Source organism: Polyodon spathula, chromosome 8 (assembly GCF_017654505.1).
Source record: "Polyodon spathula isolate WHYD16114869_AA chromosome 8, ASM1765450v1, whole genome shotgun sequence".
NCBI lineage: Eukaryota > Metazoa > Chordata > Actinopteri > Acipenseriformes > Polyodontidae > Polyodon > Polyodon spathula.
In genome coordinates, this window is record NC_054541.1 from 31,616,184 (window position 1) to 31,760,362 (window position 144,179).

At 36.7% G+C, this 144,179-nt stretch overlaps 5 protein-coding genes across 12 annotated transcripts in view; 1 reads left to right on the forward strand and 4 right to left on the reverse strand.

Moving 5' to 3' along the window:
* Positions 1–1,587, reverse strand: part of LOC121319774 (dihydrolipoyl dehydrogenase, mitochondrial) — a 7,763-nt gene extending 6,176 nt beyond the window's left edge. The window contains exons 1-3 of the mRNA XM_041257586.1: positions 1,448–1,587; positions 553–634; positions 284–363 (exon numbers count right to left, since the gene is read on the reverse strand). Of these exons, the coding sequence (XP_041113520.1) occupies positions 284–363; positions 553–634; positions 1,448–1,486 (201 nt within the window). The 5' untranslated portion in view covers positions 1,487–1,587. The remainder of the gene's footprint in view (positions 1–283; positions 364–552; positions 635–1,447) is intronic.
* A 20,178-nt stretch (positions 1,588–21,765) lies between these two features.
* ptprz1a (protein tyrosine phosphatase receptor type Z1a) lies at positions 21,766–81,396 on the forward strand. Of its 8 annotated transcripts, none has more exons than XM_041257592.1 (32): positions 21,766–22,039; positions 39,504–39,572; positions 50,405–50,584; positions 50,897–51,048; positions 52,192–52,287; positions 54,305–54,371; positions 54,664–54,821; positions 58,438–58,588; positions 59,498–59,533; positions 60,932–61,116; positions 61,832–61,958; positions 62,583–62,638; positions 63,073–63,234; positions 63,328–66,430; positions 68,700–68,844; positions 71,491–71,582; positions 72,919–73,004; positions 73,534–73,554; positions 73,727–73,823; positions 74,481–74,560; positions 74,765–74,899; positions 75,417–75,551; positions 76,161–76,324; positions 76,417–76,552; positions 77,107–77,253; positions 77,507–77,600; positions 77,875–77,948; positions 78,042–78,164; positions 78,861–79,007; positions 79,626–79,768; positions 80,008–80,143; positions 80,388–81,396. In XM_041257592.1, exons 1-32 carry the CDS (start codon positions 21,976–21,978, stop codon positions 80,529–80,531), a joined length of 6,705 nt encoding a protein of 2,234 aa, XP_041113526.1. In that variant the 5' UTR covers positions 21,766–21,975; the 3' UTR covers positions 80,532–81,396. The 8 variants fall into 8 exon arrangements, with proteins under 8 accessions (XP_041113526.1, XP_041113522.1, XP_041113523.1 ...); XM_041257593.1 differs by having other exon boundaries at positions 21,767–22,039; positions 63,073–63,967; positions 65,336–66,430; XM_041257588.1 differs by having other exon boundaries at positions 63,073–66,430.
* A 2,090-nt stretch (positions 81,397–83,486) lies between these two features.
* aass (aminoadipate-semialdehyde synthase) lies at positions 83,487–103,787 on the reverse strand. Its single transcript, XM_041257596.1, has 24 exons — positions 103,676–103,787; positions 99,886–100,106; positions 99,376–99,552; positions 97,941–98,025; positions 97,765–97,832; positions 97,120–97,266; positions 96,132–96,210; positions 95,705–95,832; positions 95,298–95,446; positions 94,941–95,063; positions 94,356–94,467; positions 93,907–93,969; positions 93,737–93,804; positions 89,869–89,990; positions 88,756–88,885; positions 87,622–87,732; positions 87,181–87,289; positions 86,761–86,901; positions 86,185–86,352; positions 85,815–85,910; positions 85,082–85,197; positions 84,885–84,973; positions 84,414–84,590; positions 83,487–84,160 (listed from the first exon to the last, which is right to left on the reverse strand). Exons 2-24 carry the CDS (start codon positions 100,102–100,104, stop codon positions 84,042–84,044), a joined length of 2,796 nt encoding a protein of 931 aa, XP_041113530.1. The 5' UTR covers positions 100,105–100,106; positions 103,676–103,787; the 3' UTR covers positions 83,487–84,041.
* A 15,680-nt stretch (positions 103,788–119,467) lies between these two features.
* On the reverse strand, positions 119,468–122,185 carry fezf1 (FEZ family zinc finger 1). Its single transcript, XM_041258533.1, has 4 exons — positions 121,119–122,185; positions 120,874–121,008; positions 120,443–120,575; positions 119,468–119,901 (listed from the first exon to the last, which is right to left on the reverse strand). The coding sequence occupies exons 1-4, from the start codon at positions 121,908–121,910 to the stop codon at positions 119,648–119,650; spliced, it is 1,314 nt and encodes a 437-aa protein (XP_041114467.1). The 5' UTR covers positions 121,911–122,185; the 3' UTR covers positions 119,468–119,647.
* A 5,626-nt stretch (positions 122,186–127,811) lies between these two features.
* The window catches only part of cadps2 (Ca++-dependent secretion activator 2), a 141,000-nt gene continuing 124,632 nt past the window's right edge, over positions 127,812–144,179 (reverse strand). Inside the window, exons 27-28 of the mRNA XM_041256302.1 lie at positions 136,607–136,711; positions 127,812–128,801 (exon numbers count right to left, since the gene is read on the reverse strand). Of these exons, the coding sequence (XP_041112236.1) occupies positions 128,631–128,801; positions 136,607–136,711 (276 nt within the window). The 3' untranslated portion in view covers positions 127,812–128,630. The remainder of the gene's footprint in view (positions 128,802–136,606; positions 136,712–144,179) is intronic.

A 144,179-nucleotide genomic window follows, 5' to 3' on the forward strand; every position in this document is an offset into this window, starting at 1 on the left:
TCCCACAATAGCCATTTGTGATCTGGGTACATTATGATGCTCAAAATCCTCTTTCTCCTAGTGAACGTTCCCATGGAAATGGTGAGAAATGTTCTCAGTTGTATTCCCTATCCAATTTATGACTCCAGATGTGTGAATACAATTATCAAAACATTCAGGATTAAGTTGAAAAAATATTAGCAGACATATATACTGCAAATATAATGTGTTTCTTCTAAACATTACAGGTTGTTCTGTACCCTTGAATAGGACTCAGCAATCTTATTCATATGATCATGCCTACCTTAAAACCAAGCTGGGCAGCTTTAATGGCAGCCACATAACCTCCTGGCCCTGAGCCAACTACAGTGACATCAGCATCAACTAAATGGATGGAAAAACAGTCCTGTTCAATTTTGTTATTTAGCAAATTAATATTTGATAGTATAAAACAAATACCCTGGTGGGTTAATAAAAACAATTGAAATAAGCATTGCACAGCAGTTTCTCTACCTTGATTGGTATCCCAATCTGATGGGATATATTCATATATAATATTAACCTGTGACTTACTTGGTGTCTTGTCTGCATAGGTTCTCAGTGTCACCGCTGTGATTCCCTGGAGCCTCCGAGGTAGATGATGTACATGGCCTCGCTGAATTTAGGATTTAAAAAAAAAAAATGCATGCATCATTAATGAGACAGTATAGAGATCCACATCAGCAATCTACCCTTGTTAGAACCGTGTTATTATCCAAGCAAGTTTTCCACAAATGCATTCAATGATTTTTGGGTTACTGAAAATTGGGAGTTGCAAGTTGCTCACCTTAGTTCAAATGTGTTCATGATTATTTTTATTTTTTATTTTTTGCCAGGGTGAAAACAGAATATCCAAGGTCCTATTTTCTAACAGACACATGGTAGACTCACAAGTGATGAGCATGGCACAACTGGTATAGATCTGGTAAAAACTGCAAGTTGAGCATTCTGCTTCCCTTACCTTGCTTGGGTCTAGGGTGGCTGGAGCAATCAAAGTAAAACTCTCCAGTGCAACTGACTGTGTTAAATCACATTTCTTGTTAATTGCACTGTGCACTGAACAATTAATGTATTGCTTTCACATGCTTTCGGTACCCACAACAAAATGTCTAATAACATCTGCTACTAATAGCAACAAAAAACCAATATGCTTCATCAACAGACAATATTGTAACACGGCATTACGACCGAGAACCTGAACATACTCTCAAATAAAACGACTTGAAGGTTAAGCCATCAGCACAACATAATAGTACAGTACCAAAAGTTACTGAATTGAACTAAAGATGCCAGTCGACAGTGTCCCAGTGCTAGGCCTGTGTCTCAGTTCCATACTGTCAACCTACAAAAGTTGTTTTCAGAGCGTTCACATAATAATGTTTACGCTCTGAATTAATACCAACGTATTACAATGTGATTTTTCTTTTACCTTGGCTAACGTGCAATACAATCGGTTCCAGCTCTGCATTTTGATTGTATGTCCTGTATTTTTTCGAAGTAACCTACAGCTTACCAACAAGCCAAGGACTCCCTACACTGCGCTTGCGTCTGAGCAGTAATCAGTCGCCTACTTCTGACGAAATTTTATTGGGTAGCCAGTCTCCGTCCGACCTAGGACAACTAGGTGCGTTCACGTCGCGCAGACTTTTCAGAGTCTGCGCAGGTCTACGTCAAATGACTCTGCTATGCGCGCATACCATGCCTAAGACCGCAGCTGGATCTGACAACAGAGGTCACGCATCCTGTGGGCTCATAGTCTGCGCATACCCTGCAGATTCTGGGTGCTTTCACGATACTTCAAGACTGTTTAAGATGTGTGGTTGTCATTCTCAATACAGTAGTTGTAACTTCTACAAGCTTGTTTTCTGTGTTATTCACACCCCCATCCTATTGTAATGAATGACCCCTACTGGCCAAATAGTCACTGTGTTTGTGTGCATAAAAAACATGACTACAAACCCCGCTATGGCGGATTCCGAGTCGGTCTCCATGGGTGCGTTCATGATGCTTTTTCGCCGCCTGCGTAGCAGACGGGGTCTGCGCCTGACGTCACCGGTCTACGCAGACGGCACTCGGACAGCTTTGGGAGGTTTCCCAGCACAATCGACAGCGAACATGGGGACCGACTTGATTGATTTTATGATTGCAGAAGACTATAGTTTTTTTTGTCACTGTTCCCGTACAGCTCCATCATAACTAGACTGGTAAATAAATTATGCAAAGACTCATTTCAGTAACCCCAAGACCATCTTTTATTATGAATCTGTTTAAGCAATTAAGTTATGTACATCAGTTTTATATAGAGAATATTCCATGCCAAAATTATAAATACATAAATACATACAGGGATAAGTAAATAAATGTTGAAATAAATAAATAAATAAATAAATACATGAATAAACACATATAGAAATAAATACATAAATGTTGAAAAAAAAAATACACGGACATTTATTTATTTATTTATTCCTGTATTTATTTATTTTTAATTTTGGCATGGAACATCGTCCATAGTTTTACTAGTCTCGTTTGAAAATTAAACGCAGAAGCATAATTGTACCGGTATTTGTCATTCACAACACAACAGCTGCAATTTATACAAGCTCTTTTTCTGTGTTGTTCATCCAATGATGTCTCTGCATTAGGGTTTTACAAAAGGCGAAGTAGAGTGTGCCAAAAACGCTGGTATGATATACATACAGTGATTACAAATAAACATTTTTTTTTTATTAAACATGAGACTTAAGAATGCTGGAGAATAAGCTGCTTGGCGACCATTAACCTCTATTGAAGAAGGCATATGCTCTACCTATGATGTTCAGGGGGAAGAAATCTCCAGAGGGGTAGGCGTAGCTGAACTGAAAAAAGGTACTTTTTAGAAAAAAAATATACATATTTTAAAATGGACTAGTTGCACGTATTACACATACACACACACACAAAAAAAAAAAAAAAAAAAAAAAAAAAAAAAAATTGAAGACTCCAGGGAGTTTTATCCATGCATATGTATATTACAGGACAGTTTAATGATTAGGGAACACACTTATTGTGACGTCTATATCTTTTATATTAAATTATTTATTTCTATTTTAAAATAGAACAATTGCATGCAAAAACATATCTTTTTTAATATAAATAGTCTAAAATGCGTGGGATTTGAAACTATAACCTTCGGTTTGCAAACGTGTTGTGTATATAACACTGTTCAGTGCTACACAATTAATTGAGAAAATAACTGGTATTTTGAGTCAGCCAGCTGAGAATTCTCGGGACACTAAATTTTGGAGATTTGGAGGATTTTTCGAGTCGCCATCATTCTGAGATTCTGATCTTGATCTCTGAAAAATGTTGGTTTCCTGTCAGTGTAATTATCATTTTGGTCCCTATTGGCGCAAGGAAGTATGGTTCCTCTCGATACTGGTTGATGAGAGTAACACTATTTGTGGTCCCCACTAGACAAAAAGGAACGTTCATTTCTGAGAATCAACTATGCTGAAGGATAGCCTATATATTTGGTAAAAGTATAAAACATAAATAAATAAATACATTAATAAATATTGAAATAAATGAATATATCAATCAATACATAGATATTTCTTTCTTTCTTATCCTGATATTTCTTTTTCACTGTCAGATATAAACACTGCCATTTACTACTGTATGAAACAAAAATAAATACTCAACAGTTCTTGTATATTAGTGAAAATTTTTGTACATAAAGGTCGTCATGCTTTCATATATTTTTACTTTCAAATTAAAAAATATATTGTAATGACCCGAACAATTACTTTGTTGCATGACTTGTTGTCTGTTCAGTTTGTCTTGTCTGTCTTTTATATTACATGCATTGTAAAGTGAACGGGTTACACAGTACTTAATATGGGGAGGGTGAGTGAGTGAATGAGTGGGGAGAATGTGTGTTGCTGTTTTGGGGGGTTGCAGTGCATGGATGTGACAGAGAGGTTATATAAGGGGGTGCATGAGCCTGGGGACTGGAGACAGTCCAGCGCTGACCTTGAATGAGAAACTGGGTGCGACTGAGTGAGCGTGTGTGCTGTGACCGGAGAGAATATGCAGTGAAAGTGCCAAGACTAAAACGTAGGGTTATTATTTTGGTAAGATTTGAACCCTAACTAGTCAACCATTTAGGCAACCTTGCCCAGCACAAAGCAAATAGGCACAAATGTAAAACCAATGGGGGCCAAGGTTGCCCCAATTGTGTCTTGTAACTTGTATCAAAAACACAAGCTAAGTTAGAAGAAACAATTGGGGCAACCTTGGCCAGCACCAAGCAAATAGGCACAACTGTAAAAGCAGTGGGGGTCAAGTTTGCCACAATTGTTTCTTCGAACTTAGCAGTACCCAATGGTACTGTCACAATGCTCCCTCAGTCTGGAAGAAAGAAGGCTGTTTCACCAAGAACAAGTAGAAGAATTGTGAGGAAGGTTAATAACAATTGGAGATTGACTGCCAAAGATATTCAAAGTGAATTGGCTGCAAGAGGGACTGGGGTTTCCATTTCAACCACAGGATGAGTGTTGCATGGTGAAGGACTCAATGGTCGCAAGGCGAGAAAAAAGCCACTGTTAGGAAAATGTCACAAGGACATTGCTTAAAGTTTGCAAAATGGCATTATAATGATGGATATGAGTTCTGGTCAAAGGATTTGTGGAGTGATGAAACAAAACTCAAACTATTTGTTCACACTGAGAGTCGTTACCTTTGGAGAAAGTCTGGTGAGGCATACAAAGAAAAGAACACCATACTTACTGTCAATCATGGAGGTGGTAATATCCTTCTATGGGGTTGTTTTAATCGAATGGCACAGGAAATTTAGTTCCAATACATGGTAAAATGGATTCCATAGCATACCAAAAGATATTGGCCTCCACTACAAAACTTGGTTTAAAGTGCAACTGGACGTTCCAACACAACAACGATCCAAAGCACATGTCCAATTCTACTTCAGAATGGTTAAAGAAGAATAAAATCAAGGTTCTGGAATGGCCTAGTCAAAGTCCAATTCTGTCTAAATCTGATTGAGAATCTTTGGTATGAGTTCAAGAAGGCGGAATCAACTATAACAATTTTGCTTTGAAGAATGGTTAAAAATTACTAAAGAATCATGCCAAAAGCTAATTGACAAATATCCAAATCATTTAAAACAGGTTTTCATTGCTAAAGGTGCCTCAACTAGCTATTAATTTCATTGTCCTTGTCTGTGTATGAATACATTTTAAGTAGAATTTTTTGAGTTTTGCAAGAAAATTGTTAAATTAAATAATTGTATTTATTCTATTTCTTGTAACTTTTTTTCCTTATCCACAAAAGTAAAACTTTTGCTACAAAAGATTTTTCCTATAGTTATTTGTTTTTTCGAGAAATTTCTAGAAATTATAAATTTCATGGGGTGTGTAAACTTTTGACTACAACTGTACATAACAGTACATTACTTGCTGTTTCTAAATTGCCTGCTGCATTTTCATCATCATTGAGATCTTGTCTTCTGCTTTTAAGTAAAACATGTCTTTGGGCTGTGTAAGGAACATGAGCTCATTATATTATCTGTCAAAAAGCCCTGGTGGCATGACCTGAAAAAAACTTGTCATATTGCCGCCTCATGTGCAAGTCTCAGTATGGACTCTAAGGGAGTAGCTGCTGTTTGTGCTAGATAACTGTATTGTCCAAGTTCTTGAGGAACTACCTGGAATATCAGAACTGACATGCAGAATTGCCAGAACCTTGGTTATTACAATGAATGAATTAAATCAGCTTGTAAAGAATTAGCTTGAAAATCTTAAGGATAATGCTTGAGGTTTTTTTTCTTTCTTCCATTGCCTTTGCCATTATTTGAATCTGTCCATGTGGTGCTGTGATTTCTATCATCACTGTTCACTTCTTTGGAGGGCTACAATGAATCTGTCATTTTCTGCCTGAGCTCACTAACAGGATCTTCAGAAAGAGCACATTGAGGAACTGACTATCTCAATGGAAGCACAGAATTGATAGAATTTTTTAATTCTGCTTCCTTGGAACTGCAAGTCTATGGCTTTGTTTAAGACCAAAACAGTGCTTGTTGAATACCAGGAATTGGGCTTTATAAAAGCATTTGTTCAGTCTAAAAAGCATTTGTTCGGTCTAGCTGGGGTCTGAAACACTGTTGACAAGGAGCACACAGTTTTTTTTTACCATACTTGTCCAATGCTTCCCATACTTGTCCATCGAAACAAAAAAGGTATATTAGTAAAGTGTGCATTGTTTTAATATCTTTAATATCACAAGTACACATCATGTAAGTGGTACAGCTAATATGTTTTCTGCAATTTGTTTAGCATACATATAACTACTGTGCTCTGAGATATGAAGCATTAAGACTTTTTTCTGCTGGTTTGATTATATGTTTGTGTGTGTTTGTGTGTTAACTTTAGGAGTTCAGGGGCGTGAGCCAGCACTTCACCTCTTCCTAATTTCACCTGCCTATCATCATTGACTCCCTATTTAAACCCAGTCATAGCTCAGTGAGAGAGAATATTACATTTACTATCGTGAACTAACCTTTGCGGTCCATTTATTCAGTACTTGTCAGGCACGTCAGGTCAGATACTATCAGATACGCCCTTTTTTCGGCTTCATTCAGCTCCTATCAGTCTCACTCGGCCATTGAAAAGTTTTCCCTTCTTTATCCGGAGAAAAAATGACTAGAGACCTGTGCTTTATATCTTTTTGATGATGTCAGACAGGGTCCGAGATTGGACTGGAAAAAGAAAATTGTAATGTCGCACCTGGTCCGACACAGGACCGCAAAGGGTTAAACCTTGCCTGTCTAACTTGCCTGATTCCATTTTCAACTCCTGAACCTTTGACTACCCGATCCAGCCTTGACCCTTTTTTCATATGACTTCTCGATTTGGCTTTGACCTTGAAGCACGACTACCCAACTCGGCTTTGAAAACTCGCAGCACGACTTCCCGACTTGATTACCGAACTAAGAACGGACCCGACACCGAGTATGGATCTACCTACCTCTTCCTCTTCCGACACCTAGAATTCATGGAACATCCTGATCCATCCAGCAGCAGCTCCTTCCTTTGTTTCAGCCCCTGACCCAGGGATTTCCGAGCCGTGATGTTCTAAAAAGAAATGCTGACAAGATTCCGTTCCCTACCCAGCTTTTCTTTAAGAACTGGTCCGTAGCCAGATTATTAAAAGTTTTAATTGATAAAGGGATCCAAATCCCATCTAGAAGCAATCAGACTGCTCACTTAGCAGCAACAGCTCTAAGCGCTTACCTCACCACCCCAGAGGCACTTGCAAGTTTAGCAGAAGCCCAGCGGTTACTTTCAGCGGAAGATTCCATGGCAGAGCTGCACCAAAAAATCATGAATGACATGAAGCAGTTCATGCAGCCATTCACAAATGCCTTGTTAAGATTAATACTTGAATAGATGGCATGGACAATCGAGCCAGCACTGCTGCAGTTCCTCCTTCCGCCATTCATGCGCCAGTCTGCCTCCGCCTTCACCGCATCTTGCTCGCCTCAGCTCAGTCAACTTCAGCCCCTCCTCCAATCCCATCCATCAGTGTTCCAGAGTAGAACCTGGTTACAGCATCCACTTCAAGCTCCCAATCAGCAGCAGCTACCCGACGTCATGCCCTCTCCCCATTGATCAGAATGCAAATAATTGAAGATAAAGACATTAACCTGGTTTCTGTTCTTATTACGGCATCAGAATTTATTCATCAAGAGTTGTCAATTGCGGAGATTTAGCAGTCACATTGAAATTCCACGACCCCTGTCTGCTTAAAAATCTGTCCCTTGGTGAGTTTGTCAGTCTCCACACCCATCAACATCCCAGCCCTAGGCAATGCACTCCAACAACACCCAGACAGGGAATTTGTTGATTATCTGATTGACGACCTGCAGTTTGGTTTCTTCACCTGCCTTTCTAATCTTCCTTCTGTCCCATTCATATGCAGAAATCTTCGTTCTGCTTCCTACGATCCCAAAATCACAGAGTCTCAAATTCAAGCCGAGGATTCTTCCCAGCTCCATCGTTCCCCATCCTTAGGATTAGCCCCATCAGAATAGTGACCTGCAAAATATTTGGGGAAAAAAGCGCCTAATCATCAATCTTTCCGCCCCAAGAGGCAGTTCCACTTCCAGTCTCAACGCCCTAATTCCCCACAATCAATTCTCCCTTCATAATGTGGTGGGAAAATTACATCTTGTGCAATTTATGTACTAACTTCTGAGCTGTTTATTCATGTATTTGCTTAGCCTATGTGACTTAAAAAGGGATCATACCAACGTAATAAGAAGTTTGAAGCTTATTTTCTTTATGTTTAGAAATAAAAAATATATACTTTTTAAAGTCTAGACATTTCTCTTCCCCTTTCACTCTTCACCTGCATCCTGTTATTGCTAAGTGAAGAGAGTTCAAAGTAGACCAGAAATGTCCAACATAGTCGTGTTTCTCTTTTCTTTTTTGTAACTGCAAGAAGCCTACGTGAGAAGACAGAGATGGTCATGGTGTCAGGAGGAACAAAACTGCTAGCTGGAGCTATAATAAATTAATTTTAAGTAGTTACGATATTAGTTATATGAATTTGATAGGCTACTCTAATGTTACTACTGATATGACTGTTTAGGGCTTCCATGCTCAGGTTTATAAGAATTAGGTATCATATAATAATAATGTATGTGACAGATAGAGAAAGGATTGATGCTGTAAATCTCCCTCCCGATTAGAAAGGACACGGTGTAAGGGGAAAGGTAAGCTGCCTCCTAGAGCTGCCACCTCGGTGGTAGGTGGAAACTGGAAGGTGACCATATTAGGAGGGGCGCGTAGCTGCAAGTACTCAGGACAATTCCATTGCAGTCAGATGCGGGGCAGCCCTCTATTAGGGAAACCATGGCAACGCGGTGACTGCGGGGAGGAGTTTGCTGGGTACAAAGGGGAGCAGCTACGTCAAAACCTCTGCTTACACTAAGGAATGAAACTAGATGGCCGGAGCCTGTATTGATTGATTTGTTTGGTTGGATTACGTGTGTTTTGTGTTGCAGAGGAGGAAAGAGCCGTGGACCGGCTGAGCACAGAGCACGTCCCTGCACAACACAGCACAGCACAGCACCGCACCGCACCACTCACGGCACCACTCTTCTCAGCACCAAGAGCACTGTGTGCACAGAGAACGTGGGGACGGACAAAGTCCCGTTTTTGTTTACTTTTTATTTTTATTAAGAAGAGCTGCTGTAGACCCCCCAATACCATTGCTGGTAAAGGGGTGGATTATTTTGTGTTGGTATTACTTATTTGTTGTTTTGTTATTATTTTTGTTATTATTAAAAGACAGACTGTTTTGGGAGAACGATTGTGTGGACCTCCTTCCTTCACTGCATGTGACCACATGTGTTATTATCGATAGTTGTTTGTGAACATACTTCCTCTTTCTAGTTGAAGGACCGGTGGCCCCTATAAGGAATTGAAAAAGTACTGATATTTAGCTAGAAAGAGGAAGTTCAATTTCTATAGCAACTGCAAGCTGCTTCCGTGGCACTTCACAAGAAATGTCACTGACTTACTTTTTAGGGGGGCTTGCAATTTAAATAAGTTGTTATGATTGGTCTCATTTTAATCTTCCAAGTTGTTGCTATCCGCTAATATTGAATTAAGCTTCTGTGATTGGCTCGTAATAACTGTAGGTTATAAGGTATATATTATGCTTACTGGCGTTAGGTAGACAGAACATTGCTCAGTTTTCCTAACACCTGCGTGTGTTGAGAGTGTTCTCAGGTTTGCAAACTTTAACTATTAAACTTATTTACTCAAATCTTGTCTGTTCTACTGAGTCTACATCTTACAGATGTTAAAGTGAAAACTTCCACAACAATTACATTACGGTTTCCAACACTATTAAATCCATTAAAGCAGCAGGCCACAGCGACTGGCTCACAAAAGCGAATATTTCAGATGCTTTTAAAGTAATGGCTATTCATCCCTCTCTCCACCACATGTTCAGGATCTACTGGGAAGGTAACTACTATTTTGCCACCCAACTTACCTTCGGTTGCCGCAGCAGCCCCAAAATATTTGACACCTTGTCTGAAGCCCTCTGCTGGATCCTTTGTCAACACGTATTGAGTGCCTTTCCTTCTCCATCTCCTAGATGATATTCTTCTTATATCCCCCCTTTAGACCCCCCGCCCCCCTAAAGCAATCTCCAATCTGCGATCGCTGTATTCTTCGGTAGGCACCCCACTCTCTGAAGATAAAACCATCACCCAGCAACCCGACTGGAATTCCTCTGAATCACCCTGAACACCGTCAAATTTGAAACCATCCTCCCACTTGACAAACTGGAGTGAATTTGTCAGCTCACTAACAATTTCCAAGTTTCAAAATCAATCTCTAAACGCAACCTGTTATCTGTCCTCAGACACTTTAATTTGGCAATTCCCATTAATTTCGCATTCTTGGTCCAAAAAATCAATATTATTTTTCTGCAAAAAACAGTCAACCGTTCACATTATCAATAAAGGCAGATCATCCTTCACTCTTATTATACAACTACTTTGCCATTTAGTTTGGGTATCAGTTTCCCATAATTTCCTCATTCAAGTTTGCCATCTTCCAGGCATCTATAATAATGCAGCTGATGCTTTATCTTGTCTTCAGGTAGCCAAGTTCTACAGCCTAGTTCCAGCAGCAACCTTCCAAGTACTGCCATTCTAGCAGATCATCTTTAATAAACCCAACCCTCTCCAACCTCCTCCTATCGGCAAAAACCTATATGTTAGCAGCCTCTCTCCATCCACTCGCTCCTCTTAAGCAACAGGCTGGGCAACTTCGAAGCTCAGAACAAGATATTCCCCCACTTTAACAAAAACTGGTCTTTAGTAGTCAACTACATCTGATCATTGCCATGCAATATTACTACAGCTCACCAGTTTATAGCTAGCATGCCCGGAGTGGGGGAACCCTCTCTGCCAGGACCACCAGAGACTTTCCCCTAATAGAAGAGTTTTTTCCCTCTCTGCCAAGCAAATAACTGTCACATAGCTTGTTCCACTAACCATCTATTTTTAGATATTTTGCTTGTCATTCTTTGTCTCTTCTTGCTTTTATATTATACATTGGCATGCAGTTTTTGTCTTCACAGGAGCGGGTTCAGCGGGGAGCCGGTGGTCCATCTTTTGGGGGGATCGTGAGTCTCACTTCCCTGGCCTAGAGTTCCAGTAACTCCACAGGCTGTTCGTGTGGTCAGAGGGGACCACCGCCACACTATCTTTTGCAGCTCATGCGCTATATCTTGCCTCAAGAAAGGCTCTGTCTTATATCCTCGTTTATCCTTCTGGGACGTGGCCCTGATACTCTTAGCACTCGAGTCCCATAACTAACAATTATTTGTGTTCATTCAGATTCTTCCTTACGTCAAGGCTTCGTATGAGCCGTTCTGTCCTCTGAGTGTCGAACTCAGTTGGTCACTGGGACCCAGTCGCGAGGCATCGGCTATAACGACTCTCCGAGAAGTCAGAGGACTTTGTGTTTTCAGGAGCCCGGAGGCCGATAGGGCCAGCCTTGACTCGATAGGGTAGGCTCTTGGTTGGAGTCTGGGCCATCCTTTTCTCTCTCCCCTGTTCTAGAGGCCAAGCTCCCTCTTGCAGCCCTGGCTCCCGCCCCATGAAATGCATGTTAAAGTTATGTGTGCAAACGTATGTATGTTCAATGAAGTGTCATTCATATCACCTACATTTTTTCACATAAAAAATGTGTATGTTACACTGTGGCAAAGCGTAAGCCTTGCACAGTGAAATATGTAGTTTATTGTATGTTTTTGTGTTAATTGTTACAATTGATTTAATTGTTTAGCTGCTGTGGCGCTCCGCTGGGGACGATTACCCGTCTGCGTGGAGCAGCAGCTGAAAGCAATCAGCTGTTCCAGCAGGCAGGTGGGCGTGTCTCAACAGAGCGTCAATATAAAAGCATGGCGATCGCTGTGATCGGGGCTGCTGCAAGGTCTGCCGTTTTCACGGCACCTTTTTGAGTTATAGTTTGGGGTATTGTGTTTTATTTTGCACTTTTTGTACGGTTTACTGTATTTGTCCTCTGTGCGTTACCATCGCTGGTAACGTCACATGACCGCCTTTATTTTACTTTCGTTTTCTGTTTTTGTTAATAAATCCTGCGCGCCTGTGCCGGCGTTTCAACACCACCTCAGTCTCTCTGTATGCTTGAACAGCGGCTACCCACACGCGTGACTCGAGGAAGACCCTGTCACATACACTCATAGCCAGAATTCAGTCAATGATGACAAAAATAACGCAATTTAAAAAAATTCACGATTTGAGCATTGACAAATTATCAAAGAACAAAATGAAAGGTTATTTTGGTCTTTGAACAAATTATTTTGATCAAATTGCAAAATGGAAAATGTCAAACAAACAAAGAGTGAAATGCAAAAGGAGATACAGCTTCTTTGGCCTTTGAGTAAAGTGATGTAATCAAATTTGCGAAATGTAAAATACCAAACAAGCAAAGAACAGAAACACAAAAGAAGAGACAGCTTCTTTGGCCTTAGGTCTGCTGAAGGATACAGTAGGAATGAATTTCAATTGTCTGATAGTTAATTCCTAATTTGGACAAAGTACCCAAAGAAAACAAACTTTCACTTCATACAGCAGAAGTAGCAGCTGCTTCTAGGGCTATGCAAGGCTTTTTTGTCAAGCAAAGACGAGCATCTGTGTGTGTAAGGGAGTTCAGTGCAATTCTAAATGCCACAGCAACAAGCTTTGCAAAAACAAATCCAGTGATTCGTATGTTAAAAAGAAGGCTTTTTTGTTGTCAAAAAGCAGTCTCTGTCTTTATTCCACAGACGCGCCACTCTGGTGCTCATCGGGGCTGCAAAACCTGTTTTCTAAAAAGTGGTAGTTCTATTTATGAGAATATTATAAACATTTAATAAGCATACTTTTCTTTCTTTTTTCTTTCTTTCGCTTAAAAAACTGATTAGACAAGCGTGGAAAGGCATTTGATTTTGCAATTTAAATACTGTGTATGCAGTAGTCTTACAATATAAATAAAACAATACATTTTTAATTTTGTAAATTTTTTCCTCTAAAACTGTATATTGTAAAGAACAAGACGAGAACATTACAAACTTAACACGACCCCCTTGCATGTGAGGCCGTTGTCTCAATGGGTTAACTTCCTGCATAAATAATAAATACATAAATAATGAATCAATGACGTGTTTCTTATCAATATAATTTACTGCTTTCATGTTCATTCAATAAAAAAAATAAAATAAATTGTATTAAAAAAATTGTATTTCACTTGATGCCTATATTTAACACCTTGCAATTAATTGCTAATTGCAGATTGAGCAGCATCTTTAAAATCTGTTCAGGAACTGTACATTTGCTCAAAGCATATTTCACAATTTGAGTATATCGCTTTACTCAGAGACCAAATAAGCTGTCTCTTCCTTTGTACTTTTCTCTTTGTTTGATATAGTCAAAGCAATTTTAGCAAAATAATTTGCTCAAACACCGAAATAACTTTTCATTTGGTTCTTTGGTAATTTGTCAGTGCTCATTGCCTGAATCCTGACTATATATGTAACTGTACTATGTATGTGTCGATAATTTGACTTTGTTTGAAGTTCCAGTAGTTGTTGAGCTGTTTTATTTTACCACTAGGTGACACTATTTGAGTTGAAACAACTTTATTGATCACGATGAGAACATGTAGTACAATTTACCCTGTATACTCCATTTTAATTAAAATGTTTACCTCATTAATGAAATGTAAGTAGAGGGCCGGGTCTCTTGATGTTGAATTGCAAAAAATGTCCAATATTTTTATATTTATATTAAAAAATAAATTTAAAAAATGATAAAAAAAATATTACGTGCCCTTTAATTAAGATGTATGATATTAATGATTTCTTCCATTAATGCAGCGTGAACACATACTATAACGCTGTGGGAATGTCTGCTCTCCTTTTCCACTGATGAAGCTAGTGGAGGTTTCTCAACTTGTTTTAATTTACTTTTCTTACTCTCTTCTCCAGTTGCCTTTATGGGCATTGTCATGTTGAAGTGTGTTTTGTCTTCTTGCCAGCTCCATGAATTATTTAGGATGTGAGCAGCAGTTGACATAATGAAAATGATTAATTATTGACATACTGCAAGACTTGTATGTACTTATAGGCTATCACTTGTTCTTTCGTGACTTTTTCTACCACATTAATAATACTGTAGATCAAAATGTGCCGGTATGTTTTGCAATGTTTACAAATCTGTTTCCATTTACTGTCTGAATATTGTGTAGTTTACAGTGCATTGAAAGGGGTGCATCTTATCTGCTTACGATAATACACAATTAACAATCTGTAATTTAAAAAATCAAACATTTTAAATCTAGCGGCTACACATGAATATGACTTTAACTGCAATTCAGTATGTATGAGTTTATGACACATTAATCACATGGCTAGATTTTAAACAAATTGGGTATTTCTAATGTTGCAATATATTTTAGCTTTTTATTCTTTTTTTACTGTTTTGATGAATCCATGAATTAGAATTTGCACAGTTTGAAAACCATGTAGTCGGAGGCCTACTTTCCAGATATTGCATAATAAATAAAAACAAACTTTGCCCTTTGATAGCTTTTGAACTGGTAAATGTCGCCTAAAGGGCAAGGGATTTGAACTCCCTTGATCTTCCCACTCAAATATACGTTAAAGGCACTTGCTGTGTCACAAGAAGTTTCTAAGAGAAAATCGGATTTCGGAAAATAAAATGTTAAATGCAAAAATACATTTACAAATCAGAGCAGCCAATTCCAAGAAAAATTAATCAGATACCAGCAGATATATTGTGCCTGTAATTTTAACAATTCATTGTTCCTCTTGCTTGGCAGAATTATTTTCGCCCACTTACAGAAGATCTGCTGCAGTACAGACGTTTCTGTGTAAATTTATTGGGAATATCAAAAGACCACAAAACAAGGTGTCTTTCCTCCTGTGAAGGGCTTCGTACTGTCAATTTCTAGAGAATCAAAGGTTGTAAATAGCAGCCTCCGAAAGGCAAAGAATAGACATTTTTTATTTCATTAATCTGTCCTTATTCAAAAATGGGCTAGGAAAACATAACTTGATTAAATGCTCCATGGAGGTGTGTGAATTGTGTTTTGAATTTGTCATGGAGTCTGCATGGCTGTTACAGTCATTTAAAGGATCGTGTCCTCAAGCTGACATGTCTTCACAAGATTTATAATCATACAGTTTGACTGCTAAATAATTGTATGTATTATCTGAATATACAGTATGTAATGTCAATGTATTATATATTTTATATAACCTGTTTTTGTTGTTATGTTCTACAGTCCTTTGAATGGCAGAACTGGATTAATAGTAGTCTCTTGTGATGTCGCCAATTTCTTTACTTTGTTGGATATAAAGCATCTACACCAGCTTTCTTTTTTTGGTTCTTCCTTTGGGGGTAACCACTTGTTCCAGTATTGAGTTGAGCTCTTGAAAACATTTTATTTATGGTGACCTAAATAACACATATAGTTACACGGTAAAGAATTCTCAACAAGTTAGTTGCAGTAGAGTTGTCTATTTGTGGGTTAATGATGCAGGTGTGTGAGTGAGTGTGTTAACCCATTGAGACAATGGCCTCACTTGCAAGGGGGTCGTGTTAAGTTTGTAATGTTCTTGTCTTATTATATAGAATATACAGTTTTAGAGGAAAAAAAATGGCACAATTAAAAATTGTTATTAGGGGCACGGCTGTCTCGAGTAATTGCTGCCAGTCCACTGCAATTGACCTTTACTGCAGGAGGTGGTATATATGTTATGGTACCATTTGCTATAGTGTAGTGCATGAAAGATATGCAAATCCCCAATTAAAATAAAAAAAGCAAAGAAAAGATATTCATGACAAAAATAGCAACTGATAAAGCTAACAAGGCATAAGAAAATGCATTTTTAAAACCTGTTATTGTGAATCAACGTTAAATAAGATATGAAAGTAAAATCAATTTTTTAGTAACTACATTAGTAAAACTACGTCTAGTTAAATATTATCTATACCATAAACAACAATACAATACAGTCACTCTTGTCAAAATCCACCCACCCACTGCGAGCTAATGCGTATCCTAGTTAAGGCCAAGGATTAGCTCATCAAACAGAAGACTGAGATTTTTAAAGCTACTACAGGAAATCCAGGGCTGAAGCAGCCAAGTATCCCTTCCTGAAAAATATTAATGGTTTTAATGGTCTATACTGCCACACAGTTCAATATTATCTGTTGTAAACTAATATAAATAAATTAATATAATTTACATGAGAAATGTAAGGATTGTTTCTAAAGATGTTCATCTTACCAGTGTGAGAATTGCTTTCTAGTGGATAGCTGCATCTCAAACATGTCTGGAGGGTTTTTTTTTTTTTAAATTTTTTTATAAACCCTGGTCACATTTCACAAGCTGAATAAAAATGAAAGAAAAGGAGGTTTAATTAATAAGATGCCTTTTGATTTGTAGAGCAAAACTGCCAGAGCAGATGTACCAGGAAAGAGGATTAGATTGTCCCTTCTATGACGCACACAAAATGTCCTTTTTTCCCCCTAAGAAACCTCCATTGAAGCAAGGCCTCCTTTGGTGTTAAGCTACAGAGATGCCAAAGAAACTGTTGTACGAGGTTACAATGGACAGCTCTCAGCAGACCAGACAGAGTATGTGAGAAGGGAGCTAATATTCTTCAGGGTCTATAGCTGTTGGATCCTCACACTCAGAAGCTGAATATATTTGCAAATTTAACTGCAGTCATTAGCAACTGTAGAATTAATTAAATACCCCCAGTAAAAAAAACAAAAATCAGTATTTTATAAAAACAAGAAAGCATAATTATTAAAGCACCATAGAATTAACAGCTTTACTGTATTCACAACATTATATACAATAAAGCTGTTAATTTTATTGTGCTTTAATAAGTTAATTCACTCTTTATGACCATACAGTTTCCTCTATTAAGGAACTTTGCGAGAGGAGATTCTGTAAAATGTACACATTGTATAAGCATTTACGATTTCTATTGTTAGGTTTGACATTCAAAGAAAAGGAAGTTTGTGCTGTTGTCTCAGGTCGCTACTACTGAAATTCCAGCGAAGGAATAGCTTTACAGCTGGCAATAAGATCATATAATATATGTTCTGCTATGGTGTTGTTGTTTTGTTTTAATACCAATACTCATTTTTATCCAGATTTATTAAGCACCAGCATAAATAGGAAAATGTATCTCCTTGTTAATTCATTGAATATTTTTGATGTAATGCAGAACACCATGCCTTCCAGGTTGCTATTTGGCTTCTTATTATATGTGTACTAAATCAACAGAAGCTGGTTACTTTCTTATGTGTTTGTATGTGTTGAAGGAATGGGGTTTGGGACATATCTAACAATGAAAGAGAATCAAGAGTTTCTGCACTATCACAATGTGTAGGATTTCAACTTGGAAGCACTACCACAATGAAGGTAATTTTGAATCAGCAGTAACTTGTGTAGTAAATGGGATCAACTTAGGTTAATTTTATAACCATGTGCAGCAGTTAACTCAGCTCTACCACAGTGATATGCCTACACTCTGTCAGTTGCTAGGCAACACAGGAACATTTTTTATGTGCTACACCGCGTTTCGTTCATTGTAATCTTGAAAGCTACATTTTTCTTAATGAGGGTCATCTCATAAATTAAACAGTAAACCTATTTACTGGACAGAATTGTGAATCTAAATACAAGTTTACAGGCATTTTAAGCACTTCCAACCTTCTGCACCATGTAATTTAACTTAATGAAAAACAGTCAATATGCATGTTCTAATTAGACTGTAATATTTTCTGGACTAATATTGATGATTCTGCTTAAAATATACTTAGAAAAAAATAGTTATAGGAAAACAGAGAATAATAACTTCATAACCTAAAACAAAGACATAAAGTATTTAAAAATTACACCTTTAAATACAATTAGTAGATTCCCAGTAAAAATTACAATTTTTCTGTCAGTTTCATTTTTTTTTTGTTTTTTTTTACAGTTGCATGGGTAATCTCACGAAAGCCTTAAAATATTATGAAATGTTATTCGACAATGATTTAATGTAGAGGATTGTTACAGTATACAGCCTTGGGTACATCAATTCCCAGTTTCTTGAATGCATTCTGATTACCTAGGTATCAGAGTAAATATGTATCAATTGTAAAATAACCAAGGGTTAAGATATATGATATTAATGATTTCTCCATTACTGCAGAAGAATTAGCAGACATTAAAAAAAACATCAACTTTATGTGCCTATAATGTAATAAGCTGTATATACAATATAGGATTTGCTTGTATTTAAGATAAGAAAATCAGAATTCAAAGTCATTTATTTCTGAACATGCTTTGTTTTGTTGTATAAAAGGCTGTAATAGCTTGTATTTGAAGAGTTCAGTTCATTCTGGAACCATTTCTATTATAAAATCTAAAGTGTAAAGCTGTTTTTTTTTTTTTTGTAAAACTGTATAATGTTGATATAGATGCTTAAATTAATATTCAAATTGTATCATTACAAAAAAAAAGAAAGTAACAAGCAAGGCTATTTTATTGTAATTAATTGAATCTGTTGTCATGGCACTGAAGCTAATGCTGAATAGCAGCTAGCTGTATACTCTTAATATGTGGGATCCTTGGAGTGTCGTCTCATGTTATTGTGCTGCCAGTTTTGTTTTCTGGATACATTTATGCAAGATATCCTGTATTACAGGGTTTACCATGTCAATGATATGGTTCGTAGATATGGTAAACTTACTTTCTAATATATATATACAGGGTCATTAGAAAGTAAGTTTACCATATCAACAAACAACAATATCATTGACATGGTAAACCTTGTACCATATATACTATATTATATATATATATATATATATATATATATATATATATATATATATATATATATATATATATATATATATATATATATATAATATTGTAGATCCAGCACAGACGGGGAACAGGGCATAGGCAAACCACAGCCAGGCCTTCAGGTCAGAGAACCAACCTGAATGACTGGAGCGGTGCTCTTTTTAACCCATAACTAGCCGAACCTGCAGCCTGTTGCTCAATTACTTCCTTGACGTCATGCCAGGCTGGTTCCATGGCCAACACAGGTCTCCCTAGTGATCATGTGAGGCTATTGATATCTAATTTAATTCCAAAGTTCCTAAAAGTTAGTACAGAACTTAAATGTTAAAAAAAGTTGAATAGAAAATTGTGTCTTCTACCATACATTTGCTGATATCTTTGCAGTTATGTTGCCAGAAGGTTCACTTTGTGAAACAAATGTTGATGACAAACAGGGAAAAATTCTAGATAGAAGTTAGTCAATAGCTTCTGGCAAGGAGAAACATGCAAAAGCAAGCTCATTGCTATTTTCCCAGCTGACTTGCTTTACAGCACCTCTTTAGGCATAGGTTTTCTTATAAATGAGAAAAGCAAAGTACTGACAAAAAAGAATAAGTAAAATGTGTCATTCCATATGTTTTGATAATTGTAATAACAAATTGCTTACTTACTATTAACCCAAACGTAACACTATTTGAAAAATATTGAAAAAAACGATTTGTTTTGTATACTGACCCGTTTTACTGTGTTATCGTTAGTAACATCTTACCCAGGTGTGGTTGGGAATGGGATGCTCCTTAGAAAACATTGCCAGCTAGCAGATTTTTTGCTGGAATGCTTCCTTCACACAGAAACCAGAACTGCGATGATGGAGGCTGATACCAGAGACTGCACTGCAACACTTTAAAGATATCTGTTGTGTTACAAAAGACAAAAAAAAGAAACATCTTGGATTGGATTTTTTTAAATATTTATACAGTGATATATTAACAAATGGAAACTATGGTAATCTGTAGTACTCCACTAATGTGAAATATCTATTTCAATTAGTATTTGAGAACTGCAATTTACCTCACCGTTTTGGGCCAATTCAATAAATTATTAGTAAGGTGTTTTTGTTTTAAATCCATCAATCAAAAGATTGATTGATTTATCAACACTGTCACAAACGTTATGCCACAGGGAATCAAAAATGAGTTATGTCTCACTAATTAAGTACTGTGTTGACAGCGTATTACCAAACAAGATTGTCCAGTTTAATGAGTAGTCTCATACTGACTTGTTTTTGGAACACATAATAACTGAGAGCTCTGGGACAAAATGTGGAACTCCAAGTTTGTACCTGTGGCTGGACCAAGGTGACAAAGATCAGGAGTCTGAAGCATCATCAAGGGAGAAAGATATGCTTGAGGGAGCAGAGGCCTCGCATTGATCAATACTTCTTACACAGCCGGTCAAGTCAAACGAGTGAAATCCGGCCACAGGATGTACACCACAGTTCGCAGGATATAGCTACACAGTTATAGAGAGTACAGTAGTGTTCCACTAGGGATGAAACCAATTATCCTGGTGAGTCTAGTCAGATAAACCAGCCTAGGAGAGAAAGGAACCTTACTGGGTACCAGTAAAGAGTTAAGTGGCCAAAAGCCTCTGAGAAAATGACGGTAGACACGGATCTCTGTTTGTTGTTGGAGGAAGTTAATAGAACAGTAGAAAGGAAGCTGGATAAGTTCGGGGATATCATTTAGGCATATGGGTGTGAGGGGTTGGAGTAGAAGATAGAAAGCAACGAATAACTATGATTCCTGGAAAGTGTAGATGGCAGTTTTGTTTTGGGGACAGTAAGAAATCCTTAGTCCAGCCAAGAGGTGCGCAGGGGTTAAACTGTTAAATAGTTGTGTACGCCAACAGCAGAATCTCCTGATACTTAACCAATAAAAATAACAGGGATAGAAGGTCAGGTTCTGAATGTGCTTTTGTTTTTGTCAATATCCTGGCTGGGAAACGCTACTACCTGCACAAGGCTCAATAGACCAGTGAAGAAAGAATTCCAGTAGTCTCTGTCGAAAGTCCAATACATGGGCCCATCATCAAGTTATCTGCAAGAAAAAGACCGCCTGAGCTTGATAATGTTATGCAAATGGCAGAATGCATTTTAGTTTTCATTATAGACTGAAATTCTTACAAAAAGAAGTATAAATATATTTCATAAACTTTGCAACTGCATGTGTGGTCAGTCTGACTAATGACATACCTAATTGTTGACTGTTCAGTGTTTCTCTTCTTAAAAAGAACACGTTTACCACCATTTACTATGTTATAACTCAAGGTCCACTTGATAGCTCTATAGATTTCAGGGTCATTGCTAATTCCCCATTTGGGTCATAGCTCCTTGCTCTTATTCAGCCTTTAATGGCATCACCCTCAGCATACTCTCTGTTGTACTTTTTAAAATGCCAGAACGTCTCAAATAATGTGATGAACTGATTTCACCTTCATTGTTTGAATATTTGTTTTGCAGTGTAGTTTGATATTATACATAATGGATAATGCTGGCTACTGTATCCAGGCTGATAGGCACGGCATGTTTCAAGCAATGACAGTCTAGTTTAATGATTGGAAAGGCTCTGTCAAACCAACGTTTTCCAAGGAGAACTATGGATGGATTTATTTTTCCTGCTAAATACCACCAGATGCATGGGGAGCGTAGCTCCTCCTGTGGATGTTGCAATGGTGTCGCGGTGGTGTTGTGTGAAAAATGTTGTGGGCGGCGCACATTCACATTCATTCTCCTCTCATTCACAGACTGTTGGTGCTGCTGTCTTTTCCAGGCTGCGATACTCCAGGCAACAGCGAGTAAGGGGGGGAAAAAAGGAACTACCACCGGCATGAATCGAGTATAGCATCTTCACGAGTCTTGGGAATACGTTTCTCTGTCTGCAAACTCAGTTTCCTTAGAAATTTCAACCAGGTCCAGGTCTTGGAAAGGAAGAATATGAAAGTGTCAATTTCAAGAAGCTTTCTGGCGCTCTGTCAGCTTCTCATCATCTGTGAAATGGGTAAGGAACAAAAATCGCAGGTTATGTTCTCTGACACTGAATACCAATACATAATGTATTTTTACATGATATCACGCAGCATTAACATGGTTCACATTGTCGAATGGCGATCATTTTGTCTGAGCCAGACTGACAACGGTTTGCTTGGAAGTTCGTATGCTGGAATAATGTATCAGTTTAGTTCCCAACATTTATTTTTCCCACCAGACTATATGATCAATAGAATATTTGTAATACATATTTATATTAGCGTTTTTTAAACTGCCAGGATTAACATAAACGCATAATAGCAGTAATATCTGACCTGGCTGTTTATAGCATTTGTCAAAAACTAGGTACTCATCTAAATAACAAGGTTGTTGTTTATATCACACATGATCGCTTCATGTTACATGCATGTGGCATTACCAAAAGCTTGTTTTCCCATCCCATTATGATGATTATGATCTGTGTCATATAACTGTTAAAGTAGCCTATAGTTAATTAACAATTACTAAATGTATCAGTTAATTTTGTTACATTGACGTGAATACATTTTATACCTTGAGCTAAATAATAATAATAATAATAAATAATAATTAGGAGTCTTGTGAAAAAATTATTATTATTATTATTATTATTATTATTATTATTATTATTATTATTATTATTATTATTAATAAACTGTTTGAAATGTTAAACCTAACCCACACCCAAAACTCACAGCCAGTACTGTACACCTATGAATGATTTAAATCATACTGAAGAGGCTTTTGAAAGATATTTTTCTTAAGAACCAAAAGCTAATGCTCATTTATTTCAAATTCAATATATTTTTGAAGGAGCATTAAGTTAAGCACCTATCAGTTGGTTACACAGACCCCAGTTATCACTAATCACCGACTACCTAATTTTACCTTAGGTAAGGTACAGGTAATTCAAGATTAGTGTGAATCAGTATCTTTGAAACCAAATAATCACGTATCATGACCTTCATGAGAAGAGAGTTTGGTTGTGGACTACTATATTTACATACATATTAATTAATGGTCTCCATGTATTTACTGTAAAATAGGGTTAAGAAGAAGTAATGGAAAAGGCCAAATAATCTATAGGCTGTGTCAATATACTGGTAGGTCATGTTTAGCATGGCAAGAGTAAGAACATACATATTTTACAAATATTTAATTCAGTTTAGTGAAATGGCGGTGTTGAAGTGGCATCCTTTGTGAATTATAGGTGGTGAATGAATGTCAAGATCATATGTGCAGACAACATTTTTTACATCCCTGTACCTAGAATCATTTCCAGTTGCCCAGGATTTTGCCTACCTGCTGGTGTGCTCAGATTGTACAAAAGGAAGCCAGTAGTTGGGTAATCAAAATGTAAGAATTTGTACTTGAATTTACCCATACAGTTTTGGTACATTTTAATTATTATTATTTTTTAAAAAATATCAAAATTATGTTAGATGTTACTTTATTTTCTGTTTCTCGTTTCTTGAAAATATTTTGTTTTTTAAATTATATATTTGAAATACAAAGGCATTTTTAATTTTTTAACAGTAATTATCCACCACGTTCAATGACAGTTTTTGTAGGAATCTTGTTAAAATTAAAAGAAAAAAAAAGATTGAATTTGATTGAATTACAATGTATTATAAAGCCCTAGTTCTGAACCCAGCTTCATTATTATGCGCTTGTTCAGAATGAAAGTTTCTTACAAAGGACTGATATGGTTGGTTTGGCCTATTGGATGTGAATCCAGACAAAGATTTAAATAGCTTGCCAATCCAGCCTTTATTAGTGCAAAAAAGATCCCTTTGTATTAGAGAGCTTTTGAACTGGGATATTTAATGTGCTGGTACCTGCTCTATAGTGACCCTTATTTTTGCTTTATGTTGTGTATGGTTTAAAGGGTGCTTTGAGGAATTCCGATGTATAAAGGAAGTGACATTTCATTGGAAGTTATGGCCATGTGTGAGTGTGAAAAATCTATGAAAGCGAATGAAACACTGATTATGCACCATCTGTTTTTTTGTTTTTTTTTTCAGGTTGTATTGTTAAAGAAAATATATCTTTTTAGTTAGACTGTTAATTTTCAGCATATTTGCACAATTCATCCAAGTCTGGTAACAGTCATGGCAGAGGAATGCATTCACTGTTTACCACTGTATGATTGATTTGATCTGACAGTTCTCAACAACTCTAACAAGGGAAGGGTTTTTGAGTTGGAGTTTTGATAAACTTGTAACAGGTTTTCAATCCAGTTCCTAGCAGAGCATACTAAAATGCCAAACATGAAATATTTTGTCAATATGCCACATGCTCTATAATGGTTTCGTTTACTGAATGATTGAGTTGAGGTAATGGGTCCACGTATACTGAAATGTTTTACTTAGTTCAGGGGTAAATGTTTTTTTTTGGTGTGAAATTGTGTAGTATTTTCTCAAGGTGTATGGAAACCACACTCCTGCCATTTAGTGCATTTGCAGAGCAAGGCATCTACTTCACTGTGCAATTCTCAAGCATAAACTAGTTTGTACAGTAGCAGCCCCAAAACAATACCAATGTAATTCTGCAACTAGACATTTAAAGACATGAAGACCTAGGATTACATTTTAATTCCGTTGCCTCTTTTGATCAAGTAACAAAAAGCAACCAGACAGTTGTGTTAAAGATAACACATGTTAAAATAATGATGATTCACCAGATACTGTGAGGGTGTGAACCTGATAAACAGCCAGTCCTTCTCGCCAAGGGCTAGTGGGTCCTGTTGGATTGATGTCTCATTTCACATAAAATAGCATTGGCTACATGAGAAAGTCAAAGACACCACGATCAATTAGGGTTGGCTACTGTAGACCACCACAGTGCCTTTGGTTATTAAACATGTTAGTTTAAGTAGTCATTATTTCAATAATTTAATATGTGTCCATGGGAACCAAATAACTTCCAATAAATGATTTGATGCCCTTTTCTTATCAGCATATATTACAAAGTGGCCGCTTTTTACACATCATTTTTGACCTAATACCTTTTTGTGTTAATTTGAATTTTTTACATTATGATGGTTAGAATGGTGAGTGCTAATTCAGAATCATCACATGGATCTAGTATTTTGAGTTTGCCATTCCTTTGTTTCTGGTTCCAAATGTTGTATCTTGCTTTTTGTTAAAAGCTATACATTTGTTATTGTATTTGTTTACATAGACACAGATGAGGAAGAGGGTTACCTATAAAAGTACTGGTGAGAATTTTTTTATAACAAAGATCTAAAGCATGGCCCTTGCATAGACTGTTATAAATTAAACAAGTGGCAAACCCCATTAGAAAAGGTATTTTATGGTAAGTTCTGAATAACCTTTTAAGACTACTTAAATGGACAACTAAACACACAGAGTTTTTTGAACCTGAAAAAATTGAACCTGAAACAAATTTGGAATTAGTAATCCTTGACTGAATTTATAGAAAAGTTAACCTTAATTGATGATCTTACACACAATACAGCAATAGGTAGAAGTTTTTACTACCACACAAAGAGACATTTCCAGACTTTATTTTGCTGAAGAATGTGACCAGAATACAAGCAGTTGAAATAATGTATCTTGGGGCAGCCCATTACCTTTTTGGTCGAGACAAATTGTAGTCCGTTTTAATGCTCCTACAGTGCCTGATCTTAATACAGCTGCTCTTGAACTTCATTTTTACTGGTGACATTTATTGAACCACTTATCAACATTGCTGCATATGGCAAAAGTACAATGAAATAAGTTCATGATTATAAATTTTGTTTTGTGATGTTAAAATCCACCATTGTTTAGATAATTAAAATGGACCACATTGGGCTGATACGTGCTGTGTTTAATAATAATAATAATAATAATAATAATAATAATAATAATAATAATAATAATAATTTTTCATAAGACCCCTAATTACTGTATAATACTTTGGCATGTTTGGATAGAAACTGTTAACAGATGTTTTTATCTGCGGCTGGCAGTACGTTTGTCACACTTCAAGTCCCTTACCTAATCATCACGAAACATGGTTTTAACATGATTTAGTTTAAGTTCTTGAGAGTATTAGATTCTGAAGTTGTCCTGTGGGGGGAGAACCGGATATTCAATTGTCATGAAATTGGGTTGTTATTGAGAATATTATATTCTGGGCCCTTATGGAGGTGTCTGTGTGTCACACTTTTTTGCATAAATCTGGATAATCTCTTATCAACTTGTGATTAAATATTTAATTGCAAATTCTTACTCTATATTATTCTGTAATAATGATGATTTATGTTATGGTCATCAACTTTTTCATCATACTGATACTATAGCTCTTATTTTGAATGTAAAGCTGTGTGGGGGATATATGTTATTAATATACCTGCTTTAGCTTGCTTCTGTATGTACTCATGATAATTTCACTGTCAATGTGGAATATGAAGTCACTTTTGATTAGGAATAAGGTGCAGTACTCCATGCTGACTCATGTAAAATGGCTTTTATAGAAAAGTGTTACGAACAGTATTTTCTTACCATGGTTCCACCATAGCACATGTTCACTGAAAAAAAAGGAAACACATTTCTAGTAGTCAGTAATAGGGGTGTGTATGATCAGATGAGTCTATGTCAGGCTCTACTGCATTCAAAATACATTTAGCCAAAAAATTCTTATTTCCTTTCCATTTATAACAAATGGAGCTGGATAAAAAAAAAAAAAAATTTGGAAGTTAGCCCTCAAGTCGGAGTGGGTTTCAGTATTCTGTGAATTATGCTGTCAGCTGCAGGATTTGTTTTGTGTGAGCTACCAGAGAATGTGTTTCAGTGTTGCCAGTATTCTTCGCTGCGTATCCATGCAGGGTGTCCTAGGTCTTTTGTGTGAGGTTATGTGACTGTGACACTCAGTCTGCTAGTGATTTGTCTGGGTGGCTACACCACTGAGAGAGAAAGCTCTCAGTGGGTAGTATAAAGTAAGAACGTGTAATGTGCTTCCTAACATGGGAACGGTTGCAACACTTCGATACCTTACACAGCGAAGCAAACATTGTTACAGCTGTCTGTCAGTGTCAATAAATCAAGGGGAGTTGCAGTACCAGCCTTTAAAATGTATGATATATGACAGTAACATCTTTATTATTATTATTATTATATTATTATTATTATTATTATTATTATTATTATTATTATTATATTATTATTATTATTATTATTGTTAGCAATAGTAGTAGTTGCAGTAGCAGTAGCAGCAAACATTTACATTTGTATAAACTACAGGAGTTTGCAGCCTTATTTGTGGTTGTTTAAAGGACATTAAAATAGACGGAAAAATCCACCTCATGTTTAAGGGTGAGTTAATAATAAATAATAATAAATAATAATAATAATAATAAAATAATATAATAAATAATAATAATAATAATATAATAATAATGTGGTCTTGCTAACACCCAGGGCTAGTATTTCAGACAGCTCGTACAGGACTTAGTGGCTTATAGAAAACCTTTTTTATGTTATACTAACGACTGATCGGTGAATTAATTATCAAGGACAAGGGTGACTAGTCATGTGTCCAAAAAAAAAAAAAAAACTAGTTGTGACAGCTCCAGTGAAAGCAGAAGAGGCATACTATTGACTGGACAGTACAGAATTATTGATTTCTTGCCTTGTATAACAATATATTTGTGTGTGGGTGTGGCATTCTCACATGTTGTTCCACAGGCAGGTGAGAGCCGGAATGGCGGCACAGAGACACAGAAGTGCAGTGAAACACAGCACCATGGCGCTCAGTATTTGTTAACACATAAACAAACAAAAGAAAACAATAATGTCTTCTGACACTACCAGCAATGGTATCGTACAGAGGACAGAAGACTGTAGAAACACCCAAAATAAAACAATACAACAAACTATGAATGAAAGGTGCCGTGAAAACGTCAGGCCTTGCAGCAGCCCCGATCATAGTGATCGCTATGTTTTTATACTGACGCTCCGCTGAGACACGCCCACCTGCCTGCTGGAAAAGCTGATTGCTTTCAGCTGCTGCTCCATGCACAGCGCCACAGCAGTTAAACAATTAATTGAATCAATCTATTTATAAGAATTAACCCAAAAATATACAATAAATGACATATTTCCCATGTGCAGGGCTTCCGCCCTGTCACAGTGGGCTAAAATTTTTTCTATAAAATAAACAAGTGACAAAACCTTTAGAAACGATCTTCTTTAGATTTCTTAAACAAAAAAATATAGTACTGAGAGTGGAACCTAGAGGCAAATTTGAAAATAATAATGCTATCTTCTATATTGGGCTGTTTAATTTTTAGACAACTAAACCAAAATTGATGATGCAATACACCGTATAACAAATTATTTTATTTTTTTTTGGTTCCTGGGTAGTAAGTGTTATTTCCTAATTGCTTATGCCTCAAAAGTATAGAAAATGGCTATTATTCCCCACAAACTTTGTTTTTGTGACCAGGACAATGATATTTTGAAATTTACCTATTTTCCAGAACATTCCAGATAGATTCAGTGCTGAGTAAACTTGGAGTAACTTCTAGAACTTTCTAGAACTTTCCAGTAATATAAATAGTAGTATAAATACAGGGACCAATGTAAATTGCGTTACATAGTGATATCGACAGGGTTTTAATAACACACAATTAACAGACATGTTCAGCCTTTGTTCTGCTGACGAAAGTGACCAGAAATCTGAATTTAAATTGAAATTAGACATTTTGTCTATGCTAACCTTTGTATTGTGGGTGCTTGTTTTTTCTCAACCACCTGAATAATGTTTGATATTCACAAAACCGATTCTACTGTAGACTGCATCTTTAAAAAACAGACTTTGACATATTTTAAATAACTCTTAAGTTAAAGCATTGTGGATATTGCCCAGTATAACTTTCCGAAGACTAATTTGAAGCATTGCATTCAAACATATGGTAGGTGGTATGAGTGAAATGACATTGGTAGCACCATAGTTGGCTTAGCAAAAGGTAGTACTCCAGCAGTCCAGGTTAAATCATCCAGCATTGAATCCAGAATGTTGTACAATTAAAAAAGCCCCAAATACTGAATTAGGCCTCAGTAACAATAAACCAGTAACTAATGAAATGCAATTTTTGTACAAGAGGACAGAAAAGGGTTATTTCAATAAATCCTGGCAGGAAACCTAAACTTGTAATGAGGTAAAGCAGGCTTGTGGCTCTCCGTACTAACTGTACATGACATGTTGCCCTGGAAGTGGAAATACACCTGGGATGGGCATATACTGTAGTATGAACATCCTTAATAATACAGTATATGTTGATTATTTTTCTGAAATACTATTTGATGGTTGAGCTCTGGGATTTCTTTTTTTTTTACCTGCTTTCGGGACGACGCTAGGAAAGATCAATTGAAATCATGTTATTGTTTTTTTTTTAAATACAGATTATGTCTTGTTGCTATTCAAAGGCTACCCTTTTTGTTTAGTGGTAACCAAATTCCAGAAAAGCCTAAAGTTTTATTTTTTTTTTCTGTCACCCCCATTCGTCCTTCTTTGATGCAGCATCTCTTTGGTTCCAGCCACCCACCCACACTTGCTTGACCCATGACCTGTGTTGACGCAATCACTTCACAAGATGTGAGATCAGGCCACATTGCAATTAAACAAAGAGTAGTTTGGATTTGTTCTTAAAATCTTCAACATCCATTTTAAAAGACTATACACTTTAAGAATCTGGCCTTATGTGATGACCTTTCATCCAGGTTAAATTGGAAGGTTGTGATAGTCAGGAAGATCATGCTTTGGAACAGACCTGAACCGATGGAGATGAGAAAGTTGGATCACAGCATCTTTCAGTGATTGTCTCACATGTTTAAATAAAAAAAATGATAGAACTTGAATTAAATGTTTTTTTTTAACCTTTTAGTCTGTTGAGGCTTCAAACAGATACAGTATATTAATTTATTATAATTAAAGTCAAGCAGAAGACGCTGGTATGACTTTCCAGTAGGATTTTATAAGCACGTTTGAATGGCTCTGAGCTAACTTTCTCTTGGTACTAAATATATATAAAAAAATAAAAAAATAACCCCCCCTAGAGACCCATTAAGTATGCCAAGCTATTGCCTAGAAGAAGTTCTTGTGAAAAAAAAGATGCTGCATTGCAATTTTCTGTATAAAAAAGTAAAATGCTGACAGCACTTTAAGACTTATAAAACTGTCCCTGATACAAAATATTACCATTTTATTAATTTTTCTACTTACTCTCCCATTTGTTCTCTGTTGGTCTATTGCTCTGCTGCCCAAAGCAGGTGATCCTGGTGAATTTGTGACCGTTTATGAGGTTTTAAACATGCAGATTGGAATTTGAAAATGGAAAGGTTTTATGAATTCTAATTAAAATAGCGCAATTTACTTTATGTTTATTGAATTATGAAGAAAATAGTCTACAGTCTACAAAGAATTCTAAGAAACCGCTGAAACAGATATAAAATACTTAGTCATTTCAGGCCTCATTTCAAAGAACCATTTTTTTCCTGGTAAATGTATTGCTTCCAGATTTATCACAGGAGGCCGTGTGGTCCAGTGGTTAAAGAAACAGGCTTGTAACCACAAGGTTCCCGGTTTAAATCTCAGCTTAGTCACTGACTCACTGTGTCAGGCTGTGTGCGGCGGGCTTACACTGTAATTATTGGAGGCTTCTGCAGTGAAAGAAATATATTAATCTGTTTGAGACTACTGTTTTATAATGTTACATTGATGATGCATTATTGTTGCATGGATTTATATGGGTTAATGGACTACACAGTACTTACAACAAAGACTGCTTTCCTTAAGTAAGTGTCACTGTATCTTTATATCCTCATTTTCAATCTGGGATTGGAGCAAGTGGACAGTATATTGGGCCTTGTCCATGTAGGGTTTCAAATGAAAATCTGGATTGCCTTTGTTTAATTCAATTACCAACCATTTTTGAGGCGTTGTGGCGTGCTTGCTAAACTAGCCTGTTTTTGTGTAAGTTATACTGGCCTTTTGTTTTCATCAGTCATAATCTCTTTGTAAATGTTTCTTGAGGTTGTTTTAGGAGGTTGTGAATGGCAAAGAGAAAAAAGCTTTTTTTTTTAGCATCAGGAAGTGTATCAGAAATGTCACTGACTGCTGACAATTAAACTGATTGTATTGGAAGTCACAAAAGAATGGGTTGTTCAAAAGGTTCACCGGTAATGTTGGTTTAGAAAATGAAGTAAGGCCAAAGAAAGCTTGGCTGTCTGCTTTCTTTGTAAAATTATATAAACTTTTAGGGACCTGGTTTGAAAGGAGAGAGTCTGAATTTGTGTCCATGGTAACCCGTTTGTGACAAGAGGAAGTTACAATGGCAGTGAGCCATGAAAAGGTCCATTTGTTTTCACAGAAGCAGTTAGACATGTCTTGCATTTAGATAAAGCACTGCTGGCAGATCTCTCTACCTACAGTGGTTTAGATGGAAACTGTATATCATGGCTTAAGTGTATGCAGTCTCAGTCTATTGGTGTAAGCTTCAGTAGTCTACTGAGAACAATAGATTAACATAGAATAAAGATAGCCTTCATTTGTAAAGAGTGACCGCAGATCATATTTTTGTTTTTGTTGCAACTCTATATTGCCTTCCCATGTCTGTCAGGAGCACACAGTAAAGCCTTGTAAAAATAATTTCTCCATTTATTTGCATTGATATTCATTTGCTGGTAGACTATCGTAACAAAGATACAAAGGCTTTTTTTTTTTTTTTTTTTTTTTTTTACAGGTACAGTGGATCAAATGATCTGTCTTGAATGTTATCTCCACAGACTTTTAAAAAAATCTAGTTTAAACATTTTATTCTGTCTTATTATATTTTAATCCAAGACAGAGCATGAGGTAGTTGGGTGGTTGACCATGTTTATTATTAGTACTTTGGTTTAAAACCAGTGTCAGACACCAACTTTGTGGTCTATTAGATTGATCTTAATACCACCATGTGGCAAGGCTGAGGCCCTGCACATGTGTATATAATTTAGTTTATTGTTGTAAATAGTTATTATAGAGAGACACTCCATCCGAGAACCAGGGCTGCGGTTCCTTTACCTTTTGCAATTCAATATTCATACGTGTATGTACGTATGTAAATCTTCAAACTTGAATGTGAAGTTTTACAGGCAAAACATTCACAAAACTATCTCCCCTAAACACAGTATAGCAATACTGTTATTTGAAGAAGCCAATACTGTACAACTACATGTTTTGTATTGCGTTTTGCCTGCAGCAGTATAACTTCTTAAAATGTATATTTTTTATGTATGGAAGTTTGGCTTTTATCTGTATACATGTATTAATCCTCTAGCAATAGGCATGGCAAAGTATGACATTCTTTGAACCAGGATAAGCTTCCATAGTTTCCATTGGTTTTTTGTTTGAACAGGCTATTCCATTATGCATGTGCAGTGTATATGAATAGGCTTGAGATTATAGCAGCTTCACCATGGCATCCTGAGCTCCCTCTTCTTTCTCTCCAAATATCACCAGATATCACAAATGCTGGAAGTGTGTATTGGGTTATTGTCCTGGCTCCAAGTCTAATCACAAGCAAACCAGATGGTGCTGCATTTCTCTGGAGGGTGCAAACTGTACAGAATGCCATGGTTCTATAAAACCTCCTGTCTGTTTTCCTCCAAAACATCCTGGACAGCATTTCATTACGTCCCCGTGTTTATTAACAGTCAGTGCCGTGCACTCTCCTGATGTAAAATAAACAACAACTGTGATTTGACCCATATATCTTAAGATGGATTCATCTATCCATAGGACCTTTACAATCCAATTTTTATGGAAATCTTCTTGACTTCTAACACAGGTTTCTGTCTGCTACTGACAGTACTCAGCAGTCTGAATATGCTGCTTGAAGTACTTCAGGCACTTCAGCTTTGGTGAATACTGGTGAACTTGTGTCAAGAACAATTACTACACGAGCATTATGTTGTCAGAGGCTTATTTTCATAGAATAATGAACTTTACTAACACTATCTTTACTAACAAAAAGAGTGGAAGCAACCCAGGCAACCAAATGCTATATTCACTTATGATGAATGACTTCCTGCTTCATCAAACTTAGATTAAGGATCTGGGAACACAACATAAGAAGATACAGTACTTAATTCATACAAAATAGCAGTAACTTTTTGAGTGTTGAGTCAGTTCTTACTTTATGAAAGTGAATATGATATTTTTCTTATTAATGGCAAAAATGTTGATCTTAGCAAGTTGTTGCACAAGCCCTTTCAGGTTTAGCCTTGCCTAGTTTTGTCTAGTAGTATTCAAATACCTCTCGATGTTATCAAGCAATTGGTGTTACTTGGTGTGTGGCTGTTTTTGCTTTGTTTTTTTATCAAGTAGGTCTACCTTCATGGTGAAGCATGAGAAATAATGTATAGTAGGTTTATATTGTAGTTGTATGATATCTATACCATCATAATGGTGTATAATAGGGTTTAAAGGGCTCAGTTTTGTGCTAGTAATTATTTATTACTTTAGTTTATTTAGTTTGTTTGTATTTTTAAAATGTTTGAAAATGAGTTGTGTCTAATTGCTGACAGTTCACCCCCCCGCATTAATGTATGTTCAAATGGGGCATGGTATCTGTTCAGGTGATAAGAATTTGAAATGACTTATCTTGGGATTACTAATATTAAATTGAATATATTTTTAGTAAACGTTTGAATGGCTGGAAAAACTTTAGTAAGTAGCAGTATTAATGGGATATGTGATTATTTCACTAACCCTTCCATTAAGGGATTTTATGATAGGTACTGGTTTTAACAGTTCATCTACTTCGCTTCTGTAAACTCCTGTGCATTGTAACTGGCTTTAAATTATATATTTTTATTTTTCATCAGATCAAAATGCACAAGCAGGTAGTGTAGTTCTAAAAATGGTGTACACCACACACAGATTCCAACACTATGAGTCACATGTTGTGGTTTTTAACATGATCTTCTCTCTTCCCAGTTGACTTCCTTCATCAGTGAGTTGTACTCGCTTTTGCTTCTTTTAAGGCTGTGGTTACAAGATAATTAGGCTTAGACAGCTCCTATCTTGAGAACCCTTTTCACAGCACTCTGGTGGGACTAGATTTTCAGCCAGCCTGTGCTATCTCAGGTTAGATCTGGTCATCATTTGAGTTGGGGTCCAAGGAAACAGGTGTTGGTGGACATTATTGATCCAGTGGCACATCCCAATACAGGTCTACACAAATGTGTCAGAAAATTCTCATCTGTTCTCAAAAACACAGGCTATTCACAAAACTTTAAGGACTATGGTACAGTATTTCAAGGAATTTATAATAATTTTCTTAGGTTGAACTGTACTTTGAAAAATGAGAATACACTAATAAACAATCTCTAAAATAGTATAAAAACAAGTTTAATTAATTTCAGCTGGATTTAATTCATTAAAATGGGCTTAACAGCTGTCCTTAAAACAGAGCTTAAAGTTTTGTACATAAGGCCCTTTGCTGTACTCTACAAATGCTCCATTTCAGGTACTGGCAGCAGTGGTGTAACTTCAATTGATGTAAAAATTAGTTTAAGTAAATCAAACATAGAACAGTATTTAGTGAAATTACCTGTATACAGGTGTGCATTGTTGAAAGAGTTAGAGAGTAAATGACAACAGTGCTTACATCCGCCATCATTTAATCGAGTAGACTCAGTATGATGTATTTTTCAGGTGCCATATCATTTTGTATATATATTTATCGATCCCCTCAATTAGAAGTACTGTTAACAGGATTCATTCTATTAGACATTATTAAAACAGATTAAATTGATGGAGCATCATAACAGCAGGGATCACCGGTCCTGTTCTTGTCAAATCACGTCTTTAGCATTAGCATTTTTATTTGTACAAACATTTTGTTTTTTTTTCATGTGCTTAATAACCCTCGGTTAACATTCATTAACATCATGAAATTCCAAACCATGTTCAAGAAACAGTGTTTTCATTACAGGTGCAGTTACGAAGGGATATTCACTGACTGGAATCAAATACAGAATGTATGCACAACTAATTAAACGGGCTACAGATGAGAGTATTGGCCAGGAGTAGATGGTGCATAATAACTGTGACTCACCTTGCTTGTTTTTGTGATTATTATTATTTTATTTGAGGTCCTCTTTCACATTAAAGATTCTGAGATACTAAATGTCTATTCAATAGATCTAAACTCTTTTAAATTACTAGTGTCTGTGAGTCACTTTGATGTATTTATTGTATTCTGGTCTTTAAACATTACAATAAGACCAGGTTTAGCCCTATTTTAATATTTGAATGCTGGTGTAAAGTGTGTTTTGAGTTCTATAGTAGCTAGTATTATGGTTAGTTATTGGGTGATTGCGGTTTTCACAAGAATCACATGATTATCAGCAGTTACAAAGAAACAGTAATAATATTAAAGGATGCATAAGGACCTTTTATTTTATTGTTGCATGTTCCCATGTGTTGCTACAACTGTTTATGTAAGGTATGTGTGTGTGTAGTTTTAATTTTTTTTTTTACATTTTGACCACTTTTAAATTGCATTCCCTGCCTCAAGAACTACATTTCCCATCATCCTCCTTCTCACATATGTAACTGAAATGGATTTACCAGTGAGCAGGAGGGTGATGGGAAATGTAGTTCTGAGAGGTCCATGTGGGTACATGTGAAGCCATCTTGAGGCAGGGAATGCAATTTAAAAATGTAAAAAAAAAGAATTAAACAATACACACACCTTATGTAAACAGTTGTAGCAACACATGGGAACATGCAACAATAAAATAAAAGGTCCTTTTGTATCCTTTAATAGTCTAATAAGAGCACCCCTTTAATGTCAAAGTCTGTTTAACAATGAAATAAAATAATGCATTATAAAGTTGTCGTTATGTTCAGGGTAAGTTAAGTGAATTATTAGTTATTCTTTTAAGAAGATGAAAAAGCTAAAGGCAATACATATTTACAACCAGACTAATACATAGTTAAACAACATATATAAAGTAATTTAAAAGCCTTAAAGTCTATAAATATTTTGTTGAATGATAGATGGCACAGCTAGGAATGTTGCAGAAGAACTTTTCCTCACTCCTGAAGTTATCCGTTCTCCATACTTACATCTAGTGGAAATTGATAGTTCAACCAGAGTATTGCATAATGTATGTGTTCCAGTGTAAGAAAGCTCAGTTAAGTGTAGGGAAGAAATGAAAGAACCATCATGGCTCTCTAACCCAATCTGTACTAGGATTACAGACAGTCAAAGCATTTGTAAATGGAGAAATAGAATTGGAGCCAGTAACTTTTTTAGGGTCACTTGGCGAAGCCACAGAGCAGATACTGTTCTTCTGGAAACAAAGTACCTGTCTGGAATGCAATAGAGCAGGAACATACAAGCAGCCCAGTTAAGACAGAAATAAGGACGAAACTAGCAATACAACTCTGGGTGGATCTAAGATTATACCCAGATAGTGGACAGCGATGTTATTAAAGTATTTAAATCATCTCAGCTGTGGTTGCTCTTACTACTGCTGCCGTATCTGTAAAACTAATCCATCACAAACCATACTGAGATTGAATTCAGTCATGTTCATAATAGGCTGAATAACCCATCCCTCTGGGAAATTATCAGTATGTATAAGTACTATCAAGTTCAATGGTGGCTGTATTTACTGTGAGATTCCCCAGTGTCATACAGCATTGCATGTGTTAAGTGGTGTGAAACAGTGTAAAAGTATTCTTCCTATCCAGAAAATAAAGCATTTATGACTAAAATAGGTGCATCCCAACAAATTGTAAAATGCTAATGAGAGCGGTGATGATAATGGCACTAATTAAGAGTAATTTCATTAATTTAAAGAAAAACGTACTACACCCTTGAGGTACTATATCACCAATCAATTCTCAAACATGGCATTACCTGCCCCAGGTAAAGTCCTGTGCTGCATTTGAGATTGATTGATTGAAATGATTGTGATTTACTATTCCAAGTTAGTGTATTCTTTACTGACAAGTACTAAAGTACACCCTGCATTGTTATAACTTCCTTGTGAGCTGTCATTGGGTTAATTTGTTGTCACCATTTAAAAGACTTCAACAAAAGGACATGGTTGATATAATCTGTTTTATTCTGTTGGAGAATTCTACTTTTTGAGTAAAGAGGTAGTTGGTTTTCAGTTTTACAATTAAGTCATTTTTTCTTTAAACATTGAATTCAGGCTTTAAAGTTTTAACTTGAAGCCCAGTGTTTTTATTTTTTGAGTTGTTGTTTCTTTTATACCCTATGTTTTAAATTATCACTGCTTCTTATGTTTACTACAATAAACTTGGCTCTTTACTTGCTTACAGCCATGATTCCTGATACAGGAGCAACTCTATCCAGGACTTACTAGGCCATCTCACATCAGCCTTGTTTTAAACAATTAGACAATATATAAAAAAAATGTAACCCAACCAATTAAAATTAATCAATAAAATAAAGTAATAAAAAAGAAAAATACCTGACATTAAACGTACAATGACCACAAACTTAGCCTCGCAAAAACATTGACTAATCTAAAAGGCAAACTCTTTATGATAGATCTCAACCGAGAAACACTGTTGAGAAAGCTCTCAAAGATCAAAATGTTAAGATTTTAAAAATGTATATGGTATGAGACAAATTAATTGGAAAACCATTCAGCCCATTCAGCAGACATAATGCATTTTATAACAGGTGTTACAGGCTGCCAAACAGGTGTATTTGACAATAAGACTAAAAATGCAACTAATTGGATTTGGAGCATCACAGTTAGGCTGGTTTGAACATATTGCAGTGTCTTTGGGTTTAATTAGCTAGCGTTTGATCTGTTACAGTAGTGAAGGCAGTTGGAAACAGTGTTCAGTCAGTTTTAATTAGAAGCCACAGGGCACACTGATCATATCCTTTATCTAACCCTGACATTGTAGACTATATAATATATAATTTATGTAGCCCAGCATTTTCTTATTGCTGTTGTTTGTTCATTTGTTCATTTAAAAGTCATTACTTTTGAATCATGTGGATTTTTTCAGCTATTTTTTGCATTACATGTTGTAGTCTTTTTTTCATGAGTTAGAAATGTGTTTAGTGTTTGTTTTTTTAATTGAAATAGTTAAGGAAAACTCCCTTGTTTTTGTATATCTATTGTAGATGGTGGTCAGACATTTAATCATGACGTATGTCAATTGGCCAAACTAAACACTTATATGGACAAAAACAACACATTAGAAAAATGTAAACATTCCTGTAGAAAATTCCTGCATGTCAGGATGCCATTGAGGACCTGGAGAAGCCTCTTGTAAAACTACATGTGCTGGGCCAGTTTAGAAATACAGGACTTTGATAAAGGCAGAATTTCCAGTAGCAGACTAGAACCTGTGCTTGCTGCCCCTCAGTTGTGTAATCTTCTGTTAGCCAGTGCAGTAGAGCATGGAAGCTGTGTTTAACTGCTGTCACTGTTCATACACCAGTACGAGACACTGCATTCTGGACTGTCCATTGGCACGGATAAAAAGGGGATTTGTTGTAAGTTCATTTTCTCTCTAACTTTGAAGTTAGGACAGTTGGCCACCTTTACAGTGATCTTGGTAGCCAGTCTTGGCCCCAGTATCTCTATAATCTAGACTTATATTACATTTTAAAGGGTTACCCCCTGCATTGTTTACAAGAAACACACTACTTTTTTATTCACACATCATCTGGGAATAATCCCAAGAACCTTTCTCAGCTTTCAATGGGAAATGTTTACCAGGAGAAAGTCAAGCATCGTCGTGCATCCAGATCAGGCTCCCTCCTGCAAAGCTTCTTTTTTTGCAGGAGGAAGCATGAGCTGGATACACTATGATGTGCATAAGACCCCTTTTTCCCTTTTTCTCCTGTTTTGTGCTTGCTGAGTGATCTTTTCATTTTTATTGCACAGCAGTGAATAAAAATATTTGAAAAGATCAAGAAAAAAAAAACTATATTGCGCATCATGGGATACAGCAAAGGTAACATAATATTTTATGTAAACACTTCAGGATGTTTCGCTAAGCTTTAATATAGGAAAATATAGACAAGTGGCTGCCTGAGTTTTTATTTTTTTATAATGAAGTTGTATATGAGCACCACAAAATAAAAGGTACGTTCTGTCCATAAGCAGCTTGGCCCATTTGCTTTCAACAGTTCTCTTGTAGATGATCTGATAGAATATATGAAGGGTGTACAGAATGAAATTCACCATGTAAAAAATCAAGCTTCCTAAGTTTACTTTAGGACTTTCCCTGTTCTTTATTGTCATTCAGTTTTACAGTGTTACACCAGTGTCTTTGCATTGACCATAAAAACAAGACTTTAGATACAAATTGGTATCATGCAAAGAGGTTTGTGGATGCCAGGTAGAGAAGAACCCTGACTGCTCGTAGTAAAAACTTTCTTTTATTTTTTTTAGCTGACGTGGCTCATGGGTACTACAGAACACAGCGTAGATTTTCTGATGATGTCGACTGGTCGTATACAGGTACGTTCTCAATGAAGTCTGGTGATTTTAATGTATTCATTTGGTCTTAGTTCCTATGGTCTGTTGCAGAAGTTGATACTCCACTGGAAAAATCTGTAATGATGATGCACAATTTTGGAGCATTTTAAGAAGAGTATGACAGCAGCCCTTCAAAACTGTAACTTATTTTAAAAAAAAAAAAAAAAGTTAATTCTATAAAGAAGACATCAGCTGTATATGTGAGGCTCTTTGTTTGGTATACAAGCATCCTGTTGTGAAACAAAAGCTCTGGCAAGTTAATTAACAAACGCTTTCAAAGAACATAATAGGGCTTAGTGCTGCTTTAAGTAATCTGGCACTTGCTTTAATCAACTCCTGCATTTGGTTAAACAATTCAGCTTTATCTGCTTTAATTTGTACATGACTGCATTGTCAATACAGTACTTACTGTAGCTTTCAATATATAAAACAATAACAAAAGTAGTCAGATTGCTGCTAGGGATAGCTTTGTAATGTGCATATATGTAGCTACCACCTGATGATCTAATCCCATTTGTCCAAGCTATCTTCATGTTGCCCTAAATATTAAAAGCCCATTTTATGGTCTTAGATTACTGAAAACATAAAAAACATAAAAAATGTAAAACCCTTTAAATATATCATAATATGAACATAATTTACTAGTAGTTTGAGGACTGGACATTTAGTGGTTACATGAGGTTGAATTTGTGTTTAGAGTGGTGCATCTAAATTGGATGACCTTTTAGATAGTACGATAGTCCAGGCTTTTGGAATGACTTGTTCAAATTATGGGTTGGGCAGTTACTAGCACAACCTGGAAAACAAGAATTGTAAGCCAATTGGCTTTTTTACTGAGTAAATAAGGTTTGCCTCACATACAATGAAGGCCCTACCCTGACATCTGTTTTTGAGCAATACGGTATGTAATTTTAAACATGCCTAAACAAAAAGTAAGGGAAATGTAATATTGTAACTGCTTCTCCATTAGTTGTAAAGCTGTAAACCATAGTAAGCTCCCCCAACACCCAATGCACAGTCTAATGCACAGCAGAATAAGTCAGTTAACTGTGTACTAATGGGTATAAACTGGAGGTGCCTGAGCATCCATTATACTGTACTTACCTGTACTTACTGTTTGTCACACTTACATGTTAAACTATATCTTGAGCATTCCTTGGCACAACTTTCTTGAGGATATTTTATTGTGCCCATGTTTTTCTATGCTTTACCTGTGATATTAGTGGCCTTTGTTTTACTCCCTGGCTCATTTAAGGACAAATTGCCTTTGAGGACTGGAGGACAAGTGTATGCAGAACTTATCTTGAGAGTATTATCCTTTTTGCATGTACTGATGACAAATGCTAGATAAAATGGCTGAACTATTGTTGTATCACACTTTTATAACAGAAACTAAATTGGTGTTTCTTTTTCAGGTGTATAAGGTTTATTTCCTTAAATTCCACAGCTACAACTCTAGAATATAGGTATTTGGGAAGAAGGGTAGTAAGGCTGTGATTAGATCTCTGTACAACTCCTAGGTAGACAAATGGTAGAGCAGTTAGGTTTAGACATGTTCTTGTCAGTGCAAGTGCTTTGCACATACCTTGTGTCTTGCTGTATGAAAAGACAAGATTATATATAAGCATGCCTGTTATAATAAATTTAAGAACATAATTACGCTGTTAGATGTTCAAGTCTTGACTGGTTTTAAACATTGTTGTGTCAGTGTTCTTTGCTATTGATGCACGCAAGTCTTTTACCATCTTTTTGTAATTTTACATTTTCTTCAGTTCAATTCAAAAGAACATTGGTGCTGTTCTTTATGTACCTTCTTTTGTGTCAGTATAAACAGATCTCTCCAGCTTCGATTTGCACCCTCTTGGACTATTAAAATCTTCTGTGTTTTGTTACAATAATATATAATCACATGGGGCCTTTTGAGTTACACTCACATTTTAGTTTGGAAAATGTTATCGTGAACAACTTCTTAACAGAACATTTTCAGTGTTTACTATTTATCAATTGTTGTTTGGTTCTTTACATTGTTAGCTTGAAGTGTTTGTACCTTATGTATGTATATTTGTATTTGTACAGTATATGTGCATATTTTGCAGTACAAATATATGGACAACTGCTTCTAGACTCATCTTAGCTTTTATATGCTTGGTTATTGCTACAGTATAGTGTTTGGGTGAACATGGATTTCACAGCTTCGTAGGAATATATTTGTTCACTCTTAGATGAAAAAATAGTATTGTTTAGCACTACAGTAAAATTAAACACTGTACCAGTACCCCACCACATTACAGAATAGGAGAGAACCCCTGTACAGTAGAGCACATGTACTATAGAATTTAAACTTGGTTCAGTGAAGTCTACTTGCTTGGTGTTTTTGTATATGTACTGTATGAAAATTGCTTTTGATACTTTTTAACATTATATATATATATATATATATATATATATATATATATATATATATATATATATATATATATATTACAGTTCATATTGGTCAACCGTAGTACTTGAGAAGATGAAAGGCTTGTCAAAACGAGAGAAAAATGATACCAACAAACTGCTCAATATGGCAGCATTTATCACTTTTTTTTACAGCAGCTAGTGTTAAGACACTGCTCTTTCACTTTTCTAACTTACATCTGATATGTTATCCAGTTCGGGGTAAGGTATACTAATAAAAATATGACAGCACAGATGTAATTCCGAGAAGACTGAACTTAAAAAATGACCTCCGCTGTTGGTAAATTGGCATCTGCTGTAATCCTGGTCTTGTGAGCCAAGAAATTAAGATAATTAAAGACTGGAAAAGGAGGTTTGCAATCACGTTTGAGTTTAATTAAATAATTATTGCCTGTGTGTTATTCATTAATCTCTGTCTGTCAGTAAAGACCCTATGTACCACTATAGATCTGGCTTTTAGCTTTTCACTGCTAGCAGTATCTATCTCCTCTCTAGTAGGATCTATCAAACAGACATAGTTTCATTGGTCCCTGCGGTCCTTCCTTCAAACCAATAAGGATTTGGTTGCCGTCTGGTGAGTCGGACACCAGCCCCAGCATGCTAAAATCAGACTTATATATACATTATGCCAACCAGGTTGTTGGTGGACAATACCACAAACTCAAAGCCCAGAGTTCAATGCTTTATAACTTCTTTATTTTGGTCTAATTTAAAATGTTGATTCCACAAGATATATAATGAAAGAATAATAAAATATTTGTCCTAATCAACAGAACAGAATGAGGATCAACAGAACAGAGCAGAACAGTGGTACACAACTCGGTCCTGGAGGGCCGGTGTCCCTGCAGGTTTTTATTCCAGCTGCACCCTAAAGTTCTTTATTGGACATTATTAGAAACTTAATTGGTCCAATTAAATAACAGGGTATGGTTAGAATAAAAACCAGGAGGAACACCGGCCCCCCATGACCTGAGTTGTGCACCACTAGAGTAGAGAATGCAAGAGAAGATGCCATTTCTACAACAAAAAATGCTTTATGGTGTTCAAAATAATGACAGTAGCTGTACTGCCTCATGACAACAAATAATTTTATAAGTACATCTTATCTTTGTGGTAGTCAAGTGCAATAATTAAAAATGTAATGCAAATGTAATGAAGATCCTTTGTACCTTTTTCTGTAAGTTTTACAAAACACTATACAATCATGATACTACCCAGCATTATAGCCAAGCCATGACATTTTTCTGCCTTCTTTCTGAGACATATAGCATCTCATTAAGAAGTTGCTTGTTTTACAAACTTCCTATTGAGAATTGTAATTCAAACTTCAGTCCATATAAACATGCTTTGGCCAGCTTGTGAATGAATAGAATCATTTACATAAGAATAATTTGTCTGGACCACAGCTTGAATATATGAGCCATATATATTCTAATTACTAGGGAATATTTTTCTCCAGTGGGGTTTGACACAGTTATTTCATTTTCACTTCCTAACCTTGCTTGAGGTGCTGTTTAAGAAAATATCGCAGACATTTGCAGAGCTTTTTGAGATGTTATAGTAATAAAATAATGACTTGGATCACATTATTGAGGAGTTTGATGATAAAACAAGTGATCAGGAGACTTAAAGCTGTTATTGCAGCGAAAGGTGGCTCTACCAGATATTAAGGTGTGGGGGTTGAATACTTATGCAAGCAAGATATTTCAGTTTTTTATTTTTCTTAAAAATATTTCCCAACATAAAACCAATGTCACCTTACAATAATTGATTCTGAGTTTCAGTGTTTAAAAATAAAATATCAAACAGAACGAAATTTCAATGTACCATTTGTAATTCGGTAATATGAGAGAATTGGTCAGGGGTCTGAATACTTTTGCAAGGCACTGTGTATATATATATATATATATATATATATATATATATATATATATATATATATATATATATATATATAGTGAGATAGCAGGGAGGGGGTTAAAATCCTTCCCTGTTAAAACCATGTGAGAATGCACATTTGGGTGTTATGGGGTTTAATTGTGCAATTGTTTTATTGTTTAGTTATCCCCTGCACCTGGTGGTAATTGTAAATTAGAGCCAGGTGCAGGGTATTTAAGAGAGGCAGCCAGTCTGCTCAAGGCTGCTGCTGAGAGAAGAGCCTGATTCTCTCTCTCTCTCTCTCTCTCTCTCTCTCTCTCTCTCTCTCTCTCTCTCTCTCTCTCTCTCTCTCTCTCTCTCTCTCTCTCTCTCTCTCTCTCTCTCTCTCTCTCTCTCTGAGAGTGAGAGCAGTCGTATTCAAAATAAGGTATTGTGTGAAGCCTGTGAAAGTTTTATGTTTGGGTCAGGTAAACGGCCTAGCGGTCCTGTGTGTTAGTTAGGGATCTGCTGGTGTTTAGTTAGTGCTCCGAATAGGAGCTAGGTGTTTGTTTGTTTTGTGTTTATTTCATTTGTTTGTTAAAAGTGAGCGTGAGTGCTGTTTCAGTTCAATCCTGTGTGTTGGGTCGTGACTTCGAAGGGAGAAGAACCCATGAGCGCCTGTGTGGCGAGCTAAAAGTTGACATATGGTACCAGAAGTGCCTTTTTGACTCAACACACAATAATGGATTTGAAGGAGCTCATAGCTCAAATAAAGAGAAACACTGCTGCTATAATTGAGCAAAATAAGATGTGGGAAGTGGAACTGGGACTTCCACAGCCGGAACCATTGGCGCTGGTGTCAATGTTTGAGAAGTGGGTGAGCTCAACATTGGAGCCGCCGCTCCCAGAGCCCAGAGGGGAGGAGCCGCCGCTCCCAGAGCCCAGAGGGGAGGAGCCGCCATCACCCCAGCGAACCAGTCCGGCACTGCCAGGTGCGGTCCCTTGCCCCTTGCTCCTGGACACCCTGCCGGTCTTCCTAGACCTTCCTGCGCTGGGCTTGGAGCCCAGGAATCTGCAGCATTGGCCACAGCTTTTCCCCTGGTTCCCTGCTCCGCTTTTCCCGAGCACCCAGACGTCGCTGGGCTGCTGCCAGACGTCGCTAGTGCTCCCCCTGTTTGCTGCTTCGCTTCCCCTGGGTGATCGGACATCGATGCGCTGGTCCCCTGTGGAAGATCTCTGTCCACTGCTGCATTTTCCTGTTCCCCGGTCGTCACTTCGGTCGGCCCTGTCATCCCGGTGGGGTCCCTTGTGCCCGGTTCAGGGTCCCTTCCCGGATGTGCTGGAAGATCTGACCCACCCTCAAGCCCGCCCGTGGAAGAGGGCGGAAATGGACATTTCTGGACTTGAGTGTGGGTGGTTGTGTTTTAGGGGAGGGGGTGGCCTTGGTATGGCCTATCAGTGTTTCACACTTGGGGGGGGGGATGTGTGAGATAGCAGGGAGGGGGTTAAAATCCGTTCCTGCTAAAACCATGTGAGAATGCACATTTGGGTGTTATGGGGTTTAATTGTGCAATTGTTTTACTGTTTAGTTATCCCCTGCACCTGGTGGTAATTGTAAATTAGAGCCAGGTGCAGGGTATTTAAGAGAGGCAGCCAGTCTGTTCCGGGCTGCTGCTGAGAGAAGAGCCCGACTGTGTGTGTGTGAGCAGGCGTATTCAAAATAAGGTATTGTGTGAAGCCTGTGAAAGTTTTATGTTCGGGTCAGGTAAACGGCCTAGCCGTCCTGTGTGTTAGTTAGGGATCTGCTGGTATTTTAGTTAGTGCTCCGAGTAGGAGCTAGATGTTTGTTTTTGTGTTTATTTCATTTGTTTATTAAGTGCGTGTGCGCACTGTTTCAGTTCAATCCTGTGTGTTGGGTCGTGACTTAGAAGGGAGAAGAACCCGTGAACACCTGTGTGGCGAGCCAAAAGTTGACTAAATCTATATCATAACATCAGCCTCTTGGTTGATTATATTAACTGGGTCTAATATATTCCTTCTGAGCAGCAAGACTGTAGGGGCTTATCATAAGCTTTTGAATAAAACCACTAAGCATGCTGTGGCCAGTCTAGTTATTTTAATTTAAATTCAGGCTATAATGAACATGCTAAATATAATGTTATCATATTAACTGTACCATGCTTAAGGACTAAGCCTGGCCTCTCTCTGTTTCTAAAAAATCAACTGTTGAAGCAGGTTTTAGACACCCTGTTTTACCTTTTCAGGCTAGTTTTTTAATTAATATGAAACTCTACCTTACCCCATGTACTCCCTTATTTTGGCACTAAAAGGTATTTCGGTAGTTAATTTTGCTCATTAAAGAAAAGCCTTGGATTAAATACTGCTAACGACCAGCGAGTCTCGCTTTGACTGCCAAAAATAACTTTCCATGCCCAGCATCGCTCTGCTACAAGCAGCTAAAGAAGAGGTCACAAAATTAGTTATTTTCCTTCTGTAGGTCCACTGTGTACTAACATTATTAAATACAGTTTACTCTATATTGTCTTGCTTTTCTAAACATAAGACCCTATCTTTAAGTCTGACCAGCTTTAACAAAGGCATACAGACATGTTTTTTTCTAACATTAACATTTGTTCAGTTTTCTTAATTCAGATTGTTATTCTGCTCATAATTTGCTACAATAGTATTTATACTGGTTGTATATTTTTTAAAATACAGTACAATCATTACACTACTCTGACAGCGTCATTTAGTACTAAACTCTTATTAACTGTAATATGTTCTTTCAACAATAATAATTTTATTTGTATAACAGTTTAATTTTAAATGGTTTTATAACAAGTATTTCTAATTCATATGCTTCAATATAGCAATCTCTTTTTTAAATTGTAATTTTATTTGACTTCATTGATATACTCAGAAGGCAGGAGGCTTAGCAGCAAATGCAACCTTGAATATAAAACTTAGGACATTTAATATACTTTGATATAGCCACAAACCTATTCTAGTTCAATTGTTCCTGGCATATTAACTGTGTTCCATAGATTTTGCCATTCTGTTCTCACTGGATTAAAATGTTTGAGGCTCTGGGTCTAATTAAAAAGATGTGTTTGCCTGATAAGGGAGGTTTGGAACCTTCAGCAAGGCCTGACCTTACACATTCACTAATAATATTTTTTCTACTGTTATAGTAGAATAAACAGGAATATGGAATCCTACAATATTCTCATAGACTAATACAGAGTACATTATGACATTTTTTCTGAATAGCGTGTTTTAACAATTCGTTTAATATTTCTACTTCATATTCTTTTAAAATACATTACAGTCATTACAATATGTGTTGCAGTTTCAGAAATGTCCAATTTCTATCCCAAAGATCAGCCTGCTTCCAGTAGCTGTGACAGTCTGGTGAGTCAGTTTCTGCTCTCAGTGAGTCTGTCAAACCACCAGTCTTTAAAAGCATGCTACCTGCAAAAATCTTGTTAGCTAGGCTCCCATCTCTACATTCTCATTCCCATCATCAGTGGGAAGGCTTCAAATAAATTAAACTGTTTCTATCAAAGAGCCGTCCATCTCTGCTCCATACACCTGTCACTCAAAAAAGGTACTTGCACCTTGTACAAGGGAAGATGGGTTTTAGGGTCACTCCATGACATCATTTTACTAATTATATGTGCTTACCAGACCAAGCACAGTATAACTGCTAAAACTTCTAACTGTAGGAGCCTAAAATCTAACTATGTTACTAAGCAAGATGATTACATGTGTGTCTAATTATCTTAAGAAATATAATTCTTATATATTACATAAGATGTTATTACAGGACATGTTTAGAAAGAAATGTGTAATTGCTCTCTCGCTTGTGATTGTTAGAGACAGTGGTATACAATGAAATAGGGATGTCTCAAATGTTGTGTGCAAGCTGAACAGTTTTGTAGGAACTGGTCAGTAACGCAATCATAAACCACATACCATTGTACATGCACTTACACTATAGCTGAGTGTGATCCCTTGCTGTGCTTGGCCTGGCACTGAGCCCCTCTCTGTTCAGGGAGCCAGACCTACAGCTGACATAAAATGATTTATTGGAATTTCAATGAAACAATCCTTGCTATAACCATAACCAGAGAAACCACTAAAGAAGGTGACCCCCCCACCCCCGCTGCTGTGCATCACCAAGTTCATAAAGTCTGGATCCCAGATTAACTGGTCGAGCAGGGCTAAACACAATACTAAGATAAACTCTGCTATGGGGGGGGACAAAAAGTTAAGAGATTTCCTTTTCTCTTAAAGGATTTCTATATCACTAACTGTGCATGATGGTGATACTGACCTCAATATTCATGCGTCAAACGATCAGCTTATCGTTGAAGATAATTGAAAATGCAATACTGTGTCAAATTATATAAACAAATAATGAAAAAAAAGGACAGTGGAATGATTATATGTGATAATTTTCAGCTTTTATAGACACCTCTTTGTAAACCCCCAGATACAAATACAGCAGTCAAGTGTGGTTTGACTTGTTCATGGACCTGGTTGATAAATTGTGGTCTCACCATGCTTTTCTTTGTATACCTGGGTTTTAATGTTTATTTATTTATTTAAATCAAGATATTTCTAGCTTACACATTTTGTGTTACTAGATGACTTATGGGTAGCATTTTGACTTAAAGATCACAATAAATGGGATATTCCTGCATTGTGTTAGTAACTCATGATTATTAACACCAGCTAACTATTGCCACTGCAGGAAATGGTTCTGTAAGTATATGCATGTACATATGTGTTGCTGACATATTTGTTGTTTTCAGGACCTAACAGTGAACATGTTTACAAGCAGGTCTGTGATTCATGTGTTTTCATCTCGCACTCACTTATAGGTTGAAGATTAAACCATCTTGTTGATACTCTGGAATCTATGTTTTTAAATAGCAATATTGAGACTTTACAGTGACTATGTAGTATAATATTCATGCATTTCATTCAGTGAAACTCACTCTGTTAGATAATTATAAAATAAAATACATTTGTTCGTCAATTTTTACAATTACACCTGCAGTTCATTTAAAAAAAAAAAAAAAAAAAAAAAAAAAACTGACAGATGAATGCATCAGACTTGAAAACATGTCATTTGTTTAGGACACCAAGTGCTTGAGCCAATGCCCGCTAGTGAGGCTGTATCTCTTCATTATGTTATGTATGAAGTTGGAAACCATGGAAAAGGCTGTGAGAGCTTGTCACATTATAAAACGTGATAGTTATGCAATTAGTCATACCATACCCTATAAGTTTCCAAAATATATAGACATTGAAATGCTAATATCAGCTTTTAGAGTACAATGGATGGCCTTGTTATTTTAATTGTATTGTTGAAAATAAAAGATCATGGGGAGCGTCATTGTCATGCTATAAAATGTTGTCAATACTCATAACTATTGTACCTTTCAAGCAATGCCCTTATGAATTAGGATTGAAATATTACTCACAGCTACATAACAATTTGTAAGTACGTTTACAATATTTTATTTTTTTAAAGGACCTCTTGTTATCTTTTATTGGTTTGCCTAAAGGTGGTCGTTCCAGGTTTTTGCTCCAAATAAGTCCTTTATATGCAGTAAATATACGGTAAGGGCAACTGTAGGATGACCTCAGTAACTGAGATCATAGTCTTAACCCCTGGGTTGTCCTTACTGGAATAGTCACTGGATGTAATGTGGGGATGTTGTATTGCCACTTCTTGTTCTATCCTTGATCTCTGCAAAATAAATAGCACATGCAATTTTAATTATCAACTTACTATAGCAAATGTTATTTTACAGCATATTAACCCACTATGACTGTTTATAGATCTAACCTTATGGCCAGGAATATAGGGCTATTTTTTTTTCATAACATTTATTGTAAAAGCCAGGTACGATCCCTGTTAATTTACATGTGCTCCTTAATATTCCTAGAACATTTTCAGAACTTAATGACATACTGTATTTTAAACATCTTGGCAAAGTATTCTAATCATGCTATGACACTGACTTCTAAAAAGGTTTTAATTTGAGAAATATCATCCTTGAGTTTAAGGTGCCAAATGGATGAAGCAGGATTGATGGTTATTCATAAAAATCTATTAATATGTGTACAATACATACAGTAGCAGTATATTGCCTGACAAAGGTGATGAATCTACTCTGTCAAATATCTATTGCTGTAATATAAATACGATAGTACCTTTATAATGAAGGAAAGCAATCTAGTCAAGGAAGGAAGTAAGCTTGAGCACAGAAGGGTTGTGCGGCTGTGTATTTATTTGTGGATCCACTGAGTTTAATTTATATTTGATCTAATCTGAGATATTTCAAATATCCAGTGAATGTATGAGAACAGCTTTTAAGGCACGTATATTTTCCTGTTTGTGGTAGAGACCCACAAAATTTATTTTTGAATTGTAGCTTAAAAAATCTTTATCATTTTAATGTGTTTTGCAATTTTCACAGAAACATTAAACCAAAACAACTGGGGGAAAAGGTACCCATCTTGTAACGGTGCCATGCAATCCCCAATTAATATCGAGGAGGATTTCACTCAAGTCAATGTGAATTTTCAGAAACTAAAATTTGAAGGCTGGGAAAAGGAAACATCAGAGACAGCCTATATACACAATAATGGTAAAACAGGTAAAGTATAAATTTTCTCTTTCTTCTGAAGTAGGGGAGGGAGGAGTTGAGACATAATCCCTTTCTTCATTTAAAACAACAACAACCAAAATGCACCATAATTATTACAATACAACACACATCCTGTGTAGCATGTGTCCCAGGTAAATTGATCATGACTGAGAAGTCTATAGTTAGGGCTATATTCCTTGTGTAATGTGTTTGTACAATGGGTACCCTTTAGGGTGCTAGCCTCTTTATTAACATTTACAAAATGGAATTCTTCTAATGTACAATAAGAACTTTTAACATTGTTTTCCTTTTAATTCTCAGTTGAAATTAATCTGAATGATGACTATTATGTAAGCGGGGGAGGCCTTAAAACTAGATACAAAGCTGGCAAAATTGCATTCCACTGGGGGAGATGTAATGCATCTTCTGATGGATCGGAACATAGCTTAGAAGGACACAAATTTCCCTTAGAGGTAAGAAATGGCGACTGTATAATCAGGGGTACAAATCGTTTTGAAAGTTGGTGGTAAACTGTTTTGAAAGTTTAGCACCAGAGAACCGAATATTGATAACTGATTGATAATTAGAAAAATGCTCTGCGAAGACATGTTTTGACCAGTTTCTGCAGTTAAATTTTCCACAAGACACAAACCTTCTCTCCTGTGTATGATGTGGGTGGGTCATGTGAGTAGTCCCAAGACCCAATGAGAAACTATCATATCTATGGTTGCTAAGGAATTCAAAAATAAATAAATATGTCTTCTGGTGCCAGAATTAAATTTTGCTGGTGCTATATGAGGTACCCTGGTGCTTGAATCTAGCGCCATAGCGCCAAATTTGTACCCCTGATCGTGTTCTTTCTAATAATCAGAATATCTTTGTTTTTTATTGAGGCAGATTAATTAAGTCTTTGGCTACAAAAGCTGACGTAAAGCTGACAGTTTAAGGTTTAGATTATGATTTTTATTAAGAGGAAGTTTAAAAAAAAGATTATTAAAAATATATATATATATATATCACTCCTTGAGCTCGAATCGAATATTACATTGTAAATGTTTAGAGTCAGGGTCTGCTCATAACACCCCCCAAAGGTATTCTAAGGCTGGGTACAGGGTTTCAGCATGGATAAGAGCGTCGTGATTCCGATGCTCATTGACTTATTATCGGCGTCAGGGCTGATAACTACCTTCCCCGCTGATTAACACAAGCCCGAAATTGAGGAAAAGAGGGCAGATAATTGTATCCACTAACATTGAAATATTAAATACAAATTGTACCATAACATGTGTGCTTTTCTTATATTTCTTATATTATACACAGATGCAATGTACAATATCACATTAGATCCACTTCTGATGCGGCTTATGCAAATACTATAATAAATTAGTTGCTATAAATAGAAGCCAATTAGTTAGTATTCTGAAATTATATGTTTTAACTAGAATAGAATTTAAAAATAATCTTTTTGGCTAAAATAGACCTCGGGATATGTTTATATATACAGATGAGTGGTGTCTGATCATCCATTTGTGATGCTCATAAATAGTTTTTTTTTTTTTTTACATGTACAGTAAACAGTCCAACAATAACTTTATCATTTTTTTTCAATATTATAGATGCAAGTCTTCTGCTTTGAAGAAGGTGCGTTTGAAAATATTGAAGACGCAATGAAGGATAATGGAAAATTAACAGCTCTATCTATTTTGTTTGAGGTAATACAGTTTTTTATATTAACTTAGACATATATGAGGATATGTAGCATTTTGGTCAATTTATCTAGCATGTCTATATCTAACCGTAAGCGCTTACTGCACAGTAATATTAGATTTGTAGTGACTATATTACACTATCAATGCAAATGTATTAAGCTCACCATTACATCACAAGCTGTGTCTATACAGTGGTTGCACGGTTGCTTTGTTTTTGTTTAAACACACACCTTTGCCCTTTCACTCAGTTAAATCAACTCATATTTATACAGATGTTGTTGAACAAAGGACTGCAGGCAAACTTTACCATATTTGTGCTCAGCCTGCAGAACAGGTTTAGGTATGAAACACAGACCCGTGTCAGTTGATGTTGTGATGTTCAGATTTTTATTGTTGTTGTTGATAGTTGGTCAGAAAGTCCTGTAAAAGTAGAATATTTATATCACTTGGTAGTTTGTGCCTTTAGTTCTATTCTGTAGCATTGTGCTTGACTATGTTATGTAACTTTAACATTATTTTATTAAAATGCAAAAAGAGTGTCTGACAAGAAGCAAGTGATTATGTTACTTTAGACTATTCCTATACTGTTGGACTGTACCTGCAGACAATTAGTTTGGTTTGGTGCCTCAGACAGGTGATTTGTACGGTGGCCCTGAAGTGGTAAGTCACTTTTCTCTCGTTTGATTTTTAATAATGTTTTGTATGCGTTTATTTCACATTTGTTTCACTAATGTAAGGACTAATAAAAACATTATTAAAATTCAAACAAGAGAAAAGTGACTTACCACGGTTAGTTTCCAAGTGCTTCCGCCCAGAGTTCCGCAGCTGTGATTGACATGTTGTTCCTCCAATCAGTGACGTGGTACAATTTTGCCTATCTCTCCTCCCTTTCCGGTTTAGAGTTAATGTCATTTTGTTTTCTCATTTGTTAATTTGTATTCCAATTTGTCGTTGTGTTTTCTAATTTGCTACTGTGTTTTCCAATTTGTCGTGTTTTCTAATTTGCTATTGTGTTTTCTAATTTGTCGTTGTGTTTTCTAATTTGCTATTGTGTATTCAAATTTGTTGTTGTGTTTTGCACTTCAGGGCTGCCGTAGATTTGAGGCTTAGCAATATAAAATCTTCAGTCAGGATAACTTTGTTATGGGCAATCCTTTCTACAACAAATTTGCATTACATTCTAAACTCTATACTTTAGAGGTTTGAAATAGTTTCTAAGAATGTAGGTGTAGACTAAGGTCTCATCAAGATCAGATGGGTGTATAACAAGATGTGTTTCTAAGATTCAAGGATGTTTTAGTGAAGTATGCAAATGTTAAAGATAATTCAATGTTATTGAGGGTGTTCAGGCTTATGACATTTGGGGTGAAGCCTAGAGTGTTCTAGCTGAGTGCTGATGTGGCTTGCTACTGGGTCTCTGAAAAACTGCTAACAGATCTGTAATTACGTCACCAGTATATGTACCCCACAGTTATATATGGCTGATTGCTAAAAGAGGTGACAAGATGAGACTACAGATCAGAAAAAGGCTGCAGGTCAGCAGATGTCTGCTTACCAAAGAGGAGAGTGGAAACACAAAGATAACCCTCTTCAGCAATACTGGCCTCTGTGGCTGAGTCAGCTGAGTTGGGTTAAGGGCATTCATATTCATGGCTTACGGTTCCAGACAGGAGTAGCAACAGGAAAAATACAGTTAAAAAGGCCCTTACATATGCTAATTAACACTCACATTTGTCAATTCTTAGTTTACATCAGAGCGGTTCATGACTCTGGTGTTGTTAATTAGATTTTTTTGTTCTTTAGCACGATAGCATGATTTGTTTTGAGTAGGTAGACAAAAAAAAAAGGAAGCCTAGTGTAAAGGCCAAAATTGTGTTGGTGTCTTATCGGGCTGGTCTAGTGTGCGGTAGCCTTTACAGTATGTTACAGAAAAAAATAAAATAAAATAAATCTCTCGATATTCTAGGTATTTTTTGATATGTACAGTGCACTTATGTTGTATAACTTTGCTATTTTACAGATTGGCCTGGAAGACAATGAGAATTATAATGCAGTTATCAATGGTGTGAACAGTGTCAGCCGCTTTGGTATGTTCTGTATTCCTTCAGTTTTGAGCTCAAACGCTTGTTGAGAAGAATACAAGAAACTATAAACTAACATTAAGCAGCTGTGTTTTTGTCTTTATTTGGGGGCATTGTATTCATTTATTATACCGGTATTTTGTTTGTTGTTTAGTGTACTTAAGGTAGTTTACATGTTTACAAAATTGTGGCAGCCTTATAATGAATAATACATGACCAACAGTCATTTTAAATTATCAGGTGTATTTATATATTATTTATAAATATATTTGTTTTTACATTGGTGTCTTTATTTTAGGAAAGAATGCTGCTTTGGAGCCGTTTAGTATGCTAAGCCTTCTTCCAAACTCTACAGACAAATATTACATGTACAACGGTTCTTTGACAACTCCTCCATGCACAGAAAAAGTTGAATGGATTGTATTCAAGGACACCGTCACCATTTCAGAAATCCAGGTAAGAGTTTCCATATTGATTCTGGTTAAAAGATACTAAGAAAGGAACCCATTCACTTGTTTAATGCTGGCAATTGTCTTTTATATATCACTTGTTCAAAAGTTTTAATGAAAAAGAACATTAAAAAAAGAATCTTTCTGTTTTAAAACAGTTTAGATTTCCAAACAGCACCAGTCATTTATAGGTGAGGCTTTTTCCTGCAGGGCAAAACCTTACTTCAATAAAGGTGGAATTTATTAAGTACGGTAAACCACAGGGTAAAGCCGCTGCAAAAGCAAGTATAGCCTAAGGTTAATTCTTTGAATATTTTAGCCACTATTATCTGGTTGTCATGCAAGTTTGACATTACAGCTTTTAACACAGTCACAGTCAATATTAATGACAGTCGAAAGATTTTTTTCAGTCCTAATTTGCCTTAAACCTTTCAGCATTTATGAGATTAACAGTGTACCTGTAAAATGCAACCAAAGACATTAAAAACATATCACAGATCAGATATCGGTAGGACAAACTGAATTTGGGTATAAGTAAAAAGGAGTGAACAGTCCAACTGAAAATGTTTTAGGAAAGAGGTTCCTGGAGATGTGAGCAAATCCCAGGTGGTCCTTGAAGCCTCATGGTTTGAGGCTGTGGTAATAATGGGGTGTTATATATATTATATATATATATATCATATATATATATATAATATATATATATATTATATATATAATATGGTGTTATACCACAGTCTCAGTAACCATTAATTTGTTAAATTCCTGTAGCACAGCATCTTAACAAATAAACTCTGTGCCTCCTTTCAAAATTAAAATCTTAGTTCATTTTTTTATTTTAATGCAAAACATGTTCTGTTTCCTCTTTTTATTTAAACCAAGTTGATTATCAATCACTTATTTAATTAAACTGGAATATTTCTACTAGCTTATTTTATAATCAATACTTCTACCTGGCCTTTAAAATATAGTTATTATTTTTTATAGAACGAACAGTAAAAAAACACAGGGAAAACTCCTGTCTATGATACGAGAGAAATGGTAATGATTAATCTTTGAAGGGCATGTTTTGTAAGCATGAGGAAATTTTACCTTGGTTACTACAGTTAGTAGTAATGTCATTATTAAACATTTAACACTGTAGTGTTTCCTTATAACAGTTAAAGTTGGACCTTAGTAGTGTAATAAATTGTGGAGTAAACACACTCTAACTTAATATCTCAGGAAACTCAGTCTTGCATCCCTTAACTTGGATTTTAAGCGTACCCAAAATAGAGCAGAATCTGAATTTATAATATCTTTATAACCCCCTTTGAGCAGGCACCATAAATATTTAATTACTCCTCCTGTGGAGAATATGATTAGATTTAAACTGAACACAGACATCTGAAAACATGCCTTCGAACAGTGTCTCCTTTCAAAGTATAGCACATGGATGTAAACAGAGTCTCCTTTCAAAGTATAGAACATGCCTGTGAAGTTCACAATATGCATTATATATATATATATATATATATATATATATATATATATATATATATATATATATATATATATATAATATATATATATAGGGCTTGAGGTTTTATTTTTGATCAGGTTTTATTTTTGATCAACTTATTTTGAGCCGATTCTGTTTCTCAATAAAACAAGGAAAAGACTGTTAATTGCAAAACAATTTCACTGTTTTTTTACCCTCTTGAGTGAACCTGATTCTGTTTCATTTAATTATTATTTGAAACAGACATGACAGATTACATTATTTGCTCATCGCTGATCCTAATTGCATTTCATTCTCGCAGTCGCCTAGCTTATCATTGTGCTTTTCTTATTTTCACTTGTTTAACAGAGCTGTCCTGACAGATTTTCTTTTCAGCATAAAATACTCAGTATGCTGTACACTGATAGCACTGCCATCATTTAAAATCTCCTTTTTTTGTAGCAAAAAATAAATAAAAAAATTAATCTTAAAGCCAGTCTTTACTTAATACTTTTCTCACCTTTAGGTTGCAGAGGCAGCTTAACAATTAAGATTTGGGAAATAAAAACCGAAAACTTCAAGTCCTAATGATATATAATAAAGAAAATAAATATGTTTTCTAAATAAAGATTAATAAGCAGCACAGCCAGACAATATTTTGAAACATATAGGAAATATCAGGCCTGTAGAAGATACAATACAATATCCAGGGTTAAGACAACACATCCAAAACCAATCGAGATCCAACAGTAAAACCCAGCAGTAAAATACAAAACAATATCGGTCAATATGGTTACCTGCACATAGCACTGGGTATGGCACTCTCCAGCCCCCATTGAAGAACATGAGGAGAGATTCAATTTAGAGCAAGTTTACACATGTAGCCTGTTTAACTGTAAAGTTCAAAGCAGAAATGGCTTTTCCCTAAGTTTCTGTGTGTCCTCTTATCTATTTCATCTTTACATCGTGCTTCGTCATCTTTTTGAGTTCCAGATCCCGATAGTTATGGATTGTTATGCCACCCCTGTAAGGGGAGCTTATATGCATTTGCATACCTACTGCCAACGCTTAGCGTGCTGTTAATATCTCATAAACCATTTGTAAAGACTCCTAAGACAAAATCTATTGGCACATTTCACTATGACCTGTTACTTAAGATAGCCTTCATGTGATATTTTTGTTTTCAGGTGATAAAGGCTTAACGCTTTGAGATACGGGCTTCATATTGTCATTTCCTAGGCCAGGTTTGATAGTGGGTGTCAAACAAGAAAAGTGAACCCATCTGTGACAGTTTATTTGAAAAGACGTCCACCCTGCAGTGTCAAAGCCTCATATATCAGAAACCTTTTCAGGTAGTGACTTCAAATTTACAGGGTTATATGAACCATGCATGATTAATGTGTTGGTAACCATGACATTGACCTCTGACTTAATATGGTTGTGACATGTAGGTCATGTTACTTTTGAAGTTACAGCTTCATAGACACGGTATACTTTGAGCAACTGTCTTAGTGTTTGGTACACAACTCTTTGATTTTCTTACTTTCCATTACCAGTGTTGTCCATTAAAAGTTAACCCTTTCACTGCTGCATTGCGTTAACCTCTGGACACATTAATGATACAGACCTCATTCTTTAACATAGTGTCTTTATAGTTGGTACACAGTTGCATTCTATGATCCTCTCAATACATTTCCATTTTAGGTGCTGTCCAATGAATATAAGCTGTTTCAGTGCCACAGTCTTTTAATCTCTGACCATGTTATTGATACATACCACTTGCTTTCAGACAAGATATTTACAAACTATATTCTATAATACTCTCATTGAAATTCCATTACATGTGGGGTCCAGTAGAAATGAACCCCTTCATTGTATTTCATTTCTGGGAATATGAATGAGGCTGATCTTTTTCACATTTCCATATTGATTTATATTTACAAACTGTTCAATCAGATATGACCCTCCCCTTAGATTGTGCTAGTGGTGCTTTTGTGTTATGGGGTACAAGTGTGGTGGTGGATTTTTCTCCCTTCTTTCAAACCCTCACCAGCAACGGCACTTACAGTATATTAGCAGACGTACGGCCTGATATTTCATCACCAGATGTTTTAAAAATGTTTTTTTGATGTTTTTATTTTAGCTGGAGATGTTCTGCGAGGTTCTTACCATGCAGCAAGCTGGATATGCCATGCTGATGGATTATTTGCAGAACAACTTTAGAGAACTGCAATACCAGTACAGGGGACAAGTATTCTCCTCATACACTGGGAAGGAGGAGGTCCATGCATCTGGTAAGTATAATAACAGGTTTAATCCAAACCATTCATCCAGCAAAGGATGTAATAATAGTATTGTTATAAAACGGCAGGCAGAGGAAGCTCCTCTCTGATTGGTCAAATCACTTGTTCCACCCGTTGAATAATTTCATCAGTGCTGGAGCCTCGTCATAAAGTATTGATAATGAAATATGAATACACTTAAACAAAAAGGAAATGGAGAAATTGAAGAAAATGGGGACTGCATGCACCCCCCCCCCCCCACCATTATAATAAAGCATGTCCTACACTTGACAAGTTTTCAATAATAACAGACGAGTCAGGAAAAAGATGTGCAACACTAACATTCATGAAAAAATGTTAGAACTCAACTGCTTCTTAATTACATACTCAGCACCTCCAACAACATCAGCTAGTGTACTCACTGGAGCAAATAAGTAAATTGCATTGGGTCAATGATGTTGAAGCCGGGTGAAGCCACGGGACTATCAAATAGTTACAATCCTTCAGTAAGATCTGACATTCCTGCTGTTTTCATTTTCTTACCAAAGCTGGGCTTCAAACATAATGTCCGTAAGGGGTTACAAAAAAATAAGGCATCCATCAGAAGCTACTGGCGAGCAAGCCATGAAGAAAGAAATACTTGGTCCCATAAACTTACTAACAGTGTGGCATCGAAGCAGCAAAATTGAAACGGTTCACACAGCTAACTCCTCCTTCTACACAGACATTTGCACTGTCCTTTTCCAATAACATCAAAGCAATCACTTTTAGCAACTGTTCTAAAAATCAATGCAGTGTTCTCCAGCAAAATACAATTCTATTACAAAATGCACATGGGATCAATAGTTAGTTACTAGTTGTAGAGTAACAAATGTAGTACCTGTCAGGACCGCTCACTGGAACATTCTTTTTTTAAAACAGCAGACGGACGCACAAATGAAAATCATTATGAAGAGTGTAAGTACCGAATGAGTGTTAAGTAACGATGATAAATGCTGTTTTGTAATTGAATGATAGTACTCAAGAGTGCTGTGATATGCTGAAATATCACTACAGTGAGGGTTAGAGGCACTCGAAGGCATTGTGCCTCGTAACTCCCACAACTGTTGTGATATTTCAGCATATCACACACTGGAGTACCATCATTCATAATTAGCCACTGAGAATTATTTCATGAAACCCCAGCCACTATTTTCATTGATTGTGAAAACGGTATTACTGTACTTTGTAGCAAAATGTGTTACATGTCTAGTTTTGACTGGCCTCTTGTGTTCAGGATTGGGAGATTGTTTCAGGATAATCTTAAAGGATGGGTACCAAAGGTGTCTGGTATGTGTGAGGCAGTAATTTCATTAGGATTATTATATAAAACTATTTAAAAGGAAAATATATACATGTATGTGATGTGCTATGTTTTTTCAATGCTTAAAATGCTTTTCTTTGACGAACACCTAAAGTTAAAAACAAAGTGATACTTAATATTACTATTTTTTAGTACCACCTGCACATAAGTGTTTAAAAACAGCTAATTTGTCTAACTTGCAAGTTTATCTGTCAGCTCAATATGGGTCCACCTTACATATCGCTACAACTGTTTCATTAAAGTACCTGTCATTTTTCTTTTCATTGTTAACATCCTGACGAAGAAGTAATTTTGCTTTTGTTTTGTTTTACATGGAGTCTACAATAACAATAACTTTGTGATAAATACTCCTTGCATACAAATTAACATAACCTTATCTCACTTTAACATGTAAACTAGGCTAACAGGCTGCATTTTTTATTACCCTTTTTTTAAATTACACTAGTTATTCCTTACTAGTTATCCTGAATAGTTCCCATGCTTAAGTTATATCTTTTCAAATATTTGGAAAGACTAATCAAGAACCCTCTTTGAGTATGTCACATCTCAATAATTTACCACATGAGTGCTTTGAACTTGTATGCAAAGTTAAGCTCTGAGGGTTGGGTCTGTTGTTTACTGCAGCCTGGCTTGGAGAGATCTGTAAAACCACTGGACCAAGCAGATTGTATACAACTACTGTATGCAATCATAAAATACTACATACAGTATAGGGGATCTGTTGTAAGGATCTTCTACAGCCATCAGAAAACTCAGATCAGCCTCTGTTTGATCCTCCCTGTCCACTATATTTTTTATTGTATTTAGTGAAGTTAATAAGGGAAACATCAACAGGATTATTGTTAAATTAGAGTAAGTGGTGTGGTATGTAGACCCATGTTATTTTCTGTATTCCTGCAGTGTTTTTATCACATGGGGAAATAATCAGATATTTGCTAGATAATGAAGTAAAAAAAAAAAAAACATTCATATTTTTCTTCGTCTACTTTAAGTTTGCAGCTCAGAACCACAAAATGTCCAGGCTGATACAAAGAATTACACAAGTATTCTGGTGATGTGGGAGAGGCCACGGGCTGTGTATGATTCATTCATTGAAAGATATGCAGTGTTTTATCAGAGACTTGAAGGAGAAGACCAAACCAAACATGAACACCTGACTGATGGAGACCAGGATATGGTAATGTGATGCTATTTGCGCTTTGCAGAATAAAAGAAGCAGAGTTTGATTTTGTTACATATGGCTTCTGAGGCTACATAATAAAATGATTTTATTTTAACTAAAGTGTGCACAATTGCAAAGGGAGAGCTCAATCTCAATATAGTTATGAATGAAGTTTTGTAACTAGTCCATTAACGGGCTGATGTAAGGAAACAATATAAATAATAAATCAATTAATATTTATTTTATATAGAGCCTTTCATAGTGGACCACCATCACAAAACACTTTACATGATAGTGAGGAAGAATGCATAGTACATTAAGTACAGTGAAATACAGGACATAGTGCATTAAACACAACAGTAAAAAGTATGAGATTTGTGGAGCACGGAAATCGAACCAAACTAAAAATGATGTCATAAGAAGGACAGCAAAGCCCTCAGCTCACAGGAAAATAAAATAAAATGAATGATGGCAAAGTGCTAATTTGATAACCCATTCTTTACATACTCCGCATTTTTGGTGACCGCTAAAGTCCCACTGCTAAACAAGACTGCTAAACACGGATTGCGTGTGCAAAATGCAGATTTTGGCCGCAATATGGGTATGTTTTTCAGCCTCAAATCACTTTGCGCGTATCCTTACATCAGCCACTAAATGTTGTTTTCTTGTTTTCAGTACAATCCGAAACTACTCTATTACTAAAACCCATGGACTTTTGCTTTTTTTTTAGGGTGCTATTATAAATGATTTGACGCACAATACAAGTTATGTAATCCAGGTGGTTGCTGTGTGTTCAAATGCACAATACGGGAAGCACAGTGATCAGCTGATTGTTGATATACCTTTGGATGATCCTGGTAAGCTTGACAGTATCATACAGCATTTGTATTTGATTTATTTTGTTACTTTTTGAGATAGAAAGCAAAAGCTACAGGATTGCAATGTATCCTCATTATTCCTTTGCAAACCAGTTTCATCATTGAATTTTCAGTCTTTCATATAGTGTTGGAATGAACATTAATAAGGGCATTTGAATGACATTATAAAGCTTATATGATGATCACATGATGTTGATCTCAATGCAGGAACCAGATTGTAACATTTGGTTTGATGTTTCGGTCAATAGTATTAATATCTTATTTTAATTTGAATGACTTGCTTGGAACTTTTGCTTGGAAATATATATATATATATATATATATATATATATATATATATATATATATATATATATATATATATATATATATATTCAGGTAGGTCTAATATCTATTATAATATCCTTGTGTAAGAACACCATAATTAATTGGATTCTTTCCATCACGGAAAACCTTAGATTCAAGATTTAAAAGACAAAATACTGTAGTAATTTACTTTCTTTGATTTTACACATAGCTAGAAACCTGTTACATGGATTTCTGTTTCTGAGCTGTAAGCTCAGATCCATTTTTGTAAAGTTTATTTTTCACATTATTTTTCAGAGATTGATCCCGTTATTGATTTTAATGACACTGAAGATGCAACTGATGAATTTGAGGTAAAAATTGGAAACTGGCTTCTATAACAAAATAACTTGCTTACCAAAGACTATCCTTTATTAAAAAAATACAAGATGAAACGTTTCATTTTCTGGTCTTCTGTGATTTAATACTTTTATTTGCAGTCTTCAATTGTGTACTTAACATATATTTTTGTTAGTTGCATGATACTGATCCAGGTTGGCACAAGCATTGTTAATTTGAGACTAATCTGACCTTCATCCCTGGATGGACCAACCTCTTAGGAAGTAATACAGTAGTTCAGTCTATTTGCTCAGTTCTAATGATGCCAAATTGTGTAGTTATTTGTACTGTGACTATTATCCAAGTCAAGACAAGCAACCGTCTGCTGTGTACTTAATGAGATGTATGGAAAAGCTTTGCAAAATTGTATCTAAATTGAAACAGATTACTTTTCTCTTCCTTTATACAGACAACATCAGACACACCAGTTACAAATACTGAGAACCTGCCAAATGTGGTCAGTGAGAAAACAGAAACAGTAAGGCCTACCACTGCAGCATATGAAAGTGAGAAGAAAACAAGATCCAACAATGTTGTCACCAAAGACTATTCTGTTGAAAGCTATGTGGAAGTGAGTACAAGAAATGCACCTGAAACCGAAGAAACATACTCTTTGACCAGTGAGACTTCAGCAACTGACAGGCTTGCTGTCTTTTACCCTCAGACCAAAACTGTAACATCACCTGCTGAGGAGGATATCCCCTTCACTGAACCAGGGGAAATGCTTGAAGGTTATGATACCTCTACATCCTTCCAACATGAAGATTACATTTTTACAGATGCTGAAACAGGACCCCAAGCAACAACCATTAGTCTGCCCAAGTTTACGACGACCAGCCCGGATGCAAATGCAACGCCATATGTCACAGAAGCATCAGAAGACATAGAAACCCCTTCAACTCAAGATGCTGTTGGAATGTTCCCAGTAAACTTAAACAACACTGTTGTTACTGCTAATTATTCTGAAGATGAAGCAAATTATACCAGCTATGAGATTTCACCCAAAACTACAGATTTTGACGGTGACACCTTTGGCAACGCCACAGCTCCTCCTGTTAGTTCTGAGGTGCCCTCTGGTGGTGAGATTCGTTATAGTGATACAAGGGATGAAGATACACGTTATGTAACCACTCCTTACACCAGTGGTGAGATCGTTTTTCAGGGTACTTCATTTCCTAAAAGTTCACTCAGTCCTACCTCTGAGGTTTTGCTGTATTCTACAAGTTTGGGGCCAGGTGTCCAACAGCCGTCTACTTCTGCTGCCAGTGAAGTTCTCTCTCAGACAACTCAACCGGTGTTTAATGGTGAGATACCACTTCAAACTACCTCTGGTTCCCCTCTTACTGACATTTTCCTCCACTCTGACCCAGCACTGTTTGATACCCAGATGTTGAATCAAGCTACCCCTGTTGCTTCTGATTATCCAAGTTCCCTGCATGTTACTCCTGTATTGCCCAGTGTTGATTTGTTGCTTCAGCCCACCCTTCCTTCCTCTAAAGATGTGTTGTCTGAAAGCCACACTGCTCCCACTGTTGACTTGCTTCTTACTAGTATTGGCTTTTCTCAGAGAGATGTGTTTCAGCAAGCCACACCTGAAGCTGATAGGGTGCTCCTGCATGCTACACTGATGTTGTCTGATGGTGATCTGTTTCTTCAGCCTACCCTCGCTTTCTCCTCCAGCTTGTCATCTGCCCAGGCTACCCTTGCTTTAACTGAGACCTCTGTGTTAGACAGTAAGACTGAGACTTTTAGTAAAAGTAAAATGGGTTCCAGTGACAGTGTACTGTCTCATGCAACATCTGTGAGCAAGGTTGATACACTACTTATGCCTACCTTAACTTTATCTAGTGTTACTCTACCCCTTCAAACTTTACCTGATTCACCTGGCACTTCACTATTATTTTCTGACTCTGACAGGAGATTTCTTCAAGTTACTAAACCTTTCACCAGTGCTACTGGACACGAAACCGCTATGTTTTCCAGTTTTGATTCACCTGTTCGGTCACTTCCTTTATCCAGTGATGTTACTCTGACTGTGGCTACTCCTACCTTCACTGAAAGGGAGTCCCTTGTTTCTCATGCTGTGGGTTCTAGTGAAAGTCAAACAGTGGGTCAAACTAACCATGCAGAATCTGTATTAACAGGGGATATGTTTTCTCAACTCCCCCATGCTAGTAAGGATGTGACACTGCTTCGAGTTCCCGCCTTCACTTCTGTTCTAAAACTGACCACCCCTGACTCTACTCGTGTGCTTCACACTGACAGCAGGACTCAAATGAACCCTTCACACTATAGCAGTACACCTTTTTTATTGCAAGACACACTGCTTCCCTATTCTAGTGGTACAGCCTCTCTGGCGGGTCATGTCACTGCTACTGATGCACTTGCTAACCTCTCTGATAGCTCACCTAATGATGCTTCTGCAGGTACAGCCACTTTAGCACTTCAGCCTATGCTTTCTCTTCAAACTGTTTTTAGCACGAGCATTGAACAATTACTTCAGCAGACATCTGTTACGTTAAGCACTGAGGAACTGCTGCAAGCTCCCATTTTCACTCTCAATAGCAAAGCAGTGCTAGATCCTACCTCAGCATTATCCAGTGATACAGTTCCTCATGTGTCTGATAGAGGTCTTAAAGACAGTGAAGCATTTCTGCATGATGTCTCTACAGGTGTCTTCAGTCGGATGCATTTTACAGTTGTACCAGATGTCAAATATCAGGCAGCAAAGCTGCACACTACCTCTCCACCCACCCCTGGCAATGTACCACCTGCACCTTGCAAATGTGTGTCAAGCTGTCATGTTTTAATAGAAGATCAAGCTCAAAGTGCAACTGGTGAGACCAGTGCAGATGGTTCTGTTTGGTTTGCTGTTTCTGATAGCATTATACACCGTCAGCCAACCTCTTATCAAACTGCGTGGCAGCATTATAGTGCTGCCACGCAGCTGCCCCCTAGCTCCTTGCCCTACGGTCTGCCAGTAGATTCTACCCCTGTATTATCTTTTGAGGATGTATCAGTATTACCCACAAAATATTTAGGCACAGCTGATTCAATCAGCAGCTTGGGTAAAAATGAGGTGTTTCCCAGCGATGTGCGTGCTCCTGTTTTTCCTGTTTCTGAGTTCCACTTGTCTGTTGATTCTGATAGAGACACATACCTTTCTATCACAGCTGCCACAGCCAACAGTAAGAGCCCAATGACGCTCATCTCTTTGGCTACTCCCTCATATCCCCATTCCGTTTTGTCTCCCACTGTCAATCCTGATATTGAATTGAGGCCCCCAGTTACTGAGGATGACCAGTTTGTAAGCAGTGCTTCTAGTCCAACACTTGATAAAGATTCTCAGGAAGAATTAGAACAGGAACAGGCAAGGCAGACATCCACTACCACAAGGGACCAAAGCAGTCAAAATGTTACATCTGGGTTAATTACACGTCCCTATGCAAAGACGACTACAGGTAAAGCACTTGCTACATCAGACCCAACACTAACTGAAAATTATGACCTGAAATTAACTCCGGCCTCAGACACACCTTATGGGAAACAACATTCTTCTTCGTTCCCTTTTGAAAATGATAATCAGACTGATCGTTTTGAAGAAAAATCAACCACAAAAGACTCTACAACGTGGACATTGGGAAACACAGATGAAGAAAGTGGTTCTGGTCAGGGAACCTCAGAGAGCCTCAACGATAATGAAACGTCTTCAGATTTCAGTATTCCTGACTACACTGACAGGGACTCAGAAGGTACACCTGATGCAGGTAAAGCAGACTTATTACCAAGAGTGCTGCAGCCCTCTGCACTGCCTTTAACTAGTGGGATTGCTGCAGCTGTGTTCAATGTTCCTGAGCCAGATTAGTCATGATATAGTTTCTGGCAGCTGGAAAAAACAAATGCATGATGCCACTAAACCGTGAATGTCTGCACATTGGACATTGGAATTACTAACCTATGTATCCCAATCGACAGAAATCTAAAATTCATTTATATCCCTGTCTGTGACATATGGGTAAGGTAAGGATTGGGGGTTATGTAGTCGTAACATCATGTAACATGCATCAAACTTAAAAATGATTGCCATGACTTCTTTCAGTATACTACCTAATAACTTCATAGTGGTTCATAGAGTCAGAATGCACAAAAGCTTAAATATGGATTCAAACAAAAAACTGCAAAGCCTGTGTTCTGCAATGCTTTTTTCTTTTTTTTTTTGTAGTCCATTTCTATACCCTGTGTAGTCCGTTATATAGATATACACAACCAGTTGCAGTATGATTACACTATGTAACACAATTTTTGTTTCTGGGTAGCAAGTGTTATTTCCTAATTGCTTATGACTCAAAAGTATAGAAAATGGCTGTTATTCCCCACAAACTTTGCTTTTGTGACCAGGACAGTGATATTTCAAAATATCACTATTTTCAATGGGAAAACGGGCAAATGTGTGTCTTTTCGTTCACATAAAGTATACTGTATTTACAGTATAATCGTAAATCTCGAAAAACTACTCACTTCTAAATCTTTTGTAGTCATTTTTGTATTACTTTAGTATAAATACATGTTAATTTGGATTCATATGTTGGTTTTTTTTCTGACTTTATGTGAACGAAAAGACACAAAAGCGCCCGTTTTCTCATTGGAAATAGTGATATTTCAAAATATCACTGTCCTGGTCACAAAAGCAAAGTTTGTGGGGAATAATAGCCATTTTCTATACTTTTGAGGCATAAGCAATTAGGAAATAACACTTACTACCCAGGAACAAAATAATAATAATTGTTACACGGTGTTATAAAATATGGTGATTTGCCAAGTATTTGCTAATTAACGGTTATATAAAGCTTTTAATAAACAGTAATTTGCTACATTTAAACTGTTATGTCCAATCGTTAAATATACAGTGGTATCTCTGGGCTTGCAAGGCTTTTACAATGATAATGTATACCCAATATGTGCTGAATTAGGCGTGCAACAAATGTCCAGTAGGTGGTAGCAAAATCCTAAAAACTCTTTAGGCAATAGAAATCCACTAGATGGCGGCAGACTCCTTCCACACTCAATGTAAACTACTGACTGAAGATGACAGGTACTATAAAGACACTAACCCACTCCTCATTACTCTGGATTCATTAAGCAACTAATTTATGCCCTGGGGTTCAGTCATTGTGTGTGAATTAGTGATAGAAGATCTTAGAAGCATGTCTGCCTAGAGTATACTGTGGGGTGACTGGATGGCTTAATTAATGTACAGTAGTGTATTGTCCTAACCTAGAACAACAAAATGCAACCCCAACCCCTGTTAACCTGCATGTGTCCAATTTAGCCTTCTTTCACAGTTAGGCTTGTTGTAAAATAATTTATGATCTCATTTTGTGGTTACACTTGCTGGATGCATGCTCAACAAAGTGCTTCTCTGAGCCGTGAGATTTTTGTTTCACTTGTTAATGAATAAAAAAAAAAAAAAACACTTTTAGGTAAGAATTTTAAAATTAATTTATTTAAAAACTAAACATAATTGATATTTTATGCATTACTGTTATTAATTGTTGGTGTTTTTTAAAAAAAACATACAAATGTTAGAAAATTAACCAGTTACTGGTACCTGGTTTTAAAACATAATGTTTTGCATTTGCTAATACAGTACATTTAATTAACCAGATTCTGGGTAAATTGCCATTTTAGCTTTTTGTAGAAATAGCAGTTAACCACCTGTTTATTCATCTTAATGACAGCACTTGTACAACAAATATTGCTTCAGCAGATTTTGCCTCTCATTTTACATTGGATTTACCATTATAAAGATTGTTACTTCAGTTTTTTTTTTTTTTTAAGGTAAGTTCTTAATGCATGTTTGCATGCCTGCTCTCTTTCTGTTCTTAATCTCTACTCACAAAACATTTTAACTGGTTTGCAAATGGTAGTGTATAATTTTTGTATGAGAAGGCAAAATATTTAAGTAAAGTAAATGCAGTGTTGAAAAAATGAAGGTTAACCTTAAATGTCTAAAATGTAAACGTTCTACCCCCACAGAAGCCAGCAACAGCAGCCACGAATCCCGCATTGGTTTAGCAGAAAGTGTTGAAAAAGAGAAAAGGGCAATATTCCCTCTGGTGGTGGTGTCAACCCTCACCTTTCTCTGTCTAATGGTGCTAGTGGGGATTCTCTTATATTGGAGGTAGGTTCTCATTTACAGCAAAACATAAGTAAAACATTTTTTTAAAGCTGCTTGATTGCACTGGTTGCATTTTTGTTTACTGATTTGTGTCACCTTTAACATTTTGAATTTCCAGGACAGGAGAGTGTATAGAACTAAAAGTGGCCCAATCTGTTTATTCTTATCACTGTGACATTTGAAAATTAAAATCCAAGTGTTCTGTTAAGTTGATCTAAACATCCGCACATCTAAATATTTCAGCTGTTTTAAATATTTAAAACAGGACATGCCTGCCTGCCTGTTTACATGCTTTTAAAAACAAAAAACCATGAGGCATTAAAAGTGCATTCTCTATACCCATCAAGGCATTCCATAGATATGCATTGTAAATTTTAATGCTAGGTGCCAGTCATTTTCATTTTGTGATGGCTTATCAAATCTTCCTTACACAAATCCTATAGATCATAGTGTTATATTACTAGGAAAAACAGTATAATTACTGATATTGTGCAAAATGAAATTGTAATGAGTAAATTAGTTAAAATGTTTTAATAATGTTTCCAAGTTAAACTATGTAGGTGCTTCAGTAGGACGCACTTAATTCCCCAATAATGATAAGAGATTATAAAAATTCTTGCAAAATAATTTTAATTGACATTTAACCATGGTTTTAATAAGCAATTTTCTATTAGCTGCAGAAAATGGAAAACATGTCCCTTTGTTAAACCGCCAAATGATAAGCTAAAAAGAATGTATTATAATTTCCACTTCATTCGATATGGTTAAATTAAATATATATTAGCACTCTCTGTATGAGCTGTACCAAATCGCTGACATGTGCTTTTCTTGAAACATTGGTAATTATTTTAGATTTTACATTAAAAAAAAGAATAGTTTAATTTTCATTCTTCTTTTAATTCTAGCATCTCTAAATTAGAATTTTTCAGAAAGGCTTAATAATGCTAGATTGGTTTTGTATATAATTGTAAATTAAATAATTGCAGTGGGTTTTAGTTGCAGCTTGTGTGCTTCATAGTTTGCCTTTAAGCACTGGAAAGTTAAGTATTCTCAAAGCTTGCTTACTGGGACTGCTTTTTCACTACAGTATAAACTGACCCACTGCTGCTGTTGAGAGTACTGGTATCCATACAGAATAGTAGTGTAAAACTGCTGTTGTTAGTATTAATAACTGTCTAATATCATTTTTAAAACCATTTGTTACACATTTATGCATGCTTTATTGTTGTTTTTTTACATATCCTTCAAACTTTACCACTTTTTCAGACTATCGTTTATAACAATAATGGTGTAACATACTGTAATCACTTCATAGTACAATTAGAATAAAGCATGAAAGAGAAGTAATTATTCTATAAAACATAAATAGTTTGTTGTTCATGACTTGCAGTTAAGAATACTCAGCACTGTGCTTGACTGCGGAAAATTATTTTGTATGATGAAATTTCCCATATAAATCCATTCCTTCCTACAGGTGAATATGTTTTTGTTAAAATCAAGCATGCGGGTATAAAACACATGGAGATGAATAACAATCACATGGTGAACAGAAAATAACACAACACAGCAATTATAATCATACTTGCTGTTTGAAGTGCACACTTTAAATGGTTGGTTAAAATGTATATTGTGAAGACACAGTGCATTAAATATATGATGTAACGTGATTAAAATCAGATAATGAAAAAATGAGGTTCCTACACAGTAATTACAGTAAGCTATTGCTGCTACTGTATGGTAACCTTTTCCAAACAGCTTCTTAGAGCTCCTCCTTGGAAAAAAAAAAGTGATTAGAAGTTTTTTTTATAAACATTTTTTTTTTTTTTTTTTAATGAAATTTTTTTTAAATGAAATTTTAAGGACTACAGTACATTAAATTATTTTAGATATTTAAAATATTAAATACATCCAAACGAGGAACTGAGACAAGGTTATAAATTAGTTTCTCCACATGGAATTCAGTTTGAATCTGGATCAGGTCACAAATTAAATGATGAGTTGATGCTGTGGACAGTTAGTCAACAGCCATCATGCAAAAATATTTCTGTGAAATTAGTATCATTCAGCATTAAGATCATTTTTTTTTGCATTAACATAAAACCGAGTGATTAATTCAAGGTTGTTATTCAAGCCGTGAGTCTCTTTCCTTCGGAGACTAGATGCCAAAAAGCCAAAGCAACATAATGTAATCCAGTTTGCAAAAAAGTCCAAACATGACCGTGAAATGTGGTAGTATCTGCAGGCTATACAAAGTTTGAATAGTACTTTTATTTTGCTCAATATAATCGTGTGTATTTAGTTTGCCAGCGTATTTAAGCTGTCTGCTGTGCTGTAGGGCAGAGCTAGTGTCAGCTTGGCAAAGGAAATCATTGATTGTACGAGAGAATCTGTATTTAGGATGTGTGATATTTGTTCTTTCTTTTGCTTCAAATACAGGTAACTACAGTTAAAACAAGACAACAAACAGTGCAAAAAGATGGCTTTGCTGCCTTACAGTAAATTAATTTAGGAAATTGTTTCTTTTTTAACATTTAATATTGACTTCTTTATGTGATTATAACATTCTCATTATATATTTTATATAGAATGTAGTATTGTACAGGTGTAGTTTTTTTAATGTCTTAAATACCACTAATTTTCGTTTTCAAGGAAATGCTTTCAGACGGCTCATTTTTATCTAGAGGACAACACATCACCTAAAGTGATAACAACACCATCAACACCAATCCTTCCCGTCTCAGGTAATGAAATTGCTTATTCTTCAACTTTAAATTAACTAGGCACAATTGCCAATAATTACAGAGAAATTAATGAGGTAATTACTGTACTTTAACCTAATATAGTAAAACAGCACAATCTCCATAACCACAAATTCCTAGTGGTTCTTGTGTGAATGTATCTAAACTACATTTAGTTAGTAAGTTTTACAGCGTTTGTATGTTTGATGAAAGTATCTGTATTGTTGGAACTGATGTTTCTACAGCATATGTTGTAGCTGTTTTTATTTTATTTTTTTTGTGTCATCTGGCGAAAAATGTACCAGCTATAGTTCTGTTTATTTATGTACATATTTCAGAAGAAAATGAAGGCCTTATTGGCGACTGTCATTCTGATGCATTGCCTTCTCTTTTACAGTTATGTCCTGATCTTGACCCACATTAGCTGATCTATCGAACCGTGGGCATGAAAGACAGTATTTCCATTTAATCTCCCCACCCTGTTTTACTATTTTGATAATGGCAATGAAAGCCTTACAAATATAAACATTTATTGTGCAAGACACTGACATTTTACATTTGTATATACATGCTGTTCTTACTTCTCCTTCATAAGAAGAAATAAACATAAAATTGCCATTTCTCAGTTTGCTAAAAAAAAGGAAAAAAAAAAAAAACTTCCTGAGAAATAAACTAAGAATGTTCCAGCATTTGGCTTAATCTAATTATTATTTTCATTGCACAATTTAAGTGCTTCACCACAGTTCTGTTTTAATTATTCACATCTGTTGCTGGAACAGATGGGTCATTTTATATATGGCGTTCCTCCTGCTAACTGCAGCCTAAAGATAGAGAGGTTCAAAATTCTGAACATTTGTGAATGATAATAACAATATTACATAAAGTTGAAATTTGAAATGCTGGATTTAACACTATATATAACCTACTAGTCTACGATCATAAACATACAAGAATTCTCTTCAATTCTATGACCAATTGTATAAAAATCCTTTGTTGTTGTTAGGATAAATTGTCATGTTCCTTCAAGAGAACAGTTATTTTTTCACTTAGCTAATGTGAGATATGGAGGTCAGACCATTATATAGAGACTATTAGTACACCACTACAGTGGCAAACACAGTGACTGAAAATAAACTGTCCATCATTTTATGTAATGACATCCAAAAACCCAATAAAAATATAATTGTTACTAACACATAGCATTATTTAGTCATCCTGCATTAAAGCTGTTGAGGAGAAAAATCACCAAATACTATAATTATTTATGACTAAAATTACATTCACCACCCCATCACATACAGATTAAAATCTTAAACAGCAAGACCTTTTGTTTTTTCAGATGATGTTGAGGCAATCCCTGTGAAAAAGTTTCCAAAACACGTAGCAGACCTTCACAACACAAATAGATTTACTGAAGAATTTGAGGTATGTTATACACAAATTTTTGTGTTTTTTTTTTTTGTGTTTTATAATTTATGAAAAATAGATTTAAACTGTTCATAAATATTACAATGCAGCATGTTAATGGACTGGTCCTCGTGACCTCTTCTGTGGTTTGGTACTGATTTCAGGGTGGTGTTGCATTCCTAGACGACTCAAAATTATAAATTCCATCCGATTCACTATAGCCACTGTTAATGCGATAAAAAAGAGATTCCTGAGATAGTTGTATTCAAGGAGACATGATACATCCTTTAGTTAGCTAGCTATTGGTCATTCATTTCATTATATTTACATACTTTGTTGTGATATGATGTCAATGTAGAGTTGAATTGCATGGCATTTGAAATGCTGCAGTTATATTGCCTTGCTGCTTGTCATGGTAAACTCTGGTTACTGCATGATTAAAGGTGATCACCTTTTTTAAAATTACATTAAAACTCATGCACATGTGTTGCTCACTATCTGCCATTGAATTTCATTGCTGTGCTTTTTGCATTCACTCCCACATTAGATTTTGAAAGAGTTGTATGAGGTAAGACATCCTTTCTTAATATTTCCAGATCTGTAGCAATAGTTTATAGGATTACATATATGTAGGATATTTTGGTTCTGTGATCATTTTTGCATGCTTATTGCATCGAGGAGTGTTGTTCTTCTAGGATGATTTTCATAATTGTTCTGATACATATGTATTTCTTTTACAGGAAATTCAGACTTGTACTGTGGATTTAGGTATCACATCAGACAACTCCAACCATCCCAATAATAAGAACAAGAATCGATACGTTAACATTGTAGCATGTATGTATGCAATAGATTCTTTTAAATTCATACTTGATTTCTTACTTGTATCCTGATACCATTTTACAGAACATTCTAATAGATCTGATCATTTCAATATGGGCTAACAGGGCAACAACTCTTGTTTATACGTAAAAACAAAACAAAAAAATTGTTAAATGTGAAAGTGCATTTAATGATAAAGATTATCAATTAAGGACACTTGAGTGTAAAAAAAAAAAAAAAAAAAAAAAAAAAACCTAAGACAGTATTTAAAAGGAGTATTACAATATTGTTCATTTAATGACTTCTTAATAGAATGTCTTTCAGTATTGTTGTGCAAAGCTTCAGCACCCTACAATTTTCAATATTCATATTTATATTCACTACAGAGATGTTTTCAATAGCTGGCATTATATTTTATGTATCTCCGAGGATAGGATCTTAAGAAAAGCAGACTACGAGTCTGTGTGTGGGTGTTGGAATTTAGCATATTATAATGTACTGCATTATAGGATTGTTACAATGAATAGTTGGGATGAAAATGTTTGACCTTAAGGAAATGTCCCAATAACTACAATAATATTTTTTGTTAAAAACATAAAATAAATGATTCTTATATACTCAGGAAATTCTTTTTCCTTGACTTAAAATGTTTTCTTTCTCCTTTTATTTCAGATGATCACAGTAGAGTAAAACTTGCACCTCTTGAAAAAGATGGAAGCCACAGTGATTACATTAATGCAAACTATGTTGATGTAGGTAAACTTTAAAACGCATGATTGTATTTCCTGAGTACAATTGTTGTCCTTGTGGGGTAGAGTGTCTCTTATCATTTCACACAGTTTGAGCACCTCAACCAAACTACATGTAATGACATCTCTCAGGACAATAGCAGACACCTTATAAACAACGTATTGCCTTCTATTTGAGTAGCCTTCTCGTTCCTTACATTTCAATAGGGATTCAACAAACAAAAAGCCTATATTGCAGCCCAAGGGCCTCTGAAATCAACAGCTGAAGATTTCTGGAGAATGATCTGGGAACATAACGTTGGAGTTATTGTTATGATCACAAACCTAGTTGAGAAAGGAAGGGTATGTATTTTCCACTTGATATTTCATTGTATTTAGGTATGACAGAGTAGCTGTATTTTTATATATTTTTGAACATTGCCAGCCACCTTGTACATCCGGGAACAGCATGAAAACAAGAGTGAGTTCTTTGTTTCATTATCTTCAGATTAAACTGTAATCATATCTGTCAAAACCTTTCATGAAGGCAGGTTAAGAGACATTTCAATTGAACTCGCTGATCCAGTCATCCTATGACATATTTTTATTTGACAGATTTTTAACACTAAAGGTCCTTATTTATAGTTAAGGTGCTCATAATGCTTCCAGGTGAAATGTTTTCTAAGCCTGTACAAGGCATCCATGCAGAACATCCACCTGCTCCCCTCAGTAAAGCCAGGTTTAGGGTGAGCACGATAGAAAATCTGTATTCTGAACAGTTTTGGGTTTCCACTGTTACCTTATTTTTGTATGCTTTCTTTGTCTTATGCATGCAATTTACTTTCACGGATATTCAATGTTTTTTTTTTTTGTACTGTAGAGAAAATGTGACCAGTACTGGCCTTTAGAAAACAATGAAGAATATGGCTGCTTTCTTGTGACAGTAAAGAGTACTAAAGCCATGGCCTGTTACACTCAGCGACACTTCACTGTGAGGAACACCAAAATCAAAAAGGTTAATAAAAAATATTTGTTGAATATTATATATATATATATATATATATATATATATATATATATATATATATATATATATATATATATATATATATATATATATATATTACTGAGCATTTTATGTCAGAGCTGCCGATAGGCTCCTCCGTGGAGTGACATCCTCAGTCCCGCTCGCCGAGGGATTAAGTTGTCACTCCACGGAGATCACATTCTCTTTTGCTTCTAACAATCAGGTAGGTAAGGTATGTATAATACCAGCCTGTCCAGTTGCATGATTGATTCTTTGCAAAAGAGCTCTCACTTTGAGTTTTCTGCTAAATTTCATTGCAATTTATTGCTGGAAGTTGGCTTGCCACTTCCCGGAATCAGAAACTTGGCTTTTGAGGACTGAGCTGAAACAAAAGTATTGTTGTTGGTCGTCTTGTCTTTCAGGGAACTGGGGTTATGTAACATATTGCTTTCTAGGTGCATTTCTGGGATAATATTGGGGGATGGATGAGAAAGCAACTGAACTGCTGTTATTCACTGTGAATGGTAATTGTTGACATCTAAACATTGTCCATTTGTACTACTCAAGGGTAACATTGTAACATGTTGTTCCTCTCAGGGATCCCAGAAAGGGAGGCATATTGAACGTACAGTTATCCAGTATCACTACACACAGTGGCCTGACATGGGAGTTCCTGAGTACACACTTCCTGTTCTGACCTTTGTGCAAAAGTCTTCGGCAGCCAGAACCACAGACATGGGGCCAGTCGTAGTTCATTGCAGGTATGCTCTAATGTAATATGGAGTGTTTTAAATGGTGCTTTTAAGCTGCATGGAATACTGTGCACTGAAAATGCTGTTTCTGTATTTTGCAGCGCTGGGGTTGGGCGGACAGGTACTTTCATTGTGCTGGACAGCATGTTACAGCAGATCAAAAACCAGGGCTCTGTAAACGTACTTGGGTTCCTGAAACATATACGAACTCAGAGAAACTACTTGGTGCAAACAGAGGTAAGACAACACTCTACTGATCCTCTCATTAAATGATGTGATCTGATATTGCTTGGAGCATGCAGGGTCTCAATGCAGAGTTCAAATATAAATAATAATACAGTCCTCATATGAGAACTACCAGAATTTTGTTGGTCCTAATTGAGATCAATTTGATAATATGATAGAACAGGACTCTCCAACCCTGGTCTTAGAGAGCCCCTATCCAGCAGGTTTTATAGGTGTCTTTACATCATCACTGGCTAAAGATCTGGAACACCTGTTAATCTTGACTAATTAAGCCAATAATTGGTTTAATTAGGTAACTGAGAGACTGGTTGAAACTAAAACCAGCAGCCACAGTAGCTCTCCAGGACCAGGGTTGGAGACAACTGCGATAGAGCAACCATTATCCGGGATTAACAAATTACAGACACGTCTGAGTGTAGTCCCTAAACCTTTTTGTAAGGTTACAAAAACAAAAAAAAACCTTTAAAGGATGTTTTTTTCTATACCATACATAGTCGCATCTGTGCCTTTACGCAATAAAAAATACATATTTTCTTTTAAAACAGGAGCAGTATGTTTTCATTCATGACACTCTTGTGGAGGCCATCCTTAGTAAGGAAACCGAGGTTGCTGCCAGTCACATTCATGCCTATGTTAATACCCTCTTGACCCCAGGGCCATCAGGAAAAACCCGTCTGGAGAAGCAGTTCAAGGTAATATAATAGAGTACTATCAACCCTCATATTAAATGCTATCTGTGTATTTGATTTCTGTGACATACCTACAAAAGGGCCTCTAAGAGTATTAATGTTGGTTGATTCATACTAAATATATGCATTGTTGATTTATTCAGCGACAGAAAATCATTTTTATACCTAATTTGGTCAAATTTTCCATGATTTTAAACATTTAGATATTAAATGACTGAAAATAAGAAAGTATTTTAATTAATCTTTGTCATGTTAGTTTCTAAGCCAGCCCAATGTAAAAGAGTGTGACTATTCGACTGCACTGAAGCAATGCAACAGGGACAAGAACAGGAGTGCATCTCTTATCCCCTGTAAGTTGTGAAAGATGTTATCTTGCTTAATTGCATTTATTGTTCACGGCTGTCCATAAAAAAGTCGCTTCAAACTGTCAAGCACACTCCAGTCTGTGTGTGTAATAGTTAATGTCACTGACATCACTATTTTAAATGTTTGATACTGTAAGTTTGTTTTCCATATAATTTAATGATATCTGATTTGTGAGTTTAAACTATCATATAATTTTGCCTGTATTTGTATATGGAAAAATAATACAATTTATTTAGTATCTATTTATTTATTTTTAAGTGGAGCGATCCAGAGTTAGCCTACCCTCTGTATCAGGTGAAGGTACAGATTACATCAATGCCTCCTCTATCATGGTAAGTATTCTGCTAATGAGAATATATTTAAAATAGAATGCATTCAAAATCAGAGTTGTAAATACCCCAGCATCTCTACCTTATTGTGTTCAGGGCTATCATCAGAGCACTGAGTTCATTATAACTCAGCAGCCACTTCCAAATACCACCAAGGATTTCTGGAGAATGATATGGGACCACAATGCACAGATAATTGTCATGCTTCCGGATAACCTGGTGAGTCTGGTGAGATTCTGTTCTTATAACGCTTATATCCAATGAAGAAAGCAGTAAGGGAGATATCTAGAAATATATTGAATGAGAAAATAAACAACATATCTTTGTGTTTCATTTTTATTCTATACATTTGAGACATCCTTAGTTTTTTTTTTTTTTTTTACATCAAATCATTCATGACATGTACAGATATGGCCAAACATTTTGCGTCACCTAGAATTTTAGGATTGAGACATTATTTAAAAAAAAAAAAAATTAGTTAACAAAATGTTGATTTTTTATTTAACTTCATGTGATCAAAGAAACTACAAAAATTATATGGCAAAAGTATTCTGGAAGCCATACTAGTAGTATAGGATTTCATGTTAGATTTTGAATTGTCACATTTTTCAATTTTTGTCAGTTTTCCATTAAGTACATGGAAAACTTCAACGCGGTGTGTAATTCAATATATTAATGTAACATTATTTTGCAGGCTTTATTCAACTTTATGAAGCAAAATATGTTAATTATATTGGGTGATATAAAACATTTGGCCATAGCGGTACACACTTTCTGGATCAGGGTTTCAGAATTTCTTTAACTGAGGTTCAACAGCACCCATTTTGAATACAACCCCTTTTGAGAGTCTGAAAGCGAAGTAAAACAGGTTTTAAACTAATGTTGTTAGCAACATGTCATTGCTGGTGTTTCTAGGCAGAAGACGAGTGTGTTTACTGGCCAGGCAAAGAAGAACCAATGAGCTGTGAAACATTCACAGTTACTCTGGTTGGTGAAGATCATGTTTGCCTCTCAAATGAGGAGGAGCTTGTTGTCCAGGATTTTATCCTGGAGGCCACACAGGTAAGACAAAGGAAATGTACCGACTTAAATTTGTGTCACATTCTCAAGAGAATTATACAGTATGGCAATTCTTAATCAGCTTTATGGGTATGATTGCATTTTTGAATCTTGGTGCTTCCTTGGTCAAGCCTTATAAATCTAATTGGACAATGACATTCTTCTGTTGTGTAGCTATTAGACATGAATGTTTTTTTTTTTTTTGTTTTTTTTAATTAGTTTTAAATGCTATAAAATTAAAAACAAGTTTCATTTTTTTTTTAAATCTGTGATTATCTCAAAACAAGCCTATTAGAGATAAAAAACGAGTCATCGCTAAAATATGCATTGACAAAGTTACAGTGTTTTGTATCTCTAATATATTCCATTTTTAATTGGTGCTAAACTGTTCAATTTAAAATAAAATCTGAATTGAAACAGAAAGTGTGAAAATATGAAGCATTAAACATTTAACATGAATCATTACAAGACACATCTGTTAATGTTAAAAACGCTGTCACAATGCCATCTGGGTTTGCTGAGGTAGAGGTGTGATAAGGAAACAGTCCCACAGGCTTGATTACACATACGTTTTATCTTGAAATTCTTGACAAAGAAGTCACTTCAGATATTCCTTTACAGGATGACTATGTCCTTGAAGTAAGACAGTACCAGTCTCCAAAATGGCCAGATCCTGACAGCCCAATGAGCAAAACCTTTGAGCTGATTAACCTAATCAAAGAGGAAGCGGTAACACGAGATGGACCAATGATTGTGCACGATGGGTAAGCTTTTGCTCAATTATTATTCACTTTTAATTCAGATACCCACATAATACCCACTGCAAGTTCCACACTGCAAAACACAATCTACACCTCAATAATACATTAAATTAAGAATAGTGGCTTAAATCTTAAATAAGTGCATTTCTTAGTCTGGTCTTTTTTTTCTTTCTTTTTTAGCTTACTTAAACTAGCTGCTTCAAAAAATGTGCTTGTTTTTCTACAATCCCTTTCTTTAATAGGTATGGGGGAATAACGGCAGGAACATTCTGTGCATTGACCACACTTGTGCATCAGCTGGAGAATGAAAACTCTGTGGATGTCTATCAAGTGGCAAAGATGATCAACTTAATGAGGCCTGGTGTCTTCACAGATATTGTAAGTAACTTGAAAAACAATTACACAATTAGTGTAAAATATAATGATAAATGTACAGCAAATGTACATGTGGATTCAATTGAAAATAATTGTATATTTATACATTTGAATTACTGGTTATAAATTGATATTATTCTGTAGCTTCATATGTTAAACCTCACTAAAATTGTGTTTTAACGTGTAATATGACCTTAATGAAGATGTTAATATATTTAAGCTAAAAATAAATGCTTTTCTTTTGCAGGACCAGTACCAATTTCTCTACAAAGCTATCCTTAGTCTTGTGGACACAAGGGAAGATGAGAAAGCTATATTGTCAGCTGATAACAACGGCACCATTCTGGGCGATGGAAGTAATGCAACTGAAAGTTTGGAGTCCTTGGTGTAACTCTTATTACAATGAAAACTCTGTATGAATTTACACCTTTTGAAAGATATTGCTATAACTTTTTGTGAATCCCTCTAAATTCCATCTTTAAATGCTATGACACTGTTGCTGGATGTAATGTGTGCCTTTATCTAATTCATGTTGTACTTCTATTTGATTTTATATGGTTTGGACCAATTCACATGCTAGACTTGTGTGTAAAAGGTGAATTGTGATTTCAGTCAGGCTCAGCATTAGTTTACATGCCCTTCTCCAAATGTGTTTTTAACTTTTCAGATTTCTTATTTATTGGAAGTGAGTTAAATGTTAAGGCATGAAAGAAAAGAATGTCCTTCTTAAATGACACACTGTATGCAACTAGTATATTTTTCGTAGCAACCGTGGAATTTGACAGAATTGTGTTGTCCACATAGATCATGTAAATAAAACGATTCTAAATAGTGTTTAATGTTTGAATTAGATATGCTCAGTAACAGTCTAATATGTAATGTAAATAGTATTATAGTGACCAAGTCTATGGACCAAATTCTATTTATACTTCTAGATTTTTATATTTTACTACAGAGTCAGTTTTCTAGTAGTTTTGACATGTATGGCTACATTGTTCTAATAATTTAGTTTACAGATTGTTAATGTTTAATATAACTGGTATTAGTGTTCTGTTTTTTGTTATACAGTATAAACATACATTTGCAGCATGAACTATTAACGATTTTAGTTGTGCATTAGAAATGCATCAGTTCTTAATATAGTGTTTTATGCTACATGAGTTTTAAGTACAACTTTTTTTCTGGTGATCCCCCTCCCTCCCTTTAAGTCACTGTTTTGCATTATGGTAATCACAGAATAAATATGTAAATTTCAATTAATTGATAAAAAAAAATTCAAGAGTGTGGTGTTTTAATGGCAATATTGAACACACATTGTAGTTTAAAAATATATTTTACTTGTTAGCACACTAAAATACCATACTACTGTATAAACCCTGTTAATCATCACTTTACCTACGTCAGGTGTGGGCATGGCTGCAATGTTTAATTCTTCATTGTTGAATGTTACATGTAAAGCTGGAGAACACAGCTTTGTATTCTGACAGCTGCTGGAGTTTTGCTCAAATGAGATATCTTACTACTACCCATATTTCTACAAGGTTGAAGAAAAGGAACACACAGTGGGTATTTAATAAAGCCAACTGCAAACAAAATGAAACAAAGCCAGCAATCAAAGAAATGTGGTTAGTCACAAAGTGCTGTCAGAAATGTAAATAAATCTAATATCTTAGAAGATGCATAAACCAAAAGTAAACTACATTTAGGGTTTCTAGTTTTCAGACTTTATTTTTGATCACATGATGTCCCTTTAAACATATTTTGAGCCGAATCACTTTCTTAAATCAAACACTAATTAACAAAGGAAGTTGTTTCTTTTTACCCTCATATCTTGATTGAGTTAACAAACGACGTGCATTGATCTCACCTGATTCAATTTGAACCGGCATTTCGTTCTGGCTCTGATCGCCGAATTCGGCTTATTAATTTCCACTGCGTTAGTTTCTAGTAGTGCTTTGCTAATTTAAAATCTGGTATTAAAATGGGAGATGGAAAATAAAAACTAGAAGCCCTAACAATATTTTATGTAACTCAAAACAAAAGCTCAAAACTCCATCTCAAAAGCTTCCACGACAAACTGAGCACAAGGGTCAAATGACAAGATAATGTATGCCCTCTTCACAAGCCTCGATGTCTTTAAAAAGGGATCATCCAAACTAAAAGACTACAAAGTCATTTAAAACCCAACTAAAATGGACTGAAGATTTCAAGTAAGGATTTAAACATTGGCCATTTAAAATTGAAGGGGAGCAAAAATATCAGTATTATGCTGGATTTTCTGGGGCCACTGATAAAGGAAAATGACAGAATGATGGCTTCAACATTACATTGTTCACTTTTGGTATTTAATGAGGCTAACCAGTCCTAAAAACTCCCATGTTCTCACTAAAATCTTTTTTTTTTTTTTTTTTTTAAAGACATTTTATTAAAACATTTTTCCAACACATCTGATTATTGCTTCCATCAATAGCTAACAATGACAAAGCACATAAACCAGCAAGTGAATTTAAATGTTTTGTACACTGGTAACAATTCTAAGAACACTGACCTATGCAGAGTATCTATAATTTCAAATACACCCACCATAATACTGTACAAAACTAGGAAATATTATCCATTTACTTACATAAATATAACTGCATTTGGGCTCTATAGACTGTACAGGATTAATAATAATAATAATAATAATAATAATAATAATAATAATAATAATAATAATAATAATAATAACATGTTGTGGTAAAAGGTACAGTAAGCCAGACAGAAGTCCTGTTGCCAAACAAAGGGATAATGTAATGTCTTCTAAAATGCATTTTTCTTATACATGTCAATTCAGACTTAAATTTACTAATAAGGCCTAAATATCCAAAGACAAGACATGCCAGTATAATAACACTGTGGTTACTTTTCACCCATGACCACATATAGAGTTATACAGTAGCTAACTGAAAAACCTTCACTGCTCCAGCAACACAAACCTGTTAGAAGAGATGGTTAAAAGGGTGGTCTGCATGCCATTGACAGTTAAGAAAACAGGCAGCACAATCCAGCATTGTTGTATGCTATTCAGTGGCTGAATTGATGGCTACCGTTGCATTTGCATGACAAGGACCCTTTGAAACCATCTAAAAATGTGGGAGCCAATTATTTGACAATTCAAAATCCTGGAATTAACATAAATGAATGCGAAAGGTCACTGCATTAAAGCCTTGGTATCCCTGTAACATGTTGTCCACACTGACAATAAAAACTGAAGTATTAAACTGTGCTGTGCAATGTTATCTTGTGTAGTACAGAAAGCAAGACTGAAATTGTGAACATACAATTAAATACCATGGCACTGCAATTGGTTATCATGTGTCATTTTTATATTACAGTTCAACATGTCATAAAATACGGCACTTCAAAAACATTCTGAAATCATCCTTGTAGCAATGCATGTGTGTTACACATATCAATTTCAATTTCATGGGCAGAATATTAAATTTCAATACTTTAAAGTGTAACTTTAGGGTTAAAACCAAAGGAATGCTGTTACAGAATTTGAGTTTCAAGGATACCTTTTAAAATATCAGAAACTATGTTCTGTGAGTCAATGTCAAAGTTAAAGAAAAGTAAAGAATCAGGACGTTTCTGCTTTTATACTGTAATTGGATATTGAATACATGTCTGCTATGGACACAGGTTGGAATAATGAGGTATTTCATGGTTTGCAATTCCCTTTTTCATTTGTACAACAACCTATATTTTTTGTTGATTAAAATGTTTTGTACACTCCACAAATAAAACCGTTCTGACTCCAGTCTAAAGTAATTACGACAGGAGTTGTCTGCATTTTTATTCTCACTCCAAGTGCCTTTTTCCCCACCAAACTCACACAGATAATAGAAACACACTTGGTTTAGTCATGAAAGGTGCTTTTTGTTGTGTAATTTAGACCCTCTGACTTGAGACGATGTAACACTGGCCCATATATATTCTTCGTTAGTGGCATAACCAGTCCCTTGGCTTTAATTTCTCCTGCAAAACAGTATGACAAGTATGATAAACACTGTGTTATTTTTAAAGGAATACAAGAATAAAACATTCTTATTCTACAGGTACTGTTAAAAGTATACCATGTTGCAAAAAAGTATACCATGTGTGTTTGAAGCAGCATTCTGGTCAATTGTACCCATACTAACTTCTTTGTCAAGATACTTATATGCAATGTGATGTAGTACCAAGTATTCATTTTATTTTGCTTTACTTTCAAAGTAATACAAATGCTCACCATCCAACAGCATCTTGGCAGTAATAGCAGTAGGATAGCCAACACATTTTGCCATTGCAGAGAAACCATTAGGATCACCATATACCACTAAGCTGATGTGTTTTGATTCCAACTCGCCAGTCAAGTGTCTTATTCCAACATCATTTCTCAGGATTACCATATCTCGCTCTTCCTTTTCTAAAATGTAAATAAATACATTTGTGTGACTGAGCCCCTTTGGAGGTCACAATGGAGGGTTTCAATTAAAAATCACAACTTTCACAATTCAACATATACAGATAATTTGTAATAAATTGCATTTCACATTACAGTAAACCTAAAACCATTGATTTCCACAACAACTTAATTACAGAGTATCGGTAAAACTGGCATCAATAAATACACTGCAGTTCAGTTGTAATTTTGAAAGGTAATTTTGATAGCTTCTTTTATATCATTAGCCTGTATATGAACCAAAACTCTTCCACTTACTGAATGAAAGTTTAGCTTCAAGGTGTTTTGCTACTGCACTCAAAATGGTATCTGCCTTTGGCACTGGCTCTTCACTAAACATGCCAAACCTATTAAAACAATACAAAAATAAAGGTTTGCATCAGATGTTGGAGCTTTAAAAAAAATAAAAATAAAAAAAGAAATCAAATTTTTACATGTTTATTTTTTGTTTTTACCAATTCAGGGTCTGCATTCTGTAGTCATCTTTTCCAATCCTGTTATACACACCATCTTTGAATATATCCATGCTGGCTGATGCTGAAACTCCAACAAGATGACACAGGAGTTCCTTCTGTATTGTTATGAGAATTTGTAAATGGGAAAGTTAGTTATAAAGACGAGAAGCAAGCCCACCATGAACTGGACAAAAAAGGAGAGCATCTAGTCTGTGTTACAACTCTATATACATTAATTTTTACACATACTTAACCATACCTGTTCAGCAGAGGTGATTGTGAATAGAAATGATATAAAAAGTAGTTTTACATATAGTCTTCGACCCTTGAATCCCTGCATATCCCTGTTAATGGATGTAGTGGAGATGTCTGTACATACTTATTTCACACTGCAGATTTTTATGTACATCTAGAGAATGTATTTGAGCTGAAAACTTGGTAAGAACATTTTGAAGCACAAGCTACTGGAGTATCAGAATCTTGTAATATAAGCTGGTGCCTGTCCATCCGTACACAAGTAATATTAATATTCTGTTATGATCTACCTAATACTAATACCTATATATATATATATATAATATATGATATATATATCTATATATATAATATATATATATATATATATATATATATAATAATATTTATTCATGCATGGATGAATAATGTGTTACAAACATTCATGTTTAAAATCGTACAAGGTGGGTTTCAGTCCAGTCTTACTGTGAACACCTACCCAGGTCACTGGTGCAGCCCCAGCAGCAAGCATTGGACAGGGCTCTGTGTTTATCAGACCTAACTTGACAAACCCACTCATGGCAGTGGAGAATCCCTGCAGCAGCACAGAAACAGGTTTTTATTAACTGTGAAGACAGTCTTTATTTAAAAACAGACATACCATGTACCGCAGTTATATATTAACAAAGTGATCTCATCCAGAAACACCTGGCTATAGAACATTAAAAGAATGGGTCGTTTTCATATTGGGGGGGGGGGGGGGGTCTTATTTAAATAATAAGAAAGTGTCCGATTGTAATATAATTACTCCAAAACTTGTAATGCTCCTCTTAACACATTTTAGTTCTAAAAGGTGAAAGATGCCTTACCTTAAACCTTAAGGTACCCCTTAACAATGTATGAGCAGACTGAATGCCATAAGGCTCAGCATATTTTGTGCTGTCCCTGTTTGGAAAACCTTCCAGATTAAAGCCTGGCAAGAAATCCATGGAAGCGACACAATCAAGTAGAGCTCCCCCGGGAGGGATATCGACCACCTGTGGATTATAATTAGAACGATAAGATGCAGATTGTTGCCTGTTGTAACCTTATGAATATCTGTTGCATGACTTAGAGAAGGGATAAATCCGCAGCAGCAAATTGTTGGTTGTGAGTAATAAATAAATAAATACTGTCCTTAAAGAAATCTGTCATCTGGAAGAGTTTTACGTTTTGTGAATACAGAAGGACACCAAATGGTTTCAATGGTAGACTTTGAACTGAATGGCCATGTATTAGGTAGTGTTGTGTGATGCACAGCCATGTCGCATTCCAACTCCTGCTGGACAGACAATGCTAAAAGCTCTACAACAAGTCTGTCTCTCTTGTGCAATGGTTAAGATGTTTTCTTGGTGTGTCCTTCTAAGCTGTATAACTTAAGTTGTGTGCTTTCGTCCCAATTTTACCGTGCCGTCCTTTAAAAAGATCGCAGGACTGATGGTGTTTAAGAGAACTCCATATGGACTCCAGCTGAACTTGTATCGTAGAGGGTTGTCAGAGCATTCTGGGGCAGGGAGACCTCCACAGAATGACACATAGGATTGCACCTGAATACATAGAAGGAAAAGAAGAACAAATATTCCATTCAATCATCTACCCAAAAAACAATCTCAACATCTGTCAATGAGAGTAGCTAGGACTGGAGTATGTCTGAACACAAACAGTAACTGTCTGACAATAGGGGCTCTGGGTCACCAGGGTCATTCTTATTTCAAGATCTTGCTCTCCTGTTCACTCCTTAAAGGGGTAAACACCCTCTCTCTATCTTAATGTCCCATATGCTCATAAAAATAGGCAAGTAAATTTCTGTAATACAAAATACTCACAGTAGCCTCATCTGCTTTTGCCTGATCAATGCACTCCATTGCCAACATATGATCAATGCCAGGATCTAGACCCATTTCATTGACAATGGTTATTCCAGCTTCTTCTGCACTACATGGGAAAGGATTTAGGAGATAAATATAAATAATGCATTCAAGGGCCATACAGACAATATAAATGAAATGTGCTCTGAAACAATAATAAGACATGCAGCATTCACCTAATGTGAAAAATAAGTGGTACAGATGCATGATATCAAGGAGTAAGTTGCATTTGGATAGATAGGGTATTTATATTTTATTAACACAAGAGTTGTTTTAAACCTGTGGTAAATTCACTGGAAAATGTAATACTAAGTAAGATTTAACCATAACTAAAATGAGTCAACCAAATGTTTCTCTGCAGAGATTTACCCACCACATAAATACTATCTGCACAACTACCTTTTTTGGAGTTCTTTCATAGCAGGCGAGAGGTAGCTGGCAGTAAGCATGTTCACTTTGTTGCTAATACAATGTTTTGCCACAACAGGATGGAACGCATAAGGCAGCAAACTGTTATATAAGAAACACAAATTGAAAATGTTAACAAGTCTGAAACTGAAAAACAGAAAGTACTAGTCCACTGACCCACAAGTATATTAACTGGGTACATTCCCTCAGTTAACGATTCTGTATAAGCATGACCAGCTATTTAGCTTTGCACATGGAAATCATTAGATCAGTTAATACATTCTCAAAAGGCATAAGTCATGTTCTGAATCACTATCCCGGTCATGCACCCACCGTACTCAAGTTTGTAAAACACAATGTGCTGCTGAATTGATACAAAGTTCATTACACCTTTATTAAAATGTTGCGTTACATCTTTCTTAACTTGTACAGTATATCCAAAAAGACTTACTTCAACACTTTGCATTCTTCTATTTCTATATAAACACACCTATATACATACATATTTATATAATATAAAAAATACAAACATACACCCACCCCTTGTTATACTGCCCCTCACTATACTGCGAATTCAGATATATCGCAGTCCTGGAGTTGGCTACCCATTTTTACAGTCTAACTCTGCATGCCTTAGCTGCAATATATAGGCAAATTAATTTAGAATTACTCTTCATTTTATTTCACACTGCACACCGAACAAAAATATACAAAACAATTAAAAACAAAGCATTAATATCGTACTGTTATCATATACACTCTTGCTGCACAATAACACAAAGCAAATTAAATATCTACTTGCTAGAGTGGTTTATAATTTAGCCAGTGAGGTTTCGTTCATTTATGGCAGCAATGGCCTTGCAAAAAAGCAAGTCAGCTCCCTAGCAACAAGCCTCCTACACCTGGAACTGATTCTTTCAATGCAGAGGGTTTGTGCATTTGAAAAAGAAGAGGAACACTTAAGTTGATGAGAAGCAATTACCCTCCGCAGTACAAATTAACATACAACAGATTTATACTGGACCCCGACACCCGCGATATATCGAGTGGGCGGTGTATATATAAATAAAAAAAAAAAAAACATGGGTTTCAGAATAAAAATAAAGAAATTAAGTCATAACTAACCTGATGACCAGGTCATGATCTTGAACCAGGGAGCTAAGCCTCTCCTCTTGAGTAGAAATGTCCATCATCACAGGGATGGTGTTACGATACTTGTTTGCCAGCTGTTCAGCTTGATTTAACACCACAGATGCTGGTCAAGACAAGAAATTATTTCCTATTAGTGGCACAACTTTCTATGTACTAACAATGCAATATCGATATATATGTAAAACTTTCTGTTTTAGCTGTAGGGACACAGTGTCCTTCCACTTAAACTTGCTTAGAAGGGAACTTGCCTACATATCTAAGAGCTATTTGTAAACTAATGATTGGATGTCCCATTTTACAACCCAATGATCACACAGACATGTGCAGTAGACTGTTTTAAAAACTACTTCTCTCAGGTGAAGTTCACCATAATGCCAAAATAATTATTGGTATATTATTACCACATATATATACCACAAATGAAGATATGTTAAGTGTGGGATACATAAGTGGAATAACATGCTTACCGGGACTAGTTTTCAATGTGTCTTTGCTTACATTTCAATCTAGTAGTGTGCTGCTGAAATTCAGGAATGAGCTGCACTTCGGTAGTTCAAACAATACTGCCAGGATAACTCTTTTACAGCAACTTCAAAATCCTTTCAGATTTCTATTGCTATTTTGTTCTGGACTTCGATTTCCTTGAGAACAAGTTTGGTCAAGACAGTTACCAATCTGCCTGCATCTGACTTATCTAAAAAGATAGTTGCAAAGAGGCCATAAATGGGGTTTGAAATTAATCCACGCTGAAGCGTAAAGAAATTACTATTATACTTATGGTATAAGCAGAATACTGAATGATCATTCGTGCTATACAGTTTTTATTTCCCTTAGGAAGATGTCCCAGTAACTGGAGTTTTTGTAAATTAAAAGCCTGTAATGTAGAGCCATTTAGCCAGGTTTGGATACACAGTGAATTAAGCAGTCACCAAATAGACTGAAGACTGGTGGTTGTCCAAAACAGGTGGCTGCTTAACTCAAAAGGTTTTACATACTTTTTAAAAGATTTAAAAGATAGTAAGGCCTACCAACCAGACACTTCAATACTGGTAAGACCAGCAGCCTGATATAAAATGCAAAACTTACCTACTGTTATCTGGGTACCTGCATCTCTAGTAAGGTACTCAATGACTGGCCCAGACACATATCCAGATCCCAGCAACAACACTCGTTTTTTACCACTTATTTTTAAGATTTGAGCACGTTCCCTGGAAAAATGTCAAAAGAATATCATAATTAAGGTAAAGCTATAAAAATAAATAAATAAATAAAAGTAGTTACATGTTTCGGCTAGCCTTACAGTGTACCAATTAAGAACTGTATATATATATATATATATATATATATATATATATATATATATATATATATATATATATATATATATATTTTTTTTTTTTTTTTTTTTTATTTTATTTTGGTGTGTCCAATTCTAATTTCCCCCGATTCTCTCCCAGCTTGGAATGCCCAATCGCTTTTCTCCTCACCACAGCAATTCCCCACATTGCTCGGGAGACCCGAAGTTTAAGTGGGTGTCCGATTCCATGACCAAGCCAGCTACTTTATTCACCTAGAAACTCGAGAGCAGATGTCAGCGAGCTACCAACCTCTGGAGGGCAAAGGCCAGCCCTGCAGGTGTCTGCCCTGAGCACACTGGGCATTTGGCCAACAGGGTTCACTGTAGAGCGATGAGGAGAAACAGTCCCTGCCGGTTTTACCTCCCTAACCCACGGAAGCACCTGGGACAATGCTACGCTCCCTTTGGAATCCCCAGCGAAGACCGGCCTACTTCACACAGCCAGGACGCAAACCTGCGCTGTATGACTCACCCTGCGCACCACATGGCTGCGCTTCTACCAGGTGAGCCACTCAGGGACCTCAAGAACTGTATATGTTCAATCTGTCATATTGTGCACTTCATTCTTGTTCTATTTGTTAACGAACATCAGATGTCAAATAGATACATGCAGTGTGTTAGTGATTGTACTGCGAGACTGGCAGAGGTGAATTAGCTGAATCATATAGGGTTAAGATCTGATGAAAATGTAGTTTTTGATTAACTGGAAAGCATGCGGCTTACTCATACTTGTCACTGCATTTTCAAATTCCTTTTCCAATCAAGATAAAAGAAAAACATTTATGAAAAGAAACCTGCAATTGACCAGATGACTCTATGAGGAAAGAACAGTATTGAGAGTAAAAGAGTGACTTTTAAGGGAAATGGTCTGAAATCACAGCTTGTTGATATTAGACAGCCATTGACTTTAAAAGTACTGTAAACTGAAGTAGAGCTCTTCAAAAAATAGACTTTTTACAGTATTGGACTGAATCTTAGGTAATCTGATTTCAGTTCAATGACAAGAAATTAAAAGCACCGTGCACATTTTTAGTACACGTAGATTAGCAGATAGACTTTTCTATTCCACAGTGTGTTGTAAGGTTTTGCGGCACACTGCTTTTGTTCAAGACTGATTAAAAAGTATGATTCTGTTTCCATGATAGTGTAAATCATTCATTGGTATGCTAATATGACAAGACTTTCTACCCACAAGAAACCCCTTTTAGAAGAAAGTCTCCAGCTTCTTAGGCAGCTCACACAAGACCATGCAAGGTGTTAGGAAGGGAGCCAACAGATAGACCACCACACTGTGCAAGGAACAACAAGGCAGATTAGTGAAGGCAGCCCTCTCCAGACTGCCAACTGTCAGGCGATCCACACAGCAAAGCTACCTGTAAACCCAACAGTTCGGATCAAGTTTTTATGGAATTGCATTAAGCTGCTTTCTTTAATTGTACATATTGCTTTTTTTCTTTTTTTGGTGCTTATTTTGGCAGGAATTTTGCTTTTTTTTGCCACAATCCCAACATCGTCCTCTTAAATTCTAGGTCCTCAGCACTTCAACTGTCTCTTTCCCTCAAGTTGTGACCCATCACAAAATGACACCATTTTACACTGAACAAAAATATAAATGCAACATGTAAAGTGTTGGTCCCACGTTTCATGAGCTGAAATAAAAGATCCCAGAAATTTTCCATACGTACAAAAAGCTCACTTCTCTCAAATTTTGTGCACAAAAGTGTTTACATCCCTGTTAGTGAGCTTTTCCCCTTTGCCAAGATAATCCATCCACCTAGCAGGTGTGGCATATCAAGAAGCTGATTAAACAGCATAATCATTACACAGGTGTACCTAGTGCTGGGGATAATAAAAGGCCACCCTAAAATGTGCAGTTTTGTCACACAAAACAATGCCACAGATGTGTCAAGTTTTGAGGGAGCTTGCAATTGGCATGCTGACTGCAGTAATGTCCACCAGAGCTGTTGCCAGAGAAATTAATGTTCATTTCTCTACCATAAGCCGCCTACAACGTCATTTTAGAGAATTTGGCAGTACGTCCAACCGGCCTCACAACCGCAGACCATGTGTAACCACGCCAGCCCAGGACCTCCACATCTGGCTTCTTCACCTGTGGGATCATCTCAGACCAGCCACTTGGACAGCTGATGAAACTGTGGGTTTGCATAACCAAAGAATTTCTGCATAAACTGTCAGAAACCTCCTCAGGGAAGCTCATCTGCGTGCTCGTCGTCCTCACCAGGGTCTTGACCTGACTGCAGTTCGACGTCGTAACCGACTTCAGTGGACAAATGCTCACCTTCGATGGCCACTGGCACGCTGGAGAAGTGTGCTCTTCATGGATGAATCCCGGTTTCAACTATACCATGCAGATGGCAGACAACGTGTATGGCATCATGGGCGAGTGGTTTGCTGATATCAATGTTGTGAACAGAGTGGCCCATGGTGGCGGTGGGGTTATGGTATGGGCAGGCATAAGCTATGGACAATGAACACAATTGCATTTTATCGATGGCAATTTGAATGCACAGAGATACCGTGACGAGATCCTGAGGCCCATTGTCGTGTCATTCATCCACCGCCATCACCTCATGTTTCAGCATGATAATGCACGGCCCCATGTCGCAAGGATCTGTACACAATTCCTGGAAGCTGAAAATGTCCCTGTTCTTCCATGGCCAGCAAACTCACCAGACATGTCACCCATTGAGCATATTTGGGATGCTCTGGATCGATGTGTACAACAGAGTGTTCCAGTTCCCGCCAATATCCAGCAACTTCGCACAGCCATCGAAGAGGAGTGGGACAACATTCCACAGGCCACAATCAACAGTCTGATCAACTCTATGCGTAGGAGATGTGTCGCGCTGCATGAGGCAAATGGTGGTCACACCAGATACAGACTGGTTTTCTGATCCATGCCCCTACCTTTTTTAAGGTATCTATGACCAACAGAGGCATATCTGTATTCCCAGTCATGCGAAATCCATAGATTAGGGCCTAATTAATTTAATTCAGTTGACTGATTTCCTTATATGAACTGTACCTCAGTAAAATCTTTGAAATTATTGCATGTAGCATTTATATTTTTGTTCAGTGTAATTTAAAGACACTATGCCACAAAAAAAGTTATATTGGTTCATACAAGCAAATGAACTTTCTTGTAATGTAACCGAGTGGACAATCTAAAGATACATTATAAATAAAGAGCTTATAGAGTTCTAATACTTTTGAGTCTAAAATTGCTATGCGATAAGACTCTGCGGACCATCTTAGCTGCCCCTCGATGGCCATACAGCTATTAACAGTGTCTGGGCAGGTGTTTTTTTGCTCAACTCCTGTACAATGCCTGAATGCCTATCTGAACCTCCAACAAGTTTCATAATAAAATAACAATGATCCAAACTTTGCTTATAATAAATAACATAAGTATATGAGTCAGCTAGTGAAGAGTGACTAAACAAACAGACCTTTTTGTTTAAGGTAACATTCAGATATGCTGTATGATAAAGTCAACCCAGACATCTAGGACATATGGTAAGTTGTAGGAGGAAAGTACAAAAAGACTGCACCACAGAAGCTACAAAAATACCTTACCTGCTCTCCCGGAGTTTTTGAATGTATTCAAACTTAGGATTCAGCTTTCCATTAGATGCAATCACAGCCTGCAAGTTTAAAAAAAAAAAAAAGGTTAAAACCTTGCTCGTTTGTGGTGATATACTGTTCAGTATAGTCTTTTGGAGACGCATATGATCGCCAACACTTACATCTCGCACTTGAGGGGAGAAATTTTCTTGCTTTTCAAAAGGAATAGTGGCATCTGATGAAAGCTGTAAAATACAGTAATAATGTAGAGGCACGTTAACTTATTTGTTAAATGATGAAACCGCATCACGGACACAGTCTGTCCAAACCAAAAGATGTGCCGATTAGGAAAAATAACATCTCACTTCAATAAAATGATTTGATTGAGGTTGCACACTGCTCATAATACATCAATACCAAACAAACATCAGGACCACAAAATAATCTGTATTATGTCACACAGTGAAATCTATAACACACATCCTTCAACCATTCAAAAAGGTGGCTTTCCTTCCAACCCACCTACTGGATCATGTACAGTTGCAATGGCTCATTAGGGACTCTGTTTATATTCAAGACCAGGATGGTTTACATTGATCAAGGTACACAGCTACATTTTACTTATCCTTACCATCTCCCAAATGTAAGGTAAAAGTAGGTCTCCAAAGTACTCAGTTGCTTCTATAGGGAGCTGGGCTGGCAAGTTATCAATAGAGCACATAAGAATACCATTTCCCTCCACACTGTGTAAAGAAACAAAAACGGGACAACAGGGTAGGTTCCATCAATATTTTATTAAATGAACTGAAATTTACACCTGGTTATGCTTGAACAGATTCAGACAGAGTAAAATATAAGAAATACAGCAATGAGTTATTTGACCAAATAACCTTCTTGTAGAAAAGCAGCCTTGCCACTTTGGTGGTGTGAGGCAATTTTTTTTCAATTTAATTTTAAAATATGTAAATAAAGACTTAATAAAAAAAAAATAAACAAATTGAATAACAGTAATAATACTACGGAAAATAAAGTCCTACGGAATTCAAATTAATCCCTAGACTATGCGAAGTTTCATGAAGATCTGAAGACCGGTCTTCATTTACTATATGATGACGGATTTTCATGAAGTACACTTTTTTTTTCTCTATCAAGTGCTATTTTAACCCTCCAATCACTGTGCCATACCCGAGATACTGATAACAAAAAGCTAATTTACCTCTCATGATCAATGTGCTGATCGGCATCATACATACAGAAAGGTTTATCAATAGTAGTGCACTCTGTCATGAATTCAATCGAACCTCCATTGTCTGCAGAAATATCACATATTGCCAGAAATCTGAAAACAAAACCAAACAATTCCTTTATAGTGTTTGAAGTAAACTATGTGCGTTTATTTATTATATAAGTTCTAAAGACAGAAATAAAAAAAAAAAAATTTTGTTCATATAAACTGGTTATCCCGCCTTGAATAAGCTACAGCAATAATAATAATAATAATAATATCCTTTTACGTAAAACTGGTAATGCTTAAATATGAATTATATAAAAATAAAACACAAAATCGACAAACCTATGTGGCAATTCTGGACAGCCTTCAGTGGACTTTTCAGATGGTTCAACTGGTCTTAACAGTCTCTGAGCATCTCTCCGGTTCAGCAGGCGAGGAGTGTGTGGGTCCCAGTAAATTCCATTGATCAAGCAAGTAGTGTAAGGGGCAATCTTTTATAATAATAAAACAAATTAATAATTTAAAACAAAAATACACACACATTTTTCGACAATTACATTATTGATTCAAAAATATGTCACTGAAGACTGGAATATAAATACATGTCTTGGCTTTTAACCCATCAGGTTTTTAAGCTAGGACAGAAAGACAATGTCATCTATTCCATATCTGTCAGATATATAATATAAAGAATATAAACCTTAGGTGATTACATTAACAACAGACTTCACAAAGTGTTTATTTCTTACATCAACGTTGAAGCGGGATGTGTAGAGTTCAGGATGACGTTCATATTCCACAGCGTCATATTTTCCATCACTTTTCCGTACCAGATGATGATGCCGACTAAGAACCGTCACATACACTTTATTTAAATCTATAATAAAAAAAATTATATATATTTTTTTTTATCAGCAAGGTTTTTTGCTCGTATGTTAATTTTCTTGCTCTTTTAAAAAGGCCTCTCAAATTCTTCTATTGTTTCCGTGTTTTTGTGGTTGAATGTCTTTATATTGATTTATTATTTCTTGACTGTATTACTGTGCTTGTTGCACAGGTTTAATTTTTAGCTGAAGGCTAGCTGTTGACCAGGCAGCGTAATGATGTAGGAACATGTACTGCAGTCATTTTAAACAGAGAAAAATAAAATGGAATTAACATGCTGTTGAACCGTACCTCCAGATTTAGAGACTTCTTGGAGATCATGAGGCTCGACAAATTCACACGGAAGCTCAGTGATTATTTCTTGAGCACCCTGCAAAATAAATAACTATGAGAAATGAACACAGAACGAGGATGAGAAACCTTATATGTTGTACCTGTATGCTCTGAACTTTTGCATTCGACTGTTTTTCTGCTCATTATGTTTCTGTACATATGGTAGTAATTTACTATTACTGTATAAAACCAGGCTGCAAAACAGACACACCATGAACATCACATAGTTATACGAATGATGATAGCCGAATAAACCTCAGTGGTCATTTTGTCATTGGATTTGAATACATACAACAGATTTCAAAATGAGATTCAGCCTAAAAAACAATAATACATAAAAACAACTTCAATGCATGCTGTATACATCACAATACAATACAGTACAATTTGCTTTTCATGTAGAACATCCCAGGGCGCTTTAAGCCACTGATCAATCAATTCAGCTCAAAACTAAGCTAAAGCAAACATACATGTTTTAAACTGTATTTAAAAGATTCGACCAAGACAGTTCCTGGCTACACCCTTTAAAACCAGCTAGAGTCGATGTAATTTAGAATAGGGAGGGCCAAAAGACAAAGCATTACAATAAATCAGACTGAGAAATAGCAAAAGCATAAACCTTATCAGGAAGAATGGGTCTTGGCAAAGTTCTTGGCATGACAAAATGAGGCCTTGTTTGGATAACACATTTTCATAACCAGAATATATTCAAATCATATTCTAATGAAAAAAAAAAAAAAAGCAACTCAACCCCAAACATTCAACAAGTCAGATTACACAAACTGAAACGAGTACTGTTAACAATCATTTCAACAAGAAATCTGCGTCTTCCTGTGGAACAGTATACCATAAATCAAGCTATTGACAGAATGACTTAAGTTTCTCTCGAGTACTTGTGTTGATTTATAAATAACATTTGCTAAGCAACATACTGGAGCGTTCTTACCTTGGAGACATTTCCTGTGCCTGTGAAAACAAAGGTGAGGGGTCCAATGGATTTGGGCATTAAACCCAGTGAAATTTCATAGCCAGCATCTCTCACAGCCTGCACGGCCTGGCTGCTGTTTCTATAATTATGAGACATGCCGATGTGCTGGAAGAAACAGAAAGAAAGGTTAAAAAATAGGACTTTGGTAAGAAATTTCAGATGTTAACAACTGTGCTGTTTCAAAGTACACAGAGCTAAAATAATTCCAGTAAATGATTTACTATCACATATTTTCCTATAAGACACACATATATGCATTTGATTGTTTGCTTGAAGAAGAAATGTGTGACCAGTCTTGCATTTTTGGTTTTTATCTCCACTGCTTAAGTCGTCACATGACAGAACACTGAATCACTGTAGACAAAAGCAGCAATTACCTCTCTAAGACCAACATTAAACTACCAACCATTAAAAGAGATAAAGGTAAGAAACATACTGAAATGCAGCTGCCTCTTTTGAGCAAATTACATCTCAAACTTTGCTTCTATCTCAGTAACTAATCACAGAACAAGATCGAGGTAACATTAGTAAAATTTTAAAAATACAAAACCTACAAAGCTAAGATTTTTTGTTAGTTTTATGTGCTTTAATAAAGGTTTATACCATAAAAGGAGTGTGATGTCCCAAAGCAAGGAAGCGTAATCCCAGTCCGTGCAAAATATTAATCATTCCTGTTAAAAAAAAAAAAAAGTTTAAAAAAAGTTTAAAAAATAGTTAGATAATAAGTAATGTTTTTTTTTTTTTTCCATAAAACTACATCTAAAATGTAAAATCAAAACCTGCTACGCCAGCCCACTGTCCAAAGGCCACTATTCTTAGTCCATTTTGATCAACCATTTTCTCATAATCAATGAGGCAAACTTCCTGCAAAATCAATGATTAGTACTTCCTGCAAAAATAAAGAATTTCTTCATATATAATATATATATATATATATATATATATATATATATATATAATATATTATATATATATATATATATTATATATATATATACACATGTGTGTGTAAACGTTGTGGTCTATGTTGATACAACACATGAGAGAATAAAGTCTCATGGTTATTTAATTACAGCTATAAAATAGGAATTATTCTGTACTTGATTATGCTTCGGATACCACACCTTGAAAATCAAGTGATGCAAGCTACTTCACTCAGTGTTTTTCCTTCTTTATGCAAGTCAAGGTTGTTTCAAAAGTAGAAACACAAGCATAGGCTTTGAGTAAATTGTTGATGCTCATAATGCATCAGAGTAGAAACATGCAACATGTCTAAGACTTTTGCACAACAGTGGTTGGACAAATATGAAAATATTCTAATCAACATTGCTTGGCATTTTTCAAAAGGAAAAATTAATGTAGACGTCCACCAGAAATTACATAATTGACTGAAAGAACAACGTGTTCTGCTTTGCACTGATTTACCACTCTGACAAAATGTGTGCAATGGATTCTAAAATGGAAGGTGACAAAAAAGCTCTGTCTTATCAACACAGCTGCTCTTGACCCGCAATTTAATGTTTCTGACAGCAAGAAGTAAACAGTTCAAATTTGGACGTGCATTCAGTCCAAGTTGCCAAATAGTGATCACTACGTAAAGCTGCATGTATTGCTTCAGATTTGGAAAGAGTCAGAACAGGAGGATAGAGATGCGATTATGTCACTAAAAAATGCCTCACACTTTCCAACACTGGCCCAACTTCTAAGTGAAATGTCATCTACAGTGATCAAGGTTCTGTTTTTATTTTATGTTAATCCTATTTTCTGTCATGTGGAATGTAATAAACAAGAGTCAAAACTGTAAGGTTGTCTTTCATTGCACAATGATCCCTTTTCATTATTTATTTTACTTGAAGTGTTTGACAGTTTTCACTTGCTTGTTCAGCTAAAAAAAAAAAAAGCATAAGTAAACTGCAGTAATGATATTATTTTATAAAAATGCTATAAAAACGTAAAGCTACTGTATGGCATCCTTTGTAAGGCCTTCACAACCTATTCTTACTTCTGTGGTGTGTTTGTTTTTTATACATATAATGCTTTTGATTAAGTTTTTTGTATGAACAAATATTCAAATACTCTTGAATGGATATCCAAACATCAAGTTTCTCCCAGCACTAGCCCATTGCTGGTAGTGTTCAAACAGACAGATTGAAAGGACAACAGCTTGTATCTGTCACATGTTGTACAGTTTGAAGATCTGAAGAAAAACTTTACCTTTTTCAGAATATCATCCAAAAGCCCCATGTTCGCCTCTTGAGCCTTGATGGTGTGAGAGAAGAAGGCATAGGTCTTCCTTGGAATAAGTTTTTCCTCCGGTGGCCTCTTTACCCCAATGATCAAAGTCGCTTCTGAAATGTCTTCTTGGATAATAGCACCAGCTTTAGTATAATACTAAAACAAAAACAGCAATTAAATATTTTCAGTCAGTTAGGTCTATGTTGATGTAATAGCTTAAAAGGAGTCATAACCAAGGTTTAAAAATCCTATTCTTATGGGTATCTATTTTTTTTTTAAACACAAACCTATTAAAGCTTATTATTATTATTATTATTATTATTATAACTACTACTACTATATTTTACAAAAAAAATAATTCCACAAGAGAAATATACCGTACCAAAATATGATTTATCTTACACAGCAATACTTTTATACAGTACATCTGACAAGGACTGTATTACTGTTTGCAGTATTAGAAACAAAAAAATTGTTAATTCTTTTTACCTTTTCGTGAATTGCTCTTCTATTAGAGGGCTGCACCAGGACTTTATACCCTGCGTTTGTTATCTCTCTGATGTGCTTTGGTGCCAGAGGAGCTCGTCTTTCCCAGACATTGATATCCTCTCTCCTGATGGCTAACACACTCTTCTGGTGGTGGGATCTTGAATGACCACATAGCCAGCACTGTGCTCCACTGCTTTTGTGTCTTAAAAGACGAAGCATAACTAAAACAAGTGAGGAAAAGTACAACATTTTAACCATCGTGGTCGAGAGAAACATTTAACCCACCCAGTAACTGCAGGAATGGAAAGCAGCCAGCACCAAACACATTCACACACATTAGCAACATACACACCAAGTTTGAGTACACCTGCTTGAAACCAGGTTTTTCATGATTATCTATGCTTTTAACTGTATAAACGTGTCTATAAACACTTAATATTTCATTATATGATACATGTACTTATATAAGCTGATAATCATACGTGAATTGCATTCAAAAATGTAATTTTTTAATGAAAATGTAAATCTTGTCAATTTCAATTAAATGGTCACCCAAAGCAAGGGGATTTCAGTCTGAAGCCCAAGACAGTTAAAAGTCTGAAATATGTATAACACAGTGTCTGAACACTGGCCTAAGTATAAAAGTGTCTTTGTTAGATGTTCTCTGAGTTAACGAGCATGTTACCTAATTAACCTTTTGTCACCAATTATTGTTAACAGGTGAGGGTCCATGATTACTATAAATATAGGTAGCATAGGCACAAGTTTGTCATTCCTAAACGTAAACGAGCAGAAAATGGCAAAATACGCTTAGTTAAGCAAAGAAAAAAGACAGTGTGTAATTATTTTAAGAAATGAAGGTCAATCTTTAAGACAAATCGCAAGAACTTTGTAAGTGTCTGTAACTGCTGTGGCCAACAATTTGAAGAAACTGGCACTCATGAGGACCAAACAAGGTCACGCAAGCCAAGGGTGACCTCAGAATCAGAGAACAAGTTCATTCGAGTCACAAGTCTGCAAAACCGGTGATTAACTGCCCCTGAAATACAAGCTCAGCTAAATGCTACTAGAAGTACAGATGTTTCAACATCAATTGTTCAGAGGAGATTGTGTGAAGCTGGCTTAACTGGAAGAGTTGGTGCAAAGAAACCATTGTTAAGAGTGCAGAATAAGAGGAAGAGACTCGCCTGGGCCAAAAAACACAGAAACTGGACGTCTGAGGAGTGGAAGTTGGTCTTATGGACTGCCGAGTCAAAATTTGAACATTTTGGGTCAAACCGCAGAGTATTTGTAAGACGCAGAGAGGGTGAGCGCATGAGTTCTGCATGTGTGGTTCCCACTGTCAAGCATGGAGGAGGCAGTGTCATGTTCTGGGGTTGCTTTGCTGGTGACAGTGTTGGTGATCTTTACCAAGTCCACGGCAAGCTCAACCAGCATGGCTATCATAGCACACTTCAGAGGAATGCCATTCCATCAGGATTACGGTAGTTGGGCAGTCCTTCATTCTTCAGCAAGATAATGACCTGAAACGCACCTCAAAGTTGTGCAGGAAAGTGAAGGACAACTCAATAACTCCAGACCACAATCCCATAGAACTTGTATGGGACGAACTGGATAGAAGAGTCAAAGCAAAGCTACCCACAAGTCCCCTACATCTCTGGGAATTTCTGCAGAAGAGCTGAGAAGGCATGTCGGGTGATTTCCTGCTGAAACTTGTTAACTGAATGCCTCATGTTTGTGAGGCTGTTATTAAGGCAAAGGGTGGCTATTCTGAGGAATCCAAGCTTTAGAGACAATTTTCTTTGAACATTGCTTTGATACTCCTTATGTTTTGTTTTGTATATCGTAACATGTTTTTTTCATTTTCAAGTATTTACAGAAACGTATACGACGTAAAACATTAACATTATGAAAAAAACCTAGTTTCCAGCAAGTGTACTCAAACTTTTGACTGGTACTGTGCGTGCGTGTGTGTGTGTGTATGTATATATAAATATATATATCATGAATCTAATACTTTGAATAACGCATGCTACATAATATTAATACCAAGTTTTATCACAATTGGGTAAGCGGTTTTCCAGACATACAATATAGCAAGACAGGGTTGTGTCATTGTGGAATATCACCAAATTCTGATCCTTCAACTGCCAAAGCAGTGGTGATATCCCTGAAGTGCTATATTGCAATTAAACAATGGCTAAGAGTTAATTTGAAATTAAAAACAGCTAACAAAAAGAAGTTTAAAAAGAACTGTGGTGGAGTCCTGAGATATCACCGGAGCTCTGTCATCACATAGCTTATTGAATAGGGGGACAATTCTTGTCATTGTACAATATAACAACTAAACAAACAACTATCTTCATTGGCTATGTGGATACCAGTGTTTGGGTATTCAGCTTTATTCTTGCATTTACATATTTGTCAATGCAAAACTTTGACCAATTCTTTGATATAATTTATATATAAAATGGAATTAATTTTTTTTTGTATTTTTGTTACCGATACTTTTTTAGTTGTCAAAACCAGTTTATCAAACAGCTGTCAGGAAGAGAGGGATTTGGATGAAAAGGTGTACAAAACTGGTTCAGCATTGCACAAAAGCTTATTATATGTGCATGCCACAATGGAAAATTAGAAGAATTTATTTTACCCACAATCCAATAGGAAAGAGGCTCGTGTACATAAGGATAGGTGTGTAATGTCAAAAATGGTTCCACACCAAAAAAGAACATCTTAGGCAGGGCCATGCTAAGGGGAGCCATGTAAATGAATGCATTATTACCACTGTGTGCTTGCGCACACTCACTACGTATTTTAACTGCCGTTGATACATTAATTACTAAACCAGGGATTTGTCTACCAACCGTTGCTACTCAAGTAGGGGCACTAAACCGAAACAAACAAACAAAAAATAGGGAAAAAAGAAGCAGCTTTAGTACAGCTAAATCAAAAAAGACAAGCCCCTACAAGACAGCTGTGAAGTGGCTGAAAAAAACGATGAGGAGCAAGACGGCGGGTAATATTGAGAAATTGCAGGCAGAAGAAAATGAGGTAGAAACACACCAGCCTCTTGCTACAATCGAAGCTGCGCAACAAAAAGTCAATTTATCTAGTCTCTGACCAGGGCCCCGTGAGTTCTTAATCCGGCCCTGACCTCTGCAGATAAAAGATTTGTTTTTACAATGGAGTACCTCATCTTGAGGGGGAGCCGTCATGCTATTTATTTTGGAAAATGATTGTAGTCTGTTCACATTTCTGCCAAGAAAGTGCTGAAAGACATACGGTAATTGAAAAACACCCACCTTTTCTATAGAACTAGCCTCGTAGGAATTGCTTTACTAATTAATATGGTAATGATGCGTAACTGGTCAAAATGGAACTGCTAGTAGCTAACACGATATTAGTTATCGACTTCCCACTGTGTAATTTATAAATGTCATTACGTTCCATGTACAGTACGATGTACATAAGTACCACAAACATTTTAAAAAGGGTACAAGCCTACGCTTCCACAAAACTATACTGCATATATAGTTTGTTCCGTGATAGATTTGCTCACTTTTGACATATTTCATATTAGCCTTCTGGCCAAAAAGATTCCCACGGCATGCTGTAAAATGACCGCATTTTAATGTTGGTGAAAATCAAAAATAGCATATGGCCAGCAATAAGATTGCAGTGCAGGAATGTCAACCTTCTCAGAACAAACAGCACAACACAAACGCTGAAATAAATTCTATAAACAAAAAAAAAACCGGCCCCCGTAGCATTGACTTTTTCAACCTACCTTTTTAAATGTGAATATGGAATAAATATTGATCTTAATGAAGACAAGAAACGCTAGCCTATATCCAGTTTGTAAACGGAAGGACAAGATGTTCCTATTTACATGGTTGGTGAAACTAAACTCCATGAGTAAGATCCACCAATCGCGTTCAGGGTCAGGGAACGGCCTCTTTCATCATTAACCCCTACCACAGTTGGCAAGACCGCTTATAATAAGCTGAATTTAGCGTATTTTTGCTTAAAGGTCGCTTTAATTGTTTGAGAGTCGCGGGTTGCGTGATTGACTGGTGGCAATCTATATGCACGTCATTAGAATTTTAGATTCCTCCTATCCCCACTCCAGTTCAAATAAGAAAATAACTACTAAAAAAAACATATAAAAAAAATATGGAATTTGTATAAACACCCCCACTCGCCCTTTGAAATGGGTTGGGCTTGTTTTGAAAGGCAGTGTCGCTTTTTTTTTTTCTTCTCGTGAGACTTGGCTATGCTGCCAGACTTGAGTTAGCATATGACGCACAAGAGCAAGGGTAGAATCGGAAGGCGACAGACGGAATGCAGTTGAGATAGAAGTACATTAAGTTAGGAACAATGCGTATAGCCGATGCATTATGTGTACAAATGGAAAAAAAAGACCTTATTTTTTTTTTCTTCCTTGTTGAAAATAATAATAAAAAAAACTACTAATAAACTCAGGACCAGAAAGAGTCACTGAACACCGACAGAATTTCAAACACTAGCATGGGAGTCCAGCAACCATGTTCCTTAAAAGTATACACAACGCTCTGTTGAATTTGTTTTTATTGAGCCAGCATGTTGTAAATCAGCATTACCAGCTCCGACCTGCTGTCATCCCAACACAATATGATGGTCAAAATTTTTATAAACCAAATAAAACCAGAATTGACTGATTTCTGTCGCTTGCCCATGTGCGAATGTCAAGTGGCCAACCTTATAGCTGTCCTTCTGCAAGACCTCTGCATGAGGGTGGCCTCTTGACATTCGCATATGGGCAAGTGACAGAAATCAGTCGCTTGCCCATGCATTTACTAAATTCTGCTGATGTATTGGAACAAAACTGGCCTACATGTCGACTTAAATGCAGATAAATGAAACACTGCTGGCTGTCATTTCTAAAATAAATAAATAAATACAAACACTACGGAATAAGTTCCTTTTCATAATGTTGAAATGTGAAATTTAGTTGGTAAGCCTGTTAGATCATGCAATAAGCAATAACAAAACACACATACTAGGATATTAAACAGGTTTGAAACTACATTAGGTGATGGTCGTTGCTAAATTTAGCTGTCTTCACGAGTTAAAACACACAAAAAAAGGACACGCTGCTTTGTCAACTACACCGTGAATAAGGAACCGCGAATAAGGAACCAACTTCCAGGTGGTAGCTACCGAAAGTCAAGGTCAAGGTCATCTACCACACGCATCGAGAGGGCACTATTGGTATTGGAAAACGATTTATTTCTTTATCTCTTTAAAAAAAAAACTTTAAAACCTATATTTACCTTGAACTTCTGATCGCTGGGTAACCTTCCGCTGAGGAAAATAGTCCCTAAAAAGATTAGAATAGAAAAACGACATACAAGTAGAAAAAAGTTTTTATTATTATTATTATTATTATTATTATTATTATTATTATTATTATTATGACATTGCCAGATAAATAACTGGATTGTTGAATAGTCTCTATAGTAATATAGAGTCGGACTCAAAACTTGTTGTTGGAGGTGGAAGGGAGTGGATTGGCTGGTTCGGAAAAGAACTGAATCAGTGTTGGCAGTTTGACTGGCTGGTTTTGTTTGGATCCAGCTTATGACAGAATTGTGGACCAATCGCGTCATTTCTGTTGGTTTGCTGTCCAGTAGGTGCGAATTGAGCCTTCATTACGGTGTCCTGTCACAGACGTGATTTTTCTTGTCTCTAGAGCATAGGTTCTTAAACTTTTCTGCTTTAACACCCAAAACAATGACTCCCTGCCTTCTCTAGACCCATCTCAAATTTGGACACATTTACATACATATTACATTAAAACGAAAACACACACACACACACACACACACACACACACATTATATATATATATATATATATATATATATATATATATATAGAGAGAGAGAGAGAGAGAGAGAAGAGAGAGAGAGAGAGTACCAGTCAAATGTTTGAGTACACTTGCTGAAAACTAGGTTTTTTTCATAATTGACAGTGTTTTACATCATATACGTTTCTGTAAATACTTGAAAATGAAAACACATGTTACAGTATACAAAACAAAACATAAGGAGTATCAAAGCAATGTTCAAGAAAATTGAAAAGTGTCCTTAAATCTTGGATTCCTCAAAATAGCCACCCTTTGCCTTAATAACAGCCTCACAAACACGAGGCTGGAGACTGGGCAGGCCAGGTCATTAGACTGAGTTGTCCTTCACTTTCCTTCTTCGCCAGATAGTTCTTCCACAACTTTTAGGTGTGTTTTGGGTTATTATATTGCTGAAGAATGAAGGACTGCCCAACTAGCCGTAATCCTGATGGAATGGCATGCCTCTGAAGTATGCTATGATAGCCATGCTGGTTGAGCTTGCCGTGGACTTGGTAAAGATCACCAACTCTGTCACCAGCAAAGCAACCCCAGACCATGACACTGCCTCCTCCATGCTTGACAGTGGGAACCACACATGCAGAACTCATGCGCTCACCCTCTGCGTCTTACAAATACTCGGTGGTTTGACCCAAAATGTTCAAATTTTGACTCAGCGGTCCATAAGACCGACTTCCACTCCTCAAACGTCCAGTTTCTGTGTTTTTTGGCCCAGGCGAGTCTCTTCCTCTTATTCTGCACTCTTAACAATGGTTTCTTTGCAGCAACTCTTCCAGTTAAGCCAGCTTCACACAATCTCCTCTGAACAATTGATGTTGAAACATCTGTACTTCTAGTAGCATTTAGCTGAGTGTAATAAAAAAAAAAGTGTGTTCTAGAAAGTTCTAGAAATGCGTTCGAGTTCATCTGTGCCCTTGCCCTATAATAACCCCGTATCTTATATAACTTGTTTTTGTCACGTTTATATAACTTGTTTTTGTTAGAATGTTCTAGGGAAAGGAATGGTTTATTCAGAGGGCCGAGCCTCGAGGGAGTGATCTGGCCAATTACTCTCTCGCATGCAAAAGCCTAACTTGGGAAGTTATAAAGGACGGGGTTCTCCCCTGCTCTGATGAGAGTCAGCCGTGAGGATTAGCGCGCAGTCCTGCTCGGTAATTTCTTGGAGACAGCTGCTTTCTCTTACCAGGGTCAAAGGGCTCTCCCGATCCGCTTGGAAGGGTAAGAATTTGTTCAGTTGCGTCTCATGGATTGTATTGATCTGTGATTAATATAATCTTTGTATGTAACCTTGTTGGGTTGTGTCCCGTTAGGGATATCGTTATTCGCAGTATAGCATCTGTGTATGTAACTGCGTGTGTGTGTGTGTGTGTGTGAAATAATAAAGGACCTTTTAAAATTACTCTGTGAAGTAATTGTCTTATTTACTTCCACATCAACTTCCTTTTAAATTTCAAGTAATTAAAATTCACACAACACTGAGCTTGTATTTCAGGGGCAGTTAATCACCGGTTTTGCAGACTTGGCTTACCTGACCTCACCCTTGGCTTACCTGACCTTGTTATCCTCACGAGTGCCAGTTTCTTCAAATTGTTTGGTCTTGGCCACAGCAGTTACAGACACTTACAAAGTTCTTGCGATTTGTCTTAAAGTTTGACCTTCATTTCTTAAAGTAATTAAAGACTGTCTTTTTCCCATTTTTGCCATTTTCTGCTCGCTTACATTCAGGAATGACAAACTTGTGCCTATGCTACCTATATTTTTAGTAATCATGGACCCTCACCTGTTAACAATAATTGGTGACAAAAGGTTAATTAGGTAACATGCTAGTTAACTCAGAGAACATCTAACAAAGACACTTTTATACTTAGGCCAGTGTTCTAACACCGTGTTATACACATTTCAGACTTTTAACTGACTTGGGCTTCAGACTGAAATCCCCTTGCTTTGGGTGACCATTTAATTGAAATTGACAAGATTTACATTTTCATTTAAAAATTAAATTTTTAATGCAATTCATGTATGATTATCAGCTTATATAAATACACGTATCATATAATGAAATAATAAGTATTTATAGACAAGTTTATACAGTGGCTTGCGAAAGTATTGACCCCCCTTGGCATTTTTCCTATTTTGTTGCCTTACAACCTGGAATTAAAATGGATTTTTGGGGGTTTGTATCATTTGATTTACACAGCATGCCTACCACTTTGAAGATGCAAAATATTTTTTATTGTGAAACAAACAAGAAATAAGAAAAAAAAAACAGAAAAAACTTGAGCGTGCATAAGTATTCACCCCCCCAAAGTCAATACTTTGTAGAGCCACCTTTTGCAGCAATTACAGCTGCAAGTCTCTTGGGGTATGTATCTATAAGCTTAGCACATCTAGCCACTGGGATTTTTGCCCATTCTTCAAGGCAAAACTGCTCCAGCTCCTTCAAGCTGGATGGGTTCCGCTGGTGTACAGCAATCTTTAAGTCATACCACAGATTCTCAATTGGATTGAGGTCTGGGCTTGACTAGGCCATTCCAAGACATTTAAATGTTTCCCCTTAAACCACTCAAGTGTTGCTTTAGCAGTATGCTTAGGGTCATTGTCCTGCTGGAAGGTGAACCTCCGTCCCAGTCTCAAATCTCTGGAAGACTGAAACAGGTTTCCCTCAAGAATTTCCCTGTATTTAGCGCCATCCATCATTCCTTCAATTCTGACCAGTTTCCCAGTCCCTGCCAATGAAACATCCCCACAGCATGATGCTGCCACCACCATGCTTCACTGTGGGGATGGTGTTCTCGGGGTGATGAGAGGTGTTGGGTTTCGCCAGACATAGTGTTTTCCTTGATGGCCAAAAAGCTCAATTTTAGTCTCATCTGACCACAGTACCTTCTTCCATATGTTTGGGGAGTCTCCCACATGCCTTTTGGCGAACACCAAACGTGTTTGCTTATTTTTTTCTTTAAGCAATGGCTTTTTTCTGGCCACTCTTCCGTAAAGCCCAGCTCTGTGGAGTGTACGGCTTAAAGTGGTCCTATGGGCGGCCCTCTCTTGCCAGGTTTGTTGTGGTGCCATATTCTTTCCATTTTTTAATAATGGCTTTAATGGTGCTCCATGGGATGTTCAAAGTTTCGGATATTTTTTTATAACCCAACCCTGATCTGTACTTCTCCACAACTTTGTCCCTGACCTGTTTGGAGAGCTCCTTGGTCTTCATGGTGCCGCTTGCTTGGTGGTGCCCCTTGCTTAGTGGTGTTGCAGACTCTGGGGCCTTTCAGAACAGGTGTATATATACTGAGATCATGTGACAGATCATGTGACACTTAGATTGCACACAGGTGGACTTTATTTAACTAATTATGTGACTTCTGAAGGTAATTGGTTGCACCAGATCTTATTTAGAGGCTTAATAGCAAAGGGGGTGAATACATATGCAAGCACCACTTTTCTTGAATTTTTTGAAACAAGTTATTTTTTTCATTTCACTTCACCAATTTGGACTATTTTGTGTATGTCCATTACATGAAATCCAAATAAAAATCCATTTTAATTCCAGGTTGTAAGGCAACAAAATAGGAAAAATGCCAAGGGGATCAATACTTTCGCAAGCCACTGTACAGTTAAAAGCATAGATAATCATGAAAAACCTGGTTTCAAGCAGGTGCACTCAAACTTTTGACTGGTACTGTATATATATATATATATATATATATATATATATATATATATATATATATATATATATATATATATATATATATATATATATAAAGTAAAAATACAAGTCACAGACAGTAAAAAAGTTCAGTCTTAATGGTAACAGTGAGGTTCCTGGAAATGTCTACCAGCATGTTTATCCTTTACTCAGTCTTTGATAAGGCCACCCTGAGATCATGCTCTGGCCTCATCGATTTCTGTACTTGTTCTTCAAGTATGACAATGTTGAGAATCCAGATTCACACAGGTAAGTGGATCCAAATTGCAAAAGAATGTTTATGGCTTTTTTAGCCAAGCACGAAAAGGTTTCCTGCTGCAGAAACAGATGGGAAATCCAGAATTCACTTATTGTCTTTGCTTCAGAAAGCATTTTGCTGCTGCCATTAGCTTGCATTGATACTAATGCTTCCATCTCAGTCATACTTAAACCCAACTCTGAGGATGTTGCTGCCAGTAAGGGGAACCTTACCCACTGAAACTTGCCAAAGTTTTCAGGAAAGATTCTTAAAATTCTCCTGCAGGCTTGTAAGGTACTCCAGTATGTCCCATTTTACATTTTCTGCAAGAGAATTGCCATTTCCTTCAAGAAAGGCAGAAAGTACAGGGAAGATAGCATATTCTCCCAGTACCAGTCTAGAATGCTAAAATTTCAGGCATGCCACAAACCCTTAAATGGAGTCTTGAAGAGACAGAACATTGGACTCCATGCCTTGAAGACCCAAGTTTAACTAATTTAATTTTCTGTATATGTCCACCAAATATGCAAACCTTGACAACCAACTGATATCAAGAAATAGGCCTGGAAAGTCAGACTTATCTTTATCCAAAAAAGCTTGCACTTCCCCCCTCAGTTCCCAAAGTCTATCCAGCACCCTCCCCCTGGACAGCCATCTGACCTCTGTATGGAAGGGTTAACCCTAACCCTAATCCTAACCCTAACCCTCCCTCTAGACAGCCATCTGACCTCTGTATGGAACAACAAATGTTCATGGGCTGCCCCCATTTCCTTACAAAGAGCACCGAACAACCTGGCTTGCACTGGATGTCTCTTAGTCAGGTTTACTATTTTGACAACTGAATCTAAACCTTCTCCCAGATTTAATTGCAATGACTTGGATGCCAGGTGCTCTCTGTACAATGTGCAATGGGTCACTGTTACATCAGGTGCAAGTTTTCTAGCATGAGCAATAAAGCCTGATTTATAACCCACCATACTCTTGGCACCATCTGTACAGATCCCGACGCAGTCACGCCATTCCAAGTACATGTTCTTCAAGTTTGAATCCACTAACCTGAAAATGTCCTCAACCTTAGTGGTCTTATCTTAGTGATCACAAAAAAGAAATTCCTCTTGAATATCTCCATCACTCACAAACCTTACAAATAACATTACCTGAGGCAGTCCAACATCAGTTGATTCGTCCAACTGAAGAGCAAATCTTTTGTATTTCTGTATTTTCTCTGCAACAGCTTTCTGAATATCACATGACATATCCTGAATCCTTTTTCTTACTGTATCATCGGAGAAGGGGATTGAATCCACCTTCCTGGTTGCTGCTTCACCTAACAGACTTTTACAGATGTCCTTAACACAAGGCTTGATAAGATCCTTTCATATAGTGTGCAGTTTCTTCTCCTTTGCAATACGCAGACTAAAAACAAACCACAATCCTTAGTACCGTACTAAAGCTGGAGATCAGCTAGTCCCCAACTTTGTTCCATTTCTTTTTTTGTTGCAATTGTTATTAAGTTAGTACGCAGCTGGGGATGATCCTGAGATAGTACTGTGCTAGCTGGTACACAGCTCCGTACTAACTCTGCAAGTTCGTTGCAATTTTTATTTTTTTTATAAAACATTAGGAAAAAAACATTATATTATGGCTTTTATGGGACACTGTTGCCTGCTAGATCATATTGCTATGGTAAACACACTGTAGGTGGCACTGTTACTAATCTTGTTATGATATTGCTGTTAACCCCCGGATGTAGTGGAGTTGAGAGGAAAGTGTTCAGAGTACAACGAGTGATGGGGAGTAATAAACCAGCTTGAGTGTTAGCAGCGCGTCTTCTCTATTTTGCTTTACCCTCGTTTGTTCCAATTATACCACATACACAATTACCTTGTTATTATTGTTGTTATTATTAGTAGTAGTATGTATTTTGCTGATGCTTTTTTCCAAGAAGATTTACTATTTATGGTTACAATTATTAAAATATGATACATTACGTATAAACAAAGACGATTATAATGTTTCCACATTGCAAGTTACAGTTTAATAATAATATAGTAGTGGGGTATATGCAGTAAAATGATACACTGCAAGTGAAGTACAGCACATGAAGTGCAGAAATAAAATGCAGGCCGATGCTTAGAATTAAGTGTTTTTTTTTTTTTTTTTTTTTGCTGTTGTCGTTGTTTTTATTGTTCGACTATAGTTATATGTGAAATATTAGAACGTGGCTACATTTTGTATTCTGGTTGTTTATGCTACAGTTGTACTCTGTGAGATATTTAAGTAGCATGTTAATATATTTCTGAAAGCTAATAACACCCCCCACCCCCAGTTTGGCCTGTGTAACATATTGAATGGGGGTTGCTCAAAAAATCAAAAAATATGTTTTAATTTGATTTCATTTATTTTAGTATTCCTCACAAATTGTTTTTAATAAATACTACAAGACCCACAATCGTTGCCCCTTGTCAGTAAATTGGAAAGAGACAAGACTCCTTGAAAATCCTAAAGTGGAAAACAGTTGTTTCAGTTGTGTTTCAGTAGGGGGCTCCCTGAGTGTGCCTTATAGCCTGGAGGTCGCCAGTTCAAGTCCAGGCTATTCTACTGCCGTGGACGGGAGTTCCTCGGGGGCAGCACACAATTGGCCGAGCGCTGCCTGGGTGGGGAGGGCTTAGGTCGGCCAGGGTGTCCTCGGCTCACCACAGACCAGCAATCCCTGTAGCCTGGCTGGGCGCCTGTGGGCCTGCCTGTAAGCTGCCCAGAACTGCGTGGTCCTCCAACGCTGTAGCTCTGAGGTAGCTGCATGGCAGGCCTGCAGAGTGAAAACAAGCAGTCGGCTGAATGCACACATTTCACAGGACGTGTCTGTCTTCGTCTCTCCCAAGTCAGCGCAGGGATGGCAGTGGTGAGCTGGGTTGAAATAAAAAAATGTGGGCTTTCCAAATTGGGGAGAAAACAAGAAAAAATAATTTGCAATTCAAAATTAAAAATTAAAAAATATATGTATATATGTAAAGGCTGTAAAGATTTATAGAAGTTCAAATATATTTACAGTATTTTTTGCAGAGGTGGTTGGTACATGTATGTAATATTACTGAAGATTAATGTAATTTACAAATATATTTAAACAGAAGAGAATAATAATACAAAATTATAATAACAAGAGGTGTGTGGTAGGTCTAATATACTGTACACAAAGTACTTATTAACCCTTTGAATCCAGGTGTTGTCCCTGAACACCACCATTTTTTTTACCAGTATTTTTGTTCACACAAAATACATCTTGCTGAACAAGCAATAGTAAATAAAATAGTAACTAAAAAACATGAGGGGAAGTGATATGTCCTATGTGTTTAGGTCTGTCATTTTATTAATAGTTGTAAATCTGTTTCTCATTATTTTGTGATGTCTTTTAAATATGTACAGTACTTTGAAGTGTTTCTGACACAAAAAGCTCTTTAAAAATAACATGCTGTTGCTGTTGTCCTGTCACTTCAGCTTGGGACATTTAACTGCACGTCGCACCTTGCCAGGTTAGACCCATTCTTCCAATAAATCAAGTTTGCAGATCATCTGTAGTAGACATTGTTTTTGCAAAGCACCAAGTTTTGTGAAGGACACAACTTCACAATATTTTGAAGCTGAAGGTTTGAAACGCTGGCCCTTTCAAACACACCCCTTGGACTTGTAAAACATTACAGACGTTTTTCTCAGTTAGTATTTTGTTAATTGCTCCGTTAATCATACCTGTCACCCATTTCCATGTTTATGTATGTGCAATTTTACATTATGTGCAATAGTAACATGCATGGACCTTGAAGACACTGCTGAGGCAAAACAAACAGTGAGGCAAGCAATCTGAGAACTTTCTTTAACCTAGCACACTACCATATATATGTATATATATATATATATATATATATATATATATATATATATATATATATATATATATATATATATAATATAAATAAATGAAAATACATGTTTACTATAAGATATGTTCCTTTCAAATAGAAACACATTGCTGGTAAAAGTGCATGACAGGTGAGAATTATGGATTATTGTTTTTAGTAACTTTAAGCCTAAACATTTTTAGCTCAAAATTTTGGTGTTGTGGATACGCATACCTTTCACCCCTCCTTTGTGTTTTATAACTGTACTGTATAAAGTAATAAGCCATTGTGACAATGTGAGGGGCAGGCTGGTCACTGGCTTCTTGGCTCGTGCAAGTCTCGGCAGGAGCAGCTTGGATGTTCCAGGGGTGCCGTGCTGTCAGTGATTTGCTTGAACAGGGGGCTGAGGGGTGGGCCTCAGGCAGGGCCGTATTATGGGGCGGGCTTACAGGGCCCCCAGAAAACTAGGGGCCCCATAATTATGATCTTACATATTTCATCTTCCATTTGTTTTATTTACAGAGCATGTGTACATCACTGCAAGACTAGTAAATACTGTTCACAATTTTTATTTAATAACACTTGACAGCCCCCTCTCTTGAAAATGGCTTAAGTGTTTTTGATATGTGACCTGCCTGTTTTTACAAGACAGCTGTGAAGTAGATGACAAAAACGACGAGGAGCAAGATGGCCCATGGAGCTGGTAATATTGAGAAACTGCAGGCAAAAGAAAAATGCATTCAGAGCTGCTCAACAAAAGGTACATTTTTCTAGTCTGTGCCAAGGGCCCGTGAGTTCTTAATCCGGCCCTGGCCTCAGGAGCGTCCGACCAAACAAAAAAGACGGCGCGCTACAAACCCGGGTTGCTTGAGGTAATGGTGCAGGATTACTCTCGGGGAGAGAGAGAGAGAGAGAGAGAGAGAGAGAGAGAGAGAGAGAGAGAGAGAGAGAGAGAGAGAGAGAGAGAGAGAGAGAAACAAACAGCCAGCCCTTTATGTTCAGGAGTGAAAGCCTAAACCAGCCAGGAAATAAATTACCCTGATATTGCAATCCGAGTCGCTGTGTGTAAAACTGGCACTCGTCAGTGCCATAGAGTAGGGTTAGTTTAGGGGGTAGTTTAGTTTGGTCACCTTTATTTTATAGCTTTGTTTTAAAAAAGTGCTTTTGTTTTGCAATTCTGTATTGCCATTTTCTTTCACCTTTGTTTACACTCTTGTTAGTTTATGTGCCCAGGAGTTTACCATTGCTGGTACAGTCACGTGATTTGCACTTCGTTATTCCACTCTGCCCTAGGCCCTACCATTGTTGGTACGCTAGGGACAGTACCGTGCAATAGCACCTGCCATAATTATGTAAATAAGACAGTGCGCCTGTGCAGCATGTAAAAAGAAATCACACCTGTCACAACCTCTTGTGAAAGACAATAATTATAATTTAATGTAAGAGTCAAAAAAAATTCCAGTGCTACTACTGAGGCCTTGAGGTCCTTCAGCAGAGCATTAATAAAGGAGCACTCAAATTGAGAACCTCCTATCCAGTTTTAAAGACACAATGAAGTCATAAAAAGTAGAAGAAACAGCTGCAAGGCTGGAGGAAATAAAAGCACAAGCACTCTTAAGAATGTGTTTATTAACATAATGTGGATACAGATGGAATGGATAACCTTGAAGAAAAGCTGAATAGTTAAAAGGCACTGTGCAATAAAGACATAACATGGGTCTCAAATGAACAACACTACCTTAATATTTTATGTTGGCCATATAGTTTGAATCCTTAATCACGGTCTGTTGCATTTTCTTTTTCTTTCTTGTTTCGCTGTGATTAGGTTTACAATGTTCCAATGTATTTTCTCTGACCAATGTCTTGCTATTGATGGGGTAGATAGAATAACAGCGAGAGATGGTATAGGCTCAGACATTTAATAGAAGATATGTGTGCAGTATCTTTGAAATGGTTTCTGATGAAGAAGGGAGGGAGGTCTGCCTGTTTTGAACACTCACGTCTCCAGGGCTGCTGTTTTTTTTGATCAAGCTGCTGTAGTCCGTCCACTGCTTTTTTACTTGATCCCATGTTATGGCCCTCCTTTCGCTAGCAGCACTCATTTTATTTTCAATAGCAGTCCATTCCACCCTCTTCTCAAAAACGCGACACGGTTGATAATTTTACAAGATAATATTATACTTAATAATTTATAATTGCTGTCGCAGTATCTATAACCTAACTGCTATAATGATTTTTTTTTTTTTTTTTTGCTGTTTGGGCAGATGCAATTGCAGATTTTGGTATATTTGTCTAAAACACAACACACTACTTCCCTTAATAAATCGGTTGATTATATTTTTTTAACTATGTCGCGTGTGTTCTACTCTATTTAAAAACATTCACTTAAATATTATATTAGCCTTATTAAATAATAATTAATTAGTCTCTGTAACACAATGCTGTGTTTATAGTGCAGTTCCAAACATGTCATTTACATAGGGATAATAAAATTACACATACTGTGTAGATAAAGAGGTGTTCGGTCATTTAAACAAAACAACCCCCCCCCCCCCCCCCCCCCCGAAAATATTAATAACAAATCTGTATCTGCACCATAGCGGTACGCTATATTACCCGCTTGTTTTGCCCCATTTACTCCCTTAGACGTCTTGCTCACTAAATATCGAGGTATCCCTAGATATGATAGCACACCCTGTTTGAAAAAACACTAAAGATTTTAGTGAGCGAGCCGTACCCCATGAGTAGCTTAACCCCAAAGTGTAGCCCATTATAACCAATACAGATCGCATGGGGGCACGTCATTTGATGCCCCATTTACCCACCTTAGACGCCTTGCTCACTAAATATCTAGGTATCCATAGATAGGTTATCACCCCCTCTGTAAAAACACTAAAGATTTTAGTGAGCAAGTTGTACCCCACGAGAGGCAGCACCCCAAAGTGTAACCAATAAAAATGCATAGGAATCCCTTTTCTCTTACTTGCTGATAAACGGGGTAATATAGCGTACCGCTATGGTGCAGATACAGATTTGTTATTAATATTTTCGTTTTTTTTTTTGTTTGTTTTTGTTGTTGTTGTTGTTGTTTTTAAAGAAGGAGCGATTTTTTTTTTGTTTAAAATAGTAGCAATATATTAATTGAACAAGATGTGTAATGCGTTAAAACACATTAAAAGGACACGCTGCTTTGTCAGCTACACCGCGAATAAGGAACCGGGAATAAGGAACCAACTTGCAGATGGTACTACGGCTCGGGACGCCTAACTCCAATCGCGGTCATTTACCACACTAATAATATTTCTTCTACCATACACACGCTTTATGAAATATAAAAACCACAAATTGTTTTGCTTACTCACTTAAAACCGAAAGCTGTTGCAGGGATATCAAAACATGATTTTTCATATATTTTTATTGTTTGCATATACTGGTGAGCAATTTTGTTAACACCAATATCAATGATCATTTTTAAACATGTACAATTTGATCATTGAATACACATATTAAAGGGATGTTAATCAATGCTTTCAAATCTATCTTCTTACCTCCAACATCCTGTTCATTGGCCAGGAGCCCTATTTGCTCAAGATGTTTTTACTATTCCTCTCAGATGTTATTAAAAAAAAAGTACAATATTTTCATAGTTACAACTAATATGAAAAATAGTGTAACATATAGCAGAATTCTAGTTAGCTCAATATTGCACTGTTGTGGCCATAGCCATACTTGTATAGAGTAACGTCCAGATGACATCAAAGTGGAAAGGGCTCGTTGAGAAAAAAACAGCACTTTTCAAGCATCACATTTCTTGAAAAGCATTGTTGACAATATTTCTATGACTGAGAAAAGGGCACTTTGGGGGTATAAGGGCAGGAAGGCAAGGGTTTAAGCCCCCGTGCATGTCATTGCCTGTGTGTGTGTGTGTGTGTGTGTGTGTGTTATATTTTTTTTTCCCCCATGAAATCACTATATTCAATGCAAGCTGGTTTCTGTCTAGTTCCTTTATTTTTCTTATGTGAGGACTGGTTAGCACGAAATGAATATTACAATATTAAAATACAGCTGAAGATTGTTCTGTAACTCCATGCTTTTAATGAACACCAGACTGCTATCGGTTGGCTTATAAAAATGACGTTAATTAAATTATATTTAATAATATTTGTATTACCGTACATACATTTGGAATATTAATATCCTTAATATCGGTGTTACACAAAGTTGCCACAAGATGGAGACCTTTTCTTTCTCACGGGCGTCCAGGGCGAGAAAGGCGAACATGAATTGATAAAAGATTTGTATGAGCAAACGTTTTAAATCAATGACCACTGTATACCAAACACATGTTATCAATCGAATTGACCTAAATTCTGAAAATAATTCTGTAATGATTGTAAAATATGTTTACACATTATTCTGCTGTTTATGACCTGTGGTTGGCTTTTTAACATCGGTCAACAAGTTTTCTGAAAACGTTATTTAATAGTGTAATCAAGCCACGAATTAAAGCTTTGTGAATATGGCCATCGTATGGCGATTCTGGTCTTAATTCGGTATCATTTGGTCCTGGTGAATCTTTTGCAGTTTGTCAGAGCAACTCTTCAATGAAGTTAAATCAGTGTGCAGTACGGATTTTATTCCAATTTAAAATGCGCCCTCTTATCGACTTTCTCTTACTCGATAATATAACAAAATAGAAAATTGTATTTAAAAAAAAAGGATGTGCTTAAAGATAGGGATACAAATAAGAATCACTTTGAAGTGAACATAGTTGTCTTGTTTAAGATATAGCACATGTGTTTTTTGTTTGGTTACTGTTTTTGTCATTATTATTATTATTATTATTATTATTATTATTATTATTATTATTATTATTATTATTATTGGTATGTAATAATAATAATAATAATAATAATAATAATAATAATAATAATAGATATTCCAAATGTATGCAATAACATTTCGCAGTTTTACCACTTTGTACATTTGTCAGAATTCTGAATTCATTGTAAATGTTAATGCGTAGGACTATTATTATATGCTAAAAGAACCCTAAAAAAGTAACATATGTTATGTAAACATACAATTAGGCCTATATAATACCATTAGCCTTTTTTTTTTTTTAAATAAAAAGTATTTGCATTAAAAAAAAGTCTCGGTAATCTTGTTACAATAAACTATACTGTGCAGCTACAGTCTTAGGCAAAAAGTTTTTTTTTTTTTTTAATTGTATTTAAATTATAAATTAGTGGATCATACTAAACACACAAACAAATACTCAAACAAATTGCTTTCTTAGTTCCGAGCTGCTCCAGCATCGCTTGCACGCGTCGAGAAGCCAGTGACCAGCCTGTCCCTCACCTTGGCACAATGGCTTATTACTTTCTACAGTACAGTTATAAAACGCAAAGGATAAATGAAAGGTATGCATATCCACAACACCAAAATTTAACATTTCAAAATGAGTATCAGAGACATTCTAAGGTTATTATTATTTATTTTCACCAAAACATTTCTTTTGTCAGAATAGACTGATACGCATTTTTTTTCCTGCAGATACATTGCATATATATTTATAAAAAAATAAAATATAAACAAAAACAAAATAAACAACAATCAAGCATTTATAACATACCAGTGTCACCACAACAGTAAATATATTCATACATTAAAATATTCCTAAATAGTTCTATAAAGATACAAATAAATTCAAATAAATATGACAAGGCTTTTTTACATCCTTAAACCTGAGAAGGAAAAATAATCAAATTCTTTCGTGAAGCGTTCTTAATTGTGTGTGTGTGTGTGTGTGTGTGTGTGTGTGTGTGTGTGTGTGTGTGTGTGTGTGTGTGTGTGTGTGTGTGTGTGTGTGTTTAAAAAACAAGTAGTCTTTAGTCAAGAAATAGCTCACATAAACCAAAATGTTGCATGCAAAGGTGAATCTTGAAATCAGCTATACACACTACAGCGTGCAGGATATTTCCCGCGAACCGGATATTTCACTGACTTTGGCTCTATTCTCCATTCAAATTGTCCGTAGAAGTGGATTGAGCTCCAGGGCAACTGTTATGCAGCTTCCTGATATGTTTCTTCAAGTCAAAGTTCCGACAGAATCCTTTCCCGCAGGTTGGACAGGTGAAGGGTTTTTTGTCGTTGTGGGTGTGCATATGGAAAGTCAGGTTGTAAACTTGATGGAAAGCCTTGTTACAAATATTGCACTTGAACTGCTTTTCCCCGCTGTGTGTCAGTTTGTGGTTTTTGTAGTTGCCTATAAATTTAAGCACATGAACACAAAACGTAAGCACAACTTATTCATGCTCATTTATACTATATACATTAAGTATACCTTTACAGTTTGCACGAGATATATTCAAAATAAATATTATTAGATAGATAGATAGATAGATAGATAGATAGATAGATAGATTTTACTTTTTGAAAAAACTTTATTTATCAATTAAATAGAATACACAAAATCAATATTTATAAAACAGCCTTTGAACTTTCAAATATTTTAAAAGAACAACTTTTGTCCACACAATAGTCAATTAAATCTAGCTCTAACATTAACACCTATGAGGTACGTTTTAGTTATTATTATTATTATTATTATTATTATTATTATTATTATTATTATTATTATTTTATTATTATTATTATTTTACCTAAATAAAACATGGTTCTCTTTTAAAATGATAAAGTTAAAAAAACTTGCTCACGCTTGTACAGCACAGTATTCAGTTAATAACAGTTAATAACGCAGGCATTTTATTGAGTACAATATAAAATATCAAACACATTTTTCTCACCTTTCTGGTGAAATCCTTTGCCACAGAATTCACATATAAATGGTTTATACCCTGCATGAATTCGTGTGTGAGTGTTCAGAGTAGAGCTTCGGTTAAACGCTTTCCCACACTGGTTACACTTGTGAGGTTTCTCCTGTTGGAAACAAGGCAGATTAGTACTGCATAGCGAACATTATAAAACATTCTTATCACAACACAAATTAGGGTAAAACGTCCACACACACTGTAGACCATCACACAATTTAAAAACTCAGCGTGGCTGAAGCGTCTGCAGAAATTCCACGCATAGTCTGTACGGAAACATATATATTTGGTAGTCTCTGAATGCGTAAACAGCATTTCGGTGAAACAAAATATATATATATATATATATATATATATATATATATATATATATATATATATATATATATATATATATATATATTTACCTGTGTATGGATGATCTTGTGTCGACAGAGAGTGCTTGCCTGTCGGAAGCCTTTCCCACAGACTTTACAAACAAACGGTCTGGCTCCAGTGTGTACTGGCATATGACGGGTTAAATTGTAATGTGCATTAAATACCTGTAATTAGACAAAAAAAAAAGGCAGAAATGAAAACCAGTGTATTGTGTTATTAAAAAAAAAAACATATAAATAATATAATAAAATTGTGTTCAATTAGAAATACTTGCCTTTCCACAAACTTCACAAGTGAACACCTTGGGTTTATTATTTGGGGATCCGTTGCTAAGTTTGGAGGGGTTTTTAAACAGCTTTTCAGATAGAATCTGTGCACTCTCTTTCATATAGTGCTGGAGCTGGGATTGAGACAAGTCTTTAAAGGCAACCCCAGACGGGTGTCGTTCCACCGAAGGAACAAGTTTGCTTTTCTCCGAAATAAATGTTTTCTGGTGTGGGTTAAGTGGGGAGTTCAAGAGATAGGAAGCCACTGGATGGATGTTAAGAATACTTGCAGGAGGGGGGCATGGGCTGTCTCCACAATTAAGATAGCACAAAGTTCCCATGGTCTGAAACGAAGACTGATTTACCACTCGTGGTCTAAAAAGTTTATACTGTCCTATCGGGGGGGTTACACTTGGCAATTCAGTTTTATAATTTAAGCCAATACTTAACAAATCGTTGGAATTATAAGAAGACGTATCTAAATGGTGCTTTCTTGGTTCTGATCCAGTGATGCTAAATTTGTGAGCAGCTTCATAAGCCAATGGAACAAACGGTATCATGCAAGGAAGTGTGGTGGAGTTCATGCGAAGAACTTGCTTTGGGTCTGTCTTGGTCGTGGGTGTTTGAAATAAGTTCGGAAGCGGCACCGACTTCGGTTCTGGGGTCCTTGCCATAATCCTTTCAATAGAGAAAGCAAGAGGTTTCGAGGTGCTGATCATGTTGTATCCAGCTGATAAATGTTCTCGCATTGAAGGTGAACCGAAGATTGACGGTGTCGTATGGTAAAGAACACTGTCCATGTCTTTAAATCCACTTCTTGGTTGATATGTCTCCTTTGTAGACGCCTCTTCTTAATTCACTGACCTGAACGAAAGCACATCATTTGTGGCAACCTGTGTGGATGTCAGCGCATCAGTTCACTTGGCGAAGCGTTGACTCCGGAAAATCCTCACTTATTTCTAAAGATAAAACAATAAAACGTGTTGTGTCAATAACGCAGCAAATATATCGACAGTCGTTACTTTCCAAGAGGAGAAGGTAAACTAGATAATTGCTCAATTCACTTCCATTAGTGAACTTTTTTTTTCACGTCCCTACTGCTATTATTGGTGACTGAAACATACCCGCCCACGGAAGGAGGTGCTCTGTCTTTATTTGTAATCTTCTTGTTCAGCTTAAACCCTTCAGCAAATCTGAAATCTCTCCCCTAGGCTTTAAATGACATCACAAATCACAGAACGCAGATATGAAGAGATCTGTACAAAACCGTTCTCCGATCTTCAGTCTACTGGATACATATATATGACTGAGAATGGAACTAGGTCTACTTCATTACAATACAATTGAATTAGTGAGCAATGACATTAAAAGAAAACAAACACAAAGACCCTATGTAATATTAACATTGCCAATGCGAGTTGGAAGTATTGTTGAAAGAGTGTTTTTACTCATGCATTAAAACGATCACCTGCATTTGAATAAATTAATGCTGATATTATTATTATTATTATTATTATTATTATTATTATATTATTATTATTATTATTATTGTTGTTGTTGTTGATTTGGGGGCCCTACTAAACCTATTGGGGAAAATATTTTGTGTCTTTTATATATGTTCTATTTATTATATGTAGGTTTACAGACTACGTGGCGACCTAATTCAAGCATTCAAAATTCTAAAAGGTATTGACAGTGTGGACACAAGGGACTTTTTCAGCCTGAAAAAAGAAACAAGGACCAGGGGTCACAAATGGAGTTTAGAAAAAGGGGCATTCAGAACAGAAAATAGGAGACACTTTTTTACACAGAGAATTGTGAGGGTCTGGAATCAACTCCCCAGTAATGTTGTTGAAGCTGACACCCTGGGATCCTTCAAGAAGCTGCTTGATGAGATTTTGGGATCAATAAGCTACTAACAACCAAACGAGCAAGATGGGCCGAATGGCCTCCTCTCGTTTGTAAACTTTCTTATGTTCTTATGTTCTTATGTACTTCGATTTTGTTTTATAAACCAGCTTAAATATTTATTTAAGGATTCATATTTCGATTATTCACATAAGACCATTCATATTAATATTAGCCTACTGAATTTCAACAAAAATGTATAACTTTGTTGGATATAAATATTTACGTTTGACTGTCTATATGCTACCTTTCTGGTGTAAACAAAACTGGTACCACTCAGACGTTACACGTTATTTCTCTTGCGTCAGCTGCGTTTTGCCTTTTGCCAGCCCCCCCCCCCCCCATTTATTTTGACTTGGTAAATTGGGATTTCAGGAATGGAATAATCCACTTATTTGTATTATGTAGACTTTATTGTACAATTTATTTTGTTATAACAATTGTATTACAAACAAAAAAAAATACACAATCAAGAAATATTGTTGGCATCATTGAGTTTATTTCTGATAATAAAGTCTGCTGATAGAAACCGGGCATAATGTATATAAAGAAAAAGGAAAGGTTTAGTAAATGCGGTCCACACAAGAATCATAATAACATAACAAGTTTGAACTAGCTGGCCAAAATTATGAGCATGTCACCTTCACATTTTTGCCGGGAGTCGTTAGCATAATTCAGTGATGCAATAGAAAAAGATTTTAACAAACTATATCCGAATGTATGATTCAAGTATTGCTGCGAAAACGTAATACAATGCAGTTCCATAGACTCCAGAACAACTGTAACCTGCCGGACCTACCATACATTCAACGGTCTCAACATGTCATGAAACACAAAGATTTTGCTAAACACTGCTGTCAAGGGGAATGACAAGGTGTTGCAGTTATTTGGACCCAGCGGAAACTACGGCTTAAATATACACATTCAATAGCCGGAGCAGACTGTGCTAATAATGAGAGGGACAGGATAGTTACCCAAGACAATGTGGACCATATTTTCAAGTGAGTGTTTTCAAAGTTCTTTGCATTGCTAATAAAACGAAGATTTTGACAGAATCGACGTGGACTGAGCAGTCATTGTCAGGAAAAGACTGATGAAATACAAATGGAAAAATATTGCAAAGCGTGGTTCTAGAACTTACAGTAACTATTGTGATTGGGTTAATCTTAATATAGATCTGATAAATAACTGAATACTGAAAGCTGAAATGCCGCCTATACTTATGAAATGCCGCCTATACATAGGGATATATATATATTATATATATAATATATATTATATATATATATATATATATATGTGTGTGTGTGTGTGTGTGTGTGTGTGTGTGTGTGTGTGTGTGTGTTAATATACTGGGTTTATATTTTTATATTTTACCTGCTTATAGCATTATCTAGATAACAAGTCAGATCATATTCTGTTTATTTATTTATGTTATGAATAGATATTTTAGATGAAACCCTACCCCTTTTAAAACATTTCAATTAAAAAAATAATATCAAATCCTAATACCAAGATCCTGAATGTCCGCGCAACTATGCTTTCAACAAGCAATACAGGCTAGTGATTGATTTCACTGTGGTGTCTGAAATTACGATATTGAGTTTGACAGTTGTAATAGTAAATATAATGACAAATGCAGTGTTACGCAGACACAGCGACGCAAAATGAGGTGTACAACTGATCAACAGGCTCAAATTGACAATGTTTATTGTTGTTTTCAGTCTGTGGGGGAGGGAACAGTAACAGATGGGGTCTCATAAGACTATAATTGCAGCGTTCTATTTGAAATTCAGCTACCGCCATGCTATTCTGGACAGTATGCTACCTCCATTATTATCGCGAGGGTTCTTAATCGTTTTTAGGAATTAGGGATTGTTTTGTGTTTTGTATTGTAACGCGGACAGATTATTTTCTCTGTTACAAACAACAAAAAATAGTCGTTTGGGCAGATCGTTTCTAATCGCTCTGCCTGACACAAAGTAAATCTATACAGGTGTCATGCTGTGAAATGTCAAGTTTTAAAGATTTTTTTAAAACTGAAATAGTCCACGTTTCTATGTTTGATTGCGTTACATAGTTATTCACTTTTTGCGTTCAACAATAATATATCTGCTATTAATATTTTTTATTCTTCCTAAAACTGCAGTTCATTTACCGGCTAAAATTGAGATTCCCATAGGCAAAATGTATACAGGCCTATACATTATTAAGGACAAATACTTAACCTAATTTGTTTAGCAGACTTTTAATTGAAGTACATTTGTCATGATTAATGAAGGCTGAGCCACAAATGATATGTGGATCTAAATCTTGATTCCACAGTTTTCATTTCTTTGTCTTGGTCTCCTTTTTTATTTTATAAATAAAGCATATAATTCTAGGGATTAAAAAACATGACCGTTTTCCTAAACCTTCCTTCTCAATAAAATGCTTAATAATTCAGACCTATTTGGTCACCTGAAAAATCAAATATTATGTTATTGTTGAGAGAGAGAGAGAGAGAGAGAGAGAGAGAGAGAGAGAGAGACTCAAGTCATGTTCAATAAATATACCACTCCAAAGGCAATTGAAGTCAAAGGGATCAAGCTTGAAGTCAATATCTATACTAAGGACAGTTAGTTTCGGCGACGGTGAACCAAATGCGCGAAATTAACAGAAGAGAAAAAATGTTTATATATATATATATATATATATATATATATATATATATATATATATATATATATATATATATATATATATATATATAACACACCAATCACCACCTTTAGTCCATGATCGAGTCACTTAATGTTTTGACCATTAATTCGATCTTCAGTCCTGTAGTACCAGAAGTGATCTACAACTTATTTTTTTCCCTTTTTTATTTATACTCTTGCATTATCAATAACCAGGGCTGGAACTCATAATAGTTTGGTATTGCACATCCCTGACGGCACTGTACAATTTAGTTTCAGCTGTGAACTTTTTAAAAAAAGTTTCAATCTTATTTATATTTTACAGGAAATCACAAGTCGATCAGACATACATAGCTGGCATTTTTGTTGCAGTGTCATTGACAACATGTGTTAGATTGGAACGGATGATTAAATAAGTAATGGGTAATATGGTGATTCGTCTGGTTTACAAGAGTGTCACAGACATGTGTAAATAAGTACGATATTCACGCATAGCCTGACATAATCTACACAATTAATATCTAGGCCAATATGCCTGCTGTTACAAATAAACTATGAAAAAAGGCACAACTTTAGTATCAATTGTTGTGCATGCTCTATACAAATGTCAGCATCTTTTGAAATACAACGGGCCATTCATAGACACGTATTTTTTTTTTTTTTTTTAAACGAATAGTTATATAGAAATTACAGTGCATTTAAGTACCGGTCTAACTTATTTAAAACAGTGATATAGGCTTTTTAAAGGGAGCATTAATCTGATTTGAAAAATACAATTAGTTGATGCAACACCAGTGAAAACAAATTACTGGTTGAATTGAATAAACATATGCATTTCGCTTCATCAGCTTTGACTTATTAATATTAACCCACATTTTCTTTAAATCTGACACTTAGCTATTTTTGGTGCAGGCTGAAAATCAGTTGTACTTTTAATAAAAGGGGACAGACTAACTGTAAATTATGTGTGCAGCCTTAGCTAAAGTGGGATAAGTGTTGGCAAAACAGAAATTCAAGGCGCCTTACAGTGGGGATTTTGCGAAACACAGTACATTCAAGCGTATAGAACTTGCATTTGTTAACGCAGGTCACTTTAATGCCAGCTTTGAAGTTGTTCTTATAGGGCCCTATTCTCACTTGCTTTACGCGCTATTTACCCGCTGGAAGAAGGGCTCTCAGAGTGAGCCCATAGGTCAGGGTGTTCTTGGAGATAACGTTTAAAAAACAATAACACAACATACAAACGAAATATAAAATAGGCATAATATCATACAAAATTACACCGTACACAATTAATGACTATACAAGTGTAAAATACTTAGTTTTGTGTACTTATTATTGCGTTTTTGCTTATTTAAAGAGACAACAACCAAATACAAAGTAAAACCTGTCCTATCGACCTATTAACATACAAGTAGTATGTTAGAAAGTGGTACATTGTCAGACAGTGTTACACATATGACCCGTGTAATGTCAGCCAGTGGTACTTTGCCAGATTTTGGTACATGTGTATCACACCATTAATTTCAATAGGGATTTTTGTCTGTTTTGTCGACTTTAACGTACAATAATTTAAAAGAAATCAGCCTGATACAATTGGTAAACTGATAAACTGACCCGATCGAATAAAATCATATTTTAAATGGGCAGTATCAGTATGTCATACAGGATATTACCCGTACAAACAGCCAAACAAACCATGATTTTACAAAAGTTAATGTAGGGATAAATTCAAACCACCACATTGCCATTGTTGCTTGCACTGTAAAATCAAATAAACATATTCTAGTAAAATATTTAGATTTGGGTTTTTTACATGTTTTTTTTATTTTTATTAAGGACTGCAATATAAGTTATTGGTTTAAGAAAAACATATTTCTTTTAATAATTCAGTAAGTGCAGGCAGAATATGTGTTCCACAGTTCTTTCCCAAATACTGTCAAAATCTGCTTCCTTATTAGTTTCAAAAGCCAGGCTGCGTGTTTTAAATTGTGAATTATGTAATGTAGACATTTATAGGCAAGACTTCTATATGGTCAGCATGACACTTTTTATGGAGATATTGTGTGCATCTGCATTACAAGATCTACAATAAACCATAAACACACAGACTTCATTAAAACACTTTATTCTAACACTCAGAAGACACCTGGATGAAAGCAGGTGTAGAAATGACAAATACAAATATGCATTCTTAATGCCAGGTGCAGTGGTTTTGTAATGAACATAATTGATATGATCTTACTGAAGTGTATTTCATGATATCAGACATCATTAATCTTTCAAAGAAAACACTGAATGTTAGGCACTAGTGTCCTTAATAATTTATGAATGGATTGCTTGACATGATTGTTTGTCTCCATCATGTCAGTTTTGTCACTAATTAGAAGCACAAAAACATACAACAAATGACATACCATAACAATGATGAGCATAATGCTTTGGTCCTTTGGCCCTCGAGAGAGAATACCAGCATGAATATTAAAGTAAGCATAAATGTAAGATCAGATCTTGTCACAAAGATATCATGTTTATCACAACTCAGTGAGAGTTCCTAACTCAAATTATATGTTTATTTCAGACTTGTTCATTTCCAGCTGATTGTTACCATAACCTAATATATAAAATCAAATGGTTTTAATTTACAGGATAAATTGCAAACTGAGTTTCACCATTGTACAGATTTTAAATTTGTTCAACTTTACAGACTCAAAATTAAAAACATTAAACATTAAATTACCATAACAGTATTCTTCATAATTTTATTTTTGCAAAATTAAAATCTACTCTTACACATCCATTAGAAAAATGACTGGCATCAATTCTGTAACAGCGGTACGTAGTGGAACAAAGCAAACATGAATGTTTCTGCTGCTGTAACACTGAATAAAACTGATTGATCGTTGATTGTTCAACTCTTTCTTTTGGCAATCACCCCTCTTCTTCATCACTGTCTCTCATTGATATCCCCTGAAGGCCACTCCGGTCAGTCACTGAGACGGTGGCCTCCTCAAGAGTAAGGCGGTTGTAAACGGTTTCATAGGTTTTGTTGTTCAAGGTTCCTTCTAACACGCTCTGCAACCTGAAATCACGGTATGATTTCTACACCAAAGACAAAAAAATCCAATATTTGAATAATGAATACTAGTTGCAATATTTTAGAAATCACTTGTCTAGCATAGATAGCTCAACTGAAATTAAATATCTTCTTTGCACACGGTTTTACAGGTGGTGGGATGAAACAGAGTTGAGTCAAGTCAATTTAGTGGAACAGTTTGCTGTTTGCTGTCTCTAATTTCAATCTCAAATCACTCTTTCCAATAATAATAATAATAATAATAATAATAATAATAATATACACTCAATTGTACATAGTTAAAGTGGCAATATAAAGTGGCAACAGACTTCTCAAAAGGTTTTGTATATTTCATTTGTTATAAAACAAGGAATATTCACACCCATTTTGGTGTTTTACTGAGAGAATGACAAAATGTAACACACTTTTTTTTTTAAATTGCAATAGTTTTATATATCACTTCTATTTTTTTTTTTCCTTAAGAGCGACTTATGATTCCCAGGCAAAGTTGAGATACACTCAATCTATTAATATTGTCAGTGGTCTATTAATGAATGTTTAACTGTAGAACAGTGCACGTCAACAGGAAGGCACTTTGAGATACTATCCAATGACAGGATTACTGGAGACTTGTTTTGCCACCTTAGCAACAGCTGATTAGTCATCCTACAGCAGATTTAACAATTGAAAAGCATGCCTTCAAAATCTGCAGCACCTACTTGGAAAGGAACAAAAGAGCAGGTGTGGTGATTTGAGTGACAGTGCCAGATTTGTGATCAGTGGAACAGGAATGTGTAAATGTAAGACTCGTAAACACATAAGGTTTGGAGTCTTTCATGCTTTGGACATTCCATAGCGATAAAAGCAATGGTTCCATGAACGCAAGGTTTATCAAGAACATGCTATGCAATTGTTATATCACATACATTTTATTATAAGCAAAAGAAGGTTATATATTAATACTAAAAGAAAGTAGTAAAAATGTTAGGTTACCGATGTAACCCTGGTTCCCTGAAAGAGAAGACGAGGACCAACAATACTTTTGGGATGTGCCTGCCACAGGTCAGGTATTCACTGAGCATTTTATATCAGAGCTCCCGGTAGGCCCCTCCAGAGAGATGTCCTCGGTCCTGCCTTCCAATGGAACAAATAGTCACTCCACGGAACTCACTTCCTCTTTTACATCGAACCACGAACCAGTGTTAAATCCATCAATTCGAAGGTGACCAATAACAATACTTTTGGGAAAGTATACCAAAGCCGTTGTGAGGGAGTATGAGTGGAGACAGCAGACCAGGGACGTCTCGAGACCGCAAAACCATGGTTAGCGAGCGTGCAAGCTCAAGGACCCTTGTGCCTAATGATGGAATAGAGGAATCTACCACATGAAGTTGGTAGAACCTGGTGAAAGTATGCAGGGTAGCCCAGCTAGCCGCAGTGCATATGTCAGATAGTGAAGCTCCTCTAAAGAGGGCCCATGATGTAGCCACTCCTCTGGTACAGTGCGCGGCCGACCGCCCAGGTGGGGGTAGGCTGGTATTAGTATATGCAGTCCAAATATACTAATGATTCAGTGAGACAGCCGCTGCTTTGAGAGGGCTTGACCCAGGGTCCTTATAGCACAGCAAATGAAGAGCTTTAGCTCCACTGACTGAAGTGGAAAGCTGAAACCACCTTAGGGAAGAATGTGGGAATCGTACATAACGATACCCTGTTTCCGTCGTCCCAGAGGCACATACAGGAGCTGTGCACAGACAGAGCCTGTAGCTCACTGACCCACTTGGCAGAGGTGATGGCTAACATAATGGTTGTTTTCATAGAGAGGTGTTTCAACTCTATGCCATGTGTATGTTCTATCTGGGCCTTAGAGCCTCCAGTACGTGATCTAGACTCCAGTTCAGAAAACAGGTCACAAGGAAATGGGCGCCTGGGGACAGTGGAGTCAACAGGGACATGGCATGCAGTTATGGCTGCTAGGTACACTTTCAGTGTAGAAGGGGATTTTCCAGCTTCTAGCAATTCTTACAAGAATATGTAGAATTGTTGCTACAGGGCAAGAGATAGGGTCATGATCCCAGGTCAAACACCAATCTTGAAAATATCTCCATTTGAAGTCGTACAACGAAGAGATTGGGATGTAGCCGGAAGGTACTGAGTTACACCTGAAGCAGACACATATGGAGTAATCCCAGCTAGAGGGATGATAAGGCTGCGGCCATCAGACCCAGCAACTTGGCATCATTGAGGGTGAGACCCAGCCTTGACAGCTGCTCTGTCACGATCGCCATGTGGGCCACTGCTCTTTCCTGCAACTGGGTACAACCAATCATCCAGGTAGTTCAACACCCTGATTCCTTGCAGCCTCAAGAGAGCCAGGATGGCATTCACACACTTTGAGAAAGTGTGAGGGGCTAAGGAGAGGCTGAAGATGCTTACCTGAAAGGTGAAGCGGACATACTTCCTGTTCCTGGGATGAATAGGGACATGAAAATGCTCTTTAAATCCACGGTAGTAAACCAGTCACCCGGCCGGACAGACTGCAGAATGTGACGGTGTGTAACCATCTGGGAACTCCTCTCCCTCAAGAACCTGTTGAGATGGCTCAGGGCTAGGATGGGGAAAAGGCCGCCACCCTTCTTTGGCACCAGAAAATATCTCAAGTAGAACCCCTCCTACAATATTGCAGCTGGTGTTTGTAAAAGGGTAGATCTGAGGCCGCAAACCTTTAGGGGTCCTGCTTAGGCTGCTGAGACTGTGGCAGGGCCTGCTGCAGGGATTGCTTCCGGGAGGGCAATTGCATTGGGGCCCCACACCTGCGCGCCCACGTCCTTGAGGGTAGGCCCGAATGTTAGCTGCCGCGGAAGCTTGAAGACGATGCCTCAGGTCACCATGTGGGGCAGTGGAGATAGGGACCGTCCGAGTCACCGTGCATGCCACGGGTGGATGTCAGCGTCTCATTCTGTCCTGCACCGGAGCACGGGAAGGGAGCATCAAGTCTACCTGCTGACACGGCTTGGTGGGAGTATTGTAGTATCTCCTCCACCGCTGGCTCGAAGGTATGGCCGGGAGATATTGGCACATCTATCAGGGACCCTTGCTTGGGACAGCCAAAGCTGCCTGCGAGCTGGCTTGCCAGGCTCCGACCCAGGGCCTGTCCTTGGAAGCTGGAAATCTGGAGCAGCGTGCCTGATACTAGGCGCAGCTCTGAAGCCATCAGTTCAGGGAGGGCGGTGACTGCAGTATGCCATCCAGGTAAGCCGTAAGGAGGCCTGCCGTGTTGGCCAGGTGCGTGACTTGCACTTACGCCGCATAGGCCTTTTTTAAATGGACATCTGTTACTCTGCATTGACTGTTAGGGAATGCAGGGTCCTTAGGAAAACCCCTTACTGGAGGGGCTCACACCACGGCCGCGATGGTTGAGTCCACTGGTGGGAATTCCGCCATGCCCAGCACCCGCGCCTTCTATGGAAGCCAATAGGGTTGCCCATTTCACTACACTCGGTGTCGAGGCCGGGTGGTTTCAAAACCTCTTCCAGGAAGTCGGGGAATGCCAGGAAGGGCTGAAGGAGGGGCAATGTTGCCTGCGTCCTGAGAACTGACCGGCGCGGTTTGGGCGTTGCCACCCAAGGTATCTGTAGGAACTTGGAGGCTTATTCTATAAGGGTAAAGCCCAGCGCCCGAGGTTGTCTCGGAGCTGGGACCCGTCTTGGCTTCTCGATGGTGGGGCTCACCTTCGACTAGAACGCAGGACACAGAAGAGTCGCTGTCGGTCCAGACCAAGACGTGTAGGGTAAACCTAGGGCCATTTCCGACCAAGTGTCAGTTCTGTAACGATCACCGTACACCTGGTTTATTAAGGTCCCGAACGAGGTAACCAGGAAGTTAAACCTCTATAGGACCCGGGACGAACTAACACGAACGGTGAATAGTGCAGTGAGGGGAAGCCTCTAGATGTCGCAGACACTGTGAGCATAAGGCATCAGAGTCTGAGCGCAGGGAATGCTCTGTGAGGGGCTCTGGGATAATTGGAGGATGGGGGAGACTGGGGCTCCCAGTGCCGCGGACAGTTCAGTCGAGCTAGCTGGAAAAGGCGTACTGGTTTGCTGCGTAGAACCCGAGGCTGGAACACTGCACAGATCTCGCAAAAGGAAGCATCTACCAAGGCAGAGGAGGCATGCTGCATGCCCAGGCACAGTGCCTGTCTTCTGGAGGAAGCTTCTCTGCAGTATGTGGAAGCATGAAACTTTGGCATGCTTGCCATCAAGGTTATACTACGTGCACGAGGTGTAAGTACCAAGGCACGAGTGAGTGAGAATATCGGTTGCCCAAGCACTCAGCACATCCAGAAATGGAGGCACTGGGGCTCTAAGGTCCTGAGGGCACTGAAAGCACTGAGGGCACCAATCACCAAGTGCGTTTAACGACAGAGCATCAATGCACCGAGGGCACGGAGGCTCTGAGGTCCTGAGGGTGTCAAAGTACTGAGGGTGCCTAACTAGAGCAACGAGGACGCCGAAACATCAAGGCTACTGAAGGTATCGGGATTCTGAGGCCTTGAGGTCCGAGAATGTGAAGCACCGGGAGCAGTAATCAGTGGATCGTCGAGGCACAAAGGTGCCAAAGCAGCGAGGGCATCGAGGGCTTCTAAAACAGGTACCAAGGGTGCAACAGCACCAAGGTCACCAAGTGCAGCAAGGCTCTGAGGCACCGAAGCACGAGGGGCCCCAGGGCACCAAGGCTCTGAAAGGTGCTGAAGCACAGACGAACGTCTAAATAATGGAGTATTGAGGCACTGCATGCACCAAGGCTCTGAGGCTCTGAGGGTACTGAAGCAGCGAGGGGTGACGAGCACCGAGGGTGTCTGACTCTGGAGCGCAGAGGCACCGAGGGTGCCGAAGCACCGAGGGCACCGCGTGCACTGAGGCTCTGAGGCCCGAGGGTGCGGAAGCACTGAGGGATAATAAACCCCGAGGGCGTCTAAAACTCTGAAACGCAGAACTTATGAGCACTGAGGCACCGAAGCACCAAGAGCATTTAAACTTTGGAGCGCCGAAGCACCAAGGGCACTGTGTGTACTGAGGCTCTGAGGCCCCAGAGTGCCAAAGCACCAAGGGCGTGCAACATCAGGGCACTAGAAGTGCCGAAGCACTCAGGGCACTGAGGGTCCGCGGGCGTCGAAGCACCAGGGGCACCTAACGCCTGAGTACTAAAGTGCCGGGGCGCCGAAGCATGGAGCATCCAAGCACCGAGGCACTGAGGATGACAACCACTGAGGGTATTGGGGACGGGCACCTAGCCTTAACTGCGTGCAGTCACACAACCCGTGGCAGCACGTAGCATGGGTTAGCATGGGTACACAAGCTCGAGTAGCTGCAGTTAGGCAGTGGGAAAGCAGTACGCAGAAGCGCATGGTGCTGCACTGGGATGAAGTGTGGGTGACAACCTGACCTTAATCACGTACAGTGTACACTGGAGTGGAGCACAGGCTCAAAAAGCTGTGGTAGGCATGGACTGAACTGCTTTAATAGACAGTAAGAGAAAAGAGAGTACTCTTGTTTTTTTTTTTTTAAGGCCAAGGTGGGCGGGCTGAGACAGCTGGTGAAGTCTACTCAACAGTGGGGCAAGGTAGAACCAGGCCTCGGTGGAGGAAGCACATGTTATTATTATTGTTATTATTATTATTATTATTTATTATTATTATTATTATTATTATTATTATTATTTTATTTTATTTTATTTATTTTTTAACTGCAACAGCAGTAGAAGAAAATAATACACACACAACAGTCGAGCTGTGGGGGTGCAGTAGTCACCACAACTGGTGGGTAGACTGAAGAGTTTTTTTTTTTTTTAAAGCCAAGCAGGCCGAGACAACCGGCGGAGTGGATTCAATAGTGGGACGCAGCAGAGCAGGGCCCCAGTGGAGGACTCACATGTCTCTCTCTCTCTCTCTCTCTCTTTTTTTTTTTTTTTTTGTTAAGCTGAAAATAGCAGGAGAAACTAACATATAACTGCAGATGCTGTGGGTTAGAAAGCAGTCTGCAGCATAAGTTATGCAGACTGATGAAAAAGAGAGAAAGATTAACGAAGCACAGTTGCACAACGATTATAGCTCAGTTCACAGAAGCTGAGTTACTGATTCCAGGGAAGTGACAAGCCGACTTCCAGCAATATTTTTAAAAAATAAAGCAGGGGCACTCCAGTAAAACTTGACTGAGAGCTCTTTCATACAGACTCAATCACAGGAACTTGACAAGTTAGTACCTTACCTTACTGCAGTGAGTAGCAAAAGAGGACGCGAGCTCCATGGGGTGACTATTTGTGCCCACGGAAGGCGGGACATGAGGACGTCACTCCCTGGAGGAGACTATTGTCAGCTCTGATATAAAATGCTCAGTGAATACCTGACCTGTGGCAGGCATATTCCAAAAGTATTATTGGTGGTCGTCTTCAAATCGAAAGAGAACTCAATGACAGATGTTTAAACTAGCACTGTTTCTGAATCTCTTAAATTACAGTTGAGATACAAATGAACAAATGATAATGTATACAATATGTTGCAGTCATGAATTCATGTCTCTGCAAAAGTGTCTGGTTTAAGAAGAATCACAGTTCATTTTAGTACGATTTTCTTTAAATGAACTAAGAATTCAAATATCTTTGCAGGTATGTCCTGTCTTCATTTATGAATTTTATGGAATTGATTACTTTTTTTTAAATTACTCAATACTAAGGAATAGGAATAGTGCCTTAGAATGTTTAATATACTGCACTTTATCAAAACGGATGTTAAAAAGGGTTACATAACACTCTTTTGTGTTTAAGAGAAACAAACTACTCTGCTGTATCTTACGTTGTATGTATTGTGTCAACATCTTTTTCAACGTAATCCAGACAGACAGTCAGCAGAACTCTACAGTATCTATGAGCTGGAGCAACTACACCCCACAAGGGGAAAGGCAGGTTACTATTATTGATGAGACCATAGCATATATAGACTTGATACTAACAGATCAGTAATGAAAAAAGGAACTGTAGAATTATTGGATAAAAAGTGAAAATGGTACTAACACTACTGCTAATGTATGTTTTTTTTTCAAAATGTGGATCACTTTATTTTACTTTAAAAAACTCTAAATGTATATTGCGGTGGTACTTAATACCTAAATGTTTGTTCATGCACACTTGTTCTGTGAAGTCGGAAATAAGTACGCTGTGTCAACAGGCACTGTATTGATACCTTGTAGTTTTACAGTGGTAAAATATTTCATTTATTGCATGCGAACAACATTGAATGTTAGTGTACCACTATATGTAGTATTATATAACATAACCCTATATTAAATCACGAAATCCATCTTGGCCAACATTATATCCCTCAAGGATTTCAGTACGTAATTAATTACTATGCCATAAGACCTATCAAAGTGCTAGAGTATAAAGGCAACTACAATAGACACTCAACATACATACAATTACATACTAATTACTGGTACTCAACATATTGAAGTGTTGGTCTTGAAAATGCATTGGGTGTATTCAGTTGATATAAACTGTGGTGAATCTTAATACCATCGCTTTTCAAATCAATTAAAACCTTGTTTTTAATGTAACTGAAATAAATTCAATTAATGAACTCACTTTTTAGTGTTAGAGTTATTGGTTGCTATTAAAGTCCTTTTTGAACCATTTCAAAGGTGGCGGTATGTTTAGATCAATTGAATAAAGCTCATTGTGTGTGTGTGTGTGGTTTTTTTCCTGTTTACGTCGGCTATTATAAAACATCTTCTGAAATATGTTATGTAAAAAAGTAAGATGACAGTTCTTTTACCTTGACTATCCTGATGAGAGTTTTCAGCTGATACATGTGGAGCTGGAGATCAAGTCTATCAGTAAGCCAAACACAGATTGCTTTCATTGAACTGGTATACCATTCCTGTGAATACAAGAAAAAATAAAAACAAAACAAAAAAAACACAAAAAAAAATCTGCAGACTTTCTACATTCTCAGAGTAGCAGAATATGAGAAATAAACCCCAGCCTTTACTTGAGAAAAATTATATATAGTGTGTGTGTATAATTTAAACTACAGGATATATAAAATGCAAGACATAAAAAAAAAAAAAAAAAAAAAAAAAAAACAACCTTAGTATTTTTAGTATATCAAATACTTTTAAGCACATAACCATTGATATGTACAGGACTGAGTTTCACAAGAGATACACTTGTGTACTTTTTTTCAATCCTGTTATAAAACTGCCCCAAGTGTTTCGATTGCTGCAATTAATATATCAGTCAAGAGAACGCTTCACATCTGTGATTCATCTGTAGATCTGTGCTACCTCTGCCAACTCACCTAATAAAAGCCAAATCAGTATTATTTACCTATTTATGGATCAACCTGCACTTGCAAGAGCATGCGTTACCCGCTGATACATCTCTCTCAGGATAAAAAAACAGCCGTGTTTGACACCGCAAGACCTCTGTATTTATTCACGCTTATTGTGCATGACTGTAGGCTGGCAAATCATATTAGTGGCCTGTCTTTCCATCAAGCTGGTACTTGCTTCCCAACCCGGAGAAGGTTCAACAAAACAACAGGAGCACGAAAAACAGAACATCAGTCTAATCTAGTGTTTATGGTGAAGTTTTCAAACCTAATCTAAAATGATCTTCAGTGCCTTGGACAAGCTGAAGGACACAGAAGGTGGTGGCAGTTATGAAAGAGTGCTGAAACAGTGAAGCTTCCTATACTTGTGTGCATTTTTAATAGTAAACAGGTCAACAGTGAAGGAGAACCCAATATGCTAACAGTTGCCACTGGATATGGAAATTGCCACAACAGGGTTATAAGCACTCTCAGTCCATCAGCTTTTGTAAACTCTCTCCACCCTCCTCCAGATTACCTTTAGTCTTGAATTAACAAACTGCTGCAATAAAGAAGAAAAAAGAGGCAGGCCTGAATGGATGGCACTGATCCCTGGCCGTGTGCAGCATTGCTGGAGGCACGGAATAAAGGCAGCTCCATTGTCAACAGAGGCTGACAAATCTCCACTCACCTAAATAGTGTAGCTGAGCTGAGCTCTGTCGCTGCAGCTGTAAAGGGGTGCACTCAGAGCTTGGGAGCCCCAACAAAAGGACAAGGCATGGGCTTTTTGTAAGCTCCAGACTCTGCAATTTTCTAACAAGGATTAAGGTTGTTTCTAGGACAAGTTTTTTTTTTTTCAAAAGAGATTTCACAGCACAGCGGACATTTCTTCTTACAAGCTGAACAGTAGTTGTTAAAAAAGAAAATTCTCAAGGGAAACACACAAATATGTTAAAGATGTGGTGGCAGTTTTTTTTTTTTTAAATCTGCTTTTTAGTAGGCTTCTGGTCCTAGACCCAATTAAATGAAGCCTCTTCTCCTAAAATAGGTACTTGAACATACTGCAATACTACACTGACAGCCAAGTGTTTCCCTGTCGGGAAAATTGCTTTTCTTAATCTGTTTTGTCACCTGTTTAAAACATGATAAACAAATAAAACACAGTCCATAACAATGTGTGTGCAAGTAAAACCTTTATATACATATATTTTAATACATTAATAATGTTTGCTTTACTTCAGAAATCACTGACATATGATCAGGTCAATCCTTAGAAACCACTCCACTTTAATAAAACACTTTCCAAGCTTTATATATTGTATATCTTAGCCATGATTTGCTATGCTTGCTCGATATTTTTACAATGCTTTACTACATTTCACTATTATAGTACGGCTGTACAGTATATGTTTAACTACATTAAATTCCAGATTTTTGCTGGACTCAAACAGAGTGGCTAAACATGTATTAAAACATACAAAAATAAATATTGGTTATGATATTGTTTTTTTTTTTAAATTTAGTAAATTGCAATTATTTTATTATTTTCTCCCAATTTGGCATATCCAATTATTTTTAGGCTCAGCTCACCGCTACCACCCTCCCGCTGACTCAGGAGCGGCGAAGCTGAACACACGCTGTCCTCCGAAGCATGTGCCGTCAGCCGACTGCTTTTTTCCACACTGCAGACTCATCGTGCAGCCACCTCAGAGCTACAGCATCGGAGGACAACGCAGCTCTGGGCAGCTTACAGGTAAGCCCGCAGGCGTCCGGCCAGACTACAGGGGTCGCTGGTGTGAGGTGAACCGAGGACATCCTAAGCACCCCCGCCCCCGCCCGGCCAATTGTGCGCCACCCCCGGGAGGTCCCATCTACAGTCAGCAATAGATAGCCTGGACTCAAACCGGCGACCACCAAGCTATAAGGTGCATCGTGTGCTGCATTTGGAGTGCCTTCACTAGATGCGCCACTCGGAAGCCCCTGTATTGTTTTGTTTTTTTAACTGATTTATCTTTTAAAATGTGCTTTACTAAATAGCCATTTACTGTTTTTGAAATATCAGCCCACGTTTTACTGTGAGAAAAAACAAATTTGTTTGTTTTAAAAAATAAAAAAAATAAATGAACAATTCTTAATGACCAAAAGAGCAGCAGAATAGCACTGCATTATCACTTCTGTGATACAAAGAAATACTTCTTGATGCCTTTTTCATATGTGTGTGTCCATGAGTAGCTAAAGTACTGCCAGAAAAAGCACACATTGCTAATTATTACAGCAACATTTCTGAAGAGGAAGGTGAACTATGGGCTTTGAAAGACTAAAAGATGTTGGCCAGATTAAGCAAGGCAGTTCTCAGCTTTTGAATTGCCTTTCTACTATCTACTCCCACCCCCCCCCACCCCCAGCTCTTGGTAAAACAGCATACTCCAGCAAGAACATTTTTTCTTAATTAGTCACAGCTAATTAGAGTTCTGGCAGACAAGGAAACTGAAATGTCCGAGAAATAAGGCTACATCTTTGTAATCCTTTGATAATAATTCAGGCCCCTGGGAGGGTTTCAAGCTGTGGTAAATAGTAGCTTTCAATAGGGTAAAATTAGGTGGGCAGCAGACCATTAGGGCAGAGAATGAGAAGCACTACCAAGTCCTGCTGAGAACCAACAGGCGGCTAACTACACTGCCAGATGAGGTGCCTGTTAAAACCTGTGCTGTTAATTAGCTGATTCCACCATCCAAGCCACCATATTCGGCTGCATTAAACCAGAAGAAAACAGTTACTAGCAAAATTTATCAATGCTCCACATTTTTCATGCCGTTATTATGCTTTCATGACTTTAGCATTCAGAAGCCATGTAAAATGTCATCTGAATAATGCCATTTCAAAGCATTTTAAATTTTATGATGAAATAGCTTACTTACCTTAATTTCCACAAGTAAACTTATTTTGAACTAAAAGGACAATTTTCTGGAGAGCAATACAACATTATACACATAACAGAAGATAACTTAGCTGCAGGAAAAATTATTTCTCTCTGAAAATTTGCCATTTTCTTAAAACTTTGTACCAAAATAAGCAATTCCTAAGTCTTATAGGAGTTCGCAACAACGCCTCAAGATGCTCAAAAGTCATGCAACTGGTGTTACATGCACAAGCTTAAAAAGGGCAAAAAGTACAGTACATATCACTGGCTGGCTCTGCCTTCCCAGTTATCATTTTTTAAACATTGCATTAAAGATCCAGTATCATAGTTTAACCTTAATTCTTTTAAAATTACAAACAATTTTACCTAGTGTGTGTGCTCTGTCTTGCCATTCTCTCATTTTCCCATTTTGGAGAGACCCGCCTCCTGATGGATTACATTTGTACATTTTCCATTTACATCCCGGAAATAAAATTCCAGCCATCGAAGTGCTACTTAAACAAAAACCAAAAAACCAGCTTGTTTTTGAGAGTTAATATTTACCTGCTCACCACAACAGAAGTAACCTGTCATTCAAATACTGCATCCTTTTCAGTGGAGGAGAAGGACACTCAGGTTATATTTTTTTCAAAAATAACTAATGATATAAGTTCTTAGAATCATGTTTGTTATAAACAATTGTAAATTATTTATTAAGAAGTGCACTTTCAAGACCTTCGAGAATAAAGGGATAAATACAGGCAAAATAAATATAAAATATAATGTCTAATCGAGTCATCCGCTAGTCAAAGCGATCGTTATTATAATGTTGTAACCTTAATAATACTAATACTAACAACAACAACTATATATATCTATATATCTATATATATATATATATATATATATATATAAAAAAATAACCAAATTTTCCTTGAACTTTAAATGCCACCAAAACTAAATAAGAAACTTTACTGTTATTGTCTTTAAAGAGTTGGTGATATGTCTTTATCAAACTCTCAAAAGTGTATCATAAATCTTTTGTCATTAAGTTTACAAAAAGACAAGAGAAAAATAGAAACGTATCCACTAGAGAACATTATCCAAAGGTAATACATTTCATTGTGTGTGTGCATGTATGTGCTCGATATGAACAAACAACAAAAGCAGGTCTATTAAACACAGAATGGCAAATTGTTCAAACAAATATTGAAAACATACACAGTGCATGTTTTCAAAGGAACAATATACACCGATTTTACCTTCAGTTGCCAGTAGTTCACCAAGCAGGCAGGCTCAAAAAGACCATGGATTATGTGGGCATGGAGGCCAACTGCTCCCTTAACCCCTTTTCTTTAGCACTGATGTTGCTGTCTCTGCTCTGTGGATAAATAGCCTCCACTACAGCAAATACACCAACATCAACCATGAACGCTAATGTGAAAATTAAAGAAAACTTCAGTATAATGGAGGCACTAGCCTCAACTGCTTGATTTAGTTTGCACTTAAAATAAAATAAAATAAAAAAATGTAACAAAAAAGAATGATTAAAACCCTTTCCCTTGAAGGAAAATTGCAAAATTGACCACCACCTAATAATTTCACACAAAAGATGAAATAATGTTACACCTGTTCTGTAGCTCAAGCTGAAAAAATTACATGAAACAGCATTTCAAAGAGGTACAGATGTTGACCAACAGGAAAAGCACTGATCTTTAGATCTTAACATGGTTAACACATAGTCAGCGACTAGCTACTTATAACAGAAGACTTCAGAACACAACATAAAGGATGAGTATACAGCTTGATTGCAAATTCACTACTGTCTATAACAACAACTGCATACACACCTTGTGCTTTTTATTCTCTATTTCTTTTACTTTCAGAGACAGGACAGCACAGAACAGCACAGGAACATTTAAGAAGAAACTGTTACCTCAAACAGCCTCAAGTACATCATTGAACTTAAATCATCCATCCTTTTCTAAAGATGAAAAAAGGAAAACAATGGTTATGGCATGAAAAAAAAAAAAAAAGCAGGATTGATTTCAGTATGGAAATGTGTTAAACTCTCCATTTAAAACTACTATTCCAGGGTATGCTTCAGGGGTTATGTGAAGGACGTGTCTGCAAAATACAGGGCTCATTTCTATAACTATTTGTGACTTACAGTCTTAACTGTAACATACAAATAGTGTTTCAAATTTATTTTTTAATTCTCAAAGTCATTTTCTAAGTTTGTATTCAGTCCAATGCAATAATTTTCAAATAAACGTATACAATGGTATTATGTTTTCAACATTACAAAATTGCATGTATCTGAAGTGAATGTTTCTTTTTACCGTTATGGGTCTAATAACTTCCCTGAAACAAAATCACACCTCAGGCACATAAACGATACATTCAGCCTGTGTGTGTGTTTGTCTATATATATATATATATATATATATATATATATATATATATATATATATATATATATATATATATATATACACAGTGCTTTGCAAAAGTATTCAGACCCCTGACCAATTCTCTCATATTACTGAATTACAAATGGTACATTGAAATTTCGTTCTGTTTGATATTTTATTTTTAAACACTGAAACTCAGAATCAATTATTGTAAGGTGACATTGGTTTTATGTTGGGAAATATTTTTAAGAAAAATAAAAAACTGAAATATCTTGCTTGCATAAGTATTCAACCCCTGTGCTGTGGAAGCTCCTAGTTTGCACCGATGAAAGAAATTGCCCTAACGAGGACACAATTACCTTACCATTGTCCTCCACCTGTGAACCATTAAAGTCACATTTTCTGGATAAAAACCCCACTGTTGAAGGATCATTGGTAAGTCTGTGAATCTGAAGGAAAATGAAGACCAAAGAGCATTCTACAGAAGTTAGAGATAAAGTAATACAAATGCATAGATCAGGGAAAGGGTACAAAATAATATCCAAGTGTTTGGATATCCCAGTGAGCACAGCTGGATCAATAATCAGGAAGTAGAAGCTGCATCACACCACCCAGGCACTGCCAAGAAAAGGCTGTCCCTCAAAACTCAGTGCTTAAACAAGAAAGAGACGTGTTAGAGAATCCACAGAGAGGCCAACAATCACTTTGAAAGAGCTACAGAGTTCAGTGGCTGGGAGTCGAGTAATGGTGCACCAGTCAACCATATCAAGAGCTAAGCATAAGACTGGCCTGTATGGGAGGGTGGCAGGAAAGAAACCGTTACTCAAAAAGTACCATCTGAAAGCACGCCTGGGTTTGCCAGAAAGCATGAGAGTGACCCAGCTGCGATGTGGGAAAAGGTTTTGTGGTCAGATGAGACCAAGATAGAGCTTTTTGGCCAAAACTCAAAGTGCTATGTGTGGCGCAAACCTAACACTGCCCATGCCTCAAGAGACACCATCCCTACAGTGAAGTATGGTGGTGGCAGCATCATGCTGTGGGAATGCTTCTCATCAGCAGGGACTGGGCATCTTGTTACAATTGAAGGAAGAATGGATGGAGCAAAATACAAGAAAATACTGCAAGAGAATCTACTTTAGTCTGCTAAAAAAATGAAGTTTGGGAGGAAATTCACCTTTCAGCAGGATCCCAAGCACAAGGCCAAAGCAACATTGGAGTGGCTCAAGAACAAAAAGGTGAATGTCCTACAGTGGCCCAGTCAAAGTCCTGATCTCAATCCCATTGAGAATCTGTGGCACGTTTTGAAAATTGTGGTCCACAAGCGAACGTCCAACCAACCTGAACAACCTGGAGCAAATCTGCCAAGAAGAATGGGCCAAAATCGCTCCGACACTGTGTGCAAAGCTGGTACATACTTACCCCAAAAAACTTAAAGCTGTTATTGCAGCGAAAGGTGGCTCTACCAAATATTAATGTAAAATATTATGCAAGCAAGATATTTCAGTTTTTTATTTTTCTTAAAAATATTTCCCATCATAAAACCAATGTCACCTTACAATACTTGATTTTTAGTTTAAGTGTGTTAAAATTAAATATCGAACAGAACGAAATTTCAATGTACCACTTGTAATTCAGTAATATGAGAGAATTGGTCAGGGGTCTGCATACTTTTGCAAGCCACTGTGTGTGTGTGTGTGTGTGTGTGTGTGTGTGTGTGTGTGTG

Bases quoted from the DNA above. Each gene is read 5' to 3' on its own strand.
- fezf1 (XM_041258533.1), bottom strand. From the start codon at position 121,910: ATGGACAGTGTTCTTTACCATACGACACCGTCAATCTTCGGTTCACCT. The intron at 120,576-120,873 runs GTAAATATATAT...TGTTTCCAACAG, and splicing joins ACAAGATCATCCATACACAG to GAGAAACCTCACAAGTGTAA. The intron at 119,902-120,442 runs GTGAGAAAAATG...TTAAATTTATAG, and splicing joins CAAAGGATTTCACCAGAAAG to GCAACTACAAAAACCACAAA.
- ptprz1a (XM_041257588.1), top strand. From the start codon at position 21,976: ATGAAAGTGTCAATTTCAAGAAGCTTTCTGGCGCTCTGTCAGCTTCTC. The intron at 39,573-50,404 runs GTACGTTCTCAA...CAATTTTCACAG, and splicing joins TGTCGACTGGTCGTATACAG to AAACATTAAACCAAAACAAC. The intron at 76,325-76,416 runs GTATGCTCTAAT...TGTATTTTGCAG, and splicing joins CCAGTCGTAGTTCATTGCAG to CGCTGGGGTTGGGCGGACAG.
- aass (XM_041257596.1), bottom strand. From the start codon at position 100,104: ATGCTTCGTCTTTTAAGACACAAAAGCAGTGGAGCACAGTGCTGGCTA. The intron at 87,290-87,621 runs GTAGTTGTGCAG...TTTCCCATGTAG, and splicing joins ATGAAAGAACTCCAAAAAAG to TGCAGAAGAAGCTGGAATAA. The intron at 85,198-85,814 runs GTAGGTGTTCAC...ATAACAATACAG, and splicing joins GGGCTGCACCAGTGACCTGG to AAGGAACTCCTGTGTCATCT.